This window comes from Adiantum capillus-veneris, chromosome 2 (assembly GCF_014529385.1).
Source record: "Adiantum capillus-veneris isolate H3 chromosome 2, ASM1452938v2, whole genome shotgun sequence".
NCBI classification, from domain to species: Eukaryota; Viridiplantae; Streptophyta; class Polypodiopsida; order Polypodiales; family Pteridaceae; genus Adiantum; species Adiantum capillus-veneris.
The window spans coordinates 134,318,888-134,463,066 of record NC_140932.1 but is presented as its reverse complement, the minus strand read 5'-3'; the positions used below and the strand labels follow the sequence as shown (position 1 = coordinate 134,463,066).

General features: G+C 42.8%; 1 protein-coding gene and 1 pseudogene across 3 annotated transcripts; one reads left to right on the top strand and one right to left on the bottom strand.

Annotated features, from left to right (window-relative positions):
- Positions 1-24,359: 24,359 nt before the first annotated feature.
- Positions 24,360-90,912, bottom strand: LOC147463682 (uncharacterized). Of its 3 annotated transcripts, XM_086529419.1 has the most exons (4): positions 90,728-90,912; positions 90,578-90,628; positions 48,649-48,719; positions 32,520-32,664 (listed from the first exon to the last, which is right to left on the bottom strand). In XM_086529419.1, the coding sequence occupies exons 1-4, from the start codon at positions 90,891-90,893 to the stop codon at positions 32,554-32,556; spliced, it is 399 nt and encodes a 132-aa protein (XP_086385545.1). In that variant the 5' UTR covers positions 90,894-90,912; the 3' UTR covers positions 32,520-32,553. The 3 variants fall into 3 exon arrangements, 1 of the variants encoding a protein (XP_086385545.1); XR_015190267.1 differs by lacking the exons at positions 32,520-32,664; positions 48,649-48,719; positions 90,728-90,912 and adding an exon at positions 24,360-24,750 and having other exon boundaries at positions 90,578-90,687; XR_015190266.1 differs by lacking the exons at positions 48,649-48,719; positions 90,728-90,912 and having other exon boundaries at positions 32,550-32,664; positions 90,578-90,712.
- Positions 90,913-98,393: 7,481 nt separating this feature from the next.
- On the top strand, positions 98,394-98,913 carry LOC147463681 (uncharacterized; annotated as a pseudogene).
- The last annotated feature ends 45,266 nt before the right edge of the window (positions 98,914-144,179 follow it).

Genomic DNA, 144,179 nt, shown 5'->3' with positions numbered 1-144,179 from the left:
ACAATGACGCAAAGACCATTAAATACAATGACGTAATGACGCATATAAATACAATGACGCAATGAATCGAGTGATAGAAGAGGCAAGTCGAAAACTCAGAATTTTCAATCAAAAGATGTGAGCGCGAGTAGAAAAGAGCGTTATACACCATGGAAGCTACTTAGAGAGCCAGAGCTTTTACAACACGGAGCAAAATTGTTCAAATACAATATTTGTGGCTTTAAGAGATCTCTCTCTCATCCTCGCATAACTCAGCATAACTTCCTATATCTATATAGAGCTCTCCGTTTAAACACATATCCTCTGTTTCATTTTGTAGCTCCTCTGCATGCACCCCATATAGAGTAGTAGCATCTTGATGCTCGTCTGGCACCACCGCAGCGGCTTCTGATTGAGCATCTTCTCTGATCTCCTCCATTGATGTCGTTGTGATTGGCACATGGTAGCCTTCATACGTCCTTGCACTACGAGGGGCTACCTCTGTGACGTACCACCAGTTTGATGTAGACTTACATAACTTACATGAGAGCTTTCAAGCACATAACTTGTAAAAGGGGGATGTTAACTATTTATATACTTACTTGTTCACAATGCTCGGGTAGTACGAAAGTGTCTCTTAGGTCAGTCCATTTCTTAGTAGAATCCACCTCAAGAAAACCAGACTCTCCTCTACGCACAGTAGCGTTGCGACCCTCCATGATTATCTTGAACCATTGCACGTCGAACAAGTCGACAAAAAATCCTCTGTAATCGATACTCAAAATCTCTTGCAGCGTGCCGAAGTAAGTGAGTTCCGCCACCACGGGATCTGCATCAGAGGAACGTCGTCGACTAGACTGTTCAAATTTTGCCATGATTCCACAATCTTGAGTAAAACGCTTTTTGTCGATTCGTTCCACCCTAAAATGTCGACCTTTACACCATGCTGCTGTGTATGACTTATACTACAACGAACAAAGATTATGAGTGGCCGTTCAAACGTTTATAAATAAAGTCACTTGCTAGTCGTACATTGCAAACTTACCTTGGTCGCGCAACCCCGAGAGTACTCCCACTCTTCTTCAGTCACTTCGTCACCGCATTGTTGTGCGCTTTTCAATTGGTTGTGCAACCATCTTAAGCTCATGAAGGTTGGTAGGCTCTCCAGAACCGCTGGATAGTGCATCGGTGGTCGTCTTCCCCGTCTCCACTCGATTCGTGCCCTTTGTCGCTCTTGCTTTGCATCCTCATATTGTGAAATCCACTTTTGCATCACTGGATTGTGAAGCATGCAAAATCGGTTGATTTTAGCCTCTAGATCTTCCGTCATCTTCTTCTCAACACCGAGATTGCACATGACAATCCCAGATATGCGCTCATCATCTATGGTTCGCCATAGCGTGTCCCGGGATTTATCAAATCCGTCTAGCCACTCTCCAATGTACACTAGGGACTCTGATACCAACCAACCTTCTGCCATGCTACCCTCCGGACGTGCCTTTTGACGCACATATCCCTTAAGCGTTTTCATGAAACGCTCTAAGAAGAACATCCATCTGGAATGAACTGTGCCAGCTATTTCCACCTCATCAACTATGTGAACAAGAAGATGCACCTGAATGGTTAGCATTGTAGTAGGAAAATGTTTCTCAAACATGCACACAAGCTCCGCAGCATTTAGTTTGGCGAATGGTATGGAGTCTACGTCGATCTCCTTTTGTGAGATCCATTGCACCAGCTTTGCAAGTTTGTAGATTGTGTTACGGATGTCGAGAGACAAACATCCCTCAATGGCAACCGGTAAAATAAACTGTAAAGTATGTGCAGCAATGATATTAAAGTCCACATTTTATGCAATGATATTAAAGTCCACTATGAACGTACCTGACACATTTTATGCCAATCGTGTGACTTCAAACCGGTAAGCTTTCCTTCTTTAGTAAAACACGTTCGGAGCGAGTGCATTACGCCAGTGGGGGTCCGCAAAGATCGAATGGCCTCTTTTACTTTGCGTTCTTGGGCTCCTGTGAAAATCCATGGTGCTTTAGGAAGTTTTATCGATCCATCAGACGCTGTTTGCGGCCAATATTGCTCCATACGATCCACATTTCTAAGGTCAACTCTGGCTCCCAAAGTATCTTTCTTGCCGGTCAAATGGTCCCATAGTAGATTACCCACATTCTTGAATATGTGCATTGGATCGAGCAAGTGATTGATCACGAGTCGGGGCCAGTATGGTAACTCGTACCATAGAGATAGTCTCTTCATCCCTGGAGGCAATCCGTCATCGCACATCTCCTTCTGCTCTAACCATGCTTGTGCAGACATCCTTGGTGGCTCTCTTCCCAAAAAGCCGTCGCGTAACACATGATTCTCTGGAAGATACGCTTGATGACCTTCGTAGATTTGCTTCTTCAGTGAGGGTGCCCTACGTGCATTCAGTCTAGGTCCACATGTGACACATGCTCTGTATCCGCTTGTTTGAAGCCCTGCATGTATACACATGATAATAGATCAACTATGGGAAAAAACAAGATTTACAGTGTCTGAGTGAGGAGTGTCAATAGATCACCTGAGCATTCTGTTAGCCCGGGATAGTCATGCATGGTCCACATTAGAATACCTCTGATCAAAGCATTCCGTCGTCCTGTGTGTCGGCTCATATCCACCACCTCTATGCCAATCCACAATTGTTGTAGCTCTTCCAATAGTGGACGAAGATACACATCCATATTCCCCACTTTATATCGCCCTGGCACAATCAAGCTTAGCCATAGGTGCCCCTTCTTCGTAGTCAACCACGGGGGAATGTTGTAGTTGACGATGACAACGGGCCATACACTGTAAGATGTTGATCTTTGACCAAATGGATTTACGCCATCCATAGCCAGGCCTAAGCGCAAATTTCGAGCTTCCCTGGCAAAATCCGACCATGTTCCATCTATATGTTTCCAGGCTGCGCAATCTGCAGGAATTCGTAGCACACCATCCGAAGATTTATTCTCCTCATGCCATGATGCTAGGGCGGCCATGGACTTACATTCGAAGAAATGCTTGATGCGAGGAAGCAAAGGAAAATGTCGCAAAACCTTTTGTGGAATTTTTGTCCCGTGGAGATCTACTCGATATCTTTCGGAATCACATTTCGGACACTTCTCCATGTCTGTGTATTCCCCTCTGAAAAGAATGCAGTCATTAGGACAAGCGTGGATAGAATTGTAATCCATCCCCAAGTTTCGCAAAATCTTTCTTGCTTCATCTCAGGAATCTGGCATCACATTGTCAGCTGGTAGTATGTGCTCTTTCAGCAATCTACACAACATAAAAATATGATACAGTCGTGTAAAAATCTATCAGATCATTATACATTTAGAGTTCTATTAAAGTAAACTAATTGTAATAGATCACCTGAAAAGCGCTGTGACGCTAGTGTCACTCCATCCAAACTTTGCCTGCATGTTGAGAAGAACCAGGAGTGCTTTCAATCTAGACATACGTGCTCCATTATACAATGACGTATCGGCTTCACTTTTCATATCATCATAGATAAGCCTTTCTGAATCCATGATCGTCTCGATCATTTCATCAATCTCGGGCTCAAACATTGCCTCGTTGGGAATGTGCTCTGCATGATCATCCCCCGAGATGTCAGAGGCTACATCTTGTGGCCTCACATATGCTGCTTGACCAAAGCGCCTGCGAACACGTCTATTGGGTTGCAAGATTGCTGCTTGTTGGCCAGCGTCAGAGTCCGACGAGTTATAATTGGCAACAACTCGATCTATAATAGATGGATCGAACTCGCCAAATTCGCGAACGTGCTGCAAAGAAACACGTCTTGTCCGTCGCACAGCATGCTTGCATTGATTACAAGGACATAAGACCCTCGTTGAGAGATAGGTGTTTCGGTTGGACGGTCCCACATCCTCGTCGCTACTCATAATGAGGATAAAAAACTTATAACCTGGACAACAAATTTAATATTCTATTGGCATTCTTCGTCTTATCTCTCTCTCTCTCTCTCTCTCTCTCTCTCTCTCTCTCTCTCTCTCTCTCTCTCTCTCTCTTACCTCACATTCTCTAGTCATGTCCAATCCCCGCACACCTCAGTCTAGAGGTGCACGGAGATCAGAACCACCGGGTTATAATCTCGTCTTTATTGGTCAATACCTATATTTGTGGGTACAAGAAATCTACACACCCACGTCTACATGATACTGCATGTAGTGGACAAAATCCCTTTGCCTCTTCTCTAGCTGTAGCACTTCACTTCATCTTAACATCTTTTCACAGTAGATCTTTTCACTGTTCGTCTAACTCTAAACCCTAAACCGTAAGTAATTCTTGCGTGGACTCGATCTAACGTAAATAAGCGTAAATCTAAATAAACGTAAATCTAACTAAAAATAAAGCTAAATCTAATTTAACGTACGTCTAATGACTAGAGGTTGTCTAAATGGTCATTGTGTCGGGGATGTAGTGACTCTTGCCGCCCTGAAGATCCACCTTCTTCCCTATCTTCTGAAGACATTTCACCAGTACTTTTGGATCGACGGAGCCCACCATGAGTGAAGGCAGCAATACCCTATATTCCATTGAGGGCTTTCTTCACCCGCTTCATGCAGGCATCGCAGTCTATGGAGACCTAAATCTAATCTAATATAACGTAAATCTAAATCTAGCTTAAATAAACGTAAATCTAGTTAAAAATAAACCTAAATCTAATTTAATGTAAGTCTACATATAACCTAATCTTTAACGTCTTTTAAGATAGTTTCCTACGACGTTATAACTCTCTTCTTCTTGTGTGTGTGCGCGTGTGTGGATGTGTGTGCCAATAAAAAGAGATAAATGGTATAACCTTTCTATCACCCATGCCAAGTATGATAGATTGATTATGCCATTTCCCTCTTGAATAATAGGTCTTCAATTCAACTCCTCGTCGGCTAGATCTTTAGGTCTTTTAATTTTAATTAGTTTCCTACGACGTTAAATTAGTTTCTCTCTCTTTCTCTCTCAATGTGTGTGCGTTTTTTTGGATCGTATGCATGTTTTCTCTCTCTTTTCCTCTCTCAATGTGTGCGTTTTTTGTTTATGCATGTTCTCTCTCTCTTTTCCTCTCTCAATGCGTGCGTTTTTTGTTTATGCATGCTCTCTCTCTCTTTTTCTCTCTCAATGTGTGTGTGCATTCTTTGTTTATGTATGTGTGTGTGCGTTTTTGTTTTTGTTTGTACTCTCTCTCTCTCTCTCTCTCTCTCTCTCTCAAAAACACTATGTGTGTGTGTGTGTGTATGTGTGTGTGTGAGAGAGAGAGAGGGAGAGAGAAAGAGGGGAAGGGAACATGAGAATGAGGAGAGGGAAGGAGCATACCTGGCTCTCCTTCCTCTCCTCGTGTGTGTGTGTGTGTGTGTGTGTGTGTGTGTGTGTGTGTGTGTGTGGAGAAGAAAAAGAGAGAGAGAGAGAGTGAGGGAGAGCGTTACCTGCTCCTTGCTTGAGGGCGCCGAAAAACTCAGATCTGAGATCTGAGTTTTTGGGCGCGCTCGGTTATTTTTTTTACCCCAGCTGGCGTCGCTATGAGCGTCGCTATAAGCGTCGCTGTGTGAGAGTCGCTAATATGAAGAGCCTCTTGTAGTGTTTATTTCACAATTTTATTTTTATATTGCTCACATTGCTGGTAAGCACAGTCAAGTGGCTGATGCACTTTCACGACCAAGAGTCAATGCGGTGTCTATAGCAACTCACAATGATCTATCCTCTATGATAGATGAATATGCTATTGACCTTGACTTTAAAGACATAATGTCAGCCCTTGCATTGTGGAAGAAAGAAGAATCATTCACCTTGCAAGATGGTTTCTTCTCTATGGCAATAGTCTATGTGCTACCCACTCCCTTCGTGAGAAGGTCATGTACGAGCCCCATGCTCCTCCCTATGCGGGACATAGAGGCATTCAGTCTACTCTTCGAGGAGGGAGACGTACTTCTATTGGCCTACCATGAAAGTAGACATACAAGAGTATGTTTCAAAATGTGTGGTATACCAAAAGACCAAGTACGATAGAGGGAAAAAACCTGGATTACTCCAGCCATTGCCAATCCCTAATTCACCATGGGAGAGTATATCCATGGATTTTATCTTTGGATTACCCAAGTCTATCCATGGGAATACAGGAATATGGACAATAGTCGATAGGTTTAACAAGCAAGCACACTTTATTCCTGTCAAAAAAGACTATTAAGGCACACCAAATGGCAACCCTCTTCATATTTCACATTTTCAAACACCATGGATTGCCAACATCCATCGTGTCAGATAGAGATCCTAGAATGACCAGTAAGTTTTGGAATGGTCTCTTTGAAAATCTAGGTACAAGATTGAATTTCTCGTCGGCCTATCACCCACAAACGGATGGCCAAAGGGAGATAGCTAATCTTACGATTCTCGATCTACTAAAGACTTATGTTTTAGAAGTAGATCAACGCTCACAATGGGAGAAGTAGTTACCTCTTGTAGAGTATGTGTACAATAATTTTGTCCATACTACTACGAGAAAGGCACCTTTTGAGATCATAGAGGGAAGACATAAATGTCCCTTGCTACTTAAAGTACATGGGAAGATCTTCACTGCTGATGAGTATAGCCGTGACCTACAATAATCTTTCCAAAAGATTAAGGAGGCTATATCCATCTCTCAACAAAGGCAAACGTGCTAGAGATAAGCACAGAAGGTCTTACTCAAGTTTTCCAAGGCTCGATTGAGGCAAACAACAGGCAAAAATCCTATGGGCCATCAAAAGTATTATGCTAAACTAGCAAAAAGATACTCTGGTAGGCTTTTCAAATCATGAAGCCAATCAATGACATGGCCTATCAACTCAAGTTGCTCGAACACATACACGATGATTTTTATGTGAGCCTACTTAAGCCCTACAAAGGAGAGCTACCAAGAGAACCAATTATTAAAGACCCACCAAAGATTGAAGATCAAGAAGAGGTGCTACAACCTGAAGCTATCCTTTGGCATAAGGACAAGGTACTACGACATGGTAAGATTATCCGACGGTATCTTATTAAGTTCAAAAATTATCATGTTGAAGATGCTAGATGGATGCAAGGAATACAGCTTAAGGATAGTATAAACTTTGTCAATGCTACAATAGAGTAAGTAAATGTACATGTTTCTTTTAAATGATCAATGTTTTTGTCTTTATAGACTAATTCTCTTTTTTTATGGTGCACAAATTTAAATAGTATGCATGCTTAGAATCATGTTTGTGTTGACGAGGTCTCTCAAACACCAAGTAGAAATTGTCACTCTACTTTGGAAATATGATATGGACTAAAGAGCAGACATGCTTGCGGTAGCTACGTCTTCCAAGCACATGGATTAGTCATCCATCTTGGAATGATGTCGTAGGGTAAAAAGGGATCCTCTACCCGCTAAGAAACATCAACTTATTGCTAAGGATTTATCTCTAATACCTCATAGTCGAGGACGACTATGATTTCAAGAGAGAGGTAATGTCATAAAATCTAATATCTAACCAACCCAAATGATTTTCTCATATTAAACTCATCATTTAATGTGGGAGAATAAAGGAGAACAAGGGTTACAATATAGACATGGCCAAATTCAAAGGGTCCAAATGAGAGATGGTCTGTCAAATAGCAATGCTAGAATGGAGCTTAAAGACCTTAGGGTTAGATTCATTAAAGACCTCCAAAGGTTAGTGTTAAAAGTCCTTAGACCTTAGGCAAGCTAGGGTTGAGCTTGAGGTGGGAACCCGGCCCAAGCTTGAGGTGCTTGTCGTGCTTGATGACTAAGGTGCTTGAGGGGCTTAAGGTGTTCCAAAAGTCAACCAACATCCCTACTCATGTCACACAAGACAAGCCTAGTTTAAAGAAGCAACACCTCTCCATGTTGCCCTCATAAGGTGCCTAAAGCCTATTGGTTGGCCTCTAAAGGGGTCCAATGATAATTTAGCTAATTAAATCAATTGTTTATGCATTTATCTAAAGGGGTCCAATGATAATTTAGCTAATTAAATCAATTGTTTATGCATTTATCAAGTCCTCTCTCTCAGAGGGGAAAGGGGAACACTTATCCTAAGGTTAGCATGGTTGCTTGATATGCACTATGCTTGTGATTGGCTAAGCTTGTAGGGGTCCATGCCAAGGATGGCTCCCCCCCCCCACCCCAAAACAACAACACACACACACACACACACACACATAGAGAGATGGAGCTGCTAACTATAGTCTCCATGAGAACTTTACCTATTTGTGACTCAAAGCTACCCACTTTCAAGATTTTTTGGGTCAACATCACATATTTATATAGCTTTTCTCTCTTGTTCTTAGCCCTAGGGACAATGCATTCAATTCCTTGGAGTCCATGTACTCCTAAGAAATAGCAACAAAAGACTATTTACCTCTAGATAAGACCATCCTAATCCTCTTGGTCCTTTTGATTTTTCCTTTCATATATTGTTTGTATAAATAGCTCCATCTCAAATCTGTGCGGGTATCTAGAGCATCTATTGCATCTTGTGCTAGTATTCTTATAGTTATTTTGGTTTCTATCTAAATCTTGTCTCTCGTATTGTTTTCTAAAATCTAACATGGTATATCATAGCAGGATTAAGTGCCTCTATTCTATTTTTTATGGTTTTTTATTTTTTATCTCATTAAATCTTGGATACTTTTTCATAATGATTTGAAGAGATTTATCTTCTTATCTATGGGGAATTAAACAAGCCAAAAAACATTTTGATAATGGTTGAGAATTACCTCCATATATTAGATTTTGTAAGATATTATGGCTTTATGAGCTTTTGGAGCCTTTTTGTTGGAATTAGGGTTGCAAGGATGCACACACATTTGGAGAAGATTAAGAACCTCAAGGAACAACATAGAGTGTATTGCTTATTGTGCAAATACAAAGATAAGTTAGCCTAGAGTGATGGGCATATATACAATGCAAGGGAAAAAATTTCCTATTGAGGGAAAAAGTGGCTAGAAGGAAAAAGTCACACACATCACTAAAACATGCTATATAGCACAACCCAAAGCGGAGTGTAAGGGATCTCTGCAAAAGAATTGCATTGACAAAAAAAATTGCAAAATAGGTTCTTGTGGAGTAGTGTCTATACAAGTCCCACAATCAAGAAAACTATTGGTGAGGAGGTGGCAAGTGATGGTATGAGCGTTGATGAACGATGAAAAGTTGTCGAAGATAGGTGACGAGTACATACCGTTATTGAGGCAACCACTATTACACTGTACTGTATACACAATCTTCAACAATTGTTTTTTACTTATGCTATATTTCGTATAATAGTATCTGCGTATGAATTGCAGGTAAGCAATGGATTACGAGAGTCAGGTGGCCTCGAAGATACACAAACGGAGGAGTCAGGCATTTAAGAGATTAAGGGATATCATTATGCAAATTTGGAGGGAGTTGCAAGAGCCTGCCACGGAAGGGAATGAAACATTCAGAAGTTGTGTCTGTAGGTTAATAGTCTGTGAGAAAGTCGGTAGATGAATATCAGATGAATGTTATAGATGTACAAATTTTACAACTAGAAGAACAAATAGCAGCAATAAGAAAAGTGGTTATAGAAATGAGGAGTCAATTAAACCGACTAAATGCAATTGTGACAAGGTTGTCGAGGGGTTTGGAAAAAGGAGGGTTGTAGATAGGTAATTTGATTTGTATACTTCTTGTCAAACAACTTGATGAGTATAGTTTGTATATCTTTTGCTAGCAAGTTTTTTGTTGAGCTTTGATTATGAACTTTGATCATAAATTTATTGTAGTGAATGTATCCTTGTGAAATACCTTTGAGAGCTTCAATGGAATGGGTATATGCTTAGGGATCTGAACATCTAATTCAGTTATTGTAGTTTGTTAACCCTAGATAAAGTGATAAATTGATCATAAATTAGATGATGAGATTCTTAAGCATATACATATTGCATTAGAAAACCTTTGAGGACTTTAAACATATTGCATTAGAAAACATTTAAGGACTTTAATGCAATAGGCATATGCTTAGGAATCTCATCACCTGATTTATAAAAGGTTAACGAACTACAGAAACTAAATTAGATGCTCAGATTCTTGAACATATACCCATTCCATTGAAGCTCTCAAAGATAATTCACGAGGATACATTGGCCACAATAAATTTATCAGAGGTCATCCTCAAAGCTCGACAAAGAACTTACTAGCAAAAGATCTATAAACTATACTCATCAAGTTATTTGACAAGAAGTATACAAACCAGATTAGCTATTTACAACCCTCCTCTTTCCAAACCCCTCAACAACCTTGTCACAATTGCATTTAGTCAATTTAATTGACTCCTCATTTCTATAACCACTTTTCTCCGCGCTGCTATTTGTTTTTCTAGCTGGCAAACGTGCACATCTGTAACATTGACCTGATATTCATCTACGGACTTTCTCATAGACTATTACCTACAGATGCAACTTCTGAATGTTTCATTATGTACCCAAGAAATCATGCCCGAACAGATGTCTCATTTGGAATCTCCAGTATATCAACTACCCCCTACAAGCTATACAATTCTATACCTTTGTTCATCCCATCCACAATTATGTTGTCCTATAATTTTTGGAAGTGGGGTTTGCCATCATCCTTCAAACAATACCCTACCATACCTTCAAATGTTTAAGTTTTTTTTGCCTTAATGCTCTACAAAGTACATTCCCCGCCGTTGAATTGTCCTTATCCCAACCCAGTTAACTTTTAATTGTTTTATTTATAGCAATAAGAGAGTTGCTCAAAATACGTATAACCATCTGAAAATGAAAGTGGAACACACTATTCTCCCTCTCCACTGAGCATATAGTAGGTATTGTTTCCTTCTTAAAAACTCATGCACTCGATCTAAAAAGCCGTCGTCTATATCTGCACCACCTAAAGCTGTAGTGACACCAACTCCCATTAGCTTTTTTGGTTTCTTCCCATCCTTTCGCACTTCTCCTCCCTCGTTAGTGTAGGTCTTCCTTTCTTCTTGGGCACACAACTAACATCATTTACTAACGAGATTTTTCTCTTTTTAGGTGGGCGATCATGACTTTCTACCAAGCTTTTTATTCAGTGCCTACATGCGCAACAACAATTTGTAGCTCTCTCTCTCTCTCTCTCTCTCTCTCTCTCTCTCTCTCACACACACACACACACACACACACACACACACACATTTATGTTCCCACTCGCACTACACATGCATGTACGCAACCGATCCCAACAAGAACAACAGGGTCTATTGTCTTCTCATCGACTGAAATTGTAAAATTCCAATCAAATCTTGGCCTTGCTCACACAAATTTGCCTATAATGACACTTACCGTCACAAAAACCTTCCCTACTAACTCGCCTGCTCATAGCCTTGCATTTTCAAAGGGTGAAAAACCAACCAGCTGCCACTCCTCCCAGCACCCGCTCCCTCTCTCTCCACCCCAGCCTGCAACGCTCCTTTGTCCCTGCTGCGTGCACTCTCTGCACGTGCTGCAGCTCGACACAACAGCTCCCCGCCCCTCGCATGCAACCCCCTGTGAACATCGTCAGCTCTCCTTCCTGCTTTCCCGCAGCTCTACCTCGACATAGTCCACCACACGTCGACCGCACATACTCAGCATACTTGATCATTGGTACCTATCAACCTCATCGCTACCTTCATGCTCCCAACACAACGCACATGCGTTTATATCCTGCCCATGAATGTGTCCCGTCTGCCCCCTGGTCGCTTTGCATGACGGCGGCAAGCATGGTCCTGCCCAGCGTTCCCCATGACCACCACGTACTCACGCTAGAGTCGTTTCAATCGCTTTTGTCTCCCGACCGTTGATGACGTGCATGGATAGCTATCATTGACTCCCCCAATTGACTGTGCTTTGTTCCTGTCCCTCGTCACTCCCCTTGCAGCATCTCACTCCAATGTGAGCAGGTGACTCTGGCTACCTGCAAATGTTGCCCTGAGCCTCGATTTGAGCTCTGATACCAGTTGAAGGAGTACGAGCGGAAGTGCGACGCGAGAGAGAGTGCGAGAAGAAGAGCATGACGATATGGTGAACTCGCTCTACTATAATGTGTTGATCATAGTGAGTTCTTATTAGGTTTTTACAAAAGAATATGTGTACATACCTGGCGGCCCGCCCACTTACCTGGACGACCACATTGGGCTTTATACCCCAACACTATTGTCTTTTCACTGACTGAAATTGTAAAATTTCAATCAAATTTTGGCCTTGCTCATACAACTTTCCCTATAATGACACTTACCCTCACAAAAACCTTCCCTACTAACTCGCCTGCTCATAGCCTTGCATTTTCAAAGGGTGACAAAACCAACCAGCTGCCACTCGCCACGACCGCAATGTTTACCGTCACCCTCTATCTCTCTCGGCAGTGCCTCCCAGCACCTGCTCCCTCTCTCTCCACCCCAGCCTGCAATGCTCCTTTGTCCCTACTTTGTGCACTCTCTGCACGTGCTGCAGCTCGACACAACAGCTCCCCACCCCTCGCATGCAACCCCCTGTGAACATCGTCAACTCTCCTTCCTGCTTTCCCGCAGCTCTACCTCGACATAGTCCACCACACATCGACCGCACATACTCAGCATACTTGATCATTGGTGCCTATCGATCGACCTCGTCGCTACCTTCATGCTCCTAACAAAACACACATGCGTTTATATCCTGCCCATGAATGTCCCCCATCTGCCCCTTGGACGCTCTGCATGACGGCGGCAAGCATGGTCCTGCCCAACGTTCCCAAACCACGACCACCACGTACTCACGCCAGAGTCGTTTTGATCGCTTCTGTCTCCCGACCGTTGATGACGTGCATGGATAGCTATCATTGACTCCCCCAATTGACCGTGCTTAGTTCCTAGGAGTCCCTCGTCACTCCCCTTGCAGCATCTCCTTTAGATTCTTCCCAATTCCCATTTCGCTAAATCCACCAGACATACGTAATCAAAGAAACTAAAGTAGATGTTGAGATTCATGAGCATATATACCTATTTGCATTAGTAAGTGAGACCCCTCCAAAAAAACAAAATGTTGTCCCATAGTTTTGTTATTGAAAGTTGACTATCTAAATTTATGGGAGGCAAAGTTTTATCAAGCACTCCAGCCATCCTTTGAAAACTCGATACCTTTCCGGTCACCTATCATACTCGATCAAAAATGTTGTGCTAAGCAAGCAAATACCCGTCAAGCAGCCTTTTACACTTTGTGAGAGAATCTTATAGACATAACTAGTCAATTGACTCCATTTGCGCATGGAAACAACAGTGTGATGACCACTTTCGTATTGCAAACAATTCATTGCTCCCCACCGTTGCAATGCAACTCTCTATTCCTGGCCATCATCTACTTCATGAACACTCTCACTCAGTAGATATGGATTTAGTGATTTTTGGATGGGTAGCAACGAGGGGGTGTCATCAGCTCGAAAGATGCACGGTCAAAAAGAGCCGATTTGTGCTATCTTGAATAGCACAATTGTGGTTTTGGTCTGGCATGTCAATCAACCCACAATGTGTTGTCCATATTACAAATGTTGATATGGTTTCCCTTTCTCCGTTTCAAACCCATGAGAAACACCTCTACGAGTTCCCTCACAATCTCCATCGTCTTCAAGTGCTTTTGTAAATCCTTTTGCACAACAATCTGTTGTTTATGTTGTCGCAAATTGGCATTTCATTCACCAAGGTGATCTTTTGAGCTGATGATTAGATTGCCACTGAACTTTTTTTTTTTTAAAGAGTACAAGAACTTTAAAACACACGCACACACCCTATGTACAACGGCCTCACAGGTAGGGAGAGAGGCATCCCATCACACACACACACACACACACATGCATATGAGAAGAGTCCCTAAGGACTTAGAACATGTCTTCAAGTTGCCAAGGGGGGATTGAACGCAAGACCTTAGGCACATAGGCTATGACTCTACCAATTGAACTAGCACCCATTGACACCGAATAGTTGCACATGCTTCTCGTATATCTTAAGGGGAAACTTTTCGGTGGGAAGGCCTCTTACGCATCAGCCCTCCATGCTCATGGCCCAATATTTGGATGAGCTTGATGGCGGCTACCTCTCAAAATCTCAAATTTGATGAAACAATCATTTGCATTGATTTTTTTGTGGGGTTCTTCTAATAATAGGTACACAAGTGGTAGCAATAACTTGCCAATGGTCTCTCATTCACATGAGAAAGCCACCATCACCAATGTGTACTCGCATCTCCTCTTGGCCTCAGAGCCCCATGGCATTGCCAATTTTCTCAATAGTCGTGAGCCTCCAATGCACATTTTGCATGCTAAGGCCTTTCTTTTGGGGTCAAGGTATTGGGTGCCGACATTGGTACCCTTCAAGGAGGTTGTCCCATTTCCAGTTTCCAAGCTCGACGCAGCACAGAGACTTGTGTATGGACTGCCATGTGCAACAACTTGATGTGCAAAAGCAATTGAACAAGATAGAGACAATGAGAATATAGTGGCCTTACCCCAAGATTTGGAACGGAGAGAGGCACCCATCAATATATGTGACGGCATTGGGCAATATGGACATGGTATTTTACATGTTGGTGCTATGCACTATTGTAGGTATGGAATCAATGTAGAACCATATTTTATTTTTTGAGGGTGGTCGAAGTGTTTGATGAAACTCACCTCCCATAAATTTAGAGGATCAATTTTTACTAGCCCGTGTTTTCTTGAGGGGCCCCTTCGAGCGCCCTTTTCAGGGCTATTGCGGAGCTCTCTAAGCAACAATTTGGCACAATAAAAAGGTCCCTTAAAGGACCTCTATATTTTTAATTGCCATAGAACGTTGGGCATGGGATCAATGGCTACAATGCGAAGGTGTCCTATCACTTAATCTGGGCCATAGATAAGGGAACTTGTGGGATAAGAACTAATCCCAATAGGAAAACTAATATCGATATGTGTCCTAATCTCAAGACGCCCGCCCTTTTGTGAGTGAGATTTGAACCCCCACCCTTGGGGTAAGAGCAAGATGCCTTAACCAACATGCCTTTTGAGGTTAGCCTCCATTTCCTTTGGGAGCCTCATGTTGTGATAAATGGGCTAGCCTTTCAAAGCCCATGTGTAAGCCTTGTAGTCTCTCTCTCTCTCTCTCTCTCTCTCTCTCTCTCTCTCTCTCTCCCTCCACACACACACACACCAAGCTGTGTGGCTTGCCCTCCTCCAAAGAAGAGGAGGAGCGAGATCTATATACTATTGTATGTTGTCACAAAAATCACAACAAGCTCATTGACAACACATGCAAAGCTCCATCAAAAGCCCCTACACATGTATCAATTGAATCAATTTCATTACACATGGAAAGAAGTATCAGATAAACTCAAATGGAGTACGACAAATGCGAAAACCAGCGCACAAATCAAAGATAGGTTTGTATTTCATCATAGAAATTGACAACAATTCGACTACTTTTATGAAGAGGTCTCCAAGAAGAATGCATTCTCAATGAAATCCGTTCTTTTCACTAGATGTTATCTTACCTTCATAGATTTCTAGAAAACAGATTTCATTGCTCTACCTAAGACAGAGAAAGCAATATGTACATTAGGAGTTAAATCTTTGAATCATAGCCCACAATTTTACCTGCAAGCATTAAGGCATATGGGTCAATAAATAACGCGTAGTAGTTTGGCCTCACTTGTGGGTAGACTAGACTGACTGCAATGTTACTTTCAATTCCAATGATCTTGCATGTTTTTATGTTTGATATCCAAATACACACACACACACACACACACCAAGTTCGGGAAAAGATAGGTTTGCTTTATCCAAAGCCTGTTCAAAATGAAAAATGATCGGCTCAAATTTGGGCAATGAAGGTTCTCTAGCCGGTTCAAATTATGGAATTTATAATTATAATATGAGATTTTTAGTGTAATTATCCCTCTGAAATTTAGTGTTAGCCTGATCATATGCGTGTGAAAACGTTCCAAAGTCGAGTCCACAAAAAATGTTTCCCGAGCCCTGACACACACAAAGGGATGGGTTCCCAATCTTAGAGGAGAATGAGAGATACTTCATTATCATCTGTAGGTACACACATGCGCGCACACACACACACACATATAGGGGAATGAGAAACACTTCATTATCATGTGTCTTTGTAGTGGTGGTTTTCTACCCACAATTACTTTGTCGGTTGCGTTTGTCACTCATGTTAAGCCCTGAACATCCTCATTGTTGTGCTTTGACGTGTGGTCCTCAAATTGTTTTGAGTTCTCAAGCCTCTACAAATGCACCCTTATCATTATCCTTCAACTCTAGGATCTCACATTCCTTGTGTCTCTTCTATTTGGCATTTATTGTACCAAGGAATCATTTGAGGCTTTGAGGTTCATATGAAACTATAGTTGGACTCAAGGCTCAAGAAACATTTTTTGTGGATCCGGCTTTGGAACCTTTTCACACACATCTGAAAAGGCGAACTCTAAATTTGAGAGGGATAATTCACACTAAAAATCTCAAATTATAACTAAAAATTCCATAATTTGAACCGGCTTGAGAACCTTCCCCAAACTTGAGCCGACCATTTTTCATTTTGAACAGGCTTGGCATAAAGCGAACCTATCTTTTTCTAGCCCTGGTTGGACTACTAGCTTGACTACAATATCAAGAAAAATTACGTTCTATACAAAATGAAGTGTGTTCATAAAACTTTTTGATTAATGCATTTGAGAGATTTTTGGCAACTCTAGCTTCTATTACAATATTAGGAGTGGTGTGGGTGTTGGGCTTCACTATAAAAAAATAAAAAAAATTCGTGTTGCATGATATATGTGTCCAGTGTTAGAAAAAAACCGGGGTCCAGTGTATTTTAACCGGTTGAAATTCTATAAATCCCGGTTGGATTTTGAGCTTGCCTTGAAGAAAATCGGGAAATTTTCACAAGTTTTAGTTTAATTACCGGCAAAAGATTCAAATTTTGACCTAAAAACCGGGAGGATTTCAAGTTTGCCCTTATTTTCTTCGGTTAGGAAAAATGTATTTTTCTAGCTCTGTATGTGTCCATCAAGGTCCAGGGTCGTGGGGCAGGGGATCTCGGCCACTCATCTACTGTCCATTACTGACAGTAATTTCAGTATGGGCCGTGAGATGTGAGACAAATCAGCACGCGTAATCACTCATGGCAATGATTGGCAATCATTTTATGACACCTCAACATGCGAAAAAATGGCTGCCTGTACTTGCGCTGCAGGACTGCACATGCTCGTCGTCAGAGTTAGTGCTTGGCCCCCCTCCCCTAGACCTTGACGGCCGGGAAAGGTCTTTTACTGACCTTTCCCTTGTAAAAACTGCTCCCGCCATGGCTCCCGGCTCCCCGCCGGTCGCCATGGGGTCGCACTTTTTACGGGGAAAGGTCAGTAAAAGACCTTTCCCTACCCCATCATTTTAGGTTAACCATGGCCATATCAATTTTTCCCATATCATGGTTGTGTGCTCGTGTTTGTAGAGCAAGGAGAGCTCACATCGACCTTCATTTCCAGTACAAACAACATATGCAAACAACAAATTTATGCAAAACATGCAATTTGTTGTCTTATGTGATTTTGTAATATATATCACATGTTTGTTTTGTGCTATTTCTTCTTTATTGAGACAAAATTCTTCTTAAAGTTGTAGTCATTCGCCATGGCTAATGAAAATATTATTTACATGTGCATGTTGAGGACAATTTTTATGGGGATAATTACCCATTGTGGACATATGTGATGCAATATGTGTTAATCGTAAAGGACACATGAAAAATTATGATAAACTTTTCCACGACGCCGTGATCTATAAACTTACCACACACACCTTTCAACGAGCACGCGTTAGTTTAGTGGTTAGAGTCAATTCCGTGGGACTTAACGAACCCCCTTCATCTCATAGGTGACACTAGCATATGAGATGACTACTAAGACAATGAAGAAACTGCTCAAGAAAAGGTAAAGAGGTGGATAAATGGCAACAAATATCTGATAGGTTCAGAGGTGGCACATCATGGTTGAACATAGTGATGCCAACATAAATGGATCAAAGGTTGAACAATAGCCAACATGGGCCAAAAGCATGTGTCTCGTGGCTCAGAGGATGAGAAAAGTGCATAACCTTCAAAAAAGCCAGAGGAAATCCCCCTTAACCGCCGACAGGGAAAAAATATCCCCCCTCACGAAAAACTCGATTAATGGTCAAGTGATTAGGGTTTATATAATGCAGTGGGAAGGGCAGCCTTGCCACATCCTTGTAAGCATGGATAGTGTCTAAACCTTCCAAGAACTAGATGAATCTATACATGGAAATAATAAAAACCACATGGGAGAAATCCTTCAATTATTTGTATATTTCTTGATTTTTAAATTTTTGATGAGCTTTTAGAAAGCCAAAGAATTTTTTTTTGGATGGTACAAGCTTTAAAAAGCATCTTGTTGGTGTTTCACACACACACACACACATATGTATATATATATATATGTATATATATATATATATATATATATATATATATATATATATATGTATGTATATATATATATATATATGTATATATATATATATATATATATGTATATATATATATATATATATATATATATATATATGTATATGTATATATACACACACACATATATATGTATATATATATATATATATGTATGTATATATATATATATATATATATATATATATATATATATATATATATATATATGTATGTATATATATACATACATACATATAACTATATATATGTGTATATGTATATTTATATATGTATACATATACATATATATGTACACATATATATACATATATGTATATATACACACACACACACATATATATGTATATATATATATATATATATATATATATATATATATATATATATATATATATATATATATATTCTAAGGAATTGACCAAATGAACGTCCACCTGGTCGGACACATAGCCGGACATAATAGTTGTACTCTGTTAATTTTTCGAGATAGTGTAGTGATACTCTGTGTAAATCCTGATTCCAGAGTAACAATCGATTCCCTACATTGTAATGATATTATGATAATTGTAAAGATCCGCGTGAGCCGATCGCTAGCCATTTAAAATTCCCTAGGTATAAAAGTCAACAACTTTAATGTAAAAAGAAGCTTATCTTTTGAAAAAGAAAGGAGCTTTGAAATTGTACGCTCAAGCTACTAAGCTGGTCCAATTTGTAATCAAAATTCTTAACGATTGGGTAATTAGTTTTCAATTGCAAAACTTACATTGTGTTCCTCTGTCTTTGCTCTTTCAATTAAGTGCAAGCATTGTCAGTTTTTTTGTGGTTCGCGATTACGTGTATGTGAGCCTTAATTGCAAATTTGAGTGCTTAAATCACTGTTTTTAGTCGTTTTGACCATAGGAGAGTGTTCCTAAACCATAGGGCGACCTTTCGGGATAGTTTTCAGAACCTTTTCCATGATGGATCGTGATTTTGACACTTTATTATATTGTGTTCAGACTTGGTAAGATAGTGCGTCTAAGTGTCTTAAAGTTTCGTTGCATTTTGAATCCGCTCAAGTACCGAAATGGCGAGATGACCTAGAGTTGTGAGTGTTTGGGTAGAGTTTAGAAGTCGAGAACTTGCTAGGTATATTCTCGAGAGGTAAAGAGCATTGTGAATGAGATAACCAAAAGAATTTCATTCTTCAATTTTCTTAGAGCCTTCAATACTTAAAAATAAAGTAAGTAGAAACCATCACCATCAAATTAGAGCTAAAAGATTGAGGAAAAAAAGGTGAAAATCATATTTTGACCGAAATGACCATAACTCTGAAATTCTAAGAATTTGATGGTAGACACCTCAAAAGTGATCCAAATTCAAAAATGTGTGAATCAAGGGCATTGGCATACTCTCTAGAAGCAATCTAGAAAGTTAGGCATAATTTTGTGGAGGAACATAAATCGCGATCCATGTACCCAAAGACCAATTTTGCTAAAAATTTGATTACTGGCACTATGAATCAGTGAGACATTGCTTTCATCAAGTTTACTTGAAAGAAAAACTCAAAAATCACATCAGAATTCGTTGTTAAGACACAAACAACAAAATAGACATTGCAGACACAAAACTTGGGATTTCTCAACTTTTTGGGATCCAAATTCAAAAAAGGGGTACGATTTGACTTCTATAGAGAATAGAGAACTTGCATAACAAAATTCATGAAAAAATATTGTCAAACATGGATCGCGATCCATGTACATTTTAACATTTGGGAGTGATATTTAACAAGTACTTCCCTGATAACTAGTGGAACAACTTTGTCAACAATGACCATAGCAAAAAACTGAAAAATGTCAAAAATCGCAAAACAGACTTAAAAACTTGCTTTTGAATGACAAAAACTAGTCCAAATCCAAAGATTTTAACACCATAGTATCTAGTAAATATGCTAATGATACCAAAAAAAGTCAATTGGCTTCCAAACATTGATCACGATCCATGTACCTTTTTTGAAATTTTGTACAAGAAATAAACCAATAGGTAACTGGTACCATTTGGAACAACTCTCACAAAAGAACCATATGCAAAAAAGTTATAAAAAGGTGGTCAAAAGAGCCAGAAACAGTTCATTGTCAACACTGTCACAGCAGACTGTAGAAGTTAGTTTTTGGTTGGAAAAATTCAAAAATTTCTTGACGAGTAGGCTACAAACATCATAGTCTATTAATTCACCAAAGATAAACTCCAAAAGTGATGGAACATGGATCGCGATCCATGTACCCCTGAAAATTTTTTGGACAAATTTTTTTCCATCTTGTAGCAATAGACCATTGTGAACAAAAGTCTCCAATGGAGTTTTGTCAAAAACAGTCTTAAAAACTCATCAAAAGTACAAAGAACAATTCAATGTGAAAACCCTAAACAAACATATGAATTGACTTTTGCTTGACCTAAAGTAACCCAAATCACATAAAAATCATATAGCAGAGATTAATGGATAAGGGGAAGCTAGGTGCCAAGTTGCAGTACCTTCTGACACAAAGATACATTGATCGCGAGCCATGATCCTCCGTCACAGATTGATACCAAACTTGTACCATAGCTAGAGGACATCACAAAGAGTCTAGTGGTCTTTTCATTTCAAAACTGAATTTGGATATCAAACACCAAACCAAAAGCTCTGAACTACCAAGTACACACCAAACCAAAAGCCCTGAACTGCCAAGTACTTTGACAAAGTGCCAAAATTGACCTAACTTCCAATCTAGAGATCCATTTTTTGAAAAAAAATGATACTAAAGGACCTACTAATCATGCTAATTATGATGGTACCAAGAAAAGTCAGTTTGGCCTCCAAACATGGATCGCAATCCATGTACCCATAGTGACAACTTGACCTGAAACTTTCCAGATCAATAGTGCATACACAAGGAAACATATTCCCAAGTCCAGTTTTGAACAAAATTGAGCAAATTTGGATCAAAAGAGAGAAAAACATGTAACAAACTGAAAACTGTTGTGCAGACCTAGTGCTGGCCGTTTGACCTGTCAAAACAAGTCCAAATCCAAAAAGATTTGAGATTTAGCTTGTGGACATAGTCATGAATAAGCTGCCAAGAGACCAAGTCTAAATGTGGTTGAACATAGTCATGAACAAGCTGCCAAGAGATAAGTCCAAATGGGATTGAACATGGATCGCGATCCGTGTACCTCAACCTCAGAATTATACAGAGCCTGCATATGACCTTGTCTACATGCTATCAATATTCGACAAAATTTGGAGAAAAAAAATTGACAGAGAAACATCGATCGCGATCCATATACCTCAGCATAGTGAGGGTATTTAAATTGATGATCTTGTCTACATAAGTCATGCTTGCACAACTAAAAAGAGAAAAAGCTCGTTAGTAAATGATGTTAGTTGTGTGCCCAAGAAGAAAGAAAGACATGCACTAATGAGAGAGGAGAAGTGCAAAAGGAATGGGAAGAAACCAAGCTAATGGGAGTCGGTGTCACTACAGCTTTAGGTGGTGCAAATATAGACGTCAGCCTTTTAGATCGAGTGCATGAGTTTTTTAAGAAGGAAACAGTAGCTGGTATATGCTCAATGGAGAGAGGGGGTAGTGTATTCCACTTGCATCACCTCCCTTATTGCTATAAATAAAAAAGTTAAAAGTTAACTGATTTGGTATAGGACAATCCAGTGGAGGGGAATGTACTTTGTAGAGCATAATGCAAAAAAAACTTACATATTTGAAGGTACGGTAGGGTATTGTTTTAAGGATGATGACGAATATCACTACCAAAAGTAGAGCACAACATAACTGTGGATGAGATGAACAAAGGTATAGATTTATATAGCTTGTACGGGGTAGACGATGTACTGGAGATTCCAATCGCGAGATCTATTCAAAAATGATTTCTTGGGTACATAATGAACATTCAAAAGTTGTCTCTAGGTTATCAAATGACCTATAGCTCATCTTGAAAGCAAAAGAAATATAGGTCATTTGATGCCCTTGGTATGGAGTGATCCACGTCGATGAGGGGTAATATTTAACACTGGGTAAAATCCTATGCAATTGTACCCAAGTAATCATTCTCGAACGGATGCCGCATTTGGAATCTCCAGCACATCAATGCATACTTTTAGCATCGTCTACCCCGTACAAGCTATATAATTTTATACCTTTGTTCATCTCATCCACAATTATGTTGTGCTCTACTTTTTGGAAGTGGGGTTCGCCATCATCCTTCAAACAATAGCTTCAAATGTGTGTAAGTTTTGCCTCAATGCACCACAAAGTACATTGCCCCCACTGGACTGTCCTTATCCCAACCCAGATAACTCTTAAGTTTTTTATTTATAGCAATAACGAAGGTGCTCAAAATACATATAACCATCTGAAAATGCAAGTGGAACACACTACCCCCTCTCTCCACTAAGCATATACCAACTATTGTTTCCTTCTTTAAAAACTCATGCACTTCATCTAAAAGGCTGACGTCTATATATGCACCACTTACAGTTGAGACACTGACTTCCATTAGCTTTTTTGGTTTCTTCCCATCCTTTCGCACTTCTCCTCCCTCGTTAGTACAGGTTTTCCTTTCTTCTTGAGCGTACAACTAAAATCATTTACTAACGGGCTTCTCTTTTTAGGTGGGCGAGCATGACTTTCTACCACACCTCGTGCAAAGATTTTCATTCGTGTCATTGTGTCTATGTGCACAACAACAATTTATGGCGCTCTCTCTCTCTCTCTCTCTCTCTCTCTCTCTCTCTCTCTCTCACACACACACACCCACACACCCACCCACACACATTTATATTCCCACTCGCACTACACATGCACGCACGCAACCATTCCCAACAAAAAAAAAGGGTCTGTTGTTTTTTCACCAATCAAATTTTGGCCTTGCTCACACAACTTTCTCTATAACGACACTCACCCTCACAAGAACCTGCCCAACTAACTCGCATACTCACAGCCTTGCATTTTCGAAGGGTGAAAATCCAACCACCTGCCCCTCACCACAACCGCACTGTCTGCCACCACCCTCTGTCTCTCTCAGTGCTGCCTCCGAGCACCTCTACCTCTCTCTCTCTTTCTCTCTCTCTCTCTCTCTCTCTCGCCTGCAACGCTCCTCTGTCCCTACACGCACTCTCTGCACGTGCTACAGCTCCCCGCCCCTCGCCTTGGACCCCTCTTGCTCTCGGCCTCGCATGCAACCCCCTGCGAACATTGTCAGCTCTGTTTCCTGCTTTCCCGCAGCCCTACCTCGACACAGTCCACCACACGTCAACCGCACATACTCACTACACCCATACATAACAACACACCTGATTGTTGGTGCTTGCCGACCTCGTCGCTGCCTTCATGCTCCCAACACAACGCACACCCCTTTATATCCTCCCCACGTCACACACACACACCACACACAGAGAGATCTCGCTAGGCAGCCCACTTGCACCTTTGTGCCTGCCTGAGTGAGAGAGAGAGAGAGAGAGAGAGAGAAAGAAGGGAATTTTAACGATTTGGAAACTATCCCAAGAGACCTTAAAGATCTATCCAATGAGGAGAGTTGAACTCAAGGCCAAGAGGGAAATGGTATAGCCAATCTACCACACTTGGGTGATAGAAAGGTTATACCATTTTCCTCTTTTTACTAACCCCCCCCCCCCCCCCCCCCCCAAGAAGCGAATTTTAACATCGTACGAAACTATCCCAAGAGACCTTAAAGATCTAGTGGACAAGGAGAGATGAACTCAATTTCCAATTTTTGGTGGTTTTGGGAGACCAAAGATCCAATGTAAAGTGCCACTTTTGTTGAAAATTTCAAAAGACATCCCAAATCCAGATAGGAAAAAATCCAATGTAAAGTGCCACTTATGGGCGAAAATTTCAAAAGACACCCCAAACCCAGATAAGATATATCCACCAACCCATCTACACTTACAAATTCTTGAAGGAATATTACTTTTTAACCTGATGTTATCATACTGTATTCTATAAAAGACAACAAGAAAGCACACCTAGCACGAGCCCAAGTCATGAACTTTGCTCTTCGGAATCCCCTTGGCCTCCAAATTCTTGTAAAACTCCTCCACATCCTCGGACATCTGCTCAGTTGATGGTAGAAGAACTTTCCCGGACAAAGCCTTGGCTATCCACTTTGACTGCAATTGCATCAGTGGAAAAGGTTTAACCTGAGAAAACAAACATCTCAATTTAGCAGTAAATTACAAACACTCTTCTAGTGGAAAGCATGAGCAACACAAGCCCTTCAATAGCTGCAATTACAATACTCTCCTTCTCTCAATGAAGCAGCTTATTCCAAGTTGTAACCCTTTCTTCTGTAACATTGGGGTTTTCCCCAGCATGTGCACATTCAAAATCTCTAGGGTTTTTGGCATTCGGGCTTTTTTGTAATGCACAAGGGTCTCAAGCCCTGTTTATTTGAGGAAAAGAAAACATACATATACACGCAATACATATACTCTCCCCTCTCTGATGCACGACACGCGTGCACACGCTGCACTGCGTGTTTTTCCTTTTGGAGGGGGATGGCCGGCATGATCTACCACTAGAGAAAACATGCCAATCACAACAGAGATGTGATCCAAAAATCCAGAAAAGTATAATAGTATATACATTTTTATCAACTCCAAGAGGTGGAAAATTCCCCAGGTGTCGTAGATTGGTTATGCCATTTCCCTCTTGAATAACAGGTCTTGAGTTCAACTCTCCTCGTCGGATAGATCTTTAAGGTCTCTTGGGATAGTTTCCTACGACGTTAAAATACTCATCTTCTTCTTCTGCTTCTCGCTCCAGATTGAGACTGGCCGATTTCGAGGGGTACAACGCAGGCCAAGATATGTCGCTTAGAGCTAGAGACAGAGCTGCACTACACATGTCATTGCCCAGCGTACTATGAGATACGAGGCCGCTTCCATTGTTTGTTCAGAGAGGATTTTGGACCATTTTCTAGAGTCATCAATTACGAGGATCAGAGATGTGTGGGATTGTCATACTAGAGCTGCGCAGACTTAGGGAGAGCTTGCTGAGGACATCAGGGGAGAGACAGTCTCATCGACAAATCACAGATTTCTTTACACCAGCCAGGGGAGAGCCAGAGGAGGAGTCATCACAGCAGATCTCAAAGCCCACCCACACTAGAGGTACATTGATTGATCGAGCCATTGAGCTAGGCAGATCCAAACGCCCACGACTTCGAGGGGTCTCCCACCATCAACGAAGGCTGCAGCAGAAGATCCATAACACTCTAGCTCGACATGCAAGACGCCCAACCAGAGTACTGACCAAGGAGGATGTTGATGAGATTTGACAGTGACCCATGAGAGATTTCATTTGAACCCACCACCCCCCCTCCCTCTATCTCGTTTTAGTCCCAGATCAGTTTCAGATTCATTTCCTTAGTGTTTTTAGTCTTAGTTCTTTGTACTTTCCGTACTCAGACATGGTATCAAATTCACCAATTGTAACTTTTTGGTCTCATAGGTCATTTTGGCCTTTCGTAGACGCTAATATAACATTTCATCTCTCTCTCTCTCTCTCTCTCTCTCTCTCTCTCTCTCTCTCTCATGGGATGATCACCATTGTATACTTTCTCCATTGTACTCTCCTTAGTCCTCATGTGATTGTGTCCCTCTCCATATGTTTTATATGTTTTGTGATGATGTATTATGTGATGCTCATGATGATGATGATGGTGATGACGACAATGTAGGGTAGGCTCATATCTACCCACTCTAGATACGGGTGTGTATGTGTGTGTGTGTAGCTGTTTTAATCTTAGATAATAAGACATAATTGAACTTTTACATTCAAAGGACAGCTGGCAATGGAACAAAGAACAGATAAGTACAAAAACAATTCAGTATTAGAATCATTCAAGTACAATGTCTGTAGAAAGAGATGCCCATTCAGTATATAGATAGTAAAAGAACTTCCCAAATCATAAGCGAGTGTTCCATCCAGTGTAGGACGGCTTGCCAAAGTCAAAAAAACCTTCCAAGATAAAATAGAGTCTTTACCTGCATCCATCCAAACAAGACAACAATTCAGTTAGCCTTGGATATGTATTACAGGTATCAATGCACCATACCAATTGTTATCCATGTCCATCTTACAAGCTTTTAAAAAAAAACCTTACCAAGCTAAATCCATAGGAAAAAATGTTAATTATTATCCCCCATTTTTTAACAATAAAACTAGAGTTTTTAAAGAATATCATTTTGATTAGAAGGCAATCACCGCTTTTAATCAAAGTGTCTGAATTCACCATCATTTTGAAGTCATTTAGATTCTAAAAATCCAATCGAGTGTAAAAAATTCCAAGTTCTCAAACTTTAGTAGAAAAACCGGTCAGAAGTCCATTACAATAGAATGATCTTAGAACAAAACCATTACCACTTAACAATCATTTCTCTTTTAAAAAATATACCCCATTTGTCATGTCATTTACCGTGTCTATACTTACCTTAGTACTCAAAGTTTATAAGCGGAGCACCATTAGCACAAGAAAATATATCCAAACTGAATATAGTATAGTCCTTAGTGCTGCCATGGTAAAAAACCGCTCCACATTTTTTTACAAAAACAAACTACACCGCAGCTGGACAGAGAACAGCACGGCTAGCCCACAGTCTACACTGGCAATGCAGTGTATAGCTTAACCTAGTCCATTAGTTAGTAAGAATAACAGATTGTAGAAGCATCAAACCACATGATACCCAATCATACCAATCGACAATACCAATAATAGGAATAACTACTCATCCGGGGTGTATCCCCTTTCCAAGCCTAAATCGAGTACTTACCATACAAATATCAAGCCAAGCGGCCTTATACTTACCTTTCAATTCAGTGCACAACTCCCCCCCCCCCCCCTTTTTTTTAACCATTAGTAACCCAGAATGGTGGGTTTTTCCAAGTATACGGCTACAGTAACCTTGATGCCAAGTAAAACAGATAGCTCCCACTCAGATGCCTAGTATCACATAGTTCCTAGTGCTTCCGGTGTTAAAAAAGCCAAGAGCAACCCCAAAAGTAACAGCACAATCAGATGGGATGTGCCAACGCAGTCTGCAAAAGATATAAGCCCGCAAAGGATAAGAAAAATCCCAAAGTACCTTGGTAATCTCAGGACCACATACCATTTATAGGAGTAACTTTGAACCATGTTGCGCAGCACTAAAAAAGTGTGACAGTAGAAAAAACCAGTTAACGACAACCCCCTTTTTTTGAGAGGCCAAAAAGCCAAACCTTTATACCCAATATGATAGCAAGCAGTTTGATGTCGGCGGCAAAGTAATTTGAGCAAAGTATACACTTCTACCATGCCACTGTCTGTCATCCCATTTATACTTACCTTATTGTGCCAACAAATAACAGATGTATGCTCTAATAGAAAAATACAAACAGAACCAGTAGAGACGTAAGCAAGGGCAGAGGAAACCCTGAGAAACCTGAGTGGTGAGCTCCATAGCTCCTTTTTTGAAGCAAGCAGTAGATTTTTCAGAAAAAACAAGACAGAACAACCCTGGCTAAGTGAGGGGCAGAGATGCGCCCTCACCTGTTTATATAATGGAAGGAGAAGGGACTGCCAGTCCTATGAGCAGGAGCCATAAGTGAGCCGGGCCGCCTTCCTGGAGACTGTGTGTGTGTGTGTTTGCTCTGTTTGGAGTGCAAATATCCAAGAGTGGGGAAATCCACTGGAGAGGCCGCGTTCGTGGTGTGATGAAGAGGGACTCCCGAAATGCAGTCACGCTCGACTACGCGAGAGCTAGTGATAATCAATTAGAACCTAGGTTAATTATAAGAGCAAAGCCCTATGGTATAAAGTAGCAGTGGCATTTAAGTAGCATCCCAAGTGATTTTATGCTACCCAACTGGTCATGGGTTAGATCAGTAAGTTGGGGGGAGGGGTTAGTTTTTAGAATTTTGAAAAATCAAGACTAATGCAGTATCACAGTGTGTGTGTGTGTGTGCACGCGCGCGTGTGTGTACCCGCCCTAACCCAAGCGCCATACACGATGGGTTGGTAGTAGGCCCATTGTGTATGGACCTACTACCTAATTAGAGAAATGAGATTCTCTTGATTAAAGTGTAACCCAGGCCAATTATGTTGGGTAAGAGCCTGTATGATAGTGTTGCAGATCTCGTTTCTATTAAACCCGTTAAGGGAATATTTCTTGATTAGTAGATTTACCTCCTCCCAGGCAAGAAAAGAAGTAGAGAAAGAATAGAAAATCAGGTGTAGCAAGCTTATGCAGGAGCCAATAGCAACCTTGTGAGGCCTATTGCTATTCTTTTTTAAGAACTCCACAAGTGGTAGTTTCAGGCGATCCCTTTTCCAAACAAACCTTAGGTCAAACCCACGGACAAACGGGATATGAAGGGAGATAGAAAGGTTAAAGAATTGGACTGATGTGCAAAAGGCCCCATTGGGTGAGATGATCTCATGGAGAGATGTGGGTTCAATTTTAAAGCAGTGAGAATAAATTAGACAAATTTCTTTGAAGAAGTCTCTATTGTTGATACTAAGTAAGTCATCCATATATCTATAGGTATGTCTGAACTGCTTATTTTTGTATGATTCCATGGTTTTGAGACACCACTTGTACTCAAAGAAATCAAGGTAAATATTACACATAAGTGGAGAGCATGAGAATCCCATGGGGATGCCTATGCATTGGTTAAAGCAAAGACCGCCCGAAACAATAGTGCAGTTACAAAGCAGCCAGGAGATGTAACCGCAAAGCTTAGCTTCATTAAAGTGTAAGGAGTGAGTTACTTTTATCCACCTAGGTTTTTTGGAGAGAGAGAGATGTAAAAGAGTTTCTTCTTTCTAGCATTGGAGAAGGCCATTTTAATCACCTTGGCAAGAATAGTCTTAAGGCCAAGATCCCCTTCAAAGGGAATGTTTTCCTAACATTGTATAATGTCTGCAGTAAAAATGTGGAAGATTTGCTGAGGAAGATTAAGCGAGACTTCTGTAGAGTTTTTTGTAAGCCAAAAGGGATTGTACTGAATATGTAAGAAATCCTGGAAGATTTTCTGTTTAGTGGCACAAATAAGCTCAAATTCGGTTAGTATAAGGTCGAGGCATAACGTAATATCCTTAGTGATATCAGTGAAAATACTATTGGAGGCATCAGATATCCATCTGAACTTATGCTTATGAATTTTATAAGTGGGAAATAATACAGGTAACTTAGTGTTTAAGACAGGGTAGCTTAGATTTCCCAAGTACTTTGCAATATTATTGGTAACTATTTGTAATTGAGAGTTAATACTACAGAATTCCTTCCCAGATACTCGATTGTGAGAGGTCTTCGAAGCAAGATACTTGCATAAAATAGTGGGACAGTTAGGGCTTTTGTCGAACCCGACAACAAACCATTTATCAGAGATTTTCTGGAAATCGAAAGTTGGTTGAGATATAAGCCAAGATTCATCACAGAATAACCAATTTCTAGGTAGTTGTGAAACTTTTGGAAGGAAGCATTCCTTCACAACTTCCCTTAAGTCCGGTAGGATTGTCATCTCCAATTGGAGAGCACTGACAAGGTCAATGAAGCAGTTTAGTATAGCTGATAGAGCAAGTTAGGGGTTTTTGGAAAAGTTAGGTATATGATTGAGCCCTTTGGCCAAAATTCTACGTATTTTAGTATTTTCAATAATGCTAAGATCACAGGTACAAACATGGTTACCATAGGCCTCAAAATTCCTGCAAAAGGTGATAAACTGAAAGCATGTACAAAGGGGAACAGAATCCTGCCGAAGAAAGTCATTACTTCCATCCTATGTGTATATTGTCGAGTAATTTGTGATTGCCAAAAAAAAAAATCAAAGCACTCACAAAAAAGATTTTTTTGTTGAATCCAATTGAGAAGTACATTGTGAAAGAGACAGTGTATGTAGATGAAACCATTGTCTGGATCAGCTTTGTCAAGAGTTCTTCTTCCGCAAGGACTTGTAGTAACCTGCAATATCACCAAGGTTTAAATATCAGGGAAGTTCTTGATGGGGGGAAACCTGTCTCTACCCCTTGTGTAGCTACGAACTTTTCCCCCGTTAGAGGATGAGCTAGGTGTTAGAAAGGAAGTAAAGGAGTTGTGGGTAATGAAAGAGTTGGATCTTTTGAGAGTATGGGAGTCATCCTCATCAATACAAGGTTTAAGTAAACTAGTGATGATCTTAACAACTTTAAAGTTAGCATAAGTAGTTAAGTAAATTCCAAGCTCATCAGATTTCAAATCCTTCAAGATATCCAGCATTAGTCCACGGAAGATATTGAAGGCAATCTGCGGAATTATAATTTACTTAGCTTGGCTACCTAACCAAGAGCAAATGAGAGAGAGGTGAAAATCCACAGGTTTTTCTAGAAAGAGTAAGTCCAGATGGTTGAGAATAAGCCAAACAGTATGATCGAACCACATGATGCTGGATTCACAAGAGGCTTTAGGGTCAAGAAATCTGCACATATTTTACATACGGTCGAAAAACATTCCAAATGGATTCAGTGTAAAAATCCGGATTACTCTTGGCAAATTCCATGTTTCCTTTGGTACGGATGTAGAGGCCCGAATTAGAGAGGCATTTGGAGTGGTCAATGAGATTGAGATTGAAGGGTGCTTTGATCAGCTCCCCTTTGTCCAGAAATTGCCCTCCTTTTAGAATCTTGAGTCTGCAATCTTCCACAGTAGAGGCAGGGAGATTGGCAAGGTAAAACCCATGTTTCACACAAAATGGGTGTCAGGAAAGCTTTATTGGGCAGGACCCAAAGTTGATGGTCAACCCTGCGGGATTCAATTTCAATTTGTCTAACAATTAAGACAGGAAAAACTTTGGATATTTTAAGCACCATCTCCAGGAGGTTAAAGTCATTAAGGGAGCAAAGATTACTCTGAAATTCCTTAACTGCTTCAAGGGCTGCACTATCCCGATAAAAGATTCCACCAGTTTGTGGAATAGTTGGAGTGGCTAGTGTACAAACAAAAGAGAAATTGAGACCACATAACTTCCTAAGAAATTTAGATAGCTCAGTACCAGAGGAGGAAAATAGGGCAAGCTCTTGCTGGTATTGTGAGGAGAGTAGGGGAAGCTGGGCTATGTATTGGGTAATTAAATTCACCCCTTCCATGGAGTCTTTATCCAGAGTAACCAAAATCCTGACCCAATCATTAAACGATAACATATGTAAGACAGATAGTTTTTGGTCAGAGGTAAGAGCCGAATCATATATTAGTTGAGAAGCATCCAAGCTACTAATACATCTGAGTACAAGAGATGTGGCCACTGAGAGGGGCTTCGAGGACAATTCCAATCCTTGTGAGAGACCAAGAGTCTGCAATTTTTCAAAAAAGTGTGGTGAGGTTCACTTATTTTTACCATAGTAAGTAATACAATCTTTGGCCTTCCTAGAGAAGAAGAGTCTAGTTCTAACTGCCAAAGCATTCTTTGGTTTACGGTCCTTAAGGTATAGCTTAATATGTTCGAGAATCTTTGCATGATTCTTAAGGTTGTGATTAGTGCTCATGCGGCTTGTCGTTCTATAGGATATGCAGTCCTAAAAAAGGAACAATATAAACATAAATAAAAGTAGAAACAATAACTGTAGTTTTTGGGTCTGCAAACCTTAAACCGGCAAAGTCAAAGACTATAGTAGTCGTGAGCAGGGGACCAGAAATAGAGTCTACGAAGGACCACCTAACACCAGTCAACCGGTCAGGGGATTACAGACTGTGGGTCCAACTTAGGACTCAATTTCGAAAAAAAATTCTAAAGCCAACATTCCGGTTTATCTAGCAAGAAAAACCTTATGTATAGGATGTGTGTCTAGCTGTTTTATTCTTAAATAATAAGACATAATTGAACTTTTACATTCAAAGGACAGTTGGCAATGGAACAAAGAACAGATAAGTACAAAAACAATTCAGTATTAGAAACATTTAAGTACAATGTTTGTAGAAAGAGATCCCCTTTCAGTATATAGATAGTAAAAGAACTTCCCAAATCATATGTGAATGTTCCATCCAGTGTAGGACGGCTTGCCAAAGTAAAAAAAAACTTCCAAGATAAGATAGAGTTCTTACCTGCATCCATCCAAACAAGACAACAATTCGATTAGCCTTGGATGTGTATTACAGGTATCAATGGACCATACCAGTTGTTATCCATGTCCATCTTACAAGCTTTTTTAAAAAAACCTTACCAAGCTAAGTCCATAGAAAAAAATGTTAATTATTATCCTCCATTTTTTAATAATAAAACTAGAGTTTTTAAAGAATATCATTTTGATTAGAAGGCTAAAAAACCACATGATACCCAATCATACCAATCGACAATACCAATAATAGAAATAACTACTCATCCGGGGTGTATCCCCTTTCCAAGCCTAAATCGGGTACTTACCATACAAATGTCAAGCCAAGCGACCTTATACTTACCTTTCAATTCAGTGCACCAAACCCCCCCCCCCCCCCCCCCCCCCCCCCCCCCTTTTTTTAACCATTAGTAACCCAGAATGGTGGGTTTTTCCAAGTATACGGCTACAGTAACCTCGATGCCAAGTAAAAAACATAGCTCCCACTCAGATGCCGAGTATCACATAGTTCCTAGTGCTTCCGGTGTTAAAAAAGCCAAGAGCAACCCCAACAGAAACAGCACAGTCTGATGGGATGCACCACCATTTTTTTTAAAAAAAACAGTCAGATGGGATGTGCCAACGCAGTCTGCAAAAGGTATAAGCCCACAGAGGCTAAGAAAAATCCCAAAGTACCTTGGTAATCTCAGGACCACATACCATTTATAGGAGTAACTTTGAATCATGCTGCGAAGCGCTAAAAAACTGTGACAGTAGACAAAAACCAATCAACGACACTCCCCCCTTTTTTTGAGAGGCCAAAAAGCCAAACCTTTATACCCAATATGATAGCAAGCAGTTTGATGTCGGCGGCAAAGTAATTTGAGCAAAGTATACACTTCTACCATGCCACTGTCTGTCATCCCATTTATACTTACCTTATTGTGCCAACAAATAACAGATGTATGCTCTAATAGAAAAATACAAACAGAACCAGTAGAGACGTAAGCAAGGGCAAAGAAAAACCTAAGAAACCTGAGTGGTGAGCTCCATAGCTCCTTTTTGGAAGCAAGCAGTAGATTTTTCAGAAAAAACAACACAGACCAACCCTGGGTAAGTGAGGGACAGAGATGCGCCCTCACCTGTTTATATAGTGGAAGAAAGAGGAACTGCCAATCCTATGAGCGGGAGCCATGAGTGAGCCAGGCCGCCTTCCTGGAGACTCTATGTGTGTGTGTGTGTGTGTGTGTGTGTGTGTGTGTGTGTGTGTGTGTGTGTGTGTGTGTGTGTGTGTGTGTGTGTGTGTGTGTGTGTGTGTGTTTGCTCTATTCGGTGTGCAGATATCCAAGAGTGGGAAATCCACTGGAGAGGCCGCCTTCGTGGTGTGATGAAGAGGGACTCCCGAAATGCAGTCACACTCGGCTATGCCAGAGCTAGTGATAATCAATTAGAACCTAGGTTAACTATAAAAGCAAAGCCCTATGGTGTAAAGTAGCAGTGGCATTTAAGTAGCATCCCGAGTGATTTTATGCTACCCAATTGGTCATGGGTTAGATCAGTAAGTTGGGGGGGGGGGGGGGGGGGGGGGGGGGGGGGGGGGGGGGGGGGGGGGGGGGACTAATACAGTATCACAGTGTGTGTGTGTGTGTGTAGATGTTGTTTGGATTGGCAGCAGGTCTCAAAGTTAACTTTTGCAAATCCAAGCTATTGCCTCTGAAAGAGTGTGACTGGCATAAGATATTGTGGCCTGGGGAGATTGTTCCTCCACATATTCTGGTTCGCCATTTGGGTTATCCGTTGGGTTGGAATGTATCGGCTATGCGGAAACTGGATTGGGTGATCCAACGTCTGCATTCCAAGTTGAATTATTGGAAACTGTCCACGTGGTTAACTATAAAAGCAAAGCCCTATGGTGTAAAGTAGCAGTGGCATTTAAGTAGCATCCCGAGTGAGTTTATGCTACCCAATTGGTCATGGGTTAGATCAGTAAGTTGGGGGGGGGGAGGGTTTAGTTTTTAGAATTTTGACAAATCAAGACTAATATAGTATCACAGTGTGTGTGTGTGTGTGTGTGTGTGTGTGTGTGTGTGTGTGTGTGTAGATGTTGTTTGGATTGGCAGCAGGTCTCAAAGTTAACTTTTGCAAATCCAAGCTATTGCCTCTGAAAGAGTGTGACTGGCATAAGATATTGTGGCCTGGGGAGATTGTTCCTCCACATATTCTAGTTCGCCATTTGGGTTATCCGCTTGGTTGGAATGTATCGGCTATGCGAAAACTGGATTGGGTGATCCAACGTCTGCATTCCAAGTTGAATTATTGGAAACTGTCCACGTGGCCATTTCATGTGCGTCTCAGGATTGTCCAATGCATCATTGTGGCTTATGTGCAGTTTTACTTGCCTTCGTTATCCTGGCCTCGATTACGCTTGCAGTCCCTCATGTCCAATATTTTAGAGCATTTTTGGCAGACCTCGTCTAGCAAGAAGGGTCTTCGGCTTCTATCTATGGACAAGCGTTCTCCCAAGCGGCTAGGAGGGTTAAATATTTTGAACTTGAGACGTCATCTTCTGGCTCGGAAAGCTATGTTGTTGCCAGTTTTGGTGGAGCCGCAGCAACCCTGGGCTCTCATGGTCACACATCTGTGTACGCACATTGTCACCCCATCTTTTGGTCATTGGCAACCGACTTATTGGGATGTTGTTTTTGGGAAGCTTGAAGGACACATTCCTGGGTGTCCATTTACTTCTTCTCTAATTGTTGATTGGAAGGTTGTCACTTCGCATTTGGCTTGGAATGGTCGACAATCCTCTGTGGGAAACTCTCTTCGCTTGGAGAGTCTGCATTGGAGCAGGGATTTCGCTTCAAATTTGGTTCAACGGTCTCCTCGCCAAGCGTATTTTCTTTCCCAAAAAGGAATCTATTAGGTGCATCAGGTGGTTGATGACTCGGGTTATGTTCTTTCGTTCGTTGATGCAGTGTCCCGCTTTCGGTTGGGTCTTCACTATTCTCCTCTCTGGCGGGAGATTCAAAGGATGCTTGCTGCCCACTCACCCATTCCTCCTATGGAAGTGGACTCTCGCTTCTCTGATTGGAATCTGGCTACTACTAGATTGGACTGCATCTCAGCTGGCACTGTCTATGCCATCCTTCAGTCTGATGTCTGGATTGGGCATCACGGTAATCAGTTGTGGCCGCTTTCCGAATCATTCTTGTGGTGGCAACACACATTGTCTCGCATTTGGCAGAGTCATCTGCCTTTGAAGGAACGTGTTTTCTTGTGGCGCTGCTTGGTGAGAGCATTACCTGTTGGCAGTGTGTTACATGCTTGGCACATTGCGCCTTCCCGCTGCCCCAGATGCCTTGTGAAGCTGAGGAGACTGTGCCACACTTACTGTGGCGTTGTTGTCACTCCAGAGCCTTCATTCGGCAAGTGTCAACTGCTCTTCGGCTGCGTTTTCCTTCCGGCTCTTTTCACAGGCGCTTTTGGCTTTTTGGGATGCTCCAGTCACCACAATCTCAGTTTGCGGTGTTCTTCACCTGGGTCAGATTTTGGACTATGTGGCCATCTGTGTCACAAAGTGATGACGTGTCTGCCCGAGAGCCCTAACCCTGACTACTGCTGAAAACCCTAATTCTGGAAACCGTAACCCTAAAACCTGCAAACCTTAAAATCTGCCAAAAACCCTAAAACAGCAGAAAACTCTAACCCTAACCCTAACCCTAAAAGGGCAGCAGGCTGAATCCCAGAAAATGCGCAACATGCTGACGTGGCACCGTACGGCGATCCTTGCGGCAGCTTTCCTGCTTTTGCGTAGAGATAGCTTTTGTGGCAGCTTGCTTTTGGCTCAATGCAATTGGAGATAGAGAGAGAGAAAGAGAATACCTTTGATTTATTTTAAAACTCAAGAGAGTTGAGAGAGAAAAGAGCCATTGCTTTTATTTTTTTGGGCTTTTTACATTGGAACCTTTTGGGGCTCTCATTCCTTGTAAACATTAAATAAGTGGTTTGGGCTCCCACTCTGCAGAGCATCCGGACGCAAAGTTTGAGAGTGAGACCCGAACCACTCTTGTACTCTGAACTAATTAATACATAAAGAAATACCGAAAGGGGCGGCAGTCTTTGGGGCCAATATTTCTAGGCACGAAACTCCACCGGGCCAGTGCAAATCTATTGTGAACTGTGAACTGTTTTGAAGTGGTTATTTGGTGCTGTTGTGATTGATTCTTGACTTGGAGTGTCCCAGTCTGTTACAGTGGTATCAGAGCACGGCCGATTTCTCTTCTACGGGAAATCCAATCCCAAATTTTTTTCCGCGGCACCTATGGCTTCAGGCAAAGATCAATCGACTCCCTCTGCATCCAAAGATGCGGGCAGGGATCACAACGAAGATTCCGGCAGAGTATGGCCCGCCCCGGCCTACTCAGGCGGAGCAACGAGAGATGAAGCATAGTCAATTGACCGGCAATGCAACAAAGATGATGCTCAGTTTTGCGAAGGACCCAAAATTGGCAAAATATATGAGCGAGGCTTCTTTTCAAGAAGTGCACGAGCAGTGGCAAAAAACCACAACACCACCCCCGAAACCCGCTCTCAAGAAACCTTCTGCTCACAAGAAATATTCAGAGAAGGAATTAGAAGAGGTGGTTTGATGCATGGATTGCTCAGCTTTTTGACGCACAAAGCAAAGCTAAAAAGCATGGCAAAAGCAGAAGAAAGGCACTGACTTCCAGGGTTATTTGGGTCGTTAGTTGACATTTGACAAAGCAAAGAAACAGAAGAAGCGTGTTCGATTTGAAGGAGTACCCAGTTCTTCTTCTTCTTCTTCTGACAGTTCTTCTAGCTCTTCAGATTCGCGCGAAGAAGACAGAAAAGGCAAAAAGCGAAGCAAGAAACAACGCTTCGGAAAGGGCAAGAAAAAGGCAAAGAAGTCTAAATCTCGCCTAGTGAGTGATAGTTCTACAGAGCACTCGTCTACAGATAGTTCAGACTCTGATGACGACAACTTTTATGCGAACAAGAAGAATTTTTATAAAGCCAACCAGTATGACTTTCTGGAAGATAAAAGCAAGAAAGTCCGAGAGTTTAAGGAAGGTGGACACTCGATCGAATTTGTCACTTTTTCAGGATATAAAGATGCTTCGAAGGCTTTGTCTTTTATACAGCAGTTTGACATCGCTTTTGTGGGAGGACGCTACTCAGAGCACTCCAAGATTCGGAGAGCTGCCTCTTATTTTAATAGGAATGCTCAAACTTGGTGGTCCATGCTTCTTTTAAACAAGATTGCACCAGTTAAATGGCTCAAATTTAAGAAGCTTTTATTTCTTCTTGGCTGACGCAAGAGTATAAATGCGATATACGAGCTGCTTGGAACCATCTTCGGATAACCAAGAGAGATACAGTGGATGCTTGTAGCGAGAGATTCTCGAGCTTTTTTCTACCTACCTCTTCATTCAAGAAGATCTCGTTCAGAGAACAGATTGAGCGGTTTACCTTTGGGTCTACCTACAGAGATCCGAGATCACTGCTTGGAACAGAAGTCAGTTTCTATTCAGAAGTTGATGAGTCATGCGAAACAAGGCTTTGCCATTCACTCTAGCAGTCTGACCTACCCCACCGATGAGGTCATGACACAACGAGCCGAACAGACTTCCGCAAATGAAAGTAGAAAGAGAAAGAGCAACCCAGAAAAGAAGGATGCACGACCTAAGCTTACTCCTGAGGAGAGAGCTCGCTTCATCAGGGAGGGGAAGTGCTTTGGATGCGGGGAACATGGACATATCTCCGCGAAGTGCCCTAACAAGGCATCGAATGAAGAAAGGCCAGAAAGTTCTAAAGCAGCTGAGAGACGTGGCAGAAAAGGCAGATAAAAAGCAGAACTAGTACCACATGGCGTGGGACCTGAACCGAATCAAATGAATGAAAGTACAAACTTTGCCGCTTTTGGGGCAAAGTGAAAGATCACGAAGCTCTTTTGAAGGAGCCAAGGCAAACCTCTTTTCACTTGGAATTGGCGGCTCGATTTGGAACTACGCCCAACAGGCTGAGCCCACAGGCGGAGGTAGTTCGAGTGGCACCCGGACGGGATGTTGCTATTACACCGAGCATTGGCAAACTTCGTTTGCAATGATAGGGGTGTTCGCGGCACGCGAGTGACGTTCTACTCGAAATCCCTTCGTTCCACAAGAACTACGCCGTGGTTGACTACCGGGCCGAGAAAGCGACTTTGACAAATGAAGGGCTCAGAGATTGTACTTGATGAACTTCAGTTTCTTTACTCATTCTTTTGGGAGAGAAATGAACGATGGATAAAGATCGAATATGTTTTGACCTCAACAAAAGAACGCCAAGATTTTTCTCCACTCTCATGCCGATGGCTTTATAGAGGGCCTGAAGATCATACCATTGATCTCATACTTGGAAGCACACCATCGAACGGGCCACCTTACCCTGTGAGCCGAGCACAGAATGAAGAGATTATGAACCAAGTGAAAGACCTCTTGGAAAAGGGTCTTGTCCAGCGTAGTACTTCACCATATTGCTCTCCAGTGTTGTTGGTTTTGAAGAAAGACGGATCTTGGAGAATGTGCATCGATTATAGAGCTCTCAACAAAATCACCATCAAGAACAGATTTCCAATTCCTAGGATCGATGATATACTCGACAGATTACAGGGATCCTCGTGCTTTAGCAGGATTGATTTGAAAAGTGGATATCATCAGATCAAAATCGCATCGGGAGACGTCTACAAGACAGCTTTTCGGACGACCTTCGGGTTATTTGAGTTTTTGGTGATGCCTTTTGGCTTAACCAATGCTCCTGCGACATTTAACCGGACAATGGATAGGATTTTTCGAGAGTACAGGCTATTTGTTGGCACTTTTTTTGACAATATCATTGTTTTCTCCAAGAATGAGGCAAAACACAAAGATCATCTGCTTCACGTCTTTCAGGCATTACGAGATCACAAGTTAGTGATTAATGCATAGAAAAGGGAATTTTTCCTACCAGAGATACACTTTTTTGGGACACATTGTCTCAACAGCAGGAGTGCAAGTGGATCCGGCCAAGATAGAGACTATACGTGATTGGCCCGATTTGAAGAATGTCCACGAAGTTAGAAGCTTCTTGGGACTGTGTTCGTACTACAAGCAGTTTATTCGAAAGTTTGCAGAGGTTGCTTCCCCTTTGCATATCTTGACAGAGAAATTAATCCCTTTCTCGTGGGAATCCATAGAGGTGACTACCTTTCAGACATTGAAAGAGAAATTGACTACGGGACCAGTTTTGACTTTGCCGGACTTGCAGAAGTCATTTGAAGTATATTGTGATACTTGTGGTCGTAGTCTAGGTGCGGTCTTAATGCAAGAAGGCCATGTCATTGCTTACGAGAGCCGATTGTTCTCAAGGCCGGAGATGACAGCACAAATTTATGAGAAAGAGCTTTTGGCGGTTATCCATGCTCTTACTCAGTGGCGGCATTACCTACTCGGAGCGGATTTTACTGTCTTTATAAACCATCAGAGTTTGCGCTACTTCTTGTCACAGAAGCAGCTTTCGAAAAAGCAGATGCGGTGGGCGAACATCTTGTCACAGTTTCACTTCCAGATTGTCCATGTTCAGGGACAGAAGAATGTGGTGGCAGATGCTTTGTCTCGGAAGCCATTGGTTCTAGCTATTTCCCCGATACATCATAAGAGCTTCGAGGATATTGTCGATCAATATGCCACAGATACAGATTTTGCAGACGTTTTCACACAGATACGGGATGGGGAGACAGTAGCGGGATATTCCATTCGGGATGGCTACTTGATGAGAAAAACCATGTTGTCCGTTACACAGCCATTGAGGGAAAAGGTTATGAGTGAATGCCACTGTCCACCTTTTACGGGTCACCGCGGCATTGCTACCACCATGAAAGGGGTAGAGAGTTACTTCTTTTGGCCAAGACTCAAGAAGGATGTGGAAGAGTTTGTGCGCAGTTGCTTGGTATGGCAGAAGGTCAAGTTTGACAGGCATAAAGCACAGGGATTGTTACAGCCTTTACCCATACCCACCCGCCCCTGAGAAAGTATTGCAATGGATTTTATTTTTGATCACTTGAGAACACAAAGTGGTCTACCTACCTTTGGTGGAATTTGCCTACGATAACACGATACACTCTTCGACAGGGAAGGTGTTGAAGGTGCTGCGAAGGTTTCACCCTTCCTAAGCACGAAAGATAAGATTTTTGAAGCGGATGAAAATACGCGAGACTTAGATACGGCTTTTGCCAAGGTTCCCGAGACTTTGCAGAAATCTCAAGAACGACAGAAAAAGGCAACGGATCGCCATCGTCGCAATTTGAAATTGAAGGAGGATGATTGGGTGCTCTTACGTTTTGAGAAGGCACGCCTGAGAAAGAAAAAAGGGAAAGGAGAGGCTTTTTTTTCCGAAGCTTAGTATACGATACTACGGACCTTTCCAGATCTCTAAAAAGATAAATGATGTCTCCATCCGATTGAAACTACCTGATACTTGGAGGATTCACAATGCATTTCATGTGAGTCTCTTGAAACCTTTTAAAGGTGATGTGCCTGATGATGGGGAGCCTGATGAGCAACCCAAAGTGGAAGAAAATGAGGAGATCCTTGTTCCTGAACAGGTTTTGGCACATAAGAATACGAAGAAAGGTAAAGTCTGAAGGCGGTTCTTGGTTATGTTCAAGAACTATCCTGCATTGGATGCGAAGTGGATGGAGGAGGAAGACCTAGCAGATACTCCTCGGATTGTGAAACTTTACCTCAATGCTTTTGGTTTAGCATAGTCTACTCCAAACGGAACCCAGAATTCAGCTTGGCCAGAGATTTGGTGCAGTGGGATGCACAAGAGAGGAGTCACTCCGCTCCTTTGTCAACAGATGCCTTGATTTGGATACTAAAGTCACTGATGTCTCTTTGAGCTTCAGGGATACTGAGAGCTGACAGTATTCTGCTGGATGACTTTATGAAATGGAATTCCTGATTATGATACTGATTTGTTCTTGACTTCTTTTAAGTGCAGCAACTGATAGACGAAATGACTGCAGCATTTTGGTATGATTGATGTCAAATAGACATGGTTGCAATAGGGGTTAGTCAATCGGACATCGATGAGGTCCCGATTGGATATAGATGCGATTGCTAGCTACATTGCCGATAAATCATGGTCTAAGATCCAAATGAATGTTGAATGTCAGGTGATGTCCTGTGATCTCTAGTGATGTCCTGTGATGTTGTGTGATGTGACTGTCGATTGGTACATGTGCTAGATGTGTGTTCCTAGTACGTAGGTACTAACAGTCAGTGTTTGCTAAGACAGTTTATGGCCTCTGTCTGTTTTGCAGGCGTAATCGAGGGCGATTACATGCTTTCAAGAGGGGGGTATGTCACAAAGTGATGACGTGTCTGCCCAAGAGCATGCGGGAAACCCTAACCCTGACTGTTGCTGAAAACCCTAATTCTAGAAACCCTAACCCTAAAACTTGCCAAAAACCCTAAAAACAGCAGAAATTCCTAACCCTAAAAGGGCAACAGGCTGAATCCCGGAAACTGCGTAACATGCTGACGTGGCACCGTACGGCAATCCTTGCGGCAGCTTTCCAGCTTTTGCGTGGAGATAGCTTTTGCGGCAGCTTGCTTTTGGCACAACGCAATTGGAGATGGAGAGAGAGAGAGAGAGAGAGAGAGAGAGAGAGAGAGAGAGAGAGAGAGAGAGAGAGAGAGAGAGAGAGAGAGAGAGAGAGAATACCTTTGCTTTATTTTAAAACTCAAGAGAGTTGAGAGAGAAAAGAGCCATTGCTTTTTTTTTTTTAGGCTTTTTGGATTGGAAGCTTTTGGGGCTCTGCTTTTGGCATCCCTTGTAAACATTAAATAAGTGGTTTGGGCTCCCACTCTGTAGAGCATCTGGACGTAGAGTCTGAGAGTGAGCCACAAACCACTCTTGTACTCTGAACTGATTAATACATAAAGAAATACCGAAAGGGGCACCAATCTTTGGGGCCAATATCTCTAGGCACGAAACTCCGCCGGGCTAGTGCAAATCTATTGCGAACTGTGACCTGTTTTGAAGTGGTTATTTGGTGCTGTCGTGATTGATTCTTGACTTGGAGTGTCCAAGTCTGTTACGATCTGGCACCATAGGAACTCCTTATTGTTCCAAGGCACTTCTGTTGACCCCTTTCCCTATTTCAAATTATCTCTTGGTCAAGCGCTACATTTTGCTTATGACGTTGGAGACATCACTCTTGATACCTACAGGATTTACTTTGACTATTTCTAGCCTTCGGAGCCTCATAGTGCTCCGCTTTTTGTATCCCTTTCTTTTCGTGGGTTTTCCTCGCTTTGAGGTTTCCCACTTGTAAATTAATCAAAGCGGATTTACAAAAAAAAAAGGTGTCTGTAGATGTTGAGCATATGAGAGCATACGGGGCCAATATACAGACAGCCCATGCTTAGAGTGCTAGTGGAGTCTAGAGACCAAACAGTTGGGTCGCTTCTTACGAGAGATTCAGAGACATAGAAAGACCCTCCTCCAATCACCCAAACCCACTATTGGAGAGTGACAATCACATCTCTCGGACTTCTTACAGAGAGCTGCCCCACTTCCACCCATTGACATTCAGAGACGGGTCTCTATAGCAGACAGAGATAGTTCGAGCGTGTAAACGCCTCACAACATCAGGATATCGGCCCAAAGAGTACATGATCGAGCCATCCAAGAGATTCCTTTTTTTTTTTGGGCAATGAAAGTGAGGCTTTGACCCTTTGCATTACATTAAAAACGACCATGGGTCCAAAGAGTACATCACCGAGCCATCTAAGAGATTCTCTCTCTACAGCAGAGAGTTTTATACTCTAAAATCTGATCTCTCTCTCTCTCTCTCTCTCTCTCTCTCTCTCTCTCTCTCTCTCTCTCTCTCTCATGAGCTGGTCAGTCTTAGTCAGCTATTCCAGATTAATAGTTAGAGTTAGTTCAGATCAAACAATAGACTTCTAACCAGATTAGACATAGACACGACTGGAACTGGAAACAAGACTAGAACTGGAAAAGATAGTAAAACTGGAATTGGAAACAGCACTTAGAGACTCTGTAACAGACTTGGACACTCCAAGTCAAGAATCAACCGCGACAGCACCAAATAACCACTTCAAAACAATTCACAGATCACAATAGATTTGCACTGGCCCGGCGGAGTTCCGTGCCTAGAGATATTGGCCCCAAAGACTGGCGCCCCTTTCGGTATTTCTTTTTGTATTAATCAATCATCAAAGTACAAGAGAGCGGTTAGGGTTTCACTCTCAGACTCTGCGTCCAGATCCTCTGAGAAGTGAGGCCCTTACCACTAATTTAAAGGTTACAAGGGATGCCCAAAAGCAGAGCCCCAAAAGCTTTTAAAATCAAAAGCATCAGTTCTCTCTCTCTCTTAGAGAGTCTTTTCTCTTTTTTTTATAAAAAAGCTTGGTGTGCAACCAGCCACTGGAACAAAGTGACTCGCCTTGGCTGTCTGGAGTCCCACAACCTCTCCCAAAAAGCTGCCAAGAACTCAGCTGTGAGACCCTCCTCCTGCCAATGAGGTGCTACAGCAGGACAAGCCTCTCTGTGCTGCCAGTATGTGCCGTCCCAGAATGACTACAGCATTTTGGTTTGAAAGATCTCAATAGACGTGATTGCAATATGGATTAGTTAATCGGGCATCTATGAGGTCCTGAGTGGATCTCGATGCGATTGCTAAATACGTTGCCGATTAATCATGGTTTACAATCGGGTGTCGAGGCTCAGATGTGCCGGGATGGTGAATAAGTGCTGTGTGTATAGAGTCGATGCTCTCAACGACGATGCTGAACCAGATGTAAAAAGGAGATGATGGTCCTGACCCAACAGCTACTACTCACATGTACCGCCATAAAGAGTCACCAACGGCTCATAAGTGCCAGCCATGTGGTGACCTGGCCACAATGTCCACTAGACCAGTCCGTATATCTGCTGCCACGTGTCACTGCCCAGCCCAAAGAGTCCGTCCAGTGTGAACCAGCCTAGACCAACTGTACTAACTGTGTGTCGTGTGAAAGTGACTGTCTTGAAGTGAATCTCTGTTGTGTTGCGGTAGAATCTTGACTTGGAGTGTCCAAGTTTGCTACATATAAACAGTACAAGAGATGCCCAGAAGCAAAGCCAGAAAAAATCTAGTCCAAAAGCGCTTGCTCCAAAAGCTTTGGTCCCAAGAGCTAAACCAAAATCTGACAACCAACACCTGATCTCTGTACTCTACCGCAACGTCATCAGTTCCCGTGATTTAAGGGTCAACCTGCCACGACAGCATGTCAACGCAATTTGTCAAAATCTGGGCCAATTTTTCTGCTTTGTCCTTTTAGGGTTTAGGCCCCACAACTAGTGCTCTTCAAGTTGGCAAGGGTTAGGCTTTTAAACCCTAAACAACCCCCCCCCCCCCCCCCCCCCCCCCCCCCCCCAGCCATATCTTCTGGGTTAGACTTTTTAAACTCTAACCCCTTGTCCTCTCAATCAGGCCCGCAAGTTGGGCATGCCACGTCACAAACTTGTGACCATAGATAGCACATCAATTCTAAACCGGATCGACCAGTTTCTTTAGCAAGGCCAACCAAGCACGGCTACTTTTCAATGGAGGAGCCAAGGCCAACTTCATCTCACCAGAACTAACAGTTCAACTTGGGACAGTGCCTAAAGGCTGAAGAAATAGGGCCACAAAAGGATGCAATTTTAGCGGCACTTGTGCATGATGTCAGCATTTCATTTGTCAATGGCAAATTGTGGTTGCATTGTCGAGGGTATCTAGAGCAACGGACTTCTATATCATGCCACTTGAGGGGTGTGACGTACACTTGTGCTTATCCTCGTTCCAAAAAAACCATGTCGTGGTCGACTATTGCACTAGAAAGGCAACATTGAAGAATAAGGACAGAGAAATTATCCTAGATGTAAAATTAAAGGGCAAGTCCATCCCGCTTGTATCATCTTCGGCCATTTCTAAAGTAATGAAATCCAGTCTTTTTGTTTACTCGATCTTTTTGAGAGATTTGAAAGAACTTAAAGCTTCATATTTGTCACAGTTAGAAACAGAATGCCAAGAATTTTTGCATGCTCAAGCCGATTGTTTCTTTGAAGGTTTTCCAGGAGAGCTGCCTCCTAAGAGACCTGAAGATCAGACAATTGATTTGATACCTCGCAGTGCACAATTGAACCAAGTATAAGAACTTCTCGAAAAGGGTCTGATTGAACTTAGTTCATCGACTTCTTGTTCACCAGTGCTTCTTGTTTTGAAGAAAGATGGATCTTGGAGAATGTACGTTGACTACAGAGCTCTTGAAAAAATCACCATCAAAAACAAGTTTCGAATATCTAAGATCGATGATATACTTGACAGACTACAAGGTTTTTCGTGCTTTAGTAGAATCGATCTAAAAAATGGCTATCATCAGATCAAGATCGCCAAAAAATTAGTAGTACTAAGAGAAGCCCTCGTCATCCCCAATACAATAGATTTATACATTCTGCCTGTGACAACTCAACAAGCTCCCCAGGGAGAAATACATTTACCCCATCTTCAGATGCTACATCCCTAGATGTCAATAATTTCAAGAAGCTTGTTGCATATCCGTACCCTTCTCTTGGAGATGTATATGATCCTAGTAAACTTGTATTTGGTTTATTAAAAGAAAAAAAATTTGACATTACGTCACTCGGATTTATAATTGATTATGTTTGTTAGTTGTTTCGATGCAATCACAGGTATATTAAGACCTCATATATCCTGAAGCTTTTGAAGATATATCAAGTATTGGTTATTCAACCTAATATTGTTGTTTTGAATCAGTTTTTAGAACCTTTCAAAGTTCAGAAACCTCAATGCCTTTCTTAGCAAATAATCATATTATCAATCTAACTAGGAATTACAATGCGTAAGATACTTATGTTACTTGGTTTTAAGTTGTGATTTTTGATGCACCTATATAGATTTAGTCTATCCAAAAGAAGGTGGGAGTTCAATTAACACCCAATTATAAATACAGAAAATCAAAATCTTTCAGGTTATAGCCTCTCTCAATGGCACAACTAGGTGGGATTGCTTCAAACTCAATTGGATAGGCGATTCAAGCCAAAAAGACAGACATACATCTCCAATCTCATACTTCTTAATAAGTACTTCTAACTCAGTCACTTCTAATCGGTGACTTTATTGCAACATGCTCATTTTACCTAGTTCATTCTCAAGAGGCAAGAGTGATTGGGAACAATGGGCATTAGGGTTGTACGTTTTTCTTTACTGAAGGTAGTTCTTTGTGCAGGTGGAGAAAATTCAAAATATCAATTTCTCAAGTACTCCAACGCTTCATGCCGATGACGTCATTTTGATTTTTAGCAAATTGTAGGGCTATAACAGAACCTTTAGGCTTTGGATGAGTTTTTTAGGCAGAGATGCTGAGAAAATCAAGTCATGATCTTCTACACATTTTGACAATTCAGGAGCAGAGCTGAAGAGGTCAGGTGGAGGTAGTTGACACATACATCTACCTGGGAGTCACCTTCATCGGCACACGTGGGTCTCCATAAAGAGTGCAGCCAGAGGCCAACTCAGTCGGGAGTATGCAGCATTGGCAATCTAGAACATTGGTGCCACCAGGCAACTTTCAGTAGGCCCGCATAGAGGGGTGGCTATCTAACACTTTGGTCACACACGCTATGATGTATGCAGCAGCTGCTTGGGGCCCTGGACTAACTGCCTCACAGTGGACAGATGTGATGGCAAACCCTCAGTTCCACATGATTTCATCTGAGCAGAGTTGGCTGCCTCACCCATGCTAGTGGAGGCTCTGTTCCACATAGTGTGTTTCATACAAAGGATGAGAGAGCTACCATGGGAAAGCTCTCATACAAAGCTCTGATGGCATCGAGAAAGTTAGCAGAGGCAGGGGAAAGAAGATCAGGGTATGCACAGGTGGCACAGCAATTCAGTTCTTATGATTTGGACATAGACCATCTACCACCCTTCCACTATGACCCTAACTCTCCATCTTCTACCTCTCCCACGTGTGGGACGAATCAGGTTCTCAGACAGGACGTATGACAGTTCTATATGGGAAAGACGTGAATTTCATTGTGCACAACCTCTTCCACCGAAAATGCTGTACTATGGATATCAGTTCCTGACCATACTGGAAGATGGGTCCATTTAGAGCTGGGATACTTGGGCACATATATGCCGGCGATTGGGTTTCACTGCATAGGCTAGAGATGAGGCTTGCAGGGCTGCACGTAACCCCAGAGTAAAGAGGATTTGAAGGCTAAGAGGAGATTGAGAGTGAACAGCACTATGTATGCAGATGCATTGCTTATGAGTCACTACACTAGACTATTTTTCAAAATGGTCTACACTCCAAGTGTGACACCAACTACTACTCACCACAAAAACACACTTTATAAGGCTTGTATGCCATGCTTCACATGGTTAGCACTTTATTATGACTTGTATTTCAAGCAAACATGAAGACGCGCAAACTTTCATTCAAGTTTTGAATAACGTAGTTTGGCATGGCCAGTGCCAACCACCATCGCAAGGTCATCCTCTGCAAAGGCTTTCGTTGTGTAATTTGTTTTCATTATGCAACCTTCTAGTCCATTCACAGTAAATTAAGCCATTCCCTAAAGTCTTATCTAATCCTATGTCAAGCAGTACAATGAGGATCGAGTCTGGGAGCAAACGATAATCGAGCAGACCTACAAAGGAAGGAGACATCTGCACCCATGAAGGTCACACACACTGCATGCCTGATAACACCAGAAGCTTGGATGCTATATAACCTAGCTTGAGTCCAATGTAAACCCTGAAGTTCATGCAAAGTAAGTGTTCTCATATCTCAAGCCCTGCTGGTACCAAGTTCAAAATAATTCAAGTCCTTTGCTAATTCTTAACATACTTTACTTATTTTTTATCAAGATTGACCTGATCAACAAAAGGCTGTGGAACACGATAGTTGTGGCTGTGCAGTTGTGTCCCAGGCCATTTCTCAATGCCTGAAAATAAGCCCGATGAGTTATTACATAAGTAGAAACGTGCCTTCATAATCTCAGAAAGCAATAAATTTACTAACTATTGAAAACACCTCAGACCATGCATGTACATATACTTGAGACACAAACAGCCTTTTACAGAGGCTTAGTTGAATGAAAATCACCTAATTTTGTCAGAACTCTCATTCACGAGGAAATGAGACAAACCGCAAAGGCTTGATTCGTAAACGTTAAGGTCTTACAACAGCATAAGTGAAACTTATGAATTTGTAGAATAAGCTATACAACATAAACCTGGAATGATGCACTACCAGCAATTCCACCACAATCTTCAAAACTTGACAATGTGTGCTATATAGGTAAGAAACGTCTGTAATAGACTTGGACACTCCAAGCCAAAAATCTACAGCAACACGTGAGAAAACTGCAAACAAATGAACTGAACTTTACATATATATATATATATATATATATATATATATTTGTATACATATACATATACATATATGTATATGTATATATATAGAGAGAGAGAGAGTGAGAGAGAAATGAAATGAAATGAAATGTTATATTAACGTCTTCAAAAGGCCAGAATGACCTATGAGACCAGAAAGTTACAATGTGGTGGATCTGATACAAAGTCAGAGTAACAAAAATGACAGAATAAAATGCTATGGAATTTGAAACAGCTAGGTGTGATCTAAGCAGATAGGTGGGATAGCTAAATCACAGATCACAAAAGATCCAGCTAGGTGGGATAGCTAAATCACAGATCACAAAAGATCCAACATCGGTCACTGGCGTATCTGATCAATCTCTTCCATGGTCAATAGCCTGACCGGGCGTCATGCATGCTGGGCCAAAGTGCTCCAAATCCTCTGATGCAACCTCCGTCGATGTTGTGTAGTCCTCCGCAGTCGTGGGCGTCTGGATCTCCCTAGCTCGGTCGCTCGGTCGATCAGTGTGCCTGGGCAACGAGCTCTCCTGTGGTAGTAGCTCCTCCGGGTGTCCAGTGTCTGCTCTAAAGAAGTCTGTGATCCGTCTCTGAGACTGGTTGACCTCTCCTCTCATCAAGCTCTCGCTGTGTCTATGCAGCTCGAGCAAAAACAGACCCAAGCATCTCTGATCCTCGTACCGCATGACTCTGGAGAGTGGTCCGAAGCCCTCTCTGAACAAACAGTGGAAGCGGCCACGTATCTCGTAGTAGACGGGGCAGTGGCATGTGTAGTGCAACTCTGTCTCAGGCTCCAGGTCACATAGGAGACATGTCCTCGCCTCCGCTGGTACTCTGCTATATCTCCCAGTCTCGATCCGCAGCTGGTGTGAAGATGTGCGTATCTGGCCAATAGCACATCGTATCCCATGAGACAAGTGGGTGTCCATGTATCTAGGTCTCGTCACAAAACCGTCCTCCGTAAGCTGGAGAAGATGCTCTCTGTAGAAAGCCATCTTCGTGCCCAGCTCCTGTAGTGGCTGTATCCATGTCCTCCTGATGTCTAGCTGAGCAAGGTCCTGGCGGATGAGCCTGGTAATCTCGGACTGTGTGAGAGTCAGAGAGGGTGTATCTAGTGAGTACTAGAAGGGTGTCAGTCTGTCTATGCTGAACCCATGCACTTGAAACCATGATGTCATCTCCCCATACCAGCATGCTGTATCTCCCTGCATGGCTAATTGTTGAGAGGACTCAAGTGCAAGGCGGGCATATCTATTTCTAGGAAGTTTCCAGATGCGGTGTATGAAGGAGACGGATCTGGTGAGCGCCTCAACCACTAGTGGAGGGGCAGCTAACTCTGCTCGTATAATGGCACGTGGTATGGAAGCCTTGGCTCTAATGAGTCGTGAGATCATAGAAACTAGTGGCTTCTCCATGTCCCCCCATCCATCAGTGCGACCTATCCTCCCATGATCGTCCAATGAAGGTCCCCAAATCTCAGCTCCATAGAGCAATGCAGAAGCCACCAGGGTGTCAAAGAGACAGAGCTTCGTCCGAGGCTCCTGAAACTGAACATGTGAACACATCCTCTCCAATCTACCCAATGCTGCATGGGCTCTGGTCAATCTAGTCTCTGCTGCTCTTCTCAACGAAAATGCTGGTCCACTAAAAACCACTCCAAGGTAGGTGTAAGCATCTATATACTCCACCGTCTCTTGGCCGTATGTGAATGCGGGCGCTGACCTCCTGATCCACTGTGGGGTCGTATTAAATACCATGACCTTGGTTTTACCAAGGTTGACAGACAAACCACTGTCATGGGCAAAGCTATGTAAAGCATCCAAGTGACGTTGCATCCCTCTGGAGAGTCGGAGATCAACACAATATCATCAGCATATAACAATAGTGGGATCCATGTTCCTGCCAGTTGTGCACCTCTATCACCATCCCTCTCAATGTAGTCAGAAACCTCATCCACATACATACCAAACAGAGTAGGAGAGAGCGGGCAACCCTGTTTCACCCCAATAGTGGAGTGAACCGCTGTAGATAGGCCCTTTGAGGTGCGTACATGCCCCACTACTGACCTGTACAGTGCCATGACCCCCCAAATGAGCTCTGTGGGTACTCCCATCTCCTGTAATCTGCGCATCAATCTAGCTCTGGGTACAGTGTCAAATGCTTTACGGAAGTCCACAAAGCTGCAATAGATCCGTCTCCCATGTGATCTGCCCTCCTCAATGATGGCTCTGAGTGTTAAGATATGGTCAAGAGTAGAAAAACCTCTCCTGAATCCTGCCTGCCCGGCTGCACGTATCCCTTCCCTCTCTGCCCATCTACTCAGCTGCTGCTCAAGAATGGATGCGTACAACCGTGCCAGTGTGTGTCCGATCATGATAGTGCGATAATTCCCAGGCTCCATAGGGTCTCCCGACTTGAAGATAGGTACAATAGTAGATAGTATCAGGCAAGCCCTCACACATGGCACGGTTAAACATAACTGCTAGGAGCTCTGCTAGTAGATCTCTGGCATGCATGAAGTGCTCAGCCACTAAACCATCATGATCATAAGCTCTCCCAGTCCTCATCCTGTCAATGGCCTTCCTCACCATCTCAGCAATGAAAAAAGCACATGTATGGGGGCATGGATCGAGAGGGTCGGGAAGGGGCGACTGTCTAGGAACTCTGTACAGAGATGACGCGTACTGGCCCCAAGCCTCTGTGGAGGTAATGGCAGGGGGAGGGGAGTGCTCATGAAAGAGCCGCCATGCCTCAGGTGAGTCCTGACTCAAGAATAGCTGGTATAGATCCTGCTCTAGGCGAGCCAAGAATGCCCTCTTCTTTCGCCGCACTAGTCGTCGGAAGTCAATCTGTGACTGTCTGTGAGTGATGTCCCCCAAAAGCACCTCCCTCTGAAGTCTAGCTCTGGTCTCTCGGCATTCCTCATCATACCATCTGTTCTGGGGCATGCTCCCAGAAGGACGTCTCTGCTCAAGCTGTGTGTGTGGGTATGCCTCTGCTGCTGCATCATGTAACGTCTACGTCAATATAGTAGTAAGCTCCTCCAAGGGTCGCCCTGGCTCTTCTGCACACAAGCGTCTGTAGATCCCATCTATGTATACAGAGTCCGTCTCCCGCGTGAAGGTGTAGCGAGTAGGAGCTGCAACCTGTGGCCTGTGTGCTACACTAAACTCGAAAGATATGGTCAGGGACACAAGACCATGGTCTACTGCCACATCAATAGGTCTGTGTCCAACTGTGAGGTCCTGGATACTAGAGATGAGACTCGGTTGTGCCATGACATAATCCATTGTGCTAGCTCCATGTCTGTGTGGAAAGCATGTAAAACCCCCCACAGCGGGAAATCTCTGTAGGCCATTCAAGATGGCCAATCCATGTGCAGTCCCCATGTCTATCAAGTGTCGTCCATACTCAGTATGCTCCCCATCATGTGATAGTCTGGATAGGCCTGTCTTTGCAACATCCAGCTCTCTCAACATCTCTTCTGAAGTATCATAAAAAACTGTCTGATGATGGGCAGTCCTAGCATTGAAATCCCCTAGAATGATGATGGCACCATCTCTAGAGAACTCCCAGATGTCATCATCCAAAATAGCAAAGGGGGACTGTCCTTTGGGTGGTGCATACACTGACGTACTCGGGGGAAAGTAGCAAATAGCAATGTAAAGATATCTGCCTGTCTCTGCTCTCAATCTCATCCACATGTACCTAGCTTGCTCATCCCTGTGAGCTATGTGTATCAATGGCTGCAACTCCTCCCTGAATAACATTGCCACTCCACCTGAGCCCCGCCCTCTGTGCTCTGATCGTGTCTCATGTCTACATGCGGTCTCCCATCTGTATCCACTAACGTGAAGCATAGACTGCCCAGGGGCCTGATGTGTCTCAGAGTATAAGATGATATCTCTCCCACTAAAAACTTTCCTCAAAAGCACCCACATCTAGACGCATAGATCCATTACAATTTCAGGTAGCAACTTTGAGTGTGGTCCCATAGGTCTCACACCGTCATGTGGAGCGTGGCTCCAATATCACCACTCTTCCATCTCGGTAAAAAGCAATCTTACCTTTTCCTTGCCGCTCTAATCTCTGGCATTACCTCTTCTATATGCGCTATCTGTGAGAGGGTAAGGTCATCCCCGAGGAAGATGCCCGTTTTCTTAAAAGTTGGTCTCTTCTTCAAAAAGTCCTTCGCCTCCATGGAGGGAAAACGAAGGATGAGTGCTCTTTCTTTTGAGGTTTCCCCCTTGCTCCCATTTTTCTTGTTGCCCACTCTCCAAGCTCTTGAGTGCATCGGCTCATGAATCCCCATCAAAGCCATGAGTTCTTTTACCTCTTCGTCCACATTATCTTCGTCTTTAAGACCGCAAATCCTCACATGTAGAGAGCGCACACGCCTTCTTTGCTCCTATTCAAGTGTCAAGTTAATGATGGTGGGTGTGGACGTAGTTGTTTTCTTGCTTTTCCCTTTCTTGGCAACCTCGATCCACTTCTCGGCCTCATCTGCCTTCTGCTGGGTCTTTGTAATAACGTCCACCCAAGAGGTCGCCATTTCTTTGTGTTGCTCTTCCCCCTCTTTGATGGCTCGCACTTGCTCTTTGATCATGTTTAGCTCTTCTATTACTGAAGGTTGCAATTCTCCCTCTTCAAGTGTATTTCGTGATCGCGCCTTTGCGAGCTCCCTCTTGAGTGACGCGATCTCTTCGTCTTGGGCCGTCACCCGATCTTCGAGTGTAGCTATCTTGCTTTCTTGGGCCAACAAGCGTTCGTCGAGCATTTTTAATGTGCCCAATAAGTTGCGGTTGATCTTGTTAATTGTTTCGGTCATTTCTTCTTTGCATTTTTGAACTGCATCCTCTAAAAGGGTCAAGCTTGTCACTTTGTTTCCGCATTCTTGGTCGCCACAAAAGACGAGAGGGGAATTTGCGATTGTAGTAGGAGACGGCCTTACATGCCCCGCATTATGCATACATGTTTTCCCCACTTTAAGCATACATGAGAGAGAGAGAGAGAGAGAGAGAGAGAGAGAGAGAGAGAGAGAGAGAGAAATGAAATGAAATGAAATGTTATATTAACGTCTTCAAAAGGCCAAAGTGACCTATGAGACCAGAAAGTTACAATGTGGTGGATATGATACAAAGTCAGAATCGGAGTAACAAGATGACAACAATGACAAAAATGAAATGACAAATGCCACAATAAAATACTATGGAATCCTAAACTACTAGGTGTGAACAACAGCTAGCTGGGATAGCCAGATCACAAGAGATCCGGTATCGGTCGCTGGCGGATCTCATCAATCTCCTCCATGGTCAGTAGTCTGACCCGGCGTCGTGCATGTCGAGCCAAAGTAATCTGAATCCTCTGATGCAGCCTCCGCCGATGCTGTGTAGTCCTCCGCAGTCGTGGGCGTCTGGAGGAGGAAAAGAAACGAAAGTTCGAAGCGGGTCTCCAACTGCAGCTTCGAAAGAGTATGAAAGTGTATCCGCATGACACTCTTCAGAGGATGATGGAGTCAGCAATCATTGCTGAGGATTTGCACTCAACTGGGACGCCCAGAAAAATGGAGCATAGCACTTACCGTGCGAGACAAAGAGGGGTCTACGATGACCAAGGGGGCCAAGGAAGAAAACGTCCTCCATCTAGGGACCATGATCATTCTAAGAAGCCAGAGGGCAATGGCAAGCGAACTAAGTATCTCTCTCCTACTCAACTTCAAACCTTCAGAGAGGAAGAAAGATGCTTCTATTGTGGAGAGAAAGTACATATGAAGCCGGGCTGCCCTCTAAAGCAACAACGGCAAGCACAAGCCTCTACGAGGCAAGATAAAGCAAGGAAGGAACCCGCTCCACCAAGCTCGAACTCAATTCCAGATGTTCAAGGAAACACAAAAACGGAGAAAGGGAAGCGTCAGCTTCTGAAGGGCTGGGGGTCTTTGAACAACCAACGAGTACTGATTCTTTATGACCCAGGATCCACGGATAACTTCATCTCCCTGGATACTGCAGAACGTTTATGCCTCACACCGGCTCAGCTTGGCACACCGGTTACATCTGGATCGGCATTCGAGGGGTTGGCAACCAATGCAACTCCCATGCAAGGACAGCTCAATCTTCGGATTGGCGAGTACAAGGACCGCGAATCATTTTTGATAGCACCCATCGAGGGATGTGATATCATCTTGGGTATGCCATGGCACTTCCACATGACACCTGTCCCCGATTATGTGGAAAAGACCCTTACTTTTGATCATGGGGGTAAGAAAATAAAGATTCATGCTGATGTAGGAGATTGGCGATTCCCAATTGTAAGTCATATCTCCATTAAGAAAGAAATGAAGATGTGTGTTTCTGCTTACTTGATTTTTGCACGTGAGAAGGATAAAACTAGTGGGGATCCACTCTCTAGTCTAGAAAAGCGTTTTCAATTTATTGAAAAGTACAAAGATTGTTTCACGGAAACACTCCCTGATGAACTACCTCCGGTACGCCCGGAAGATCACCGCATAGATCTCATACCGGGTAGCTCGCCTCCCAATCAACCCCCTTATCGGGTGAGTCTTGCTCAGCAAGAGGAAATTTTGAAGCAAGTCAACGAGCTTCTAGAGAAAGGGTTAGTACGGCCAAGTGCTTCACCCTACTGCTCTCCAGTTCTACTGGTGCAGAAGAAGGATGGCACGTTTCGAATGTGCATAGACTATAGGTCTTTAAAGAAGATCACGGTCAAGAATCGCTTTCCGATCCCTCGGATTGATGATATACTTGATAAGTTGCAGGGTGCAAGTGACTTTAGTCGCATAGACTTAAAGAGTGGGTATCATCAGATACTTGATAAGTTGCAGGGTGCAAGTGACTTTAGTCGCATAGACTTAAAGAGTGGGTATCATCAGATACGGGCAAGAGGATGTCCATAAGATTGCTTTCCGCACAACCTTTGGACTATATGAATTTTTGGTAATGCCTTTCGGCTTGACCAATGCTCCTGCGACGTTCAATCGCATGATGGACCGCATTTTCAGCCCGTATCGATCTTTTACGGGAGTATTCTTTGACGACATACTCATCTTCTCTAAGTCAGAAGAGGAACACCGGAAGCACTTGGACCTAGTGTTTCAAGAATTGCGAAAGCATGAGTTGCATGTGAATGCAAAGAAGAGCGAGTTCTTTCTCTTAGAGATACACTATCTCGGCCATATAGTCTCTCACAATCAAGTGAGTATGGATCCTGCCAAGATCCGAGTGGTAGAAGATTGGCCTATTCCCACTACGGTACATGATGTACGTAGCTTCCTGGGATTATGTTCGTATTATTGAAGGTTTGTCCGAGGATTTGCTCATGTAGCAGGACCACTTCATGATTTGACAAAGAAGAAGATTCCTTTCAGATGGGGATCGAGACAACAAGGAGCTTTTGATCGGCTCAAGTACTTGCTAAGCCATGGACCTATTCTGATAGTGCCTGACTTAAGGAAACCATTTGAGGTTCACTGCGATGCTTCAGGCGATGCATCGGAGCAGTGCTAAACCAAGAAGGCCATGCAGTGGCCTACGAAAGCAGACGGCTTAAGGATGCAGAGTTGCATGCATCAATCTACGAAAAGGAACCCACGGCTGTGATTCACGCCTTATCCAACTGGAAGCACTATCTTCTAGGAGCGGATTTTGTGATCAAGACTGATCACCAGAGTTTCCGGTATTTTCTTACGCAAAGGAAACTATCTGAGAAGCAGATGAGATGGGCAAACTTTTTGTCTATGTTTCACTTCCAGATCCTTCAGACGGCTGGGAGTAAGAATGTGGTCGCGGACGCATTGTCTAGGCGGCCAAGGGTGAACGCTATCACTTCGGTGTATCATCAAGAATTAGAAGCACTACTGGATTTGTATCCGAATGATCCAGACTTCTCCACCGTTTGGGGAAAGCTACATCGTGGAGAGAATGAGTTTCCTATTCCATTCGGGACGGTTATCTCTACCACCATCAAGCCATATGTGTGGCGGAACCATGAAGAAAGAAGATCATGGATGAAGCACACGCTTCGCCTTATGCGGGTCATCGGGGTATTCTCCCTAAGACCTTAACAATGGAAAGATATTTCTTTTGGCCTAGCCTTAAAGCAGACATTGATAAGTATGTCAGGGAATGCTTGGTTTGCCAAAAAGTGAAGTATGATCGGCATAAGACGCCTGGGTTGCTACAACCATTGCCTGTGCCTAATGAACCTTGGGAAAGTATTGCCATGGACTTCATCATGGACCTCCCTACAACTCAGACTGGAAATGACGCGATCTGGACCATTGTGGACAGGTTTAGCAAGCAAGCACACTTTATACCAGTCAAGAAAACGATCAAAGCAGATCATATGGCTAGGGTCTTTCTGGCACAAATCTTTAAGCATCATGGAATGCCTAAGTCTATTGTGAGTGATCGAGATCCTCGCATGACAGGAAATTTTTGGCATGCCTTGATGGATAATCTTGGTACGAAGTTGAATTTTTCATCTGCCTACCATCCTCAAACGGACGGGCAAAGTGAGATAGCCAATTCCACAGTATTGGATATGTTAAAAGCTTATGTGTCAAACCGGCAATCTGACTGGGAGAAATATTTGCCTCTTGTCGAGTATGCGTATAACAATACCATACACTCATCGACAGAGAAAGCACCTTTTGAGATTCTCTATGGTAAGCCTTTGCTTCCACCGATCCTTTTAACTAAGGATAAGATCTTTGCAGCAGATGAATTTGTCCGGGACTTGGACACAGCCTACGGGCAAGTTAGGAGAGCTATTCTACGCTCTCAGGAAAAGCATAAGAAAGCTGCAGACAAGCACAGGAGGAATCTAGACTTAACAATCGGATAGTTAGTCTTACTCAAGTTTCAGAAGGCAAGACTTAAGAAACAAGCGTCTCATAAGGGGAAGGTGGTAAAACTTTCTACCCGTTATTATGGGCTGTTTAAGATCATTGAGCAAGTGAATGATGTCACCTTCCGATTAGCGCTACTGAAACCAGCCCGTGGTGGGGCGGTAGACGTTGGCTTTCACCCGAAATTCTTTACTTTAGACACACACACAGAGCACTTTGCAAAGAGAACCTGCAACGGGAATTAACACTTAAGAACACACACGGCTCGGAAGCTAGAATGCCCCGAGCAGACGCCGACAACCTGTAGGCCCCAAGATTGGCGCCCCTTTCGGTATTTCTTTATACTTTGAGAGGGTAAATTTACAAAGTAGAGTCTTGGGAATCCTTTGTCTATATCCAACTAGATACCACTTGATTTGGCCAAATTTCGGCAGCGTAACAACCCCAAAACCTGCGCGAAACCAATTCCCCTGCGGGAACTCACTTCCACTGGCATAAACCCTCTGATTCCTGCCCAAAATCAGTAAATTCAGCACGCTGTATTTACTGGTTTTTGCCCTGTTTTCAGCCCCAAACAGTGCCCTGACTGTCCTCTGCCAGTGGGGCACTATTCCCAATGGTTCTGGCGTCCGTATGGCTGAAAAACAGTCAATTTACAGCATATACACAGCGCTGAAAACGCACCTGTACGGTGAGGTTATGACCCTCACCGGTGCCTGCTTTGGAGTAGCAGTTAGCTACCCCTGTTCCTGCTCAAGTAGACTCTTGCCTCAGCACAAAAGCATGAACCCACATAGCTGTACATCAGTCAAATGAAGAGCCCTCTCGTGGGGCATCACATAACTGCACGTAGGGGAGAGAGAGAGAGCAGTGTGTAGTGTGCAGGTCATCACTCCTAGCACCACACTGTACATAGAGAGGAAAGCATGCACTCCATAGCTCTTAACCTGTGATAGGTTCTCAATGAAGCATCCTCCCAGCATAAATCGAGCGCCCCCTCTGTTGCCCTTGACCTGTAATGCATCTATGAACAAATAGATGCAAAAAGGGGAAGATTTCCATGGCTGCCAAAACCTGCGTATCGCTGAAAACGCAGCAAAACAGCCCTGTAAACACAATCTGATGCCTTGCAATGCTGAAAATGAGCTCCTTGGACCTAGGCAAAGTCATGGGAAGCTCAAAAATGGAGAGAAATGGCTGAAAATCAGAGTTAACAGCCTCCAAAACTGCTCCAAAAAGTCAGTTACGAGTTCTGTTCTCCCAAACTTGGTAAATTGACCAAAAAGTGCCACTTGGCACTCATGCATGCAATTTCCCCGCATTGGGTTTCCTGCTTAAAAATCTCTCAACTGGTGCATCAATTGACTTTGCAGCAGAGTACTAAAATGTTCCCCTTGTCATACCGGAGGTAATGACGCGAACACATTTCACGGCCCAAAATAGCAGTTCCCTAATTTTTAGGAGATGCTTCCGTTGGGCTCCCTGTGATCTTCTGACCATCTATCCTCATTGGGACCGCATCCAAAAGTGCAATGTGGCCCAACTATCGGATACTTTTTGTTGGTGATCCCACCTTGACTTTATGCCTTTATTGAGTTCACTTCCTAGTATCCACCAACTTGCTAAGTGCCACGAGGGGACCTATATGATCTTGCTCTGAGCCTAGACATCCTCTTACTATACGAATTCCAGTGCCGACCACTTCCTGTCTGCGGGTGAAACTACCGTTCACATTGCCATACAATGTCCGACCATTTGCAACTTCAAAAAGAGGGTCTCAAAAAGTAAACAAAAATCATTGGAAAGAAACCAACAACTAAGGTTAGCAATTGCCACGTCCTCGTAACATACCCCCCTCTTGAAATCGCAATCGTCCTCGATTGCATACCATAAATACATGCCACTGATGATCTTGTGTTGTTAGTTCTCTTTTATCATCGCATGTATCCGCAAGAAAGACTATCAAAACATATGTACAAATGACTTAATGAGACCTTCATACTTTTGTCAAACTGTACACTGCTGTTGCACTAAATCCATAAGTACATTTCATGTGCTAGCTCTATCATTACCCCTCCTTTGCACACGTTGGGTTGGGGCATAAGTAGGCTGTAACCCAAATGCCTCAAGGTAAAGCTGCAATACATTTGGTGACTCTAACACTTCATGCTCTTCCATCCACTTTGCATCCATAGGTGGATAGTTCTTGAACTTCACCACATGGCATCTTGCAACCTGTCCCTTAACTTTTTACCTGTGCAAGAGGCTCTTGCCTCTGCAAACAAGCATAATTCAACAACACTGACGTACCACCCATGACCAAGTAAGCTCAAATTTCAAGATGATTTACCAATGCGTCATAGAATCCAAGCAATCACCTCGGAGAATCGGAGCAGCGCGTCACCTGGCAGACCCACATCACTCCCGCAGGAGATCTAGTGGCCAATCTACCACCGTGAGACCTCTCCCTATCCCATCTTGGTTCATACTTGCAAACCCTAAAAACGCAGCCGAAAATCAGCCCTAATTTGACCACTTTTTGGCAAGGCGAACATGCGGAATTTCATGTCTGTCCTATGAAGAGAAACCCTCTTCCATAATACCCTTCACTTTGTCGGGGCCATAGTGTAATCCCGCGTTCCTGTACTTTGTGTCTTTACCCAAAACAACCGAGGCTCACTCTTTGAGGAAAAAGTGATTGAAATCCCGGCAATGAAACCATGAAACCGGCCCGTGGTGGGGCGGTAAGCGTTGGCTTTCACCCGAAATTCTTTACTTTAGACACACACACAGAGCACTTTGCAAAGAGAACCTGCAACGGGAATTAACACTTAAGAACACACATGGCTCGGAAGCTAGAATGCCCCGAGCAGACGCCGACAACCTGTAGGCCCCAAGATTGGCGCCCCTTTCGGTATTTCTTTATACTTTGAGAGGGTAAATTTACAAAGTAGAGTCTTGGGAATCCTTTGTCTATATCCAACTAGATACCACTTGATTTGGCCAAATTTCGGCAGCGTAACAACCCCAAAACCTGCGCGAAACCAATTCCCCTGCGGGAACTCACTTCCACTGGCATAAACCCTCTGATTCCTGCCCAAAATCAGTAAATTCAGCACGCTGTATTTACTGGTTTTTGCCCTGTTTTCAGCCCCAAACAGTGCCCTGACTGTCCTCTGCCAGTGGGGCACTATTCCCAATGGTTCTGGCGTCCATATGGCTGAAAAACAGTCAATTTACAGCATATACACAGCGCTGAAAACGCACCTGTACGGTGAGGTTATGACCCTCACCGGTGCCTGCTTTGGAGTAGCAGTTAGCTACCCCTATTCCTGCTCAAGTAGACTCTTGCCTCAGCACAAAAGCATGAACCCACATAGCTGTACATCAGTCAAATGAAGAGCCCTCTCGTGGGGCATCACATAACTGCACGTAGGGGAGAGAGAGAGAGCAGTGTGTAGTGTGCAGGTCATCACTCCTAGCACCACACTATACATAGAGAGGAAAGCATGCACTCCATAGCTCTTAACCTGTGATAGGTTCTCAATGAAGCATCCTCCCAGCATAAATCGAGCGCCCCCTCTGTTGCCCTTGACCTGTAATGCATCTATGAACAAATAGATGCAAAAAGGGGAAGATTTCCATGGCTGCCAAAACCTGCGTATCGCTGAAAACGCAGCAAAACAGCCCTGTAAACACAATCTGATGCCTTGCAATGCTGAAAATGAGCTCCTTGGACCTAGGCAAAGTCATGGGAAGCTCAAAAATGGAGAGAAATGGCTGAAAATCAGAGTTAACAGCCTCCAAAACTGCTCCAAAAAGTCAGTTACGAGTTCTGTTCTCCCAAACTTGGTAAATTGACCAAAAAGTGCCACTTGGCACTCATGCATGCAATTTCCCCGCATTGGGTTTCCTGCTTAAAAATCTCTCAACTGGTGCATCAATTGACTTTGCAGCAGAGTACTAAAATGTTCCCCTTGTCATACCGGAGGTAATGACGCGAACACATTTCACGGCCCAAAATAGCAGTTCCCTAATTTTTAGGAGATGCTTCCGTTGGGCTCCCTGTGATCTTCTGACCATCTATCCTCATTGGGACCGCATCCAAAAGTGCAATGTGGCCCAACTATCGGATACTTTTTGTTGGTGATCCCACCTTGACTTTATGCCTTTATTGAGTTCACTTCCTAGTATCCACCAACTTGCTAAGTGCCACGAGGGGACCTATATGATCTTGCTCTGAGCCTAGACATCCTCTTACTATACGAATTCCAGTGCCGACCACTTCCTGTCTGCGGGTGAAACTACCGTTCACATTGGCCATACAATGTCCGACCATTTGCAACTTCAAAAAGAGGGTCTCAAAAAGTAAACAAAAATCATTGAAAAGAAACCAACAACTAAGGTTAGCAATTGCCACGTCCTTGTGACAGCTACCGCCTAATTGGAGGATCCATAATGCCTTCCATGTCAGTTTACTCCGGCCATATGCGGGACCGCCTCCGAGTCAGCCAAGTACTGAGGAACCTCCTGAGGTTGAGGAAACAAAAGAAATACTCCAACCGGGGCAGATAGTAAATCATCAAGAGCGGCCCCTCAAGTCCGGAAAGATAACACGGAAGTATTTGGCTAAGTTTAAGAACTATTCGAATTTAGATGCTCAGTGGATGACGCAGGAGGAATTAGCAGCTTATCCTGAGATACTGGAGGTATATGTCCAAGCACTACAGTTGAGGTCAACTATTTAGAAGCCAGAGGGATGTTGCTAATTGGACTATTTTCTTTATTTTTTTAATGATTAATCTCTTTTTCTAGGATATTTTAGTGTGTACACTAAGAACTGTTAAAAGATTGTAGCTACAGGAAGTGCCATCAAGAACGGACAACTCTGATGTGTCATTTGATAGGTGACGGTAAACATCGCGAAGGAGTTTCCGTAAGTTCGGTGGAAAGGGCCGGTTTACGAGTGCCTCTGACACGTCACATGATGGGTGATGGGTGCATCAGAAAGGGGGCATTCCGTAGGCTAAGGAGGAAATCCGAACTGAGTAAGAAAATACGCATAAGAACGCAAGCACAAGAATAAAGATGGGTTCAATGAAGCTTTTACAAAAAACAGGAACATTCGCGGGAGGGCGGGTGCTTTCCCACGAGGAGTCTGTGTCTGCATTGCATCTGTGCCCGTGTTCTGCACCCGGGGACGCCTGGAATGTGTTTGTGTCACATTGTTTCTAACTCACTGAGTGGTTTTCAAAGTTTGAACAGGTTCACACTTTATTTTATAAAGTGGCCGGTCACTTCAGAGTGACCGGCCCTCTTATAATAAAATAAAGCAAGGCTCTTCTAAAAAAGCCTACGTTAAAAACCCAGCGCTAAATAAGCTACGCAGGGCTGAAAACAGCGAGCTCTCTCTCCTCTCTCTAGAAGCGCCAGAAACAACGAGCTCTCTCTCTCTCCTCTCTCTAGAAGCGCCAGAGCTTCTGCTTTTTGTGCCCTATTTCCGCCAGGTTCCCGGGCCTATAAAAAGGCAGCAAGCGTTCCAGTTTTGTACATGCCAGGAGCAGCAGAAGGAGTTAGCGCTGAGGATTCTGGAGTAAGCGCCGACGATGGAAATCTGCGAGAGTTCGTGTGTCGACGGAGTGCAGAAGTCACTTTCTCGAGCGAGGAGCAACAGGTATAATTTGTCGTTTACACATCGCGATTATTGCTTTGTGTGGTTGTTTTGCAAGAATCCCCCCTCACGGGAAGTACGACCTTTGCGTCTAAGTCCCTTACGGGAAAGTACGGCTTCGCGTCTAAGTCCCTTACGGGAAAGAACAGCCTTGTGCCCAAGCCCTTTTACAGGAAAGAACGACCTTCGGGTCTAAGATTACAGAACAGAGGGGTTTCCTCGGGTTCTCGTGCTTGTATATGAATTCTCCCTGAATAAAGAATACTCTTGACGGGGGGGGGGGACCAGCCCATCTTCTGGTCCCCAATACTGTGTCGATCTTCTCCCTTCTCTCACATTTGCAAAGTATTTTATTTTTCAGATTTCTAAGTGCTCGTGTACACTCCCGTTTTGTGACAAGAACCCCGATTTCAGCAAGGATGAATCTAGTGCAGCGGGTTTGCACAAGAGGGGAGTCACTCCGCTCCTTTGTCAACAGATTACCGCGATTTTGAATAGAGTCACTGATGTCCCCTTTGGGTTTCACGGATACTAAAGGGCTAAATAGTATTCTGTTGTATGACTTTATGACTGGAATTCACGAAAATGAAAATGATTGATTTGTACTTGTTTGAGTGCAGGAACTGAAAGACGAAATGACTGCAACATTTCAGTCTCATAAATCTCGAAAGACATGATTGCAATAAGGATTAGTTAATCGGGCATCCGTGAGGTCCCGACTGGATCTAGATGCGGATCTAGATGCGATTATTAAATACGTTGCCGATTAATCATGGTCTGAGATTTTGAATGAATTTGTATGTAATTTGTCATGTGATGTCCTGTGATGTCAAATGATGTCCGGTTATGTGACTGTCGTTTTGTACAAGTGCTAGATGTGTTATGTCTAGTGCGTTGGTACTAACAGCCAGTGTCTACTAAGACAGTTTATGGCCTCTCTCTGTTTTGCACGCGTAATCGAGGGCAATTACAATTCTTTCAATAGGGGGGTATGTCACAAACTGGTGATGTGGCAGGCCCCCGGATACACACACACCCCTTGCTGACGTGGCTGCAGCCCGAAAAACGCGTCGACAGGCTGACGTGGCCGACAGTATGGCCCCCGCAAATTGTGTTGCAGCACCTCATATTTCTCAAGAAGAGTACGAGTATGTGGAAGGAGAGGAAGTTTTGTTTCTCTCGAGGCCTCTTAAGGAACGAGCTCGCTGCTGCTAACGCGCCCCCCCCCCCCCCCCCCCCCCCCCCCCCCCCAATCGCTCACACTCCCCCCCCATCCTCACTCGCGCTGCGCGTTGTTTGCTCTGCCCGCTGCCTGCCTAGCACGCAGCTGCTCCCAGTGCGAAGCCAGCCCTCAGCCTCGTGTCCCCCTAGCCTCAACCTCGCGCTCTCCCACCCTACGTCGTGCCTCTGCATCACATTCTCAACCTTATCCGCCTTCTCGTCACATTCTCAACTCGCAGTTATGCGATTTTTCAGCCTACGGTGGTTTCCTCGTCACCATCGCCCTTCCCGATTCAGCAGCAGACACGGAATGGCGGCTTTTGCTCCACCTCAGAGAAACTCTACAACAGCCCCCTCGCCCGACACCGCCGAGCCGACCCTTCGACTTGCTCTCTCGCCAGAAGAACAAGCGAGCTTGATGGCCAAAGTGGAACGCTTGCAAGCCACTTCGGTTATCTGCAAGATCATAGACACTCGGCCAAGTCAGGGCGAGGTTCGGGATCTACTTCAGGCCCGCCTTCTCTCCGATGTGGGCAAAATCACCAATGTCTAGATCCTCGGGAGAGGGTACTAGCAGATAGAGTTCGAGTCTCCAGAGATGACGGCCAAGGTGATTTCGATGAGCCCGCTCGACATCCGAGCAGCTCGAGCTTACTTCGGACAATGGCATCATGGTTTTGACCCTACTACAGTGCTTGAGGAGGAGGCCAACTTGCCGATCTCAGTCTTGTTTCCCAGGCCTGAGGCGAGAGTACCTCCCTCCTCTCCCCAATATTGGTTCCATGTTCGGTGTAAGGATTCTAGGTACTAATCCTTAATTAAGTACTTAAACTCATGATTAAGACTTAAGAAACTTGAACTAAACTCAGAAACAAGACACAGAAGACTCTGTGTTTGATTGGTTGATTGCTTAAAAATTGAGTACAATAGGCTCCTTATATAGATAGGAGACGAAGAGACAAATGAAAAGACATGTCTCATGGTGAAGAGACGCGACTTTAGACCAGAGTTACCCGGAACACGGAACGGAAACGGCGACGGGCCTCCCTGCGGAACGGGGGAATGGGAATGGGCCCGGAACGGGAACGGCGCGGAACAGGAGGCTAAAAAAACATCCAAATATTGTTTTTTTTAGCGTTATGTGTTTGAATACAAGTAGTACTAGAGTCCTTTGACTCTAATACCCACAAAAAACACGATTCGAAGACCATTCAACCTTATTATGACTTGATTGGGATGTGCAACGCCCAGAGTACATAGCACATATACAACATTGAGCAAACACAATGCCCATACACAATGCTCTCAAATAATTGCAAGAGTAGTAGTCAGAGATAACAATTTGGAATTAATTATGGCTAACAAGCCTCAAGGGCCGCCAAGGTGCTACAAAAATTTAAAAAACCAAAGGGGGGCAAACCATGACCACAATACCAAAAGACTGAAGGTGACAAATACCATAAAGATGCTAGTAGCTACAAATGGCAAAGAGGGCAAGGCTCAAGCAGCCGTACAAAAAGGTAAGGATAAATGGCAAAGACTTTAACACTCAAGAGCCACTAGCCTGAGAGGCCTCCCAATCCGTAGTAGCCAGCTGTAAATCATGCACATCCTCCCATTCCTCATCATCGAGCTCTAGGCCCGGCTCGATCTCAGCCACGGATGAAGTACCTGGTGTTTGTGGATGTGCATCTCCACCTACCTAAGGAGCCTCTGCTCATTCAGACAGCCTGCGCACAAGAAGAAAGTTGAATGCGAAGCGGATGTCTGAATACTTTAGAAGCACTTTGCCGCCTAACCTCTTGAGGTACTCACTCCAAACTAAGTTGTGATTGTTGATGAAAGTAACAATCTTCACTCCATCAGCAATGACTGGAGCGATCCAGTCTAGCTTGCCGATGTCTTTTAGAAGATTGTTCAAGAAATGTGCCATGCAAAAGCACACTGTCACGTGCAGATAGTGGCCCTCTATAATAGTTGTTGCTGCCCTGTTTGATGCCTCCCCATCTGTGACAAAGGCCACCACGTGTTGCTCACCGATTGTTTCTATGGCCGTTGTCCACTCTGCAGAGAGGACATCGGTGGACTTGCCACTCTCAGTGGCATCATGAGAGTGCACAAAGTACATCTCTCCACTCGAGTATGCGACGAGACCATGGATAGATCTCTTCCTTGTATCGCTCCACCCGTCGGCAATGAGGGAAACGCCATGTTTTGCCCAAAGACGCTGAATATTGAGGGTTGCTTGCTCCACGATAGCCTTCTATCGATCAAGCAAAGTGGTTCGGAGAGCCTCTGAAGATGGCGGCACATAGCCGGTGCCATACTCTCCTATCCGTTGCACCATGACTTTCCAATACTCCGACCTATTTCGATCAAACATAGAAGAGGTTAGTATCAAAAAGGTGGAAACGACGATAACGGAAGAAATAAGAGAGAAGATTGATAAATCATAAAACAATGAACATACCTCGCCGCGACAAATGGAATATGGTCGTGATAGAAGAATCGGGCCACGGCCGCATCCACCTCTTCCTTCTTCTTTGGGTCCCAAGAGGTGGCAAGGGTCCTTTTGCGACGAATTGGACCTTGTGAAGATGCACCAACACCTACATTGGGTAGAGAGGAAGAATGAAAAATGAGGGTCTTTGGATCAATACCTTTGCGTGCGGGCTTGGCTTTATGGTTGAATTGCCAATCCTTTTCCTCGAGCTCCTTCCTCTTCTCGATGGTTACGTTGGTGCAAAATCTCACCTCATGTCCCGGCACTCGAAGAAAGTGTGCCCTCACTTTGTCATGCCCCCCTTTTCACGTGTAAGAGCATAGCTTGCATGCCCATGCACGAGAACCTCCCGCCGCCAACAAGGTGCTCTCCGAGGTCACTTCATCCCACCACGACCATTCCTTCGCCTTTTGAGTGTTGCCCGCATGAACAGAGGGGGTTGTACGAGAAGAAGAGGCCATGGAATTATCCGTGAGAGAGAGAGAGAGAGAGAGAGAGAGAGAGAGAGAGAGAGAGAGACTTGAGCCTTGAGCAATGAGAAGTTGAAACTTGAGATAGAGAGCTTGAGAGACTCGAGAGAGGCTTCACCTTTTGAGAGTTGAGACCGAGAGAAGGAGAGCTTGAAAGTTGAGCCTTGAGCCTTGAGGGTTAGCCCAAGAGAGAGAGAGAGGTGGAGAGCTTGAGGCTTGAGCCTTCAACCTTGAGCCTTGAGGGTTAGCCCAAGAGAGAGAGAGAGGTGGAGAGCTTGGCCTTCAACCTTGATGTATTTGTGAGGAATGGGGGTAGAAGGGGCTATTATATAAGCTATGGAGGTGGGCACTGTAAGTGGACGTTGCTACCCCAAACAGTCATTAAAAAAAAAATTAGCCGAAAACAGCCGTTTATAGCCATTGGCTGCCGTTCCGGCCGTTCCTGCCCTGCCGTTCCGGTTACAGGCTGCCTGCCGGAACGTCCGTCCGTTCCGGAACGTTCCCTACACTCCCAGCCGGCCGGAATGCCGTTCCAGCGTTCCAAGGCTTCTAGAATCCGTTCCTCGGTAAATTTGCTTTAGACATAAAGACACATCCTTTCGAGGAAGAGCTGCAATCATTGGGCGAAGAGTCGCACCCGTAGAGCGAAAAGGGGTGTGACCAATCGTCGAAGGAGTGTGGCTTTTGGCGAAGAGACACGTCTATGGGGCAAAGGGGTGTGACCATCCAAGCGCACGGGCCCTCCTTGGCATGGCACTTCGCGTACCTGCAACCAGAAGTGGATGTAATACTGTTAACATAGTCACGATCGTGACATTCCCTCCCTCTTTTAATAAAACCCAGGGTAGTTGAAGAAAAGTCCGAGAGAAGGAAATATTTTTTCATAGTGCTTCTGCATCCAAAGCTCTTTCTGTTAAGTCCCATGTCATGGCACTATTATTGACCATAACTATTTTTCCAAACTGTAAACTGATCATATCTGCAACTTGTCTCATAAAAGTATGAGTATCACATCTAAAACTTAATAAGTGTCTTTGTCAAAGTCTTTTGTAACTTCGAGCTTTGTCCAATAAAAGATTGAATCTGTATCTGCTTTGAGTGAAATTATTGTAAACTGACTCGAGTTTTCAGTTGAGTGATGACCACTGGTGGGAAATCTGTAAGGTATTCCATTGGTTTGTCTGGAACAGTAAAATTCTCCCGAAGGGATGTCATAGACTGAGACAGAGTAGTGTTTGAAGGTATATCCATCTGTAAAGGTTTATCAATAGAACAAGTTGTGTCCAAAGATTCAATTGCAGCGACTGAAGTCGTGTTGCAAAATTCTGTATCTGTTTTATCCTTTGTATCATTGAAGGTAAGAATTGGTATCTTCAAGTGTGAAAAATTATCATTCACCATTGCATTGGGTATGTGTTCAGAGACAAAGACTTTGTTTTGCAAGGGCGGTGACGAAGCGAATTTTTCTGCATGGATCACGAACAAAGAAGGGGTTATGTGCTTGTCCGTTGTCACACAAGAACCGGAATCTTTTGAATCTTCAGCTTTCTCAACGAGTATTAAGGCTTCCAATTGAGAAGGGGGAGGTTGAGGGAGATGTTGCCTCTTAGACCTCTGAAGGATCCTCTTGCACAAGGAAAGGATCATTCAGACAAGAAAGACTTAAATGTAGGACATGGCTCACGAGTGGGAACTTGTCCAGCGTCACGGCATTCACGACCGAGTACTCGACTAGGGTCGGATATATGTGCCACTAAGTAAGCCCATCTTGATATTGCTGATGATCCTTTGGAAGCTTCATATTGCTGCTTCTGTTGTTGATGATTCCAATAAGAAGTTGGTTACTTAGAACTGCAACGTTTCCAAGAATATTCATGCTGAGACTTTTGATGCTCGCACGAAGGTACTTTGTGTCTAGTTGTCTATGAGAAACCGAGTTCTGGGTGAGAAAATTTGAGTTCCGAAGGCTTTTGTTTGAGTGGTTCTTCCTGGTCGACCACTGAAGCGTACGAAGAAGATGGTAGAGAAAATGCATGTGTATTCCGGGAAACAGTACGATAGCTTCGAGAAGAGGTTTGTGTCTGCATCTGCTCCAATCGAGTGTGAATTGATGCGAGACTCCTGGAAAGTGCTGCCATCTGCGCTTTGAGAACTACTATCGGGTCCTCGAGTGGAATAGAGTCGTTGCCATCTTGTAAGTCGGTCATGCTGACTGCTCAAAGAAAGTGATTGTTTCTCCGGATAAGTTTAAGAATTGATACTTCGGGAGCGGAAATTACGTCTGGAACGGGTTTCGGCTTAGGAATATCGGGAATGACGATTATTTCAGGTACCGGGAGAAGGTACGCCGGCAAGACTGCTTCGGGAATCTCGTCTATATACGAGATGTACGAGAAAGCGGTCCACTGGTGTTCGTCGGCCATAGCAAGTGCGTGCACACTCCGCGGGAATGAAGGCCCAAGGGACCAGAACTGCCAGCACTGGAATGTGGGGGAGGGGGGGCAGCGTGTGCAAACTGAGGACAATCGCTGGCTGGCATGGCTGTTTTACCTAAGATTAACTTATTGAAGGGGCACATTTAAGAGGGCTTACACATTAGGGGTTAAGTTAGGTGCATTGGCCGGCCAAAGGGTTCATAAAAACAAAGGCACACAGGCTTGCTGGTGCGTTAAAAAAAAAAACCAGCGAAACTTTTTAACGCAGCGAAACGTGAGCAGCCAGTAGCGTTTCAGCCCAGCATAAGCAGCAGGGAAAGGGGTGCGCAAAGGAAGCGAAGGGGGTGCTCAAGGGGTAGCCTTGGGAAGGAAGGGCTGTTCATACGAAGGGGTACGATCTTATAAAAGGGTACTCAAATGAAAGTGTATGAACTTGAAGCTCGAAGAGCCCCATACAGAAACACGAGCACGACCGGTACGCCTCCACATGGCCATGCTGCTGCCCCTTGTCTTTTGTTTGATTTATAGCATTAGAATTTAGAACAGAAGTAAATTTAGATTACCTCATGTTGTCGTATGGGTGTGTACCATCTTTCTGCTGCTTCCATACAACGCCGGGAGAGGGTAGAGTGTAGCGGCAAGGGTGAGAAGCTCACAACCTTCGGGTCCCGGAAAAAATTTTGCTCTGATACCACTGTAAGGATTCTAGGTACTGATCCTTAATTTGGGTACTTAAACTCATGATTAAGACTTAAGAAACTTGAACTGAACTCGGAAACAAGAATCAGAAGACTCTATGTTTGATTGATTGATTGCTTAAAAACTGAGTACAATAGGCTCCTTATATAGGAGATGAAGAGACACAAATGAAAAGACATGCCTCATGGTGAAGAGACGCGACTTTAGACGTAAAGACACATCCTTTCGACGAAGAGCTGCAACCATTGGGCGAAGAGTGGCACCTGTAGAGCGAAGGGGTGTGACCAGTCATCGGGAGTGTGGCTTTTGGCGAAGAGACACGTCTTTAAGGGGTGTGACCATCCAAGCGCAGGGGTCCTCCTTGGCATGGCAATTCATGTATCTGCAACTAGGAGTAGATGTAATACTGTTAACATAGTCACAATCGTGAGATTCGGGACAGTTCTCGAGTCTCCGCGCACTGCAACTAGAGTTGTGGCCAAGGCCGCAGGTTTACCTACTATGCGGGTTCTTGTTCGAGACACTCCCTCCCGAAGGTGGTACTGCTGCCTCGGGTGAGTGGGGATTGGATCAGAGAGAGTGGAGTATTCGGGTCTCCCGAATCAGTGTTTCATTTGCACACAGATGGGCCATTTGGCAAAGGCCTGTCCTCGCAAGAGACCTCGATCCACAGCGCATGCGCAGCCTCCCAAGGCTGAGCATGCCCAGCAGCCAGATACACAAGACGCACAAGCTGGTACCTCGACTGAGATCAGCGATCAGACAGCTGACGATTGACAACAGGTGCCTGGCCGCCGCCGACAGGGGTGGGCTCGCTCCACTGCTCCCCTGGTGGCCGACCTCCTGCAGCTCAGCAACACTGGGTTCCGACAAGGAGCCGTTTTGACCCCCTTCAACAGGACCCGCCTAAGGAGGCCTCGTCCACTTCAGTTCCTCTGCCTCCACCTCCTCCTCCCTCAGACGCTGCCGCTCCGCCTCCCCCTCCCCCACATCCACTTCCGCCTCCCATCCCTCCCCTCTCCGTTGGGGCCCACAACCTCCTTCACTCCTTAGATGCAGGGGACTGGACACGCGTCTGCCGCGAGGGGATCTCTTGGTAGTGCTTTCGCTACGAGCCGTGTGGCTCTGGAGGGACAGCCCCATCTGAGGCCGCCTTTTTTGGTGCAGACTTCTCCTTTTGCAGCAGTCCCTAGAGGTTTGACTAGCTTTGACATTCGCAGACGCTTGGACTTCTTCGACTACAGCTTCACAAGGTTCCTGGGTGACTCTTCTCCTAACCTAGAGGAGGCTTGCTTTCAAGTTGCAGCTCGATGCATTGAGGCTTTGGACACATCGGTGGGTTTCTCCTTTCCGCTGTGCGGTAGGGATCCTACAGAGTGGACCGTACACAGTTCAGATTCAAGCTACTAAGTTCTCACACCACACAGGGGACTTAGGGGTGACAAATCTGCTACAGACACTTTGGCCTCTTGCCAAGTTCAAAGTGACGCCACCGGATGCAACGGGTTGCAGGTACATTGTGGTGCATCTGTTTGCTAACACTCAGAGCCCTCCTTGCTATGTATTTGTACATGAGGATTCTTGGACAGAGGAGGTAGCCCTACAGGCTACACGCTCGGCTTGGGCCTGGGCAGGACCATCACTCCATTCGCGCTTGTCTAGAGGTCGTTCGGATGCGGATTACTCCCCATCCAAACCGGCCTCAAAGATAGCGAGGTTGGCTACTGTTGCAGCATCTGTTTTCTCTCACCTACTCCATGAGTATCATCTCATGGAATGTGCAAAGATTAGGAGGGCCCTAGTTTCAAGGTCAAAGGGGTCGGCTGCGTCAGGAGCTTCAGAGATGCCTTGTGGGTGGCTCAGAAGCTCGTGGGTGGTGAGATTGACATTCTTATGCTATAGGAGCGTCATCTTTGTGAGAGCCGCATTAGACGGTGTGGTGAGATTTTGCGTGGTCTCAGACATTTTGGTCAGCTACATTTGGACCTGGAGCATCCAGGGAGGGGTATGTATGACTATTGCGGATTCTTTGCAGCAGGCCATTGTGGACAGAGGTATTATTGTACCAGGCAGAGCTCAGTGGATTACTATGCAGGTTCAGGGTTGCCTCATGGGTTTCCTGAACATTTATGCGCCCATTGTGGCAAGTGCACGAGCAGAGTTCTGGTCTCAGGTTGTGGAGTCTTTGCCGCATGCAAAGCAGTGGTGTGTTGGGTGGGGGGACTTCAACATGTTGGAGGACCACTCTGATCGGATTGGAGGTGGTCATGTCACAGTACACGGGGCTGAGCTGGCAGCCTCGGAGCGGTTTTGTATGACTATGAGGGTTTCTGATGTTTGGCAGCACTTTTATGAGACCCCCTGACAGCCTGGTTTCTCTTGTTCTAATCGCAGAGTTGGAGGAGTAAATCTATCTAGGATAGATCGCTTCTATGCTAGTGACCGCATTTGTGACTGGGGTGGGTCAGTTTACATCTTGGCTGGGACATCCTTTTCGGACCATGCACCAATGATCCTCACAATGACATATAGACAGAGAAGGGGCAGCACGAAGCGTAGCATCCCTAAGAGAATCTTGCTGGACTGTGAGCTCAGAGAGCGAGTGGTGGCTCTTTGGACAGAGGGATTGGACACGTAGGACTCCTGTTGACAGAGTGGCCTTTGGACTTGCTCAACTTAGTCGGTTCTTTCTTCAGGAGTCTACGGCCCGCCTGGCTGCAACGAGAGAGGAGCAGCAAGCATCTTCGACAAGCACCCAGACAGTCCCTGGTTGGAGGTGCAGTTGCAGCAGACTCGCCAGGAGCTTGCCAGCACAAAGGAGAGGCGTCATGAGTTTGCTTTCCATCGACAAGCATCTCAATGGACCCAGGTTGTCACTTGACACATCCAACCCTATGTGACCGTGGACAAGCTACACCATAACAGGGTTTCCGTCAGTCCAGTCGGTTTTTATTAGAAGTGATCTGGCACTTTTGTGAGTCTATTCGTAGACCGTGCATGCCCAGTCACTAAGTGTAGATGCATATCCTCTGGTTGCACACCGCATAAGCATAAGCATAAGCATTTCCATCAGATTCCATCAGAGTCAGTCTGGGGATTTTTCAAGTGACTTTATCCTATTTTTGACATTTTTCACTTATTTATTAAGTGACTTTTGTTGGGAACTAAGTAGGGCAAATTGGGTAAGTTAATATATAAGCAAACCCAAGTTAGCACAACAGGGCAGATGAGCAAGGAGCACAACAGGCTTTTCAAGCAACAGGTACTCCTTCCCTCTCTCAACAAGATCCTCTCCAAGCCATCCTTGGTGAGCCATCCCCATCCAAGACCTCGCGCCATACCATTTCCCCTTTGGCGTTTTCCCCCCCAACAAGCCATCGCCAGCAAAGCCAACCCCAGCGTTTGCTAAACCCAAGCGATACCTGCAAGAGGGCAGCGTTTTCAGCCATAAAACGCAGCCTAAGACCTGCAACAAAACAGCGTTTTCAGCCTTCGACGACAGCCCCAAAAACGCAGCCTGATCGTGCTAAAGCCTCAGCGTTTTTATCATCCATATGAGCCTCGACAAATCAGGGATTTTCAGCCATAAAAAAAGCAGCAAACCAATCATTTTCAGCCCCCAAAGTGGTCCAGATTCTCAGCCATTACCCTTTGTGGACAGCAGATAGAAGAGCATCAAATTCAGCCTTAAAGTCATCATCGTCGTCATCGGCATAGTCCCCATTTGCATCACTCCATGCATCATCATTGTACACCTTTGTGCAATCAAAAGTAGACCACTCTCGCCAACGAGAGTGGGGCCTTCGGAGGAGGGTTTTACAAACTCTCGGGTGTCGTATCTCTCTTCTCTCTTTCTCTCAGTCTCATACACTTGCACGCACAATATCCACTCACTTTGTTCGTGATCATAGCACTCTCCATAAAGACGGAAGGCTTTCTCCTTCCCTAAGAACTAAAAGAAACCTTGAGCAAATATAGATCACTAATCTTGAGAAAAATACAACATTCATTCCGTTGCACCTTACATTGGTATCAGAGCTTTGGAAGTGTTCTGTATTACTCAAGGAAAGAACCACAAGAATTTTTTTTGCTTGTTGCGGTAGCACGAACCCAAGTTCGCTTGGGCGTGTCGATTCCTAATTGTGTTTTGTTGAAGAGTGACAGGAATCCCAAGAAAGAAGGGCTTGTCCAGTCTCCCCTTGTGTCTCTTTTCACTCATTGAGAGCGGACCGTGCACTTAGCGGCCGGCCAATCGACGTGAGCTGGGAAAAAGAAACCTTGGTGTGAGCGCAAGGCCGCCAAAGGGTGCGCCCGCAGAAAGGAGTAGAACTCGGGTGAAGAGAAGATCCTTCTCCAACACGATTTGCAAGCGAAAGAAAACCTCAAGAACCCCAAGATCCTCAAGAACCAAGAACCTCAAGAACCCAAGTTCCTCGCGAACTTAAGAACCCAAGATCATAGTGCATGGTTGTCACCCGAAGCGGAATGGATACTTCGCATACAGGTGATGAGCATGAGAGAGGCGACGAAGACTTTTCCCCACCAGGAGATGATTTCTTCAACCCTCCCCCTTCGCCATCTACGCCACCAAGTGTACCAAACCCTATGGAGGCAATCGTCAACCAGATGATGGCCATGATGGATAGACAAGAAGCAAATCGCCTTGCTCAGGACCGTGAGCGCAAGGAAAGAAACGCAAGACTTGCCGCACAACAAGAAGCGAATCGCCTTGCTAAGGACTGTGAGCGCGAGGAAAGAAACGCAAGACTTGCCGCACAACAAGAAGACAATCGCCTTGCTTTAGAACGCGCGCGCGACGCACGCAAAGAACGAATACAACAAAGAAAGGTGGAGGAGGCAGCTCAAAGATTGGCTTTGGAGACCGAGCATGAAGCTTAAAGAGAGCTATGCACTCAAGAATTGCTTCGACAAGCGCTAGCCTCGAAAACCGAACCACCCAAAGATCATGGGAGTTCATCAAGTGGCGCAAGCCACGATACGGATTCCAACAACCCGGTCACAGAGAAGTTGACTTTCAGTAAGTATGACGATAAGATGGATGCTACGGTTATTCATTCTTGGTTGCATCAATTTAATGTTTATTTTGCGACAACTAAGAAGACAGGAAATAGCAAAGTTTTGACGGCAGCTATGTACCTTGCCGGTGATGCCATTAATTGGTACCACGCATGGCAAGAGGCACAGCTAGCCGCGCACCTAGAGGAAGCCGACGACTTCACGACCCTTTCCTTCAATTGGGTTGATTTCCAAGACAAGCTCAAGGCGCGGTTTATGCCACCTCAGTACCTTGCACAATTGAAGGACGATTGGCGCGCTCTCAAGCAAAATGGTATGCCGGTTATGTCTTTTTCTAATCGTATTTTGCAGCTAGGTACTCAATTACACAAATCGGATTCGGAGCGAAAGGAGGCATTTCTTTACAGATTAGACGAGTATATCAAGTATGATGTCGAGGTACTTGTCACTTGATCCAATCGATCTCAACAAAGCGGTAGCGATTGCTCTCGCACACGAGATGAAGCACAACAAAGGAAAGCCTACGGAAAACAAGACTTCTCAAGGAGCCCCGCAGAATTCTCAGAACACACAGAATAGTAAGAACGGTAAGAATGGTAAGAATGGTAATTCTACTAGCCCTTCTTCCTCTAATTCCTCGGAAAAGAACTCTAACAATGAATCTAAGGGTAAAGCTAAAGCACCTGCAAAACCTAAGCTAACCCCTGATGAAAAAGCTTCACAAGGGAATAGGAGGATACACCACGACTCAAGAACAAGTGATTTATGCTAAAGAGGTAGATGTTTTCAATGTCACGTCAAGGGTCACATTAAGAAGGCCTGTCCTAAGACAGTCCCACCTAAGGAACCAAAGGCACCCACAGCTACCAGGGCTACAAAATTGTAATAACTTTTTTGTTTGTAGCTAGCTCTTTCCCTTACCTTTTCAAGAGATTCTTCTCCCCATACTACGGGCAAGCACTGTCACAACACAACCTGCATCTTCTCATGACTCTGACACACACATTGATGAGTCTCTCTTGAAGTGTTACGGTCATGTAAAGGGGCAACGTTTTATGATTTATCATATTGTTTGATCCACGCAGTATGCATGATGTGATTAGTCCCCTTCTCGTTGAGAGAGCCCGCCTAGAGGTTAGTCAGAAAGCTCCTCTCGAGGTTTCTAGCTTCGCTCCTGGTATGGACTCTCTCATCACGAAGGAGTGCCTTGATGTGATGTTTACCGTTCAACAAGCTTCTTTTCGTAAGAAATTTCTTGCATCTCCTCTCTCAGGATGTGATATGATTTTGGGCATTAAATGATTTCGTGAACTTGACGCTCACATTAAATTTGGTGCTAACACAATCACTTTACATTCTGACACTGATTCCCCCCTCATCATTCGTGCTGAGGAGGGCTTGCATTCTTTGCCTCTCATCTCTCATGTACAGGTAAAGCGTGAATTACGACGAGGAGCACAAGCGACATTCATCTATGCTGCTCCAGTTTCCCAGAGCATTCAGGCTCCAATTAAGTATTCGGAGTTGTTTACGAAGTTTAAACATCTCTTTTTGCAGGATGATCTTCCACCTCGTCTCCCACACGAGCGGCTGGAGGACCATCGCATCGAGCTTATGGAGGGAGCGCAGCCTGTCAGTAAGGCTCCCTACCGTTAAACAAGTCACAGGAGGAAGAGTTAGAGCGACAACTCACAGAGTTGGTGGCTAGAGGATTCATACGTCCTAGTGTAAGTCCTTTTGCTGCCCCTATTTTGTTTGTTCGCAAGAAGGATGGTTCGTCTCGTTTGTGTGTTGATCACAGGGCATTAAACAAGATGACCGTCAAGAACAAGTTTTCGATGCCTCGCATTGAGTATATCCTTGATAGGCTCAATGGGGCAAAGGTTTTCAGCAAGGTTGATCTCAAAAGTGGATACCATCAGGTAAGGGTATTCAAAGGCGACATTTTCAAGACCGCTTTTCGCACCGAGCGAGGGCAATGGGAGTATATTGTTATGCATTTTGGATTGACAAGAGCCGTGGGTACGTTCAATCATCTCATGGTAGGTCGTTTCGACGATATGGTCGGTGTATGTGTGTTCATCTTTTTAGATGATATTCTCATTTTTTCTACATCGTGGGAACAACATGAAAGAGATGTTGAAAGGATACTAACTCGTTTGGATGAGTGTCAGTTGTACATTGCAGCTAAGAAGTCTGAATTTTTTCTTATTGAAGTCACTTATCTGGGTTATATCATTTCTGCAGAAGGCGTCAAGCTACACCCCGCGAAGGTGGAACAGGTTCGTAATTGGGATTTGCCCAAAACTGCATATGATATGCGTTCTTTTCTTGGTTTATGTCAAGCATATAGTTCGCACATAGAGAATTTTGCACGCATTGCTGCACCTATGACTGATGTTTTAAAAGGGGTAAAGACTCGCCGTCAGCGCGTAGACTTGCCCGAGGCAGCCATTGAGGCTTTCGCAGCTCTCAAGGTTGCGGTGACAGAAGCACCGTGTCTTATCCTTGCCTCTTGGGATGATCCCTTTGAGGTATGGACAGATGCGAGCAATGTCGCCATAGGTGCTCCAGCAGCATGGTCGTCCAGTAGCTTTCCTTAGCCGGAAGCTCAATAGTGCGGAAAAGAATTATTCAGTTTATGATAAAGAACTTTTGTCTATCATTCACTCTCTTAAGCATTGGAAGCATTTTCTGTATGGTAGAGAGTTTACAGTGCGCATAGATCATCAAGCCCTCAAGTGGCTCCAGTCTATGCCTAGTGCACATTGGAGTGATCGCCAAGCGCAGTGGTCACAATTTTTTGAGCAATTTGGAGGTTTGATTAAGTATGTGCCTAGAAAAGCTAACCCTCTTGCAGATGCGTTGAGTCGCAAAGGACAGATTTTGGCTCTTGAGTCGAGAACCACATTTTCTATACAGGGTGAGTCTTTTGACAGCATGAAGAATCAGTATGCCGATTCGGAGTTTGGTAAGTATTGGTTGCAGGCTCTTGCTTTCCAAGGGCCCAGCAACTATCTCATTCGTGATGGATTGTTATTTTTTCGTCAGCGTTTATGTGTGTTGCCCTCTCTCAGGCCAACCATATTGCATGATGCACATGATTCTCTCACGGGTGGGCACAGGGGAATGAACACCACATTGGAAAAGATTGAACGATTTTTTTATTGGCCTAAAATGCGAAAAGATGTGTTTCGTTATGTCACACAGTGCACTATATGTCAAAAAGTAAAAGCTCCTCAGGGTAAGCAGCAAGGCCTCTTGTTTCCGCTACTTATTCCCGAGGGACCTTTTCAAGATATCTCTATGGATTTTGTGACTAACTTACCACCAAGTCTGCATTCAAGGAACACTCAATGTTTAACAATTGTTGATCGTTTCAACAAATTTTGCATGTTGATTCCTTGCAAAGCCACAGTTACTGCACAAGATGTAGCACGATTGTTCATTAAGCATTGGTACCGCCTCTGTGGTTTGCCAAAGTCCATTGTTTCAGATAGGGATGTTAAGTTCACATCCAACTTTTGGCACGCACTCTTTGAAAATTTTGGCACAAAGTTGAATTTTTCATCGGCTTTTCATCCACAGTCAGATGGTCAAACAAAAATTTATAATCAGTTGGCTTTTGATGTGTTAAAATCTTATGTTCATGATCAGCAGTCTCAATGGAAGCTCTATCTCCCATTGGTTCAGGCTATTCTAAATGACTCCTTTTCTTCTGCTATTGGTCGAACTCCGTATGAGGCAGCTTTTGGCCGTCCGTTCCAGTCACTTTTGACTAGATCGGTCAGTCAAATGCCTGATGTCAATGTTGAGAGTCAGTCATTGGATGAGATTTCAAAGAGTGTGAAGCTTCGGCTAAGCAAGGCTCAAGAATCTTATTCTCGGCAAGCTAACAAGCATCCTGAAGAGGTCTCGATCAAGGAAGGAGATTGGGTGTATCTACGAATCATGAAACAACGTCTTAAGCAAGTTGGAAAGAAATGTCCTAAGTTGTCTTTTCGTATGTATGGTCCATTTCCAGTCATCAAAAAGATTAATGAGGTTTCAATGAAATTCCAGTTGCCTAACTCATGGTCAATGCACAACGTTTTCCATGTTTCTTGGTTGAAAGTGTTTCAGAGAACACCTCCAAAGGACGTTTCGGAAGAAGAAGAACCGGAGATCATCGATGAAGCTGAAGTCATGGAGCCGGAGTAAGTCTTGTTGCATCGGTTTCGCCATGGTTCGAAGAAACAAGTACGACAATATTTTTTGAAGTTCAAAGATCGAGGAACCCATGAAGCGGTGTGGGTAGACGAAGAGTTCTTCAAGGATTATCCAGAGTTGTTGGCAGACTACAAGGAAGCCATGCAGCTCACTACCAGACTACCAGTACCTCACTTTAAAAAGGAGGGGATGTCACGTGACACGTCCAACCCTATGTGTCCGTGGACAAGCTACACCATAACAGGGTTTCAGTCAGTCCAGTCGGTTTAGATTGGAAGTGATCTCGCACTTTTGTGAGTCTATTCGTAGACCGCGCATGCCCAGTCACTTAGTGTAGATGCATATCCTCTGGTTGCACACCGCATAAGCATAAGAATAAGCATTTCCATCAGATTCCATCAAAGTCAGTTTGGGGATTTTTCAAGTGACTTTATCCTATTTTTGACATTTTTCACTTATTTATTAAGTGACTTTTGTTGGGAACTAAGTAGGGCAAATTGGGTACGTTAATATATAAGCAAACCCAAGTTAGCACAACAGGGCAGATGAGCAAGGAGCACAACAGGCTTTTCAAGCAACAGGTACTCCTTCCCTCTCTCAACAAGATCCTCTCCAAGCCATCCTTGGTGAGCCATCCCCATCCAAGACCTAGCGCCATACCATCTCCCCTTTGGCGTTTTCCCCCCCAACAAGCCATCGCCAGCAAAGCCAACCCCAGCGTTTGCTAAACCCAAGCGATACCTGCAAGAGGGCAGCGTTTTCAGCCATAAAACGCAGCCTAAGACCTGCAACAAAACAGCGTTTTCAGCCTTCGACGACAGCCCCAAAAACGCAGCCTGATCGTGCTAAAGCCTCAGCGTTTTTATCATCCATATGAGCCTCGACAAATCAGGGATTTTCAGCCATAAAAACAGCAGCAAACCAATCATTTTCAGCCCCCAAAGTGGTCCAGATTCTCAGCCATTACCCTTTGTGGACAGCAGATAGAAGAGCATCAAATTCAGCCTTAAAGTCATCATCGTCGTCATCGGCATAGTCCCCGTTTGAATCAGTCCATGCATCATCATTGTACACCTTTGTGCAATCAAAATTAGACCACTCTCGCCGACGAGAGTGGGGCCTTCGGAGGAGGGTTTTACAAACTCTCGGGTGTCGTATCTCTCTTCTCTCTTTCTCTCAGTCTCATACACTTGCACGCACAATATCCGCTCACTTTGTTCGTGATCATAGCACTCTCCATAAAGACGGAAGGCTCTCTCCTTCCCTAAGAACTAAAAGAAACCTTGAGCAAATATAGATCACTAATCTTGAGAAAAATACAACATTCATTCCGCTGCACCTTACACAAGTGGGTGACAGAGTTACGGGGGCGTTCTTTGAGACAGTGAGACCTCGGCATGCGCACGTCAGTGTCAGCCAGTTGAGGAGGCTTTGACGGGTCAGTTGCTTCAGAGCCCAGAGGACATGCGTGCAATTGCTACTGACTTTTACCGTGACCTGTTGTCAGCAGAGACTCAGTCGGAGCGTCAGGATGCATGCAGAGAGCAGGTTTGGGCACAGATGCCTTGTCTTGTGACTGAGGAGATGCGCCAGAGGCTTGAGCTGTCTCCACAGCTAGAGAAGCTCCACGTGGCCCTTTGAGCACTTCCCCGTGGTAGCTCTCCAGGTGAGGATGGTTTGAGTACTGGGACTTGCTTGGCTCAGACCTCTGCAACGCTTTTCAGTACATCTTACACACAGGAGAGATGCCTGACAGCATGAGTGAGGGCTTGATTTACCTCATTCCCAAGAAGGGTGGTTCCTTGGATGGGATTCGGCAGTGGCAGCACATCACCATCCTTAACTCAGCCTACAAAATTCTTGCCAAGTTTTGAGTTTGAGGATTCAGCCACCTCTAGAGAGCATTTGTCACGTGACACATCCCAACCCTATGTGTCCGTGGACAAGCTACACCACAGCAGGGTTCAGTTAGTCCGATCAAGTTAGATTAGCAGTGATCTGGCACTTTTGTGAGTCTATTCGTAGATTGTGCATGCCCAATCACTTAGCATAGATGCATATCCTCCGGTTGCACACAGCATGATCATCGGAATTCCCATCAGAATCCATTCGCATCAGTTAGGGGAATTTTCCAGTGCATTTAGCCTATTTTCCTATTTATTGGGATTTTCACTTATTATTTTTAAGTGACTTTCCTACAAAAGTACGTAGGGCAATTTTGCTAAGTTAATATATAAGCAAACCAAAGATCACACTAAATGGCAGAAGAGGTAGCAGGAGCTTCCCGCTCAACAGGCAACTTCTCAGCAGTACCCCCCATCGCCAAGCTCTCCCATAGCCTAGCGTTTTTGGATTGGACCTCCCCCGCAGTACCTCCAAGACCCATGGTGTTTCCAGCCTTTGCGTGATCGCCAACACCCTCAGCATCCCTTCGTTGCAGGTTCCCATGATCGCCCTAGAGTGCATTTCAGCCAGCGTTTTTCTTGCCAAAAACGCAAGCCAGCCAACAGCAGATTTCAGCGTTTTGAGGCCCTGCACTTCAGTGTTTTTGTCAAGCAACCACTAACGCTAGGAGACTGCAGCCTCAGCGTTTTTCAGCAGAGAATTCAGCCATTGACACACGCAGGTTTTCAGCCATGCACAGTAGCAGATCAGCCCCGAAAGGTTGCAGATGTACCCCCAAGATTAGCCTCGAAAAACACAGCCAAAACAGTCCATTTTCAGCCTTGAAACAGTCCAAGAAATTCAGCATCTAGAAGATCCCAGATTTCAGCCCAAGTCACCGGCATAGTCCCATTGCATCAGTCCATTGCATTTGCATTGTATGCATTTGTGCAATCAAAGAATAGACCACTCTCGCCAACGAGAGTGGGGCCTTCGGAGGAGGGTTTTACAACCCCTCGGTGTCGTATCTCTTCTCTCTCCTTCTCTCAGTCTCATTCACTTGCACACACAATCCACTCACCTTGTTCGTGACCACAGCACTCTACAAGACGGAAAGCTCTCTCTTTCCCTAAGAACTAAAAGGAACCTTGAGCAATAAAGATCACTAATTCTGAGAAAATACAACATTCATTCCGCTACACCTAACATTGGTATCAGAGCTTTGGAAGTGTTCTGCATTACTCAAGGAAAGAACCACAAGAAATTTTTTGCTTCTTGTGATCGCACGAACCCAAGTTTACTTGGGCGTGGCGATTCCAAATCGTGTTTTGTTGAAGAGTGACAGGAATCCCAAGAAAGAAGGGCTTGTCCAACCTCCCCTTGTGTCTCTTTTCACTCATTGAGAGCGGACCGTGCACTTAGCGGCTGGCCAATCGACGTGAGGTGGGAAAAAGCAACCTTGGTGTGAGCGCAAGGCCGCCAAGGGGTGCGCCCGCAGAAAGGAGTAGAACTCGGGTGAAGAGAAGATCCTTCTCCAACGCGATTTGCAAGCGAAAGAAAACCTCAAGAACCCCAGGAACCCAAGACCCTCAAGAACCTCAAGACCCCTAGATTCTCACGAATCAAGGACCGCAAGGACCCAAGTTCCTCGTGAACTTAAGAACCGAAGAACCCACAAGAACCCACAATTGCAGAATGGTCATCACTCGAAGCGGAATGGATACTTCACTTGGAGGTGATGAGCATGAGAGAGGCGAAGAAGAATTTTCCCCACCAGGAGGTTTTTCCGACCCTTCCCCATCTACGACAAAGATTGCACGAACTCCTATGGAGGAGTTAGACCAAGAAAGAGAAGCAGAAAGAAAGGCTTACAAAGAAGGAATGGCAGCCATAACGCGTGAGAGCGAGCAAGGACGCTTGGAAGCCAAAGCAAGAGAAGCAGAATTTGATCGAGAGAACAAAGAAATGCAAGCCAAGTTTGATCGCGAGAACAAAGCAATAAGGCAAGAGATGTTGCTACTCTTTTCTCGAATGCAGGCACAGATACAACAAGACCGAGAAAAGGAGACTCTCTCAGTCTCTTCTTCTCCCAAGCATGACACACAGGATTTACATGATTGTGTGAAGCATGATGATGATTTGATTGACCTTACTTGCATGATGAATTGATTGATATTGCTAAGCATGACGAATTGAATGATAATGATTTGCATGATGATTTGGATGAAAAAGACAAGCATGATGAGTTGCATGAAGATGATGTGATTGTTCACAAGGATGATGTGTTAGTGGATGCTTTTTCTAGCGAAGCTAACCTCGTTGTAGATTCGATCAATCACCAAGAATCGATCTTGGCTTTCGAGTCGAAGTCCAAAGAACCCCCACAGGACGATTCGATCATTCATGACGAACCGATCTTGGCTCTAGAGCCTTGGTCCAAAGAACCCTCACAGGAAGTATTATGTGTTCGCATGATTGTTACGCACGCATGGTTTGAGTGTTTCATTCGTGAATGTTTCCTGTATTTTAATCAGCATCGTTATGTGATCCCTTTTCCTAGGCATGACATATTGTATGTTGAGCACATTTCTCTCATGGATGAGCAAGAATGTATGCGGATTGTTCATGAAAAGTTGAAAAGTTTGTATGTGAAGAAGTCACATTCCATGTCTCTTCCTTGGCATGACACAGTTTCCGAAAGAGCACATGATTGTATGAGCACCAAGCATGGGCATTCCCATGGTGATTTGCCACAGTTGATTGATTTCGATCAAACAGAAAAGATTCGACCACATTGTTTGCATGTGTTTGATGAACGGGTTGTCACTCCGTCTCTATGTTCATCTACATTGCATGCACAGTCTTTAGCGAAGACAATATTTTTTTCCTTCACTTTACATGGAATGGGTATGTTCATGGTTTTGTGTTGGAGATGCTTTCAGCAATTTTCAGCCATGAAGATTCTTGAAGACGAAAGAAGCAGAACTTTAGACGAAGTCGAAGCAAGAAAGGAGATTCAGAAGACTTTGTGTCGCTTTCGGCGCGGCCCAAAGAAGCAAGTGTTGCAGACCTTTATGAAGTTCAAGTACCGCACGACCCACACATCAGAGTGGGCCGGCGAAGAGTCCCTTCCAAGATTCCGGATGCTGTTGGCGATCTCCCTCGACGCCATACAGTTCGGTACCAGTACCTCACTTTGAAAAGGAGGGGATGTCACGTGACACATCTCAACCCTATGTGTCCGTGGACAAGCTACACCACAGCAGGGTTCAGTTAGTCCGATCAAGTTAGATTAGCAGTGATCTGGCACTTTTGTGAGTCTATTCGTAGACCGTGCATGCCCAGTCACTTAGCATAGATGCATATCCTCCGGTTGCACACAACATGATCATCGGAATTCCCATCAGAATCCATTCACATCAGTTAGGGGAATTTTCCAGTGCATTTAGCCTATTTTCCTATTTATTGGGATTTTCACTTATTATTTTTAAGTGACTTTCCTACAAAAGTAGGTAGGGCAATTTTGCTAAGTTAATATATAAGCAAACCAAAGATCACACTAAATGGCAGAAGAGGCAGCAGGAGCTTCCGGCTCAACAGGCAACTTCTCAGCAGTACCCCCCCTCAGGACCCCCCATCGCCAAGCTCTCCCATAGCCTAGCGTTTTTGGATTGAACCTCCCCTGCAGTACCTCCAAGACCCATGGTGTTTCCAGCCTTTGCGTGATCGCCAACACCCTCAGCATCCCTTCGTTGCAGGTTCCCATGATCGCCCTAGAGTGCATTTCAGCCAGCGTTTTTCTTGCCAAAAACGCAAGCCAGCCAACAGCAGATTTCAGCGTTTTGAGGCCCTGCACTTCAGTGTTTTTGTCAAGCAACCACTAACGCTAGGAGACTGCAGCCTCAGCGTTTTTCAGCAGAGAATTCAGCCATCGCTACACGCAGGTTTTCAGCCATGCACAGTAGCAGATCAGCCCTGAAAGGTTGCAGATGTACCCCCAAGATTAGCCTCGAAAAACGCAGCCAAAACAGTCCACTTTCAGCCTTGAAACAGTCCAAGAAATTCAGCATCTAGAAGATCCCAGATTTCAGCCCAAGTCACCGTCGTCGTCACCGGCATAGTCCCATTGCATCAGTCCATTGCATTTGCATTGTATGCATTTGTGCAATCAAAGAATAGACCACTCTCGCCGACGAGAGTGGGGCCTATGGAGGAGGGTTTTACAACCCCTCGGTGTCGTATCTCTTCTCTCTCCTTCTCTCAGTCTCATTCACTTGCACGCACAATCCACTCACCTTGTTCGTGACCACAGCACTCTACAAGACGGAAAGCTCTCTCTTTCCCTAAGAACTAAAAGGAACCTTGAGCAATACATATCACTAATTCTGAGAAAATACAACATTCATTCCGCTGCACCTAACAGCATTATACATGGGACCTAGACAGGTTTTGTCAAGGAGCGCAGTATCCTTGACAACATCTTTACTTTTTAAGAGGCTTCTGCCCTCACGTGCCTCCGTGGTGAGGGTCTGGTGATACGTCTTCTCGATTTTGAGAAGGTCTACAATAGAGTTGGCTGGGACTTTTTGGAGGGCACTCTTCGCAGGATGGGCTTCTCAGATGCCTGGATTAGAGGTGTGTCAGCTCTTTACAGACGTGCACACAGTCAAGTGCTTTTGGCAAGAGGTAGGGGAGATAAGTTCATGCTCACACGTTCAGTCAGAAAGGGCTGCCCTCTTGCCCCCCTCCTCTTTCTGTTCTATACAGAGGCGATGAGCAGATTTTTGGTTTCACAGCACGTTGGTTTACGTGGCTTAGCGCTTCCTATTCGGGGTGATGACCTATTGGATGCTGAGTTTGCAGACGACTCAGCTTTGTACTTGGAGGGCCATGAGACCAACCTACACAGGTGTGAGCACGCTCTTGAGACCTTTGTTGTGCATAAGGCGCACTGATCAACTAGAGGAAGACAGTGGCTTCTCGGTTGGCAGTGCTTCTACGCCTGATTGGTGAAGAAAGGCCCAGGGTGCCAGAGTCGAAGGAACGCCTCTTTAGGCTCCCGCATGCGGTCGGAGCTGCCCTGGAGTCTCTCGAAGTGTCCCTTGAGAGTATGGATCAGCTCTAGCCAAAAATCTCTATCTGTCTCTGCTGGTGGTACAAGGCGAGCCTCAAAGATGCTAAAGCAGCGGGCCCGCCAGATGAACCAGAGTGTCAGGCCACAGACGAGCTCCCAACACTCCTCTCTCTCACTGCACCACTCCCGTGGAGTAAGCTTTGCAGCAGGTTGGAGTGTAGGTCGACCTCCCTGTATCACTATCATCTTGCTGGTGGAGGATACCTCAAATTGTACTGCTGGGCCTGTGAGAGTGGACCAAGCAGCTGCCCCCCAAGTGTACTGCCGTGCTGTGGAAAGAGATGGCATCAGCCGAAGGACACGAAGCCAAACCTGCTGTGCCATAGGGCAGTCCCAAAGACAGTGACGCTGACTCTCCAAAGGATGGTCACAAGCTGCACATGCTACCGAGAGGCCACTATGTACAAGCCTGCTCCCCACTGCTATAGCTCTATGTGCAACCAGCCACCACTGGAACAAAGTGACTCGCCGCGGCTGTCTGGCGTCCCATAACCTCGCCCAAAAAGCTGACAAGAACTTAGCTGTGAGACCTTCCTCCTGTCAATGAGGTGTTGCAGTAGGACGAGCCTCTCTCCGTGCTGCCAGTATGTGACGTCCCAGTCGAACAGTGTACTGAAAGAAAGGGACACTTGGATGGTCCGCAGCTCCTCCCAGGATCTAAGAAGGCTCACAGAAAAACGGTCCTCTAGTCTCCTACTCATGCCAACTCTGCGCATTTTTGTGAAAATCCATCTGGTGGAAGGTCTCCAAGGGCCTCCAGCCTGAGGCACTCTAGCTCTAAGCCGCTGAAGCAAAAGCTCCTTTCAGGGCTCCTCCCCTGGAAGCAGTCCTCTAACAACAAACTTTCCAAGAAGGGCTCTGCTCTGCTGTGCTGGGTCTATGATCCTCAACCCCCCCTGAGAACAAGGTAGAGTGCTGACCTGCCAGGCCACTTTGGTCTATGATCCTCAACCCCCCCCTAAGAACAAGGTAGAGTGGTGACCTGCCAGTCCACTTTGGCCCGGACTATCTGAGTATCGTGCCTTGGCCAAAGGAAATTCCTGATCAGCCTCCTACCTGGCTGATGCAAGAGCTCGAAAAGATCCAACAAGATATAATGTACCACATAGTAGCCAACAACACTTGGTTGGACACTACAACTCTGCGTGCCAAAGAAAGTCGTGCTGAGCTCCAATGTGACAGCTTCCTCGTGATGGACAGGAGAAGGGGAGCAATCTGCTGCTCAAGAGACAAGTCCAAGCCAGCCCGACAGCCCAAGTAATGAATTACAGTCCCTGGGGGGATCCATCTGAAACCCTCACCTGGCAGCCAGGGTGTGCTCAAATGGCGCTACCGTCCACCTATGTGGCTTTTCCCTCCTCCCATCTCTGATTTAGCCTCGTTGTACATATGTTGTTTGTTCATTGGGAGAGTCTCCCCTTATGATTGTTGTAGCCCTCTCTAGTAGAGGTGGTTGTAGCCCTATGGGCAATTTCATTAACTAATAGAAGGATCTCTTTCTCAGAAAAAAAAAGTATGTGGAAGGAGATGTTGAAATCGAGGAATACCAATAAGTCAAGGAAGAGGAATCGACCCAAGAAGACGCAGCAAGTGATGAGGGTGAGCCAATAGGGGATCCCGAACCATCTGTTGATGCAATCGATGCTCCCCAAAAGCTCAACAAGTCACCGCTTTCAATAATTGATGCCAAAAGTTGATGCCGCTGCTACAATGTCACCAACCCGCGATCTGTGGCACGAATCTCGCCAAAAATCACAGCACATTTCATAGGCTACTTTTCTCAAATGTGGGTCCAATGATGGGGCTTAGCTCTTTCCCTCTCTCTTTTGATCCTGCTGGCACTGGAGGGAGACGAGTGAGAGAGGAGAAGAGGAGAGAAAAAACACAAGAAAGAGAAGATGGAGAGAGAGAGAGAGAGAGAGAGAGAGAGAGGACAAGCCTTGCAAGCAATCTCTACAACATGAGATCGACAGGTGGCTCTACACAATTTGTCAAAATGCGCCCCCCCCCCCGGTCCCTCAAACATGGCTAGGACGAGAGATCTACCTCACACCAGCCACACGCACAGCCACAAAACAGCCCTCTCTTCTCCCTTGAGAGAAACTAGGGGGCCTACACAACGACAAGGGATATGTATTATGAACTCTAAGAAGAACTACCTCACATAAGGACGGGCACAGCCACAAAAAAGCCCATGTGATAAAGAAAGGGAGAGTGGGAGGCAGCACCATGCAACCATGGCAATTTCTTGTAAGTCTCGATGTGTCTGACACAAGCCTAAGATCCTCCACCCACTCATATCAGCCTCTTTAGAGGAGGGTCGACTCAAAAGGTGCAGAAAGAAGTGAACGGAGGCATCAATATCCAAAACCTCGGGAGCCCCTCTACTATTTTGGTCCCAAAAATGCATCCTCCCTTTTTGTGTCTCTGCCTACTACAACCTGCCCCCAACAGAGTCATAAAGCATACAGGGATTGTACATTCTCCTCCATCAAAGCTTTATTCACCTCCATATGCTCTCTTATCTCAACATCTTTGTAATTCTAGCAATGGCAAAAGAGATCCTTGGATTTCTGCAAACCAATCATATGAAGTGATCTATTTCCCGCATGTCCAAGCTAAGTTTGGTGATTCAAAGTCCTTCCAAGGGGACTGAACCTCAGTGTTACAGATTGAGACCCTCATGATGTTGTCTCATGTTGTTATGTTTCATGCTTTTTTTAATGTTCTGATGACTATCAGTATTAACTTTGATTAATCAGTAATCTTCTGCGCAAAGACTAACTAAATTTTAGAATAAGCAGCTGTAGATTTGTCCTAGACAGTTAAAGACTTCATAGATACCTCTAAATCAAATTCTCCCTTTGCCGAAGCTCTCGATCAACATGAGATATCTCATGTTCATACTTTCACAAGCAAAGGTAGCCGTAGTGATTAGCACTCAGAAAGTGATGGGACTCTAGAAACATAACTATATTCACATCCAAATGATACAACCTTCACAGCAATCATATGACCCAGGTCCAATGTAATTACGTCCTTGCTTCCTACCCAATCCCCTTCTTAATGGTTGCATACAGAATCTAGACAAAGAAATTCTGACCTTACAACTAGAACTGTGGTTTATGCTTCCAGAAGAATTAGCACAGAGTTCGTGTGTGTGTGTGTGTGTGTGTGTGTGTGTGTGTGTGTGTGTGTGTGTGTGTGTGTGTGTGTGTGTGTGTGTGTGTAACATAACGATGTAATGCTGCCATCCCACCCAATAAAAAATAGGTTACCTGGTATTAAGGGAAGTTTCGGTTGGAAATAATGGCCATTGCAAATGACAACTGCATCAAAGATATCTGTCATAGCCATGCGACCTGCCTCTGCTTCTGAGGTAACAGACCATTGAAAAAGCCATGGCTGTCCTGCTCAAAAACCACAACCTGGTGTGAGCTCGCGCGTGGCTGTGAGGCCCCCTGCGCCTGCTCCTATCACTGCTACCGACAGCTTCCTTCTCTGCGGCAATGTTGAGGAAATCTTTTGCTCTTGTGAAACTGCGCCCACAGCTACAGCACCGGAAGGCGCCATCCTAAACAACGCCGTCCGCATCGAGCTGACTTGTAGTTCTCTACCCCAAAAACGAATATAATTTTTTTCCCCAATAAAAAGACGCATGAAAAAGTGGTGATATCTAAAGAAGGGTACGTGGGGGTGCCGTGGGTGGCCCTCATGACTAATTGACACCGCTTCTGTAAGGTGGGATCTACGGTCCCTATTAATTGAGGGTGGCGGGATCCGTTTTGCACCGTCCGATGGCGGTTTAATCTCCAAGTGATCACCATGTGATCACAATTAAAGTGAACACCAAGTAAATTTGATGTGAACATCAAGTGACCGCCAAGTGATCCCCATGTGAATCCCAATTGACATGTGATCACCTTGTGACCCCACCCATCACCAAATGATTACAGTGTGACCCTGACTATCCCAAAGTGATTGCAGTGTGACCCCATCCATCCCAAAGTGATCTCAGAGTGAACACCATGTGATCTCCACCCCGTCATTTTTGCTATATGATTCTATGTACACACCTCCATTTCAAGTGGCGCGCGATAGCTTAATGGGAGAGTTGTGGCCTCCGGTTGTGTAGGTGGTGGGTTCGAGTCGCAGGGACTCAACCGGCCGGAATCCTTTTATTCTTGAGAATAAATGGACGGTCCACATCGTTCGAAGATGCTGGACCGTAGATCCCACCTGACAAGGTGGTGTCAAATAGTCCCGTGGGTGGCCTGGGCAATGAAAAGTCCCGTCACTATTTGAGTGCTAAACTAAAGAAGTGTATATTATCTCAAGAAACGCCAACATAGGACTTTTCATTGCACACTTTATGTTGCCCTCGTCATCCATAGGTGCTAACAGAAGATCTTGATGTGCTATCAGAAAATCCATTGATGTACTCAAATGCTTGATGCTAAAGATTAAGCTCCTCTGCTCATCTCTTGCCTAATGTCATGGTGCCAATGCTACTAGATTGAACCACATGCCCAACCACTAGATATGTACTCAAATGCTTGATGCTAAAGATTAAGCTTCTCTGCTCATCTCTTGCCTAATGTCATGGTGCAAATGCTACTAGATTGAACCACATGCCCAACCACTATATCCCTACATATCTTTGCATTGGGGGGGAAAAAAGTATCATGTACGGTAACACTTGCCTTTAGAGTGTGCATCCTATATTTACTTGGTGAGCCAAAGGTCATTTTTTGGATCTTTGAGCCACAAGTGGCCACTTGGTGTGATCGAAGCCATTGCCCACAACTCTACTCACATGGCCAAGAGCCTCACAACAGAGCGTTGCTTTTTATTATTATTACTTGTGCTTGTGTCATTTTGAAGGTTTGCACAAAGCTGGCCACCACGATTGAGGACTAACAATGAGGCAATTGCCTGCTTGTTTTCTGTCGCAAGAAATCAAAGGTCTACAAGCATTCATCACCCGCATGGTTGCCTCTATCCATACGTGTCAGGAACTCTACAAGCATGGCAAACAAGGTTTTTACAATTGCTCACAAGAGTGGCACTAGTAGTTATGTCTCATCGGTGCCTCAAAGCTTGGGCCACCAATTTAGCTTTGCAGAATTTTGGAAGCTACAAACAATTTTGATGAAGCTAAGGTACTTGGAGTCGGAGGGTTTGGCAAGGCTTACAAAGGCATGATGGGAACTAAAGTTGCAATAAAGAGGGGGGATCGAAGATCATAGCAAGGGATAACTGAATTTCTAACAGAAATCGACATGTTGTTGAAGCTCCGCCATAGGCATCTTGTTCCCGATGCAATGACCTACACATGCAGCTTGAAGGCATCTGGCATCATGCAAGATGTTAGTATGGGCAAAAGAGTTCACGATCATATTGTAAGTCAGGGGTTGTTGACAAAAAACATCATTCAGCTGATGCGAAGATAGGGCCTTGAGCTCTCGATGCAATGACCTACACATGCAGCTTGAAGGCATATGACATCGTGCAAGATGTTGGCATGGGAAAAAGAGTTCACGATGATATTAGTAGTCAGATGTTGTTGACAAAAAACGTCGTGCTTGGCACTATCTTGGTTGACATGTATGCCAAATGTGGTGTACTTCATAAAGCACAAAAAGTGCTTGACGAGCTTCCATGTCATCTCTTGGAATGCTCTGATCGTGGGATAGTAGGGCCAAGAAGCTTTGGGTTGTTTTCAAAAGATGCAAAGAGAGGGCAACTCTCCAAATGCAATCACCTACGCTTTTATCTTGACGGCATGTGGCATTGGGCTCCCGATGCAATGACCTACATGTGCAGCTTGAAGGCATCTGACATCATGCAAGATGTTGGTAGTTCACGGTGATAATGTTAGTCATGGGCTATAGACAAAAAATGTCGTCCTTGGCATTGCCTTGGTTGACATGTATGCCAAATGTGGTGTACTTCATAAAGCACAAAAAGTGCTTGACAAGCTTCCATGTCGTCTCTTGGAATACTACAATTGAGAAATATGCCCAACAACGGCAGGGCAAGGAAGCTCTGGGCTGTTTTCAGCAGATGCAAAGAGAGGGAAGATCTCCGAATGCAATCACCTATGCTTGTATCTTGAAGGCATGTGGCCTTATGCAAGATGTTGATATGGGCAAAAGAATTCGCAATGATATTGTTAGTCAAGGACTGTTGGAAAAAAACTATGTACTTGGCATACCTTGGCATGTATGCCAAATGTGGTGCACTTGAGAAAGCACAAAAAGTGCTTGAGAAGCTTATTGTTTGGAGCGGCGTCTCTTGGAATCCATTGATTGCGGGATACGCACAATAGGAGCACGGTTAGAAAGCTCTAGGCTATGAATCACCTCTGTATGCATCTTGAAGGCATGTGGCTCTACCCAAGATGTTGATATGGGCTTAAATACTTACTCTAATATTGTTAGCCAAGGGCTATTGCAAAAAATTTCGTGCTTGGCAATGCCTTGGTCCACACACATCCTTTTTCTCTCACAACACTGCAAAGGAAACAAAAATACATGCTTTGATCGACATGTATGCCAAATGTGGTGTACGTCATAAAGCAAAAAAAGCGCTTGAGGAGCTTCCTGTCCGAAATTTCATCTCTTGGAATGCAATGATCACGAGATATACCTAACAGAGGCAGGGCCAAGAAGCTCTAGGCTGTTTTTAGCCTAGTGCAAAGAGAGGCCGAATCTCCAAATGCAATCGCCTATGCTTGTATCTTGAAGGCAAGTGGCATTATGCAAGATGTTGATATGGGCAAAAGAATTCACGAAGATATTGTTAGCCAGGAGCTGTTGAAAACAAATGACCGGAGCTGCCTTAATTAACATGTATGTTAAATGTGGTGTACTTCATTAAGCACTCTTTGTCAAAAGAGCATGTATGTCGTTTGATTCATGGTGCACTCAGTGGTGGTAACCTTGTCCAAGAAACTCAGTTGGGTCTTTCTTGAGTGACCTCACTTAAAGACTGTGCTATGAACAAGGATTTGTACCAAGGCAGCAGGATACATGTTGACATTCGTGATAGGGGGTTACTTGAAAAGGACACATACTTAGCCAACACATTAGTCGGTATGTATGTCAAGTGTGGTGTACTTGTTCGAGCACACCAAGTCTTGGACAAGCTTCCCATTAGGAATGTTGTCTCTTGGAGTGCATAGACTGTGGGATATGTCCAATAGGGGTAGGGCGCTTGGAATCTCTATACTATTTTCAATAGATGCAATAGGGGTAGGGCGCTTGGAATCTCTAGACTATTTTCAATAGATGCAAAGATAGGGCCTCGAGCTCTAGATGCAATGACCTACATGTGGAGCTTGAAGGCATCTGTCGACATGAAAGATGTTGGCATGGGCAAAAGAGTTCGCGATGATATTGTTAGTCGGGGGGCTGATGACAAAAAAACACCATGCTTGGCACTGCCTTGGTTGACATGTGTGTCAAATATGGTGTACTTCATAAAGCACAAAAAGTGCTTGGCAAGCTTCCTCTACAAAATGTTGTCTCATGGAATGCTCTGGTCGTGAGATGTGCCCAATAGTGGTGGTAGGGCCAAGAAGCTTTGGATTGTTTTCAGCAGATGTAAAGAGAGGGAAGCTCTCCAAATGCATTCACCTACGCTTGTATCTTGAAGGCATGTGGATCTACCCAAGATGTTGATATGGGATTAAATATTTGCTCTGATATTGTTAGCCAAGGGCTATTGCAAAAATTGTTGTGCTTGGCAATGACTTGGTCCACACACATTTGTTTCCTCTCGCAACACTGTGAGACAAGCAACAGTAAAGGTACACAAGCAAAAAACGAGAGCAAGAGAATGAGTATTTCTTTTGTGACCTCACTTAAAGATTGTGCTAAGTAGAAGGTTTTGTACCGGGGTAGTAGGATTCATGATGATATTTTGATAGTGGGTTACTTCAAAAGAATGCATACTTGGGGAAAATCTTGGTCAATATGTTTGTCAAGTGCGGTGTACCTATCAGTGTGCAACAAGTCTTTGACGAGCTTATTGCATGGGATGCCATCTTGTGGAATGCACTGATTGTAGAATATGCCCAACAGAGACACAATCACCTATGCATGCATCCTGAATGCATGTGGCTCTACCCAAGATGTTGATATGGGCTTAAATATTCTCTCTGATATTGTTAGCCAAGGGCTGTGGCAAAAACTTTTGTGCTTGGCAATGCCTTGGTCCACACACATCCGTTTTCTCTCCCAACACCACCAACCAAGCAACAATAAAGGCTACACAAGAAAAAATGGAGAGCAAGAGAATGAGTCTTTCTTTTGTGGTGTACTTCATCAAGCACAAAAAGTGCTTGACAAACTTCCATGTTGTCTCTTGGAATACTCTGATCGTGGGATGTGCCCAACAGGTGTAGGGCAAGAAGCTCTGGGTTGTTTTCAGCAAATGCAAAGAGAGGGCAGCTCTCCAAATACAATCACCTACGCTTGTATCTTGAAGGCATGTGGCATTATGCAAGATGTTGATATTGAAAAAAGAATTCACGATGATATTGTTAGTTAGGGACCATTGGAAAAAAACTACATACTTGGCACTGCCTTGGCATGTATGCCAAATGTGGTTCACTTGAGAAAGTACAAAAAGTGCTCGAGGAGCAAACTGTTCAGATTGAAGTCTCTTGGAACTCATTGATTGCAGGATATCCCCAACTGAGACAGGGCTAGGAAGCTATGGGCTGTTTTAAATAGATGCATAGCAAGGGCCTACCTTGAGACGCAATCAGCTACGCGTGCATCTTAAAGCCATGTGCATTGTGGTTCCATGCAAGATGTTGATATGGACACAAAAATTCACGATGATATTTTTAGTCTGAGGCTACTGAAAAGAGATGTCTTGCTCGGCACTGCCTTGGTCAATGTGTATGCCAAATGTGGTGCACTTGAGAAGCACAAATAGTGCTTGAGGATATTTTTTATCGAAACAGTGTCTCTTGGAATGCACTGCTATTGAAAAAACTTTCACAATTTACAATTCCTTGGTCAATATGTATGCCAAATGCTGTACACTTCAAAAAGCACAAAAAGTGCTTGAGGAGCTTTTTATCCGGGATGCCGTCTTTTGGAGTGCATTGATTGAAAAATGTGGTGCACTTGAGAGAGAGAGAGAGAGAGAGAGAGAGAGAGAGAGAGAGAGAGAGAGAGAGAGAGAGAGAGAGAGAGAGCTACTCGTAGCGCCTACTTGATTACCGAGGTAGAAGAGAGAGAGCGTCTGGCTACTCCTATGCTCTAATTAAAGTGCAGCTCTTTGTAACCTTCAAGGCCTGCCCTAAAGAGTGTGAGTTTGTGTATGTTTGTGTGTGATCCTACCAACAGACAATACAACAGATTCAACCTACCCTGAGAGCAAGAACATCAAAAGTAGTGCAGGTAATGGCAAGCATGATAGCAAAAGTGAATGCGACAGTCGACATGTTGGTATAAGTTGTAGATGGGATGAAGATGGAAAAACACATACCAATGGCAAGGTGGTAGAACAAGAAAGGGAAGGTTTTGGAGCTGGCCCATTTAAGGTTGTGCTTCGATGCATACAATCAATACCAACGGTAGACTTATATTTTGTATTTTGATTTTCCCTATGTAATCTTGAAAGTAATTAAAATAAAAATTTCATCATAAATGTATTTCTCTCTGATGTTTTCTACAAAGGATTCTTGCTTCTAAATCTTCTATACGAGGACATGCTCAACTCTGCTACCTAGTTCTTGGCCGTGTCACCAAGAGGTGGTCAGGATTGAGCCAAGCGGCATCGAATAAAAAAGTTAATCCAATGGTGCAAAATAGCAACCTTAGAGTAGGGGAACCGACAGAGCTTTTGGACGGAGCCTTTTTTAGAAAATAGACCTTTTGGAAAAGCTTTGTCTTTGTTCATTGTGCTAGATTCCTTAATATTCTGCAAAAAACTCCCTCCTTCATTTGCTGGCTCATGACACAGGCCAACTCTCTATAAGTGTGCCGCCACATTACAAGACACCGTTATAGATTGGTGCTTGGGTGGTTAGAGGTTAGCCAAGGAAAATGCATGTTTGCATGTTTCAATTATTAACACTAGCCCTGTAATTGGACACTAAAATGTCTTGAGACACTAAAATGTCCTGCAAACACTTTAAAAGGCGTGATTTTTTTGGAAGGGAGCATTTATCAAGACTGACTGGAAAGCTAGCCTAGGTTGTCTCTCAAGACTTGAAAAAATTTCTCAATTTTTTCAAAAGCGAAAGAACTTCCTAACTAGCTTGTAATTAAAGCATTTTTGGGTGACTTTTTTATGCTTTCATGGCTTTCGCTATGGAGCCTTAAAGGGAGAGGGTTGGCAAAGGGGAGCCATTGGATGGGCTATGCTATCCAAAGGTTCAAATTGAACCCACAAACGAGCCACGAGACACTTACCCAACCCTGGGAAAAAGCATGGCTCCCGTAAGTGAGCCAAAACGGTTCTCTGGTTCAATTTTTCACAGAAAAACATAGCTGGGACATCGCTGCAGAGAAACGCTCACAGAGCACCATGGCGAGAAAAGGGGAAGCCTTGCTCTCGGCTGTGCCTGCGCTAGGGTGTGGGCTGCCCTCCTTGCAATTTTGTGGTGATTTAGAGGGTCGCGAGTCGCTGTATCCGGCCATAGAGTTTGGGCTTGCATAGGCAAAGAGAACCCACCCTATTGATTGGCAAGAAAAGTGTTATGCAGGTAGAATACTGTCATTCAATGCACGCAAACAATTGTTCAAATGTGTCTTTGAAGGCGACTCCACTGTGTACATGCTATCATGGGAGTCCTTGCGAATGCATCTTCTTCTTATTGCTCCTGCAAGGGTGGAAAGTCATCAATGCATTGCAAATGTGGATGATAAGTTTACTTTGGCAGAGTTTTTGGCATCACAAAAGAGGGATGCTCTTAATGTAAAGTTAAATGTATTATCGAATGTGGACATGCTACTTGCTTCTGATGCGGTTGAAATGCCTTTTGAGGATGATTATATGAGCAATGTGATGGATGCTATGGATGATGCATTGAATTCCGATGTTGTGGATATACCTGAGAAATCTTTGCCTATGGATGTTTTAGGTGTGTCTCAAATTGCTTCTATTGCAAGCTTGCCTCTTCTTGGAGTGCCTAGTGCGCCCTCTCTAGTTGCTAAGAGAGGTCAACCTCCTAAGAAGAACATTGTGGGTCGAGGCTGACCAAGGGTAGTACATGCAAAAGAGTCTTTGGTAGTCATGCGGATGCAACTAAGGTGGATGCCTCATCACTTGGTACTAGCTTTCATACCAAAGTATATGTTGGGATTTTCGATGATGAGGGTCTTGTAAGACATTGTGATGTTGGAATTGTGGAGGTAAATGCAAGGAGGCAAAATGCTCATGCTGAGAGTAGTCATGCTCACAAGAAGGGAAAGAATATTCTCAAGAAATGGGGCACTTCACACAAACATGTCGTAATAAAGGGTAGACATGTGGATGTTATGCAAGATGGTGATGATTCTAGAGATGAACATGCATCCATGGGTGAGGAAGAAGAGTGTGAAGATGAGCTTTTGGAGGCAGAAGGCCCTGTCTTGCGGGATTCCGATGATGAGGGTGATTGGTCAAATGTAAGCTTTATAACTTGGAAGAGTGGTGATAAAATGCCTGTGGAGCCTGAAGGAACTTTCAAAAGATTACCACCGTTTATAGATATTATGGGTCCAGACTTGGGGCAGGTTTCAAGAGAGCTTACAGAGATTCAACTTTTTTTGTCTCTATTCCCTCTTGATTTGGTAGACACTATTGTGGTTGAGACAAATAGATATGCCATGGAAAAACGTGAAAAGGTTTTGGAAAAGCATGAGTCAACTCAAAAATGGAATGCATTAGATAGACATTCATTCTTGCGGTTTTTGGGCGTGTCTATTGGAATGGCCTTGCAATTTATGACAAACAAAAATTGTTATTGGAAAAGAGACACTTGCAGTGTTGTGAGGTATCCTAACTATGCCAAAAAGATGGGGCATACGGAGTATCAACAAATAAAGTGTTTTTTGCATGTATGGGATAACTTGCAATGGCCTCTTGTGAAGGGAACGCGAGAGTACAAGCTATGGCAAGTTTTATCCTTGGAAGAAAGGTTGAATGCCACTTTTCAATTGCACTACAATTGTGGAAAGAATGTAACTGTTGATGAGAGAATAATTCCATCTAAATGTAAGCTGAATCCTTGTCGAGTCTATAATCTTAAGAAGCCGCACAAGTTTGGAATTCAATTGTGGAATTTATGCGACTTAGAAACTAGTTACAATTACTCTTTTATGACAAGCTGCCATGTCCTGAGTTGTCATGTCATGTTGTGTCTACACTTGTTGCGGACTTGAAGCAAAGAGTTCATCATGTTTTTTTTAATCGATGGTTCACATCAATGAAGCTATTGTTGCACTTGATAGCTGAGGGCTATGGAGGCACAGGTACATATATGACAAACAGAAAGAATTTCCTAGAGTCACGATTACTGCATATTGATCGTTGTGAAAGAGGTGTGTCCCGTTATACATATGATGGAAGGAGAGGACTCTTGAGTTGTAGCTGGATGGACAAAAAGGCTTTTTTTTGCATCAAATGTATATGGCATGAAGAGTGGTGAATTTCAAAGACAAGTTGGAAGTGGTCGGAGAGTTGTTGTTACATGCCCTGAGATTGCTATTATGTATAATAAATGCAAAGCACGTTATGATGTCTTTGATAGTATGGTGTTGGGTTCTGGATACAGCTTAGAGACAAGTATCCATGGCTGGAAATGGTGGCACACATTATTTTGGGGCATGCTAGATTATGTATTTGTGAATGCATATATTATATGGAAATGCTTGCATGGTAAGAAAGGTACCAATCGTTTTTGGTTTATGGTGAGATTGCAAGAGCAACTAGTGGATAATCATTTTGTCTTTTGGCATTTTGATGAAGATGAGCTCAAATGCAAGTAAGTTTTGCTTTGTATGTTCTAATGAAAGAAAGCGTTTTTTGCATAAGGGAAAGACTGTAGTTAGATCAAAGCCAACAAGGACTGTGTATGGATGCGCAAAGTGCAAGAAGTTTTTATGTGTGGAGCCATGTTTCTATAAGTACCATGCAATGGCAGGCTATGAGCGACTTGGTATACAGGCACGCCGAGTTGTGAGATCCTACAATCACCCTGTGACAGTTTGAAGCTCCATGGCAAGTTTATGAGGTGATGATGCTTGAGTTGCATGGATAAGGTGATTGCACGAAATTCATGGCAAGTTTATGAGGTGATGATGCTTGAGTTGCATGGATAAGGTGATTGCACGAAATTTATGGCAAGTTTATGAAGTGTTTATGTCTATGTGGTAGCGGATATTTTCATTATATTGGTTTCAAGAATTTTTGTTTGCCGATATGTTAGATTTGCAATGTGCGCATTGCACATGTATTTCACACGCATTTAGAGTTGTTGTTTTGCTGAATAGGGACAAGAAGATTGAATTATCTGTTTGTGAAGATGATTTTTCAAGTGGATGAGAGCAATCATGTGTAACGCATTTGGTTGTAAGGGTGAGCTGAGAATATTTTTCATGTCCAACAGATTTTTTTTGAGGTGTAATCCGCATTTTTATAGATGTAAGCGTGTTCTTTTGTACCATACCTGCTTTAAGATGTTTTATCATGTTCTTAAAAATGGTTGATTCTTTGTCTAACATTTTTTTAAATGACTTACATATGGTATAAGAGTCCCTCAAAAGGAATTAGCAGTATGGTTTTTGGAAAAGGCGTAAGATTTTTTATAAAAAAACCTAAAAAAGGACACTTAAGTGTTCTGTTTTGGTACCAAACTAGTGTTAAAGGTGGGGATTGGGGGAGAGACGTGCACAAAAAGTCAATAGAAAATCACACCTCAAGTGTCATGTTGCCCAACTATAAAGACAAGAGAACCTCTTTGACTACAAGTTTATTGAGAAGACATACTAGAACACGAAAAAGTCACTTAATCACCAAAATAGACAAGTCCATATATCTTAAAAGCACACAAGGTACTCAACATATGAGGAGAAGTGTTTTTTTTTCAAATGCAAGAGAATTTACTCAACTTCTGAGTGCACCGAGAAAGCGCTATAATTTTCACAATGGAGTTTAACACGATCAGAGTACGAGCACCAAATTAAACGGTATCAATCCAAACTTCAGTATTTGGTTCATTGCAGAGGCCAACTAAAGACAATGCATTTTTGTCAAAGAGAGTTTGAGATAAAGTTTAGAGAAGAGAGGATGATATTAGATGTGACAAATGTAATTTTGCTAGTGGCAAGCACAAATATCAGCAACATACTTTGCTAGTTTTCTATCTGTCTCTTGGATCTCTCTCAGCCATTGGGCTTGCATTTCAAGAACAAAGCACAGTTTGTTGGATAATTCCTCGTTGCTCTCAAGTATTATCATCATTCAACCCATCTGACTCCCCAATAAAGCCATCGCTCCACAGTCACCTCGGCAACGTCATTCTCACTTGTATACTGGCAAGAGATTGCCAAACAAACCAATGCCCACGTTCCATACCACTTGAACACCAAATGACAATCAAAGACAGCAAAAAAAATTTATTCAAAGAAAGTGTCAGCGAAGTGTACATCACATATGTGTCCCATTCACCTCTTTCATCCAATCACTCTCCTCTAGCGAATCAAACTAGGCATCATCTGATGGTATGTCAATTGCCTCTGATGTTGCAAACAACCACATTTACATGGTCTTCACGCCATCCAGCAGCAACAACAATATGGTATGTCAATTGCCTCTGATGTTGCAAACAACCACATTTACATGGTCTTCACGTCATCCAGCAGCAACAACAATATAATGCACCATTCCATGATTATCTAATTGGCAGACGACTACAAACACACCTCTGTCATTGGCTATTGACAACGCCAGACGGGCAAGCTGTCCAAACATGCATACCTCCATTCTGTTCCACTTTGGCACAACAGGATCAGACAGCCCATACACAGGTGCATTGTTTGGTAAAAATAGAATGGAAGCGTTCACTACTGAATCTACGGTCGACCCATCATGCAACGAACAAAGACATTTCTTCATGACGTGTGGCCTCACAAAGCTTAGCAAGGAATTCTTCAAGTCATCCTCTATCTTGTTCAAATCGAATGCATAATCTGAATATGGTCACCAATGCTCTCTGCAATAACCCTCAAACAGATTAAGTTAGATTTTGAAACGCACCACAACTACCGTTGAAGTTTTCCACTTATCGGCTGACGGGTAACTAGTGCTAGTTTCGAGAGATGAAATATTTATTTTTCTAAAGTTATTGCAAAGTCTTTCACCTCCTTTGCTAGCATTCCACTTCTCTTCTTGATCACCAGAAAACGCACAAATTACAAAGTGAATGAAGAATGTTTCCCATTTGGACGTTCATCCACAATACTCACGTTTCTCCTTTTTGTGAGCCGCCCCTTGCGAACCTGATGCCTCCCCGGATTGCTCCATTTGCAAAGCAATATTGTATAGGTTATTTAAAATTAACTCAAATGATGGGGATAGCTATTATGTCCAATTGAAGGCATCAAATTTAATACATGAGATGTTGTCTCAAACCCCTCTAATTAAGGCCTTTGGACACTAGACTCTACCACTGCGGATAACCATGGTAAATCCTGGTAGACTTTGCTCCTAAAGTTGAGGGCTATCTACATTGGGTTAAAAATATGCTCCACTTTATCAATTTTGAGCATTGACTGTAAGCTCTTGACCCCTTTTATGTTCAACTTGCACATCCACAACCATCTAACACAAGAAAGAGCGTTGTAAGCAGCTAATTTTTATTCTTTTATTCATTCCTTTTTTCATAACACCCAGCTCATAAGCAAAGGTCTTGCCCTTATGTATCAACTTGGCGTCCTCGATGAACGACTCAAGGTCCAGGACAGGTATCGATTGCAAATGTATATTGTGGGTATAACTGTATACATTCTTTGCCTCTTTAATAATGGAAGACCAAAAAACTTTGATCCTTAACCACTCTAAAAAAATAGCAGACTCTTCTGTGAGACAACGAAAATATAAAATATGTCAAACAATTTGTTCGCATGACCAAAGAGTTTAACAATGCGGATATCAAATGTACCCAGCTCCACGTATGTCCAAACTCTTAACATCTACAAAGGGAAGATCTGCACATGCCAACTCCTACAATCTTTCCTCCGTTATCCACTTTGGGTGACTAGTCCACTTGATTGCACATTGTGTCTTGCACACACGTCCAAAGGGGTCAATGGACACATGCACTCTGAACATTTGTTCTCACCTCAAAAGAGATTTTAAGGCAACCCACCTCCACCAGTCATCTCCCAATGCAAAGTCAACAATCGCCTATTCATGTCTTGTCATTTTTTAAAATTGCGCATCTGTCTCAAAAAATGATTTTTTGTATCGGGCTTGAAACTCAATCGGAAGAGTTCTATTTTTCTCTGCCACAATATTTTTTAGGGCTAGCGTATATTTTTCCTAGAGACATGGCGCTAATGATTAAACAAATATTTGATCCCAACAGTTTATGATAATTAACAATCGAAAAATCTGATAACATGTACAAGATGAAGAAGCTGAGACATCAGTGCGACGAGCACATTGTATCATGACTTCTTTCCCACCCTTTTGTCGATGTCTGCCTGCATCCAGCTATACACTACACGTGGCAGTTTCTCCATGATTGCTTCCTTTAAAGCAAGACTCATTGCCCATACCATCCATAGCATGTCTGTGTATGAGGTGGACATGTATCTTGTCTCGTTTTATCTACAAGGGATTAAAGCAATGTAACTAATAAGTCAATATGATACTCAATCTAGCCAATTGCACAAGCAAAGAGATTGGAGAGGCTTTACTTGTTTATATGCATCATTATGCTCAGCATGTCAGCCTCATTTGACGAATCTACTTCCACTAGCTCCACTCAAACTCGTGTGTGCAGATCGACATCTTTTTCGTACATAGCACCTAACATCAAAAGGGAGAACACACATTCATTGCATTTTAGAGCATGCCAGAAAATTAACGTCATTAACAACATAGATTACTCTATTTTAGAACTCCCATCCAAGCGGTGAGCCTATGGTTGACATCCCAGGTGTACAACATTTTTCTACACAAGTTGCTCCAACAAGTGCCTTGGATTTCAACCTCAAACTCCTCATTTATTGCACTCCATAATGGATCGCATGTCTTCTTGATGTTGTCATCCTCATCAATGGTGGTAGGATGTCCCAATGTGTTCAAGAGAGTATATGAAGCTTCCCTTAGGCTCATAATACCACTCCAACACGAAAGTAACGTAATTTTTTTCAGTTTGGGTAGGGTGAGCGAGAGATAAGGATCAATGTACCTTGACATTTTTTAATATCAATCACAAACTCAATTAACCTTCCTAGAAACATAGCACCCCATGCCTATTTATAGGCAACCGGTCTCACCTCCTTCACACCTCTTTACCTCTCACCTCTCTCCCTCCCACCCTCTCTCCCTTGCGTTGAAAAAAACTGATTGGAATAGAGAGAATAGGAACAAGGTACCTTGATCTTTTTGAATCAGAGACTCAATTAACTTGTTAAAAAACATAGCACCCCAAGCCTATTTATAGGCAACTGACCTCCTCTCTCCTAACCTGCTTCACACCTTTACACCTCTCAACTCCCTCCCTCCCACACTATCTCCCTTGATTGGAAAAGACGGATAGCAATTCTTACTCCTTGATTTTTTTAATCCCTCCCTCTCTCTCACTCACCCTAACTCCCCCCTCCCTCCCTCGCGCTCAAGAGTAGGTGAGCGTTAGCGCTCACTTTCTCTGGAGCACGAAGGAGAGAGAGAGGGAGAGAGGGAGGGAGGGAGAGAGTTAAGTGACTGAGAGAGAAGGAGTGATTTAAAAAAGCAAGAAAATTTCTTCTTTGGCACGAGTTTCAATAGGATGTTTACCTTGACAGCCTCATAACTTCACCAAATCAAGTTTTAAGTGTTGAAAAAAATTCAAACCCTATTGCCTTTTTATAGACACCAAAACTATTAAAAAACTCATCTCCCTCTCTGTCACTCTTCTTTGCTCTTTTCTCCCTCCTTCTCTCTCTCTCTAGCACTCGTTTAGGTGAGCGCTAGTGCTCACCTTGAGAGAGAGAGAGAGAGAGAGAGAGAGAGAGAGAGAGAGAGAGAGAGCGAAGAAGAGTGAGAGAGAGGGAGTGAGGTAAGATGACTAAGGGGAAGGGGGAGAGAACAAATTACCTTCTAATGTTGGAATGCCAAATAATCATTATGACAATGTTAACTATTGAGATACTTTTATATTCATCACAAAAGCAAGTGATTTTTGGGCATGCTTTTTAATAGCAATTCTTACTTCTTGCTTTTTTTAATCCCTCCCTCTCTCTCACTCACCCTAACTCTCCTCCTCCCTCCCTCACACTCAAGAGTAGGTGAGTGCTAGCGCTCACTTCTCTAGAGCATGAGGAGAGAGGGAGGAGAGAGTTAGGGTGAGTGAGAGAGAGGGAGGGATTTTTCAATGGGAAAGTTTACCTTGACAGCCTCAGAACTTCACCAAATCAAGTTCTAGTGTCAAAAAAAATTCAAACCTATTGCATATTTATAGACATCAATTTTTTTTTAAAAATCATCTCCCTCTCTCTCACTCATCTTTGCTCTCTCTCCCTCCTTCCCTCTCTCCCTTGCGCTTGATGTAGCGTGAGCGCAAGAGAGAGAGGGAAGGAAGGAGAGAGAACAAAGAAGATTGAGGGAGAGGGAAAGATGTTAGATGACTAAGGGAGTGGGAGAGAGCTGTTTACCTTCAAGTTTTGGGTTGCCAAATTATCGCTATGAGTGTTAACTATTGAGATACTTTTATATTCATCACAAAAGCAATGATTTTTAGGGATTCTCTTTAATAGCAATTCTAACTTCTTGATTTTTTAATCCCTCCCTCTCTCTCACTCACGCTAACTCTCCCCTCTCTCCCTCTCTCCCTCCCTCATGCTCAAGAGAAGGTGAGCGCTAGCACTTGCTTTCACTGGAGCGCAAAGGAGAGAGGGAGGGAGGGATTAAAACAAACAACAAAAATTCTTTCTTGGAATGCTTTTTGGTGGAGAATCTATCCTCTCTCTTGCTTTAAAGATGCCCAAGCCAATAACTAGAAATTCTATCCTCTATTTGCTTTTAAACTTGCTCTCTTACTCATCCTAGCAATCTTCCTATCTCCCTCTTATTCCTCCACTCATTGACAATGCCCTTGCACTAGCTACAAATCTCATTACAAAATATGTACAAAATATGCACACATTCTCTAAATATGGATATAGCAAGCTTTGGTGAGGTGTATTTATATCCAGCCCCTCTAAATGGAATCATAGTGTGCATATGATTCCACATTAAGACTTCAATCAAATTTGATGCAAGTGTATGCAACAATTAAAAAGGTATGATGGCTATACACGATACATCTCAAGACCACCATGATTCATCACAAAAATCTTCCTTGCTTGTAATAAGTGGCATAAGAAGCATCTTGATGACCACATTCTTGGTTATATGGATACAACTTTATCTATAAGGCACTCCTTACTTCAATCCAATGCATTGACCTTGACCTTGCCTCACATAGTGAAGTTTAGTCAATCCCAATACATGAAAGAAAGGAAGTGTTGCTATCCCCATGCCCTTGTTCTCCATGATATTTGAACCCAATGGCAACTACCCTTTTGTATAGCTATGTGCAAACTTAATCACAAATGTTTCCATATTTTGCTAATATAAGATTGAGGGCTCAATTTAACGAGTTGTATCCTTGCAAAAATCTTGGTTAACATAGTCAAAATGAAGACCATTGAGGGGCCTTACTGTAGGAAGAGTTGGGGTCATGCTCATCCTCCTTTGTGGAGGTATCCAGAGCTTCAATTTTCTCAACAGAGAGCTCAACAAGAGCTTCAACAACAATATTGTGGGTGCAACTTGATCTTCTTCTCTCTCCCTCTCACTCAACCTACCTATCACTCTCTCACACTCACCCTCCCTCTCTCAAAAAAAGAGTACATAGAAGGGGGGAGTTCCTCTCGAACCTTATGGAGTTCTTGTTTCTTGACTTTAAGTTGGACAGGTGTCAAGGCCTCGCTTATCCATACTGTGGTGCCCTTGAGGAGTCGTGCTTGTTGTAAAAGTGTAATGCGCGCCTCTTTAGTCTTGAAAACCAAGATGCCTTGGTTGGTGCAGTTGTCCTGGTGAACCCTCTCAAGTTTGAATGTTTAAATTCAAGTGCATCAAATTTCTATAAATATAGGCTAGGGTGTTAGCTAAAATATATCTAGATAACAAGTAATCTCATCAATACAACCTACGGAGTGATGGCGTCCTCCTCGACATGCAAAGCTAGTTTGTTTTTGAATAACCCTATGATGTGGGATTGTCCAACAAGATTTTCCATGGTAAATCCTAGAGATTATGAGGGTAGTAGAAAAAATAAGATGTTTGCCATTATCTCGACATTCAGATCAAGATTAAAGATGGTGTGACATTAGGTCATCAGTTTCAATTTGTATTTGTCTACAAAGTTTCTGTTGGTCACAAACAAGGGTGTGGATATGTCACCTGAATCAAATGTGGAAATAGTAGACGTATCTGACACCTCCACAGATGAAAAATAAGGATTTGTTGATGGAAATCTTGCCAAAAGATATGAATAATTGCAATTAAATTGTGTCGATCACATCACCTAGAGCCGATATGCAAATGCCACACAAGTTGTAGCTGCTAATTTTATATTGTAATTTGTTTTGTTGGAATTCATCAGTTAAGATAGTGGATTGCATGTTTCTATTCTTGTGCGATGTGCGATGCACATTTTTTGGTTACTGCAAGTTATATGCTAAATTAATATTATAATTTTTAATGGAGAATTTGACGATCTAGAAAGGTTATTGCTGGTATCTTCTAATGCCTCCAATAAATTCAAAGCATTCTATTTTTTGATGAGCATGTTGTTTTGAAGGTTTAACTAGTTTGTGAGAAAAAAAAATCTCCCTCCAAAAAGCTCTCTCCATCGAAGGTGTTGAAAGTGTTTTTGTTGAAAATATGGAAAATCTCTCTCCTAAGCTCCCTCCAAATGCTCTCCTTTTCCATCCCCACAGCCTTAGAGCGCAAAAAAAAAGCACAACCATCAGCCCCGTTGTCGTTGAAAAAAGAAAATGCTTTTCTCTTTGGTAGGGTCTTGTCTTGTCTTCACAGGAATTGTCATGGTGACTTACAGACTTCCATGGTGCAACAAAGGCTCAACTAAACCCTATCTTCTTGAGTAGCTCTTGTAGTTATAGACCATGAGGTGGCTGGGTCAAATTGAGTCTAGTACGCAGCAGCGTGTGATGTAGAATTTGTGTTTTTGAGTTGCAAACTGGAGCAGTTGGTGCATGTCTTTCTGTCATAATAATCAATATCTAATTCTCCTAAATGATTTTCTCATATTAAACTGATCATTTAATGGGGGAAAGTGCCAGGGGAGAAAAAGCTATAATATTGGTTAAGCTAGTAGACCGGCCACAGTAGGGATCCAAAGGAGGGAAAATAGGGATCCAAAGGGGGGGCCATCTGCAAAAGAGCCATGTGCAACAATGGGCTAAAAAGACCCTAAGGTTCAGCCCATTAAGACTTCCAAAATGCTAAGGTTCCAAAATTCAAAGGTAGTGTCCAAAGGTCAACCCTAGGGAAAATTGGATGCTTTGTGTGTGCCCTAAAAGTCTTTGCACATCCCTACATGGGAGGGGGCGAGCCCTTCTTCTAGGGGATGAGAGAGAAAGCCACACACACACACACACAAGCCCCTTTACACAAAGGGAATTAGGGACACATGTCAGCTCCCTAGCCCAGATGCCCACAAGGTGTGCCTAATTCCTATTGGATGATCCTTGAAGTGGACCAATGAGAATTAAGCTAGAGTAAATCTAGTGTAATTAATTTAAAAACATTTAATAAAAGAAACCAATGAGAATTAAGTCTCCTAGAAGACTATTGGGCAGTCTCCCAAGGGGTCCAATGAGCATTCAAGAGCCCCATGGCTTGCCTGATTCCTATTGGCCAAGAGGCAAAGGGGTCCAATGAGAGTTTAGTTTAATTATTTAACTACCTAAAGCTCTCACAAAAAGGGAAAGGGCGACACATGTCAAAAGGCTATCACTTATGCTGCTTAATTGTGAGACTTGGGGAGGGCCAATGAGGCTACAGGAAGAGAAAATAGCAAGGGGGCTCGCCCAAGGGAGAGAGGGGGCTGATTTTTGCAAGGCATTATCACACACACACTCACACACAGGCTATGTGTGAAGCAAAGAAGACTATCTCTTCCCAAGCTTTAATGGAGAGCTCATCACCTACTCCAAGCTTGTGAGATAGAAGCCTACATCAACACTCTCTTGGCATGTGGATGCAAATCCAACCAAGAGCCAAGCTTCAATGCATGCTCATCTCCTCTACCAAGCTAATTACTAAGCTAAGCTATGCTAATATGAGTGATTATGTGAGGAGATGTACATCTTTCTCGTAAGATATTCCTTCTTCCTCTCAATCTACTCTCATACCCTGCTAGCTCTCACCATCTTCGAAGGTGTGTGAGGTCTTGGGTCTGAGAACGGGGATAGTTAAAGTTGTGTTTGTTAAGTGTTTTGCTTAGTGCATGAAGCTTTCATCTTCATTGCACTAGCTAGTCTTGAAGGAACACAAAGAATTGTATTGTACAATGTCTCTCTTGATGGGAGAAACCATAATACAAAGCCTTTTGGAGGGGGGACCGGCTCCATGCAAATCCGGTCCTCAACTGTTGTCATTAGCTTAATTTATCTCTCTTTTGAAAGTATTGTCGATGCTATCTAACTAGGTGTTATGCTTTTTGTTGCTCTCTCCACCCAAGCACTCTTGTAATTCTCATTAGGAATCTATTCTAATGAAATGCCCACTATGTTCATGCTAATTTCCGCTACACATAAGTTATTAGGCCATTAAATGTTACACTTTCTCTCAAGGGAGGAGGTTGCAAGAAATTTGGAAGAGACTTACCAGCAGTGCCAAGCAGATCCGGGCTATTGTTTCACCCTTATATGCACACCATGGCCATCTGATGGCCCTCCACATGATCTGGCTGCCAACAAGTGGAAACTGGTGGAACATATGAAATCCTTGTGCTACACATCCTATGCTAAACGCACCAACTACCTTGATTCTACACATCCTATGCAAATGTACCAACTACCTTGATTCTGTTGAATGATGCCACTAACGTCTATGGAATCCTTGTGCTACACATCTTATGCCAAACGTACCAACTACCTTGATTCTGTTGAATGTGCCACCAACGTGCTACTGTTGGGATCTATAGTACCCACCCTGTCTTCACCACCTTTGGTACACTGTGTTTTTTGGATGCATGCGGCATTGCACAAGTGGTTGACATTGCTTTAAACCTCAGTCCATAGCTGGTCGTGGTCGAGGTGTTGCCAGAGCACTCAAAACCACTACACTCACCCGCCTAATTTGGATAGGCCTGACACCCGTCACTTCTTTGGCAGTATCTACGTTTTCAATAGAAAACAGATGCTAATGATCGAGATATGTAAACTTTGCAATTTATAAGATGGCTCATGGTAGCAGCGTGCTTAACTAGGTTCCAGTGGGGATTTTGAACCGAGCACTCATCACTACAATAAACCCTACATCGTCTATGACGTACAATACAAATTTACCTCTACTTCTCTTTAAGACTAATCAATAACCCGTATCTTTTGTATTTGTCTTGACTCTTGTTTTGTGTCTAATAGAGAGGACATATATTCACAAACAGTGGACATTTTGACTGCACAAGCATGACTCCAGCTCGACAACATTGCAAGGTTTGTTATATGTATATAATTCTCTATGCCTACATGGTTGCTTGGCACGACAAATAAATGCTACGGGGAAGGAAATGAGTTTCATTTCTTATAATTTCGGAGGACCATAGTGCCAACTCTCCACCAATATTTTGTATGGCACTTTTGCGTGCATTGTATATTTAGCATTTTCACTTTGTGCCTATTTGTAGCTTGATTCACATTGCTTTTATGTAGCTTGATTCAAACATTGTCCTCCAGCTTGCACAATCGGACGACACCCATACACAATTACCAGGTCCGTAGTGCATTTCAATTTTTAGTTTGTTGATGCTTTCTGTATTTTTTGAGTTTGCCAATGCTTTATTAAGTTTAGTTTTGCCACATGTTTTCCTCACTAGTGCATGCTCAATCTTGACCATTGAATCTATATAACAAGTAGACATGCACTTCTTTTCTCACAGTTTGGCGATTCAAGTTATGTATTACAGTACTGAATGCACTCTGCACATGTTTACTTTATTCCTAGGTGGTTGATCTGAATCTATGTACGTCCTTGTTTGGAAATGCATCTTATATATTGCAATTACCCAACGTTCTCCTTTGCATAACCATTCTATAACACGAGGACAACCCTTTGTCCCAACGTTTTTATTCTTGAATATGATTTGCACTAGGTTGTGTGATCAATAGCCAAGACGCCTTGCTCCCTCCGACTGTGACAATACGTATCTCTCTCTCTCTCTCTCTCTCTCTCTCTCTCTCTCTCTCTCTCTCTCTCAGGTTCTATGAGAAATAAGAGAAAATTGACTACACTTGATTTGGCAAATAAATACACATGCATTATATTTTTTAAGGTTCGTTAATGCCATGAAATTGGACCATTTTACAGACAACTATAGGGCTAATTGATCATCATATACGCAATTCTTTTAAAAACAATTGTCAATGCGCTTTGTAATTCATTTACTTCAATGCTAGATGTTTGATCTCAATCTGCATATGTCCTATTAGGTTCTATAGCAATGCCCACCAAGCAAGACTAGTTTCAACCTGCAAACTATTGATATAAAAAACTACAAGGCTCCCTCACCCTCATAGTCTTTGCATGTTTAGCAAGAGCCAAGGGACAACCTTGCATATACTGAAACTCATACATGAGTGGTGCAACAATGTGTTGAACAAGTTCTGCTACATAAAACAAGGCAATAATCTATTATTTTTAGCTTCTCTTTGGAATTGTATGACCTCTCTGGAGCTCTTCCTTCAAGAGATTAAGGCTATTGAGACCAATAGATCCAAAAAGTTAGATCTAATATTGCTATATACTTTTAGGTTTTATAAGAAGTTGAGTTGCAGATAGAAATGTCACGACTTGTTATCACTACTAGGCTGCTTTGTTGTTAGGGACATTTTTTGTGTCGCTTAAGCGACAAAAATGGCATCGTTGTAGGAATGTCACTTAAGTGATGCACAATTAAAAGACGCCGCTTAAGTGATGCTAAATCTTTTTTTTGGTCATTGAGAGTTGAGAGCTCTAAGCTCCCCCCGACCATTTTATATAAGCTCAAAAGGCTCTCTCTCTCTCTCTCTCTCTCTCTCTCTCTCTCTCTCTCTCTCTCTCTCTCTCTCTCTCTCTCTCTCTCTCTCTCTCTCTCTCCATACATACGTAAATCATGCTCAACAACAAGATTTGAAATAGAAAGCGCACATTTGGGAGCATTCTACATACACTACAACAAAAAATAACGGGTGAATTTTCACGGAAAAAAATCAAAATTATGAATGATCACGGTATGGTTCTTTTTTCCTTGACACTATGCGAATAAACAAAAACAACTAAAACAAACTGAATATGAATGAATAAACTTGACAGTACTATACTAGGAGAACTGGCTCAAGCAAATTGAATATATAGATCATAATATATGTATATATATAATGTCAATGTGTGTACATGATCAATCTATTTAAAATACTACAAAATGCTATTATTGGCTATATATTAGTATCAAACTTGTCATCCTACTGCTCTCAATACATGGAGTTGACTGCTTTGACAATGTGACGTGTGCTCGCTATTCATCTATCCTCCTACCCTACTCCTCCTCTCTCACGATAAGCTTACATCTCTCTTGCCGTGAAAATCCTGCATTAATAAAAGTTGATTTAAATTGAGTGAAATTTAAAAACTATCTTGAAAATCATTTTAGCTTGAAAAGATAACTCAAAATTATTAATAATACTCACAAAAGGGCATGCAAGTTGAATTGTACTCTATGGGGCTTTATGTCCCTAGTACGCCGCCATCTTGATCTCTGTTGTTGTGGTGATTGGAGGTAGATCGTAGTCTTTGGTATGTACAAAACAGATTCAAAGTTTAGGGTTGTTCTTATTTGCATCATTCTAAAAACTATGCTATGAAAAAACATAAATATACACTTACAAAAGTGGCTACAAAGCTGTGTTTGCCCATGCAACCCAAGTAAAACGTGTGGTAGGGCTTATTTGCATCATTCTAAAAACTATGCTTTGAAAAAGTTATAAATATATACTTACAAAAGTGGCTACAAAGCCGTGTCTGCCCATGCAACCCAAGCAAAATGTGTGGCTATTTGCTACCCTAGTCTCTGTTGTCTCCTGCATTGCATTCATTGAAAATAAAATGATATTAGAGCTACATTATATGTGAATACATATAAGTAATCTAATTCAAAATTCAAATCGTAAATTGGCATATTTTTTGTTGCAAAAAGCCCCGTAGCCGCATCTTACGTTCAAAGTGGATCCATGACTCCTCATGGATTCCTGTAGGTCTCTTATTTTTGAGGATGATAGCATACTTATTGTTTGTGTTTGCAACAAGAGGAAACAATGTAGTATGTTAGTTTTATATTAATTATTATCATTTTTTTCTATTTATAAGAAAAATAATATATTGTGTTAGTTTTACACTTTACTACTTTGGTTAAATGTTGTTTAACCTCTTTTTTAGTCGTACAGATTTACATTCCTCTCTTACACCATCGCCTTTGTATTGAGTCTATATTATAGCCATGGAGACCACTCTCATATGATGGGACATGAAGAAGAACCAGTTGCACTTTAGAGAGAGAGAGCCTTTGTCTTATTATAAAGAGGAGCGGATTCCATTTGGTGTAATAGATGCCGAGGCTTACATTGAAGTCCAAGATGCCAGTTTTGTTCACATGAGTCGGATTGGGGTGTTATAATTATGTACCAACACCCGCACACCGAGATCAAACTATGGTTACTGTTCTTTGTTTTAATTTTTTATCTATTTAACTTCTTACAGTTGGTTGGGTTAATAATATAAATAATATTTCACATGTAGTGATATGTATCTCTAGTTGATGAGGAGGATGACATCTATGATAAAGATGCTCGTCATTCTCACATACGATAGATTCATGCAATCCAACAATTGCAAATGGACGTCTTGTGACAATCTTTGCTTCCCGAACTTGAAAATGAGACTCGTGAAAAATATGCATTGCCCAATCATCTATTGTATTTAGTGCAAACATATAATGACAAACACTATGGGAGATGGTATGGAAGATCTCTTCCTAGAGATGAAAAGGATTTTAGCTTTTGGGATGCTTGTTACATGATAACTTCTTCTAGAATTCTAGATGGAGGGCGTGGCCTATAACCATTGCACATAATCTACAAGTCCCATGACATTCAGAAGTGACTCTTATGTGCTTTTGTGAACCCATATATGGTTGGGGACCTTGGTATTAGTTGGCGTGCTACATCCACAACATGACCACTTAAGGTTTGTGTCTCGATGCAACCTCCCTTTCAAGTAGAGGCATTATTCACACAAAAATCCAAAGACTTTATATAGATGGTAAATCATATGCACATGGAAATATAGCCAACCTAATTAATAATAGTAGTCAGGGAAGGAATGCAAGAACCAATTTCACATTTACGAAAAAAAATGGACATGAACCAGAATACATGTTCCAAGATACATTTTTGTAATGCCATTAGATCTTTATGTGTGTGTGATGAACTATTAGTGAACCACGGATTTCGTAGGCCAAAAAGAGCATCTCCACCTCTAGATTAAATATATAAAAGTGTAAACATGAAATGTGTACTTGTGGATTATGTATCAAATTTTCAAAATTTGCACGTCTATATTTGATACTATTTAGTTTTTTGCTCCATCAATTTGTTTCCTTCTTAGTTGATAAACATTTGTTACAAATTGAGTTTTGTTTTTGTATATTAAACTCTTTTAATCGTGTTTATGTGAGAGGTTCCAGATTATGATGTTGAAAACAATATACTTATACCTTCTCATGGCATCTCACATACGTCATTTGAGTGTATAGAACTCTTTTTTAAGAGTGGTCCAAAAGTTATGATAGAGTGAAGAAATTGTATGGTTTGCATTTTAACAAAAAGAATGATGCTTTTGTTGACGATGATGGCATGAATGATTTTATTTATGATTCAATGGTACAAAGAAAGTGAAGTGTGTGATAAAGAAAGTAATCTTAGAGCAAAAGTGCTTGAGCAAATCTACGAGGTTCAATTTGTAACGTTTAAGCATGAATTTGCTTATTATAACCTCCAAAATTGTTATGTTTGAAGTAATACATGCACTATTAAAGTAAATGTCTTCTCAATTGTTAGTGTTAATTACAATTTTTTTTTAATACTTAATTTGTATGTTATGTTTAGTCGAAATGTTGCAAGCTACTATCTCAAAATTTTTTAACTTGAAAGACTGTCCTTCTTACATCAAAAGATGAGGTAAAAAGGATATTGAGCAAGCTTGGACTCGATTACAACACCATATATGCATGCCCCAATGATTGTATTTTGTATAGAGGCAAATAAAAAAATGACAAGAAATACCTAATATATATAATATCTCGACGTAAGGTGCTTCAACATTTTCCATTGGCACCCCCATATACAACACATATTTTGAATCCCAGATTTAGCAAGACTTATGCACTAGGGAGAAAAGAATGCAAGTATATATAAAATTATGAGAATTCCCTCATATTTTCTTGCTTTCAAATATGTCAATACAAAATGGGCAGAATTTAAAGCGGAACCATGACACTTTAAGATGGGCATTGACTTGGACGGAGTGAATCCATTGTGTATGCGTTGAAATAACTTGTCTATTTGGCCACAAGTTCTACTTAACTACAATCTATCACCTTTATTTGCTTTAAAAAGAGCATTTAGTTTTGTCTCTCATAATTCCAAGAAAACGTCAAGTTAAAAACATTAACGTATACTTAGCACCTCTAGATTACAACCTCCAAGAGTTGTGGAGAGGCATAAGTGTGCTTGATATGTCAAAACCAAAAAATGGAAGACGATTTAGAGTTCGTTGAATTTTAGCATTGACTATACACGACTTCCCCAGCTACGAAGTTTATGTTGGTACCTGATTTGTGTTTAAGTAATATATATGATTATTTTTTATTTTATTCTATGATTCATCATCATGCTAAATAGTTTACTATGGATGCAGGTCCTCAACCAACGGTTATAAAGCTTGTCCCTCCTATGGTGATTGGTTAAAATATACATATAGTAAGCATCTTAAAAATATATATATACTTTTGATACCGATGAATTTTACCCAAAGCTCATTTACTACGTCAAAGCACACAAACTAGACATTTTAATGGAAAGGTTGAGAATGGATGATGTCCAGAACGAATGACACCTACAGATATGTCGATTTACTCATCCATCTTGTGGATGAGATAGAGATTGCAGGTGTTGTCAGCACTCATTGAATGTTTTAGATTGAGAGATTCGTGGGACTCTTGAAGGGGCTTGTTCACCAAAGAGCATGACCAAATGGTTCAATGGTCGAGGGATGGGTGCATGGAGAGTGCATGTATTATCTTTTAGAGTACCTTGAACGTGTTGACAAATTTGATCCTTGCAGATGGACAATAGAAGAGTCTCTTACATTGGCAGATGTGATATTATGTGGCAAGGGCATTCCGTACAAGCTCACAACGGCAAAACACTTGAACATTTCCATGCTTGTTATTTACAAATCACAGTGTATGGAAAGATTTATCAAAGAGTACCAAGAATTTTACAACCCACAAAGAAGATGAAGAGGTGGAAAATCTACCAAGATTGAATCTCCATCCTTTCTTAGAAGGGGAAGACATCACTGATTTTGAGAAGAGAGAGATTGGATTTTGCATGATAGAGAAATAATAATACTTCTATGAATATATATTTACGAAGTTGTTATAATTTCTAATAAAGTTTATGTAGTTGGTTCTGTACTTTTAGGTATCCATGTACAACAACCGACAACATTTTCGAGTCGACAATATTGATCAATGATGCATTACTTAAGATTCTTACATTGTTTCATCTTCTAGGCAGCAATCTCGTGTAAGTGCAAGAGATACAAACCACATCAACAACGAGCTTGGTTATGCGAGAACCATAGTTGTTATTTATGAACTTTCGCGTTTGCAAGCGGATACTAAGAATTTACAGATATACATAATTTTTTGACACTGTTGACTTGGAAGTTTCTTTTAAGTCATCTTTTAGATCTTATGTTAAAATAGATGGTATTGGAGATTGATTGGTTCATGTGGAGTATAAAGGGGCTAGAGCCACAATGAGAAAAAAAACCATCTGGTTTTTGTCTAGCCAACACTTCAAAACCATTACAGACAACACAAGAATCATATACTTTGCCTGCACATTGTGAGTGGGCTTTCCTCTACACTAGTCCAACTTCTCTCAGTCCATGCAGGCAAGTCATGCCTATCAATCCTTGAAGACGTTGGATATTTGACATCACCAACTCAGATTGAATATGAGAAGAGGTAAGTTAGGATAATCTTATCGAGAATGACACGACTTTTATGCATTTCCATCCCCTTACAAAAATTAGCACATGACGACTACTCTACCGAAGAAGAGAGCGACATTGATGCAATGGATGATGAAACGAAAGATCTTGCCTTAGAGTTGGACATTTAGCCTTTGAGAGAGCTTCAACCATCGATTGATTTTCCAAATACACTCTCTCTCTCTCTCTCTTGATGCAAACTTGACAATTGAAGAGTTTCAAGAAGCAATGGAGGACAATGAAGAGATTGAATTCATTATTGATCTCTTCTTAAGTTTGATTGAACCCTTATTAATAAAGTACTACAGAAGAGAATGAGCATTTTCATCCATTCAAAATGAACGAGCACTTGAATTCATCGGTAAGAATGAACTCCCCTAATTTTATTTTTTTCATTAATCTATTTAAACATTACTAACAACGGGTGGGTTGGTGGGGAATTTTGTGGTGATAGCCTTGTATGGATACTTGGTGCTTAACTCCTTAATATACTTGATTTTGTCTTTTAGAATAGGTCTTCTCAAGCTCTTCATCAAGTATTAATGAGCAGCTGGTCAGAATTATGTTTCTATGATGTTTCAAGCTCTTCAAATGCTAATCAATTTCTATTATGTTTCCAAAGAGCCTATAGTTTTAAATGTCATATGGTTCTATGTTCCATTTTTTTGTTATGTGGTGTAGCTAATGCTTGCTTGGATATCCATATTTTTACTTATCATTACACATCACATCACTTGATACAAAGGGAGAGTATGCATATGGTTTTATGTTAGAGATATTGTTTCTAGCTTCATTCAAATTTTGTTTCATTTTGATACATAGTTTTTGTCATAGAGACACATGCATCACTCAGATGATGGCTGTATAAAGTGGGTGTTTCATAGGTCATTTTGGTCTTTTGCAAACATAGCTTGTATATGTTGTTTCATTTTATTTCTCTCTGTCATTTATCTCTCTCTCTCTCTCTCACGGATTCATCTCTCTCTCCCTCTCTCTCACCGATTCATCACTCTATCTCTCTCTATCATTCCTCTCTCTCTCTCTCTCTCTCTCTCTCTCTCTCTCTCTCTCTCTCTCTCTCTCTCTAAGTAATTAGTAAGCGTGCATTGTCTCATATGTGTCGTAAAAGCTTGGCCAATTCCTTTAGTACTTTTTTTTTGTTCCATCCTGCTCTAAACTCTTGCTCTAACTGAGCAATCACAAACTTTTTGTTGAGGTCTAGCTGATCTTTGCATTACAAGAAGATAGATTAAAACAAGTCAATAGTTATGAAATATTTAACATAACACCTCGATGCATACGACCAAAGTATGTGTAGTCAAGGCATGTAAAGCTCCAACGACTATCCTATGTGTTGGCAAAATAGGCATCCACCTCTGATGGGCACAACCTACTCGCCTCTGTTGATGTTGCACGTGATGTTGTAGGAGCCAATGCACTTCCAAAATGATCCGGGGTCAAAGAAGGTCCCAAGTCCATAGAGATACACCATCAAACTCATCGAGAAAAGACACAATATGCATGAATTAACAAAAAGGTAATTAGATGAACGTTCATGGGAGCATTATACTTTTATAATTAGAGATCGAACTTATACTGTGTAGCTTGGTCTTGCTATGTGAGGTCGCCATGGTGGCTAAGTAGTCTATGATAGTGGTTGAGTAGTGCTAGCTGGTTCTCGAAGAGGGGTCCTACTATTATTACAAGTTCATCACGTTTTGGTGATGAAATGGTATACTCAATGCACAATATGTATAGATACATACATACTTTACATAAAAAGAGAATGATGGATCATTAGGAATTAGTGCATCTATACATCTCTTAGAGATTGGTGAGATGTGGATGAGATGACTTAGTCAATGTGAACTGAATGAGATTCTAGTGCATCCATATTTCTATCTGGATGAGACGATTGGATACTGTTGTGAGTGCATCAAGAGTTCCAAAAGGATGAGATGGTTGCATAGTGATCTAGGTGCATCAAGACTTGTGGACAAAATGAGATGGCTGAATGCAGCCCTTGGAAAAATCGTCAACCATCAAGCCACTCTCTAGGCCATTCCCTCGCTGCATCGAGTGCTCCCCTTGCTGACCATCATTTGCTCCATCATCGTCTGTATTTTCAACCCTCTTTCCCACGATAGATTTATTTTGTTTTGCATGCCAGATTTATGTTCTTGCAGATCCAACACTATGGACATTGGCAAGCCATGGTACTTGAAGATTTGTGATATGAAGAGGGTTGCCATTTGATGGGCTTTGATAGTCTTTTTGACAGGTATAAAATGAGCTTGTTTGCTGAACTTGTCTACTATAATCCATATTCCTGTATTCCCAGGGATAGACTTAGGCAATCCAAAGATAAAAATCCATGGATATGCTCTCCCACGGTGAATTAGGGATTGACAAAGGTTGAAGCAATCCAGGTTGCTTCCCTCTATCAAACTTCGTCTTTTGGCATACCACACATTTAGAAACATTCTCTTGTATGTTTGCTTTCATGGTAGGCCAATAGAAATATGTTTCGATCCCTTTTAGGGTAGACTGAATCCCTCTAGGCCCCGCATAAGAAGGAGCATGAGATTCATACATTACTTTCTCATGTAGTGAGTTAGTAACGCATAGTCTATTGCCATAGAGAAGATAACCATCTTGTAAAGTAAATGGTTCCTCTTTATTCCCTAGTGCAAGGGCTGAAATCACATCTGTAAAGTCGAGATCAATAGCATACTCATCTATCATAGAAGATAGATAATTGTGAGTTGCTATGGAAATTACATTCACTCTTGGCCGTCTTGAGAGTGCATTGACTACTTGATTATGCTTGCCAGCAATGTAAGCAATATGAAAATGAAATTGCAAAAGGAAATTTGCCCACCTCATTTGTTTGTCAGAGAGCTTGGTCTGCGTCATGAAGTACTTAAGGCTTTGGTGATCCGTCTGCTGCAGGATGAAAGGAGTCCCCAATAAATAGTGCTTCCATGAATCTAAGGCATGTAGAACTGTGAGGAGTTCCTTTTCATATAGGCCTAGATCTTGCTCAACAGGGTCGAGCCTTCGACTTTCATAGTCTATATCGTGCCCTTCTTGGATCAAGACAACTCCAAGGCAATCATCACAAGCGTCACATTGGACCTCAAATGGCTTTGAAAGATTCGGCAGTGTAAGCACATGTTGAGAGATAAGCTTTTCTTTAAGATTTTTGAAAGCATTTTTCTCCTTGGTAGACCATGTATACCTAACGTTTTTCTTTGTTAGGTCATGTAATGGTCTTGCTATTAGTGAGGACTTTTCTATGAAGCACCTATAGTATGTGCACATACCTATAAAGATTCTTAGTTCATGAAGATTCCTTGGATTAGGCCATCCTTTTATTACCTCTAGCTTTAATGGATCCATTTGGATGCCATCTTGAGAGATAATGTGACCTAAATACTGAATCTCTTGTAAGAAAAACTCACTTTTCTTTTGATTAACATAATGTTTATTCTCTCGTAGGACTTAAAATATTACTTGGAGGTGTTGCTTGTGTTCGTTTAATGAATTAGAGTAGATGATAATATCATCAAAGAACACTCCATTAAAGGTTCGGTGAGGCCTAAATAGCTTCTCCATCAAGCAGTTGAATGTGGCTGGTGCATTGGTCAAGCCAAAAGGCATGACAATGTATTATTAAAGACCAAATGTAGTGCAAAATGTGGTCTTTACAATGTCTTGATCAACTATCCTTATTTGATGGTATCCACTTTTTAGGTCTATACTATTAAAGTAGGTCGACCCTTGTAGCTTATCAAATAGGTCTTCTACCCGCGGAATGGGAAACCTATTTTTGATAGTGATCCTATTTAGTGCTCTATAGTTGACACACATACAATATGTGCCGTCTTTATTTTGCATAATAACATGGGTGAGCAAAATGGAGATGAGCTAGGCCTAACCATGCCCTTCTCAACTAACTCATGCACTTGCCGTATAATCTCCTCTTGTTGAGCTTGAGAAACTCTATAAGGAGGTTTATTAGGCGGTGAACTTCCTGGAAGAAGTTCAATTGCATGGTCATCATTACCTCGTTTAGGAGGTAGTTCACAAGGGATGTTGTCAATAAAGACATCTTGAAATCCCTTGAGAAAATTGGATAACTCTAATTCCTTGTGATTGTTTATATTTTCTTTTGCTAAAGCATTAGGTTCATTTTGAGAATCTTTAACAAAAATCATGTATACGGAAATAGAGCTCTTTATTGAATTATTGAAAGCTTGCGTATGTACAATGGGTATTGTGTTACCCATCTCTTTGGAATTTATGTACATATCTTTTTCCGTGTACTTAAACTAGATTTTCCTTTCAGGGAATTTAACATTGGCAGCCATGCAATCAAACCATGGAGCCCCTAGGATTGCATCGTCGTGCTTGAGAGGAGAGATAAAGAAGTTCTCTTTGTCCATTTAGCTTTTGACATGGAGCCTCAATTTCCCAATGAAGGGAGTGACTACAGCTTCTTGCCCCTTGAAAGCACCATTTGCGGGTAGGACATCTCCCATCTCATAAAATTGGATGCCTAGCTTGGTGGCCAACTCTGTGGATATGAAATTGTGAGTAGAACCAGGATCAAAGAGAACAAAAGCATCATGTTCTCTTACCTTTCCCCAAGCATGGCATAGAAGAGATCCTTTGTGGTGAGCTTCCTCTTCTTGGATTTTGACCAAGGTAGCTCTAGAAGGCTCATGGCAGGTGTTCTTTTGGGGGCAAGCATGGTACGCATGCCCTTGCTCGGTGCATTTGAAACAACGGTTATCCTTGTGATAACACTCAAGATCTTCAAAAGAGAGTTGATTTTTGCCTTTGTAAACTTGCTTCTCCTTAGCTTTGTTGTTATTGGAATTGCTCTTAGGAGACTTTTGGACTTTGTCCTTCCCCTTAGGCTCATTGCAACCCTTGTTTTCTGTGGGCTTAATATATCTCTTAGCCCTTGTTTGGAAATTGATCAAGAAGCCACCATGGTATGATGTATGACCACAGATATGGTGCGCGGCCTTTGGTAATTGACATACTCTGCCATATCTTCAGTTAAGCCCGCACAAAATTTTTGTTTTTGCTCTCTAGAATCCATCTTTTTGCAGACAGTGGCTTTGAGATGTAAGTCCCAAAACTTGTCTACATATTTGTGATGGATTCGTCGGGAGAGAGCTTCAAGCTTCGCCATTCGGTGAGTACTTTGTCTTTGGCATTGGTGGCCAAAAATTGCTTCATGATGGAAGCTCTTAAAGCTTTCAATGTTTGTGGAGCTTCACCGTTTTCCCGTAGGCTAGACCACCATTGCCTGGCGGACTTTTGAAAATGCATAGCTACATGGTGTAGCTTAGAGGACTTCGTGAAGCCCTCATCTCCAAATGCCGCATCGAATTGTTGGATGAAAGCCAAGACTTTGTACGTAGCACCAAAGGTGCTATCGCAGGTAAGAAAAGAGATGCTCTTTCCTCTCTCTTTGAACTTGTTGAGCTTGGACGACCTCTTCCATGCGGCATAGGATTTCCTATGGCCTCTTCTTTTTGATGCTTCAAAAGTTGCACCATCGCTTTCTTCAGAAGATGAAGAATTTGAGGAAGATGTAGAAGAGGGTGACCTCTTTCTCGCCTTTTTCTTGCCTTGGTCCTCCTTGTCTGCACCATCACTTTCTTCATAAGAGGAAGAGGATGAAGAAGATGGAGAAGAGGGTGACCTCTTTCTCGCCTTTTTCTTCTCTCGTTTTTTATGACCCCTCTTTGAATTATGGTGTGGAGAGATGTGCAATGGTCTTCTTCGTTTAGGAGGTGATGGAGAGTGTTTTGCCTGCCATCTTCATGGAGCCATCTCCGTCGAGGTGGCAGGAGACTCACTTCTTTCTCGTTCTTTTGGTGGGGGCTCTTGAGTTCTCCTTTGGGAAGGAGATGTGTCATGAAGAAGTAAATTTTTGAGCCCTTCATATGGATTCTCTTCTTCTTCCCGAATCGTAGAGAGGCCTCTTTTGGAAGTCTCACAAGGAGGCTTCCTAGGTACTCTCTCTTCATGGTGGGGAGTTTGGAGAATCCCATGAGCGCGAAGTTGCCGTTGCACTTCACTTTGAAGGGATGGATTTCCCATGGCTTGTTGAAGCCTAGAAACAAGGTAGCTAACAAGCATAGGGGCATCATTAGTAGCCTGCTCATTAGCAAAATCAAAGCTAACAACATTAATTTCACTCTCTTTACTATTGTCAGCCATTTTAACAATTTTTTAGGTGTAATATGTTTAGGTGTACTTTGGCTTCAAGCCCTAGTTGCTGCTCCTCTTTACCCCTTTAGAAAAGCCCTCAAGCTACTGTACCCGTGGCTCGAATATCATTAATTGCAAGGAATAGAAGAGAGGGTCTTTCAACACCAAAATAGTATCGGCCCCTGTCAAGCTTCTAATAGATCAATAGTGGTTAAGCCGTAGACAAGCCCCATAGGACTCCACTATTAAGACCATAGCTCTCGATGGTGATGCCCCATTATTTGCACGAAGGCAGGCGCACTGCAAGGCTGAAAAATCCCTATTCTACTTACTCAATTGCAATTAATAATACCAACCATTTATAGCTAGCTTGAGGACCTCCCTTATTGAGCAAGAAAAGACAAACCTTGTTCTCTGATACCAATGTAACATTTAATGGCCTAGTAACTTGTGTGTAGCGGAAAATAGCATAAACATAGTGAGCATTTCATAAGAATAGATTCCTAATGAGCATAGCAAGAGTGTTTGGATGGAGAGAGCAACAAAAAACATAATACCTAGTTAGATAGGCATGCACAATACTTCAAAAGAGAGAGAAATTAAGCTATTGACAACAGTTGAGGACCGGATTTACATGGAGTCGGTCCCCCCTCCAAAAGGCTTTGTATTATAGGTTTCCCCCATCAAGGGGGACATTTTACAATACAATTATTTGTGTTCCTTCAATAACTAGCTAGTGCAATGAAGATGGAAACTTCAAGCACCAAGAAAACACTTATAAAACACAACATCAAATTCCTCACGGTCTCAGACCCAAGGCCTCACACACCTTCGAAGATGGTGAGAGCTAGCGGGGTATGAGAGTAGATTTAGAGGAAGAAGGAATAGTCTTACAAGAAAGAAGTATACCTCCTCACATAATCACTCATAAAAGCTTAGCATAGCTTAGTAATTAGCATGGTAGAGGAGATGAGCATGCATTGAAGCTTGGATCTTGGTTGGATTTGCATCACAAAGCCAAGAGTTGTTGGTGTAGGCCTTCCTTCTCACAAGCTTGGAGTAGATGATGAGCTTTCCATTAAAGCTTGAGAAGGAGAGAGAGTCTTCTTGCTTCACACATGAGATTGTGTGAGTGTGTGTGTGATAATCCTTTGAAAAATCAGTCCCCTCTCTCTCTCTCTCTCTCTCTCTCTCTCTCTCGGTCGACCCCTCTTGCTAAATCCTCTTGCTAGCTTCAAATTGGACCTCTCCAAGCTTATTAGCCAATAGGTTTTAAGAAGCATAAGTGATAGTCTTGTGACATGTGTCCCCCTTTCCCCTTTTGTGAGAGCTTTAGGTAAGTAAATAATGCAACTAAACTCTCATTGGACCCCTTTGTCTTCTGGCCAATAGGAATCAGGCAAGCCATTGGACTACTGAATGCTCATTGGACCCCTTGGGAGACTGTCCAATAGTCTTCTAGAGAGCTTAATTCTTATTGGTTCTTTTATCAAGTGTTTTTAAATGAATTAAACTAGATTTACTCTAGCCTAATTCTCATTGGTCCACCTCTATGGCCATCCAATAGGATTTAAGTGCACCTTATGGGAAATAGGCCTAGGGAGCTGACATGTGTCCACTATGCCCTTTGTGTAAAGGGGCTTGCATGAGTGTATGTGTGTGTGTGTGTGTGTGTATGTGTGTATGTTTCTCTCTCATCCCCTACTAAAAGGGCTCGCCCCCTCCTATGTAGGAGCTTCCAAAGACTTTTTGGCACACTCACAAAGCATCCAATTCCACTAAGCTTGACCATTTGGACTTACCTTTGAATTTTGGAACCTTAGCCTAAGGGATGAACCCTAAGGTCTTTGGAGCCCATTGTTGCACATTGCTCTTTTGCAGATGGGACCCCCTTTGGATCCCTATTTTTCGTCCTTTGGATCCCTATTGTGGCCGGTCTGCTAGCTTAACCAATATTCTAGCTTTTTCTCCCCTGGTACTTCCCCATATTAAATGATCAGTTTAACATGAGAAAATCATTTAAGAGAATTAGATATTAGTTATTATGACACTATCTTTACTTAGGATCTTTTTGGCTAAGCTGCTATCCATCAGTATCGAACTTGGCCTCTTTCACTTCAAAATAAGTTGTTATTGACTATCTTATGTAAAAAACACTAGAATGATACCTCATTCTCACTATGATGTAAAAAAATGAATGAAAGACTGAGTTTTTTTTGTGCTAATCATTGTTCTTTGTCTAAAGCAAGCTTTTTTTTGAATTGTTATGTTCTTTTGCGTATAAGTATAAGTCTAAAAACAACAACATACACGTCCTAAACACAAGGTTCTCCCACAACGCTGGGAAACTAAGATGTTGGCTTTAAAGATTTTTTGTCCATAGGCTTTGATGGACCCACTGTCTATAATTTCATGTTAGGTTGACAGGTATAAGGTGTTTATTCCTTGTCTATAGATTGGATTCATGCTCACAACTATTGTAGTCTTTGACTCTCTTGGTTTTAGGTTGTAGGTTTACTTATCCTTGTAATTATTTTGATTCTTCAGGAACATTTTACCTATAAACGAACTACTCTTGGATGGACTATTTGTTTGAGAACTATCCATAAAAACTGGCTAAAGCATGGAAAACATCTACGATTGACCATAACAACATCCATACTATTCTATACTGGCTAACAAAGCCTTAAAACATCGACTGGAGTACAATTGTCTCTATTAACATTTTCACTTATAGCTCCAATGAGACCCCATGGATTTTTTGATATGATACAACTCTTAGGCTTTAGACTTGATTATTCTATTTCCATCAAACACACACACACACACACACACACACACACACACACACACACACATGTCACTTTCATCTTTGGCTTATTATATTGATTATGGATACTTGTTGATATCTAACACTACATGGATGGTAGGTATAAGTTAACAAGGCTTTAAGTAGGACATGGATAACAATTGATAGGTTCATTGACACCTGTAATACATATCAAAGCTAACAAATTTGTTGTCTTGTTTATATGGATGTAGGTGATGACTCTATCTTTACTTAGGATCTTTTTGGTTAAGCTGCTATCCATCACTATCGAACCTAGCCTCTTTAACTTTAGAGTAAGTTGTTCTTGACTATCTTATGTACAAAACACTAGGATGATACCTCATTCTCACTATGATATACAAAAATGAATCAAAGACTGAGTTGTATTTGTGCTAATCATTGTCCTTTTTCTAAAGCCAGTCGTCTTTTGAATTGTTATGTTCTTTTGCATATAAGTATAAGTCTAAAAACATCAACACACACGTCCTAAACACAAGGTTCTTCGAAAACACTGGAAAACTAGGATACTGACTTTTGAGCTTTTTATCCATAGGCTTTGATGGACCCATTGTCTATAATTTCTTGTTAGGTAGGTGTTAGGTTATATTTCTTTGTCTATAGATCGGATTCCTACTCACATCTATTGTAGTCTTTGACTCTACCGGTTTTAGGTTGCAGCTTTACTTACAATTGTGTAATTATTTTGATACTTATGATTTCAGGAACATATTACCTATAAAAGAACTACGCTTGGATGGACGATTTGTTTGAGGACTATTATCCATAAAAACAGGTCAAAGCATGGAAAACTTCTACGACTAACTATGAATGGCATCCATATTATTCTCTATTTGCCAACAAAGGCTTAAAACTCCAATTGGAGTACAATCCTCTCTTTTAACATTGTGACTGATAGCTCCGATGAGACTCATGGTTTTTTTTATATGATACCACTTTTTGGGTTTTAACTTGACTATTCTATTCTCATCAACGTGATGAGGCATAAGGTCCATACTCAATGGGCATACTATGGACTCATTGAGTATAGAGCTTGGGTTAGGGTGGGCACACACACACACACACATACACACACATACACACACACATATGTTATTTTCATATGTGGCTTACTGTTCTGAAAATGGATACTTGTTGATATATAACGCCACATGGATGGTAGGTATAAGTTAAAAAGATTTTAAGTAGGACATGAATAACAAATGATAGGTTTTTTGACACATGTAATACGTATTCAAGTCTAACAAATCTATTGTCTTGTTTATATGGATGCAAGTGAGGACTCTAGCTTTACTTAGGATCTTTTTGCCTAAGCTATTGTCCATCACTGTAGAACCTAGCCTCTTTCACTTTAGAATAATGTTTTCTTCTCTATCTTATGTACAAAAAACTAGAGTGATACCTCATTCTTGTGAGTACGTGTGTGCGCGGATGCGTGCATGCACTGCGTGCAGGGAACGGGAGGAGCATGAGAGTGTAGGTGGAGTAACTTTAGGAAGTTGTATGAGTGAGGAGCTACTTATTCATATGTATATAATGAATAAGGAAGTGTATACACGGTGAGTGGGTGATCGAACACCGGACGTCAAGCCCCGGCAAAGGTTCGGCGCCTTTACCCCAAAAAAATCCCACTTAAAGGCGATGCGCCAATAGGTGAGTGCTACTAGCTAAACTACTAGTATGTACAAGAAACTAGGTGAGAGACTCTCTCAACCTATGTCCATTGGCTCACTCTGACGATCTACATGCAGTCGTATCGGCTCGTGGTAGGCGAGCATGCACCGGGGGGGTGCACTATGTAGTCATGTTAATGTATAACATGAGTTCGAAAGGGGGGTTTTAAAAGGCAAAAATTTTAGGCAATTTAATAGAGATATATTAAAATAAAGAGTTTTTATATTCAATTTTGGAATTTTTTAAAAAAATAAGGAGTCATTTTATTCATTCAGACATGTTAAAAGAGAGGTTTTTTTAATACCTTGTGAACACACGTTATATAGGGGGCTATTGAATGGTGAACCCCCCAAGAGCATGCATATCCATGCTAAATCCTACATGTAAATCTCGCAGACAACTCTGTATAGTCTGCAAAGATCCACTAAACGTCATGCTAGTGTCACTCATTGTACGGTTGACTATCCCTACTACAAATGCTCTCACTAGAATTGCTAGGTTGGGCCTTGACACAAGTAAGTAGTACATGAGATACCTGAACACTGACAAAATCTGTGCAAACAGGGTTGTCCTAGCCTCCCATGTGCTATCTGCATGCACTACATCATCATGACTACTCATCATGTATGGATGTGTCACTATCAAAACTGGGATGGCACGTCCCTCTCACCTATAAACAAAATTGTGTGTCTTGGTAGCAACTTATCAGCCTCTAGCATGAGCATATCAAATAACTCAATGTCTATCATCTCTGTCTGTGTCTCTAGAAAGCAGAGATGCTCTACTTCTACCTACACAAACTTTGACAACACTTGCTGTGTCTCTCTACCTCTGTCTCTAAAGAGTCTACTAGCACATCGTGCACATCTAAATGCTATGTCTTGTGAGCATGGTGGAGCTCACTCACAACGGAGACACGTCTCGTTTCTCGCTCAAAGCATGCTAGAAAGAAAATCGAGACTATGTTGTCTTGAACCTCAGACACATGCATAGGATATACCAAGCCACTATGGGATCCTTTGGATATCACTAATGAACCGCAATGCATCTGGAAAAACTCCTTCCTAAGAAGTGTCTGACAACCAAAATCTGCTAAGTCTCTCATTGAGATCAAACTCTTTCTGAGTTGAGGAACATAGAACACATGTCATAGCGTGTATGATGAACCACTAGGCAATGACAAACAAACATCTCCTACACCTATAATGTCAAATGTCGAACCATCGGCAAAGTGTAGACAACCAAAACTCCCACTAGAGAAGGTGCTAAACTAGTCACAATGCATTGTGACGTGGAAAGCTGCATCCTCATCTAGCAACCAACGTGGAGAAGTGTCACTGCTCAAAGACATGTAATTAGGAGGAACACTAAAGGAAAATGTGAAATCACCGTCATTGGCATATGAAGCCATTGCTCTAAAACCTCATGTGCACCATGCATAGATCTCTATTGCTATCTCATAGCTTGAAACAATGGCGCCTAATGTGCCGTGTGTGACCACAATGCCAACAACGCAAGTATCGGCAATTACAAGACCGTTGTATCTCATGAGTCATCAATGTAGACTCTAAACTCTCACATATATCGTGCAACCATAAGTGGAACCAAACTATGGCAAGAAATCCTGGGAGGAATTTGGTAGAGTCTCCCCTATAAACCGAGCAAAATCTCAAGTACAATCTCTACCATAAACCATGCCAAACGGACAAAAAGTGGGAGATAACTCGACCACTACACAACCATGAAAGCCATGATCAAACGCATCAAAACCGATGCTCACATATGCATAAAGCAACTCCACAATCTGCAAGCATACAATCTGGAACAAACTGCTCAACTAAGCATAAAGCGCATAACCATACACGTAAGTAGAGAGCAAACTAGCTCAAAACGCATCCCGCAAGAGAAAATGCCTACAAAAGTTTGCAAAAGACCTGTGAAACTTGTGACTGGCAAAGTCTGTAGCCACATCAGCATATGTAGTCCTCACTCCTGTGAGAGTGGGTGCAAGAACACCAAACGTGCCCAAGCTGAGAAAACCTGTCAAAGTGGGAGCCACGCTCGACCACTAAATTATTTGAGAGCAAACTACGGATACACCATAAACCGTGGAGAGAATCCGGGAAAAATCCGGCAGAGTTTCCCTTGAAAATTGAGCAAAGACTCAAAAAAGCTCACCAAATTGCATAAAGACAGACACTCAATGTCTTAGTAAACAGATGCACAAATGGTCTACATGGAATTCCAAAAGCCTGACAAACTAGCTCACTCCTGACCGAGTGTCTCTATGGACGTGTACCTGTGCAAAAAACACTTGTAAACTTGCAAACCTGCTACCTGCAAGCTATGTCAGGCTCAAGTTGTATCCACAAATGCATACATAGCATGAAACTGCACAAACACGTGCAAAAAGGCTCTCTAAAATGCTCCACATAGTCGTACATGAGCACTACATGTGACACATAAGCTGCATTGCAAAGACTGCTCAACCTATGAGCAAAACCACTGGGAAACTGGCACACATGTTGGAATTAGGGTTGCAGGGAAACACACACAGCTTGGAGAAGATGAAGGAAGCTCAAGGCACACAATAAAGAGTGTATTACTTAGTGTGTAATGGAAAGCTAGATAGCCCCAGAATGAATGGACGTATATACAATGCATGGGGGAAAAAACGTCCTAGAGAGGGAAAAAAATGCCGCGGTGGTCCTAACTGTGTTCACACACATCACTACCACATGTATATGGTAACAAATTCCCCCTAGAGTGGTGCGTTGAACAAGAGTTGGCACATGAGTAAAGGGAAGTGCCATGCCTTGAGGACGTGATCAGTTCACAAAGGGGAGTAAGTTGAAAGCTTTGCGGAAAGCTTCGAACTTCTCACGAGACAAAGCCTTTGTGAAACGATCTACAAGGTTGTCCTTTGTTGGCAAATAAGCCAAGCTGATCTCTCCTTCTGATAGCCTCTCCCTGACATACTCGTAATGGACCTCAATGTGCTTTCTGCGAGCATGAAAAATTGGGTTCCTCGCAATTATGCTCTGACTGTCAGTGTAGATAGTGTTGGCAATGTCCTATCCAACACCCAAATTAGCCATAAGGCGTCTAATCCATACACACTCAACCATAGCTGTGAAGACTGCCCTGTACTCAGCCTCACAACTAGAAGTGGCCATAGTAGGTTGCTTCTTGCTCAACCATGATATACATGAACTGCCAAGCATGAAACAAAAACCACCTGTGGACACTCGCGTGTTAAAACAACCAGCTCAATCTGAGTTCGAAAAAGCATGTAAGTTTGGCGGCAATGATCCCCCCTTGGGATAAAACAAGCCAAGATGTAAAGCGCAACTGAAGTAGCAGAAAATCCTCTTGATCGCCTGCCAATTCTTAGACTCTGGGCTGTGCATAAATCTACTGACCTATGAGACTGCAAACTGAATATCCGGCCTTGTCTTGCATACATAAATGAGGTAGCCAACAACATTTTGGTAAAGAGTGACATTAGGAAAATTACCAACATCATGTAGATTCAACTTCAAACCTGTTTCCATGGGAGTGGTAGTAGGTTTGCAATCATCAAGTCCAAACTTACATAGTAATGTCTCTATGTAAATTTTTTGACACAAGGCAATACCACCATCACACTGCTTGAATTGTATACCCAAGCAATGATGCAACAACCCCAAATCTTTCATCTTGAAAGTAGCATTCAAATCATTACTTGTATACCCAAGTAATGATGCAACAACCCCAAATCTTTCATCTTGAAAGTAGCATTCAAATCAACTTTAAATTCAAAAATATGTCTCTTATTTGGTCTAGTGATCAACAAACCATCGACATATAGAACCACAACAAAAAGTACATCACCCTCACGCTTTACATACAGTGTGCTTTCTGTTGGACTGTTACAAAAGCCTTGTTTGACTAAATGAGTGTCGCCTTCTCATACCAAGCACGAGGTGATTGCTTCAACCCATACAAAGATTTTTTACATTTGCACACCTTATCCTCTTGTCCTTTCTTGACAAAACCGCGAGGCTGTGTTACATAAACTTCCTCAAATATGTCACCATTCAAGAAAGCAGTAACAATGTCTGATTGATGTACATCCCAACCAAAATGAGCTACCAATGCACATAGGAAATGCACAATAGTCATACAACAAGGGGGAGCAAAAGTCTCTTCATAATCTATGCCTTTTTGCTGTGCGCATGACACATTGCAACAAATAAAGCCTTATAGCGCTCAATCTCACCATCCGGCTTGTGTTTCAACTTCTAAATCCACTTTGTACCAATGGCTTTTTTGCCAGGAGGCAAATCACATAAAGTCCATGTGTCATTTTCTATAAGTGCATCATATTTTGATTGCATGGCAATCATCCAATTTTCTAAATTTTGTGCTTCATCAAAAGATAGAGGCTCCTCAACATCATGTAAGCTAGACCCATCCATAGCATAACAATTTGACGCATAAGATGCATGGTGAGAGCTTGAACGAGTGTGACTAGACAATGGTGCATCTAATTTATTGTTACGCAATGTATGCACTAGCCAATTTGGCATACCTCTAGCCTATTCATTTTCAGCCCTTTCCTCATCAATTACATCATGTACATGTACATTAGGAATAGGATGGTTTGTGACATTTTCAGAAACCCCCATATGCTGTACATTTGTCTCATTGGAATTTACATTCAAACTTTCACCACTAAAAAGAGGCAACAAAGTGTCATAAATGTCCTGTGAGAGTCGACATTACTGTCTCTAGTACATGACAACAAGGGTTGAACAGAATCTTCCACAAACACAACATCTTGTGAGACCAAGATTGCTTTGTTTGTGGATGATACAACCTGTAACCTTTGCTTTCAGCACTATAACCAACAAAAATACATTTGACAGCCTTATTATCCAATTTTTTGTGCTGTGTTACCAAAGTATATGCCAAACAACCAAAAACATGCATGTGCTCAATAGAAGGCTTTCTATCATGCCATGCTTCATATGGAGTAATAGACTACAAAGCTTTCATAGGACACCTATTTAGTACATAAGTGGCACACATGATGGCCTCAACCCAAAAAGAATGCAGAAAAGCTTGACTTTTGACTATACATCGTGCCATTTTTGTAAGTGGTCTATTTTTCCTCTCAGCAACACCATTTTGCTTAGGCATATAAGGCACTGTACATTGGTGTTTTATCCTATGACTAGCCAGAAATGCATTAAATTTATGAGACATATACTCCCCCCCTTAATCGAAACGGAGGGTGCCCATAGTACATTGCTCAATAGAAGGCTTTCTATCATGCCATGCTTCATATGGAGTAATAGACTACAAAGCTTTCATAGGACACCTATTTAGTACATAAGTGGCACACATGATGGCCTCAACCCAAAAAGAATGCAGAAAAGCTTGACTTTTGACTATACATCGTGCCATTTTTGTAAGTGATCTATTTTTCCTCTCAGCAACACCATTTTGCTTAGGCATATAAGGCACTGTACATTGGTGTTTTATCCTATGACTAGCCAGAAATGCATTAAATTTATGAGACATATACTCCCCCCCTTAATCGAAACGGAGGGTGCCCATAGTACATTGCTCAATAGAAGGCTTTCTATCATGCCATGCTTCATATGGAGTAATAGGCTGCAAAGCTTTCATAGGACACCTATTTAGTACATAAGTGGCACACATGATGGCCTCAACCCAAAAAGAATGCAAAAGCTTGACTTTTGACTATACATTGTGCCAATTTTGTAAGTGATCTATTTTTCCTCTCAGCAACACCATTTTGCTTAGGCATATAAAGCACTGTACATTGGTGTTTTATCCCATGACTAGCCAGAAATGCATAAAATTCATGAGACATATACTCCCCCCCTTGATCGGAACGGAGGGTGCCCATAGTACATTTTGAGACATTTTCAGCCATAGCCAGAAATTGTTTGAAGCACATAAATACTTCGGACTTCACTTTAAGTAGATATACCCATGCATACCTGGAGTAATTATCAATGAAAGTCACGAAGTAAAGGTAATTGCCCAAGGACGGTGTTTGCATGGGTCCACAAACATCACTATGCACAAGCTGCAATCTGCATATGGCCCTAACTAAAGCATCCTTTGGAAACTTAGAACGCTGCACCTTACCCAAAATACAGCCTTCACAAACATGTTTGACAGGTGCTTCAAGAGGTGGCAAAGAAGCCACCATATCAAATTTCAGCAAATGCAACAAACTGGCAAAATTCAGATGACCAAAACGTGCATGCCAAAGTTTTGCATCTGAAATAGCCTTTGAATCCACAATTGCATTTGTAAAATTCTACCCACACTTGTCATACAAAGTGAGCTTATACAGACCATGACATAAAATGGAAAATGAAACAATTTCATCACCGAAACTGAGATCATGTACTTTACATTTGTCATCCACAAATTTTACTACAAGACCAAGTCCAGCAAGTGAAGATATAGACAAAATATTCTCTTGATCCGAGATATATAAAGTGCATTAACAAGTGTGAAAGAACTGCCATTTGTAGCAGTAAGCACAATCTTTCCAACTCCCTGAATCGGATAAGAGGCATTTTTTGCACAAGTGAATGAATTCCCATGAGGGACAGACTCGAGAGAGGTGAACAATTCACGATGTGAAGTAATGTGCTTTGTAGCACCATTGTCAAAATACCACACATGTGAATCTGTAGCAACTCACATGCATGCATCATGGACAACATGATTATAGGTACACTCTGCATTAAAAGCCCATTCTGCATCAACATCAACATCACAGTCTCCTTCACATAAAACTCAACAATAGTTGCATTTGTAGTGGAACCAGCATTTGAAGTCGAACCACCCTCTTTCTTCTTAGCCTCTTTGGCCTTCAACTTAGGACATTGCTTGATTAAGTGATCATTAGCTTTACAATAATGGCAATGCATCTTCTTTTTTCCCTTATCACCAAAATTTCCAGTTGAATTGCTGCCAGCAGAAGCATTAGGAATAGGTGATTTCCACTCATAGATAACCATAAGAAGGGGCTACATTGCTGTTATCACCACCCTTTCTTTGAGAAGCAATAAAAGCCTATTCAACTGCACACTGTCTAGTCCTATTTTATTGGAAAGAGACTCTTGCAATAGCAATGTGCACAATGCATCAAACTTGACAACTTCAGGATTTCCTTGGGTCATGAGTCTCCAAGTACTAGCAAAAGTCTGTTAAGAGTCTGGCAAGGCATCAAGAACAGTCTGCACAAGGGAACTGTATGAAGGGACTTCACCTACAAAAATAAGTTGCTCATTGATATCCTTGACACCAGCAAGGAAAGTGTCCATAAGTGTCCATATCATCTTCCTCATGCATAATCTTCAACTCCAACTCTTTAAGCAGCAATGCAATTTTTGCCTCATTGCGGCTTGCATAAAGACAAGCCAGGATATCCAAGCCTGTTTTGCAGATTTTGTTGAACAAATGTGAGGAGCGATGGTGCGCTTCACAGACAACACAATCAATGCATGAGCCTGCACATCCTTGACATCCCAACGAGCTTCTTCTGCCATAGGCAAAACAACTCTAACAGCAGCAATCCTTGCAGCAAGACCTGCAACATCCTCAACATCGCCTACATCCTCAAAAACCAGGACGTACATCAATGCCCTTCACAATATTCCACACACCATTTGACACAAGAACATGTTGCATCATGCAAGCCCACATAGGGTAATTGTCCCCATCCAATTCGTCTTCATTAGTAAACATCTTGAACACATCTCTGTTGTTGTCACCCATGGTAAATGCTGCACCTGATGTGAAAACTACCCAAAAATAGGAGAAACGAAGTGGGAACAGCATGTGCTATATAGCACAAACCATAGAAGATTGTACGAGACCTATTATGCAAAAAACGGCACTGACAAAAGTTCTACACAAAATGACAAAATAGCGTGTGCAATACTGCCTGTAGTGGAAACAGAGGCCAAAATGAGCTTGAATTAGAAATCTGAGCAGACTGAGCTCTTAGAGCTATCTCAAAATTTTTGTGGACCTGCGAACACTTTCCAAAGCTCACTAAAATCAGAGAAACTGAGCAGGCGTATGTTGGAGCTGCTGGCGACTAAGCCCGTGAGGACACAACCTGCTCTGATACCAATTGTTTGGAATTAGGGTTGCCGGAAAATGCACATAGATTGGAGAAGACAAAGGAAGCTCAAGGCACACAATAGAGAGTGTATTACTTAGTGTGCAATGGAAAGATAGATAGACCTAGAATAAATGGGCGTATATACAATGCACGGGGGAAAAAACCTCCTAGAGAGGGAAAAAATACCCCGACGGTCCTAAGTGTGTTCACACACATCACTACCACATGTATATGGTAACAAACACTATCTCATCAATTGATAAACTCGTTGATCAAAAAAACTTGCCAAAAGCTGAGCATGCTTGAGGGAAAACACGCTCCGGATGGGCCGTTGGAGCTGTATGTGTTGGTGTGTGCCGTCGAAGCTCTAAAGTGGGACTACCATCAAAGACGTAATGGACAAAGCCAAAGCCGGGCCACTAGGGATGCCGGTGGCAACCATTGGAGCCAAATTGCTTTGGAGGGGAGTCGTTGGCAAAGGTATGCTCTTGCTCACTCTTGCTAGGTTGAAGTCGAGAAAATGAAAGCTGGTCGATGCCGTCTTCCGCCGGACGGAACTACGCTAGCCGAATAGCCGCCAAAGAAGTCGCAGCTCAAAATTGTGCCGTAGAGCAAAATTGTTGTGCTCGATGCCGATGCCCGGTGTCACTCCTCTGTGGTAAAGACGGCTCACCCATACATGTCACCAACACAGTTGTCCTCGGGAAAACGCTCATCCGCAGGAACGCTCGTGTTGGGGTCGGATGTCAGAAATCCACCGCGTAATGAGAGGTGTCGTTGGTACCAAGTCACAAGAATCAGTGTCAATACCGATGTAGTTGTCAAGGACTAGCCGAGAGTCGCTTAGAGCCGGTGGTCTGCTATGTCGAGGCCCTTTTTGCCAATTTTGGCACCGATAACAAGGTTACCTCCTGCCGCCGGATGGGAGTCTTTGATACCTAGATAAAGCCCTGCTCTCTCTCTCTCTCTCTCTCTCTCTCTTCCCCCTTCTCTCACTCACTCACTCTCTCTCTCACAGTTCTTTGGCGGTGAGGTGGTCTCTCTCTCTTTCTCAATCTCTCAAGCTCCAATCTCTTTTTCGGTCTCTTTTGCTCTCTTTCTTCAGCTTTGGTCAAGTTTCCTTCACCCTTTGACTTGGGTGTGTGTGAGTCGGGGGAGGGTTGTTGAGGTGTTGTTGAGAGCATTTGGTGGGATCGGAGCCTTCCACACACTAAGTGTGTAATCAATTTTTTTAAAGGGAAAATTACCAAAATACCCCTCTAATTTGTGGAAATTCCCAAAATACCCCTCAAATTTCAAAAATTCCCAAAATATCCTTGTATCTATTTTGGTTGGATTGTTCTAGATTTTTTAATCTTTATTCCTTTTTTATAATTGAGATCCGTTTTTGCATGCTTAACATGTAATTTCCCACAAATTACCTCGCAAAAAAAGGCAATTATGTCTAAAGATAATGAAGCAATTCATCTCCAGAGCCTACATAATCGACTCAAGTTCTGGATTTAGCATCTTATATTGATAAGCAATGAGTCTTTTTATGAAAAGCTACAATTTTTTTAATCTTTGGAGAAATTTAATTTCACAATCGGGGGTATTTTGGGAATTTTGGAAAATTTGAAGGGTATTTTGGGAATTTTTGACAAAATATTGGGGGTGTTTTGGGAATTTTTGAAATTTGAGGGGTATTTTGGGAATTTTCACTTTTTTAAAAAATTGACTTGACTCTGTACAGTGTCGATATCACGAGCCTATAGACTCTGTCGTTTGACGAGCGACTGAGATGTGAGTGGCAGTGTTAGAAAAAAATCGGGGTCTAGTGTATGTTAACCGGCTGAAATTATAAAATCCCGGCTAGATTTTGAGTTTTCCTTTAAGAAAACCGGCAAATTTACACAAGTTTTAGTGTAATTACCGGCAAAAGCTTCAAATTTTGACCTAAAAACCGGGAGAATTTCAAGTTTCCCCTTATTTTGATCGGTTAGGAAAAATGTACTTTTCTAGCCCTGGTGAGTGGGTGTGTGTGGTCGGATTTGAGATGCACTGCTTGCCCCCTTGCCAAGCATGTCTGAGTGCTCAACACTCTTGGATGCTCAGATGTCAAAACAAGCCTGCCTCGCTTGCACGGTTCTGCAGCCTGATTTCTTGCTTACAGGGAGCTCGCTAGTGCTCGACTTTGTCCAAGAGACTTTCAAGCCTTTTCTTTTCTTGATTCTCTCTATTGCTTAGCTTCGCTTTGCCTGCAGATGCTATTGATTTCGAGTTGATTTGCTTTTGACTTCCCCAAGCTTGCGTTGCTTCAAATGCTTGCCTTTGCTTTGCAATCAATTTGCTGCAAATGCCCAACCTCTCCTTGCAAGCCTCTCTCAAATGTGTCCTTCAAAAAAAAACTCGGATCTGCTGTGCTTGAGCTTCCCAGCTTCTCATGCTGCAGATTGCTTCTAAGCTCCCATAGATTGCAACGGTACACGGTGTAGCAGGGGCTCGATGCGAGTCGCATGGGCTCTGATTCCACTCGTGAGGGCACGTGTGTGGGATGTAGTGCGGTGCGTGCACGGAAGGGGAGGAGCACAAGAGTGTGGGTAAAGCAACCTCAAGAAGTTGTATGAGTGCAGAGCTCCTTATTCATATGTACACACGGTGGGGCAGACAGTCGACCACTTGACATTCAACCCCGAGAAAAGGCTCAATGCTTTTACCCCAACAATTCTCACTATGATGTATAGAAATGAATCAAAGACTGAGTTGTTTTTGTGCTAATCATTGTCTTTTGTCTAAAGCCAGCTGTCTATTGAACTGTTATGTTCTTTTGTGTATAAGTAAAAGTCTAAAAGGAGCAACACACACATCCTAAACACAAAGTTCTCCAAGAAAGCTTCAAAAGGAGGACGCTATCTTTGAAGATGTTTACTTATAGGCTTTGATGGACCCACTGTCTATAAGTACTTCTTAGGTTGATAGGTGTTATGTGGTCTTTCCTTGTCTATAGATCCGATTCTTCCTCACAGCTATTGTAGTCTTGACTGCGTTGGTTTTAGGTTGCAGGTTTACTTATCCTTGTGTGATTATTTTGATTCTTATGATTTCAAGAAAATTTTACCTATAAAGGAACTACTCTTGGATGGACGGTTCGCTTGAGGACTATCCATAAAAACTCGTTAAAGCATGGAAAACTTCTACGACTGGCTATGAACAACATCCATACTATTCTCTACTAGGTAACAAAGCCTTAAAGCTTCTAGTGGAGTATAATCCTCCCTCTTAACATTGTCATTTATAGCTCCGATGAGACTCATGGATTTTTTGATATGATACAGCTCTTTGGGTTCAGACTTGACTATTCTATTCTTATCAACTTGATAAGGCACTATGCCCATACTCAATGGGCCTACTATCGACTCATTGAGTATGGTGCCTGGGTTAGGATGGACACACACACACACACACACACACACACACACACACACACACACACACACACACACACACACACACACACACACACACACACACACAGTGGTACTATGGTATTCTTTTTTTGGTTTCAAATATAACCAACCCCCCCCCCCCCCCCCCCCCCCCCCCCCCCCATAGCCCTTGATTATTTAACTAATGATCTAAAGGCAATATCTCTCTGACGTGCCGAGCGTGATTACGTTCCCCTTCTTCATTACACCGTGAAGGTGGCCTCTTCTGCTTTGCTGTGGATCTCCCCACTCATGGGTATCTGCGTGCCGATTAGTGCTACCACACACACGCACACTCTTCAGGAAGGCGGTCCGTCGGCTCCCGCTCAGAGGACTGGCAGTCCCTCGTCCTTCCACTATTTAAACAAGTGAGGGTGCATCTCTGCCCCTCACTTAGCCAGTGTTGTTCTGTCGTGTTTTTTCTGAGAAAACTGACTGCTTGCTTCACAAAGGGAGCTATGGAGCTCACTACTCAGGTGTCTCAGGTTTTTTCTACCCTTGCTTGCCTCGCTATTGGTTGTGTTGGAATTTTTTGTTGTAGTTCTACATTGAGCATTCAATTGTTATTAGTTGGAACAATAAGGTAAGTGGTTAATGTTTCTCGGACAAAAGCATGGTGGTGGTGTATACCTTGCTCAAAATGCCTTGCCTCAGGTGTATACTGCTTGATCATATTATGGAAGGATGGGTTTCTTTTTACGGATGTTGTTAACTGTCTTGTTTGTCACACTATGCGCAACAAGAGTATATATTACTCTTATGAATGATAGGTGGTCTTGATATTACTGTGGTACCTTGGAACTTTTGCAAGCTTTTTTCGTTTGCAGACTGTGTCGGTTCATGATTGTCACACTGTGCATAGCAGGTGTTAATACTACTCCTATGATGGATAGGTGGTCTTGGTATTACTATGGTACCTTGGAAATTCTTAGCTTCTGTAGGCTTTTCCCGTTTGCAGACTGTTTCGGTTCATACCATCTTACCGGTCTTTTAAAAAAAAAGATAAAATGGGGGTGTTCTTGGCAGTTTTGACACCGGAAGCTTCGAGGAATTTGGGATACTGGGCATCCGAGTTGGAACTATGGTTTTTTATCATTGCTACTATTGTCGTGTGATTGGAAAATCCCACCACTCTGGTGCATTAAATTGGAAGGTATGTATACGGCCGTTTGGCTTGACATTCGTAATGGTAAACATCCGATCTAGGCTTGGAAAGGGATACACCTCGAATGTGTATTATATCCTACAAATGTTACTGATGTTGGTATGACTGGGTTTCTTACTGGTTGTCGCTTCTGCAATCTATTTAAACCCTCTGTAAGTGCAGCGTATGGAATTTTTTTTGGAAAAAGAAACCATATACTCTTTTTGACCATTGAACAAGGTAAGTTGGTTACTCTCAGGCTAAACCTTGGTGGGAATTTGGTTCCGTGGCATTCATAAGACCCGATCAATACTATTTTGGTCTTTTTTGAGACAAGGTAATACGATATTGGCATTCACTTTTTAGTTGTTGCTTTTAGACGGGCTATGCCGCTAACTTTTTTTGGCTAGCTATGAAATAATGATGGTTTTTTTGGGAAGTAGTGAACTCCATTTTTTGAAAAACAAAAAAAACATTATCAGTTCTTATCTTAGAACCTACTCATTATAAAATATTTAGGCTTAGTTGCTGTTAAAACCTCATTAATCCAACAGAGTATGACTCAAGTAATTTGTTTCTTGAAGGGATATACCACTTGTGGTGTAAAAAGAGGATGATCTAATACTTGGATTAGAAGAGATTTAGGTTCTCTTTGTTCCCATATACATGTGGTAGTGATGTGTGTGAACACACTAGGACCGGCGGGGCATTTTCCCCTCTTTACGAGGTCTTTTCCCCCGTGCATTGTATATACGCCCATCACTCTAGGGCTATCCATCTTTCCATTGCACGCTAAGTAACACACTCTCTATTGTGTGCCTTGAACTTCCTTCGTCTTCTCCAAGCTGTGTGTGTTTCTCTGCAACCCTAATTCTAACAATTGGTATCAGAGAAGGTTACGTCCTCCTGGGCTTAGTCGCCAACTGCTCCAGCACACGCTTGCTCACTTTCTCCAATTTCAGTGAGCTTTTTGGCAAGCGTTCGCAGGTCGATAAAATTTTTGGGAGAGCTCGTAGAGCAGGTCTGCTCAGATTTTTGATTTGGACTCATTTCGGCCTTCGTTTCCACTACAGGCAAGTCTGCACAGGCAATTTTGTCATTTTGAGCAAAATTTCTGTCAGTGCCAATTTCTGCATAACAGGTGCCTTACAGTTTTCTACGGTTTGTGCTATATAGCACGTGTTGTTCCAGCTCCGTTTGTCCTATTTTCGGGCAGTTTTCACATCAGGTGCAACATTTACCATGGCTGACAACAACACAGATGTGTTCAAGATGTTTGTTGTTGAGGACAGGTTGGATAGGGACAATTACCCTATGTGGGCTTATATGATGCAACACGTTCTTGGGTCAAAGGGCATCTGGAATATTGTGCAGGGCATTGATGTACGTCCTCATTCTGAGGATGTAGGCGATGTTGAGGATGTTGCAGGTCTTGCTGCAAGGATTGCTGCTATTAGAGTTGTTTTGCCTACGGCAGAACAAGCTCGTTGGGATGTAAAGGATGTGCAGGCTCATGCATTGATTGCGTTGTCTGTGAAGCGCACCATTGTTCCTCACATCCGTTCAGCAAAATCTGCAAAACAGGCTTGGGATATTTGGTTGGTCTTTATGCAAGTCGCAATGAGGCTAAAATTGCTTTGCTGCGTAAAGAGCTGGAGTCGAAGATTATGCATGAGGAAGATGATAAGGACACTTTCCTTGCTAGTGTCAAGGATATCAATGAGCAGCTTATTTCTGTAGGTGAAGTCATTTCAGACAGTTCCCTTGTGCAGACTGTTCTTGATGCCTTACCAGATTCTTACTAGACTTTTGCTAGTACTTGGAGACTTATGACCCAAGGAAATCCAGAAGTTAAGTTTGATGCATTATGCAGATTGCTATTGCAAGAGTCACTTTCCAGAAAAAACAGGACTAGACAGCGTGCAGTTGAACAGGATTTTATTGCTTCTTAAAGAAAGGGTGGTAACAGGAATGCAATCACTTCTTATGGTTCTGCTGCGAGTGGCAAAACTTCTATTCCCAATGATTTTGCTGGCAGCACTTCGTCTGGCAATTCTGGTGATAAGGGCAAAAAGAAGATGCGTTGCCATTATAGTAAAGCTAATGATCACTTGATCAAGTCGTGTCCTAAGTTGAAGGCCAAAGAGGCTAAGAAGAAAGAGGGTGGTTCCACTGCAAATGCTGGTTCCACTACAAATGCAGCCATTGTTGAGTCTTCTGTGAAAGGAGACTTTGCTGCTGATGTTGATGCAGAATGGGCTTTTAGCGCAGAGTGCACTTACAATCCTGCTGTCCATGATGCATGCTTGTCGTTGCTGCAGATTCACATGTGTGGTATTTTTACAGTGGTGCTACAAAGCACATTACCTCACATCGAGAATTGTTTACCTCTCTCGAGTCTGTCCCTCATGGGAATTCAATCACTTGTGCCAACAATGCCTCTTATCCGGTTCAGGGAGTTGGAAATATTGTGATTACTACTGCAAATGGCAGTTCCTTCACACTTGTTGATGCACTTTATGTACCTGGGATC

Excerpts from the sequence above, each read along its gene's own strand:
- LOC147463682 (XM_086529419.1), bottom strand. The coding sequence starts at position 90,893 with ATGCGGACGGCGTTGTTTAGGATGGCGCCTTCCGGTGCTGTAGCTGTG. Across the intron at positions 90,629-90,727 it reads CACGCGCGAGCTCACACCAG|TTGTCATTTGCAATGGCCAT; the intron begins GTTGTGGTTTTT and ends TCTTTGATGCAG. Across the intron at positions 32,665-48,648 it reads CACAGCCTTTTGTTGATCAG|GTAAGAACTCTATCTTATCT; the intron begins GTCAATCTTGAT and ends GGATGGATGCAG.